This window comes from Argentina anserina, chromosome 6, assembly GCF_933775445.1.
Source record: "Argentina anserina chromosome 6, drPotAnse1.1, whole genome shotgun sequence".
Taxonomy (NCBI): domain Eukaryota; kingdom Viridiplantae; phylum Streptophyta; class Magnoliopsida; order Rosales; family Rosaceae; genus Argentina; species Argentina anserina.
This window is the reverse complement of record NC_065877.1, coordinates 19379507-19523685: the sequence shown is the minus strand read 5'-3', so window position 1 is coordinate 19523685 and position 144179 is coordinate 19379507. Positions and strand designations below refer to the sequence as shown.

The 144179-nt window shown below is 39.6% G+C and overlaps 5 protein-coding genes, 1 long non-coding RNA gene, 3 other non-coding genes and 2 pseudogenes across 11 annotated transcripts; 4 read left to right on the top strand and 7 right to left on the bottom strand.

The window, feature by feature from the left end:
• Positions 1-7951: 7951 nt before the first annotated feature.
• Positions 7952-8058, bottom strand: LOC126801332 (small nucleolar RNA R71). The gene has a single exon (XR_007672823.1). It is a non-coding gene; the product is annotated as a small nucleolar RNA R71 (small nucleolar RNA).
• A 9001-nt stretch (positions 8059-17059) lies between these two features.
• Positions 17060-17166, bottom strand: LOC126801331 (small nucleolar RNA R71). The gene has a single exon (XR_007672822.1). It is a non-coding gene; the product is annotated as a small nucleolar RNA R71 (small nucleolar RNA).
• An 18499-nt stretch (positions 17167-35665) lies between these two features.
• Positions 35666-48553, top strand: LOC126797936 (homeobox-DDT domain protein RLT2). Of its 3 annotated transcripts, none has more exons than XR_007672478.1 (19): positions 35666-35947; positions 35978-36050; positions 36143-36466; positions 37865-37950; positions 38744-39127; positions 39206-39295; positions 39399-39563; positions 39637-39859; positions 40102-40202; positions 40834-40920; positions 41064-41216; positions 41315-41470; positions 42623-42832; positions 42907-43578; positions 43661-44218; positions 45201-45824; positions 45909-46013; positions 46212-46363; positions 46631-46774. XR_007672478.1 is itself a non-coding variant. In XM_050524709.1 (19 exons), exons 1-19 carry the CDS (start codon positions 35897-35899, stop codon positions 48361-48363), a joined length of 5097 nt encoding a protein of 1698 aa, XP_050380666.1. In that variant the 5' UTR covers positions 35666-35896; the 3' UTR covers positions 48364-48553. The 3 variants fall into 3 exon arrangements, 2 of the variants coding, with proteins under 2 accessions (XP_050380666.1, XP_050380665.1); XM_050524709.1 differs by lacking the exon at positions 46212-46363 and adding an exon at positions 47593-48553 and having other exon boundaries at positions 46631-46894; XM_050524708.1 differs by lacking the exon at positions 46212-46363 and adding an exon at positions 47590-48553 and having other exon boundaries at positions 35667-35947; positions 46631-46894.
• A 294-nt stretch (positions 48554-48847) lies between these two features.
• On the bottom strand, positions 48848-50914 carry LOC126797008 (uncharacterized; annotated as a pseudogene).
• An 8737-nt stretch (positions 50915-59651) lies between these two features.
• LOC126797007 (probable jasmonic acid carboxyl methyltransferase 1) lies at positions 59652-60515 on the bottom strand (annotated as a pseudogene).
• A 10276-nt stretch (positions 60516-70791) lies between these two features.
• Positions 70792-71585, bottom strand: LOC126797922 (signaling peptide TAXIMIN 2). The gene is made up of 2 exons (XM_050524688.1): positions 71302-71585; positions 70792-71058 (listed from the first exon to the last, which is right to left on the bottom strand). The coding sequence occupies exons 1-2, from the start codon at positions 71397-71399 to the stop codon at positions 70938-70940; spliced, it is 219 nt and encodes a 72-aa protein (XP_050380645.1). The 5' UTR covers positions 71400-71585; the 3' UTR covers positions 70792-70937.
• Positions 71586-77610: 6025 nt separating this feature from the next.
• LOC126797006 (uncharacterized) lies at positions 77611-79564 on the top strand. The gene is made up of 5 exons (XM_050523703.1): positions 77611-77710; positions 77851-77986; positions 78687-78756; positions 79361-79414; positions 79544-79564. The coding sequence occupies exons 1-5, from the start codon at positions 77611-77613 to the stop codon at positions 79562-79564; spliced, it is 381 nt and encodes a 126-aa protein (XP_050379660.1).
• Positions 79565-93626: 14062 nt separating this feature from the next.
• On the bottom strand, positions 93627-97600 carry LOC126797921 (transcription activator GLK1-like). The gene is made up of 6 exons (XM_050524687.1): positions 96692-97600; positions 96116-96256; positions 95491-95892; positions 94938-95021; positions 94673-94792; positions 93627-94184 (listed from the first exon to the last, which is right to left on the bottom strand). Exons 1-6 carry the CDS (start codon positions 97277-97279, stop codon positions 94035-94037), a joined length of 1485 nt encoding a protein of 494 aa, XP_050380644.1. The 5' UTR covers positions 97280-97600; the 3' UTR covers positions 93627-94034.
• Positions 97601-105528: 7928 nt separating this feature from the next.
• Positions 105529-106089, bottom strand: LOC126797005 (uncharacterized). The gene has a single exon (XM_050523702.1). It carries the CDS (start codon positions 106087-106089, stop codon positions 105529-105531), a length of 561 nt encoding a protein of 186 aa, XP_050379659.1.
• Positions 106090-123833: 17744 nt separating this feature from the next.
• Positions 123834-123940, top strand: LOC126801349 (small nucleolar RNA R71). The gene has a single exon (XR_007672839.1). It is a non-coding gene; the product is annotated as a small nucleolar RNA R71 (small nucleolar RNA).
• A 2887-nt stretch (positions 123941-126827) lies between these two features.
• On the top strand, positions 126828-128759 carry LOC126797924 (uncharacterized). Its single transcript, XR_007672477.1, has 3 exons — positions 126828-126974; positions 128290-128334; positions 128625-128759. It is a non-coding gene; the product is annotated as an uncharacterized LOC126797924 (long non-coding RNA).
• Positions 128760-144179: the final 15420 nt, after the last annotated feature.

Here is a 144179-nt window from a genome sequence, read left to right as displayed (position 1 = left end):
GTCATGCTAATCTATTTTGTGTTCGGCTTTGTGTTCAAATGATATAGTGCCCCCAATAATCACAACATTTATAAGTTTTTAAATCAAAATCCATATCTAATTACGCCTTCTAAGTCTATAGGGGGGATTTTCTAGATACACCACAAAAATTACTATGTATATCTCTATTATTAATTACACCTCTATTTTACTTTTTAACTATTCAAAAACCTAAGTATACCTCCTCTTCATTACCAAATTACCCTCCAACTATCTATATCCCCTAAGCTCTATGCCTCTCCATAAATTTCTCTTTGAGAATGGCTACTGAACCCTGAGGCCTCCAACGCTGGTTTTGACGATTACAATATGTGAAAATGCACTCCTCTTCCACCCGATCTCCCACTTTCAATTTTCCTTCAAAAGCTTTGAAATTTAAATTGAAAATCCTAAAATTGATAATTGTGGTATAGAAGTAGAGTCCCAACCATTGATAATAAAATATGGAATAGTCTTTCTATAGTTTAAATTGATGAAAAAATGTCTCTCTCTCTCGTTGGTGGCTTGTGCCGTCAACACCTAGGGTTTCATAAATTTCATGGTGGTGATTATAGATCTATTACCAAGATGAAGGGATCTTTTCCATTTTCTTGTCCAAATCATGGTGCAAGCAGCCTGGCTTGCAGATGCCCAAACCTTGTTGGCTTCGGCTTTCTCCTATTGGATTTTTTCGCCTCTAATCGTGCCGATGGATTGGATTGGATTGGCAGCATCAAAACGTTGTTGCTGGCGGTGCCATTGGAGTCTAATCAAATATGAATTTGCGTTGTGGTGGTGGCATTTAGGTTCATTGTGGTTTCGATGGGGTGGATGTGGGTGTCAACCTTGCGAATCTGCTTCGGATATGTTCTAGGCCCAACTTCGACTAGGGTGGTGGGGTCTGAGACGGTTAGATATGGATACGAAGATTGTGCCTCATACTCAATTTGGATCCACAAGATGATGTGATGTCCTCGTTCGGCGGGGATGGGGCTGGTGGTGTTTCGTTTGGTGGCTTTTTACTTGCTCTCTTATCGGTCGAGTTGAGGCGGAGGTACTGGATTGGTGATCTCAGGTTGAAATTTTTTTGGCATCGGTAAAGGAGAGCCGTCAGAGCTTCTTCGGTGGTTGTGTAGCTTTGCTAGGGGTGGCAATTATCAACTGAACCAAACCAACCAATTACATACCAACCGAATCAACATATGTCGGTAACTAGAGGTTTGGTAACTAAACCTGTTGGTTTGACACAATCGAACTAAGATAGTGTAATAACCCTACTTTTCAAACAATATTTTGGTTTGATATAAACTCTTTAAAGTTGTGAAATTTAGTTACAATAAATGTGATTGGTTGCGACGTTGTGAAACGAGAAACGGAAACGTTCCTGAAATGTTTAATTAGAAAAACGTTACGTTTTCGCAACGTATATATCGACTTTTATTCCGTCGCTCGATTGCGAAAACTTCCTTCACGAAAGTTGTAGAACTCGTCGATACGAGTGCATGGACATGTGACGTGTTCAAATCGGACATCGGACGCAGAAGTTATTAAAGACGGAAGTTAGTTTCCGATTTGGAAAAGGGGTATAAAAGGAAATTGTTCTGAAGTAGGGTTTCCATTTTTGGAAACCCTCCTCTCTTCTCTCACCCGCGCCTCCCTTTCTCTCCCTCACCCCTCGCGATTTTTCTCCCCCGAGCCCTCTCTTCCTTCGGCGCCAATCTCGCCTCTCCGAGCGCCGTGAGTCTCACCGCCCATCCCAATGGCGCCGCACGACCTCCTGCAGCCACCCCTGGACACGACACGCCGGGGTGCGCCACGCCGAAGCTTCTCCGAATCGTACCAAGCTGCTGCAACTCGCCGCTGCACGACCCATCATCTCCGACGACACAAGAGCTTGGAGGAGGGCGCCTTGACACCGATTCTTACCTTTGGAACCATCTACAAGCGATTGGGGGGCCAAATCGCATCAACTCAGGTTCATTCTGAGAGCTGGAACACCGCCGATGATCTGAGCTTCTCCGGTGCTAAATCGGAGTTCTAAACTTCAATTAAGGTATGATTTGATGTAATTGATGGGTTGGTTGTGATTGTTGATGAATTTTTGGATTGATTGGAGGAAGATCGGAGGTGTGGGAGGAGGAGGGGTTACCGCCGCCTTGGGCGGCGCGTGTGGGTGCGTGTGTTAGCCTAGGAGTGGTTTGAGACCGTGGGATGGAAGAGGGGAGGAAGGAGAAGAGATTTGGGGGCGGCGGTGGCGTGATACGCGCCGTGTTTGGCGTCGGCGCGTGTGCCCCACGCGTTGCCACAGTGAGTGGCGCGTGAGCGCCACGAGTGGCCTGCCGGAGGTGGCGCGTGCACCCCACGCGCCGCCACGTGCGGCGGCGTGAACAGTGTTTCTGGAAGGATAATTTTGTAATTTATTTTTACGTACGGTAAATGTAAATTTTATTTGCGTACGGTAAATGTAAATATAAATTACTTTTAGTAAAGGTAAAAAGTAATTTTGGAAGGGTAATTCAGTAATTATTATTTACTGAGACAGTACGTACTTTTGAATTGTATTTATACGTACAGAAATACGTAAATAGTATGTACTCGTACAGAGATACGTAATGAATGTGTATTTGTACAGTAATACATGAATAGTACTCAGTGAACAGTAAATTCGTAAAACCGAAAATTGCTGAATAGTAACCGATTATTACTGTTTCGGCATTTAAAGGTTTACGAAACGTTTTCTAAATCATTTTCTTATCTTTTCAAGGTGATCGATAAATAAAGGAAAGGAATTATCTTCGGAAATTGTGGAATTACGCTCGAGTCGATAAGATGTGTAAAATCTCACATATTTACAAATCTACCCTTGCGATGAATTCAAGATTTTTGCAAGAGTTTTAAATATTGAAATACGACATGTATATGATATAGTGGAATATATATTCGTATAAATGGTAATAAGTACTTATATATATAGTTTGCTATATTATATACTGTTATGAATTATTGGAATTAGTCATTTCGATTACGAGAATTATATGACGAGCATGTGAATTAAATTGTACAATATGATGTGAGATTATTGTACGTGATTTTAATATGTGTTTGTTAAACATTTTGTCTTCGGACGTGTTTACTAATTAAGACACGTATACGATACAGTGGATTATATATATATTGTATAAATGGTAAATAAGTACATATATATATAGTTTGCTATATAATGTACTGTTATGATATTATCGTGATGATGTCATTTCAATGACAAGATTTTATCGAGCATGTGATTTTTGATTTGTACAATATGATGTGAGATTATTGTACGTGAATTTAACATGGAGATTGTTAAATGTTGATTTGTCTTCGGACCTGATTTTGTACAATATGATGTGAGATTATTGTACGTGTTTGGCAAGTCAGAACCTGGCCTTTGGCCGGGCGAAAGTTACGATACAGTTAGAGCTCTAGTCTGTCTGCCGTAGTACTGCATGTGAGGTAACGGGTGGTTATCGGCTCATGAGTACTCAGATTGTTTTGGATATTGGGTAGCGGGTGGTTACCCAATATCAGCGGTGTACTACGTGAGGGGTAACGGATGTGTACCAGCGTTCATTAGTACCCGTATTATAAATGTTTTTGGGTAACCAGAAGGGTTGCCCGATTTCTCATGAGCACTTTCATTTCATATATTTTTTGGGACAACCAGATGGGCCGTCCATTGACTCATGAGGGCATTTATATTTGTTGATTTGTGATTTTTTCGTATATATTGATATGCGAATTATATTTTCATTTTACTCATACGAGCTGTAAAGCTTACCGGGTTTGTGTTTACAATCCCGGTGCACCAATTCGATGGTGTAGTGGATAACTCCGCAGGTGTGGATTAGCGGGAATTGACGGACCGCTCAGAGGACTTGAAGTTATTTACCTCCAGCTTGGTGGGGATTTTGTGTGACTATCTTGTGAGGTTGTTGTGAGGATTATACATTTCCATTTATTATAATGTTGAATTATAATTTGGTTTGTAATAATCGATTTGACTGAGTTGTATTTTGAACTCAGAGATGATCCGCTGTGGCATTTTAAATGATTTCGATTTCATTGAAATTGTTTAGTGTTTAACGACGTTGAAATTTTGAGTTTTTTTTTAGCTCGAAATTTTAGGATCGTTACAGTTGATATCAGAGCCTAAGTGCGTATTTGGCGATTATCAATATCATCCGCGAGCGATGATCCGACTGCAGGTGGGCACCCATCATATGCTCCTCGGTATTGATATGTCGTCGGGTACGCGAGAGTGTTAGGAGCCATACCATATGGTTTGGTCCTCTAGGAAGTATCGTGATGATATTTCGATGATTCACCTTCTTCTGAAGTTTCATGTTGGATCTATTTGTTCAGATTCAAGACTTCACCTTTATTGATTAGGTGTTTCAAGGTGATGAAATTAGAAAATGGCCGTGGACATGGCCAAGGACGGGCGAGAGGTCGCAACCGAGGTAGGGTTGCAGGCCGAGTCCGCAATGTGGAGAACCTTACGAGGAGGCTGCTTCACAGGCAGAACAGGTTGACCCTGCTGCTGTCATTAGAGACGATAGTCGTGTGTTAAGTTGATCAAAGACTTTAATGGTCTGTTAGCGCCGTTATTTCGTGGAGGCTTGGATCATGTGGTAGCGGACCACTGGATCGAGAACATCGAAATCTACTTTGAGCTGATTGAGTACTCTGAGAAAGAGAAGAAGATGATATCAACACTCTTTTATTGTTAGTTCGGTAGAGAAGATGTTAGGATTGATTCCTACATCTATGAGAAACTCATTATGTGTCACTTCGCGTTTGGAGTGTTCCTCGAATTGGAGACAATGAAAGGCTTGTCCTATTGTGATTGGAAGTGGAGAGTTCTCTGCTTATTTGATCGTGATTCCGGATCACACCTATGATGTGATCATAGGAATTGATTGGTTGAGTCCGCAGTACGCGGTGATTGATTGTTTTGATGATAGGAGCACAAAGTGTGACGTTCTTAATGTTTATATACCCTATTCTTATGCTTTGTTACTTCTTATTTAGTTGTTTTAGGTTCATATTTGTCATTTCTATATTCTAAGGAGAGCTATTTCGAATTTAGATGATTTGATGATGAAATTGTGCTAAGTGTTAGAAATCCATATTGAGCTAGGAGTCCTTACTCGACTATGATTCTACTTTCCTATTTTCATTCTTTCATATTCCTTAATCGACGATTTCTTTTCAGGAAAGACAAATCATATTTGGAAAGGAAGAAGAGATGTCGAGATGCATTCCTAGTTGAACAAGGAAATCATATTCGAGTTGAAGAAGGAGAAGAGGAGGCCGGCCTAGCTACTCCTATTTGGACCAAGAGATGATGTCGTGCAGCCCTATTTGTGATCTCCCTATTGGACTTGGTTTCCTACATCAAGTTGGATGTGGAGTACATAAATCAAATCCATAACAAAGAGGATTTCAGCTTCCCAAGTGGATTCTACTTCCTTATAGGACGGCAAGAGGCTTCCTAAACTCCTATATATAGAGGCTCGGCCTCTCCATTCAGAGCATCATCAACCTTGCACACAAACACAAGCCATAGCTCTGCCGAATCCATCCCTCACCCTTCCAAGAAATCCTAAAACCGATTCCATCATTCCTCACCAATCAATAGCCTTCAAGCACGCTTGTGAAGAAGGTTGCATCCATAGAAGTCTCGGCTACACTTGTGGATTGCTTGATTTATAAAGTGTAACCATGATTCTCTCTTTGTTTCAATTCGGTTTTTAGGTTTTTCTTGTTCTTGGATGAGCATGTGATTTGTGTAGTGTAATCTTGTTTCAATTTTGTCTATGAGATAGTTACTTGATTCAATTTATATAAAGTTGCGATTTCATGTTTTGGTTTTATGAATCTTGGTTTCTACCGTGACATGTCTTTGAATGATTTCGAAAGTATTTAAGTGTTATGTATACGCTTGTAGCATGATATTTAGGTTGTTGGATTTATGACTTATGCTATGAACATGTTTATCTTTTCTATGTGATTTTCGAAATTGCATGATTGGGGGTTAAGTAGGTGACATGCTTAATGAATTCAATATGCGTGGCTTTGGAATTGCATGGTAGGATAAGCATGTTAGATTTCGATTAAGACCGCTTGGAATGAATCGAATGTGTTAAGTGTCTATGTGTTTAGGTTACTGCTTAGGACCCTAATTGCATGATCCAACCTTAGTTATTCATGATAGTGTCTCGGCATGACTTTTAAAGGAGGACTAGAACTTGATTTTCGTTAGCTTTATATGATTTGTTTTGGTGATTGTTTATGTGTTGGTTGGTTGATCACATGTATATATTAGCTTAGGTTTTATTTTCTGTTTTCATCTTTGATACCGAACCTATATCAAACTCTTTTATATCTTTATGAATTCAGTGTTAATTGTTTGTGATTCTAAGCCCTGGCTGGATCCCCGGTTTGTGAACGATACCCTCTTGCTTTATACTACTAATGATGTGTTCAGGGTTAAATATTGATGTCGAATAATCGAGCAATCATCAAATGGTGCCGTTGCCGGGGATCCATAAGAGATGGATCCCTAACTTTTAATGCGAATTCATTGTGTATATTGTACATTTGTATATTCTTATCTTGTTTCGTTGTACATATAGTAATGTATCCTAGGTTGTTGTTTTGGTGCTTGAGTGAATGATTGTTGTAGGTTGTAAATCGAACGGAATAGGTAAAGTCCCTTTTGTTAATAACTTAATATTAGCCTTAACCCTTCATGCTAGCTCTCGAGTTTGCATGAGGTCGAGGGCGGCTTTTATTAACACTTGGAGATTTGTCTAACACACAAGGTTAAGTCCAGTTGAGTAAGGGGCACGCTCTCTTATTACTCTGGTGCATGGGACCAAAATTGGATCTCAGAGAACTACTGACTGACATACATCTCGGTGATGGAGTCGATAGGGAGTTCGCTCTCCGTAGTTCAACAAATGAGTCCTACCATGTTCACTATCTCTAATTGAGCTACAAGGCCTTCTGAAACCAAGACTTGATCTTGTGTCTAGGCATCCATACTTAGGCCGCACGTCCACCTTGGTTTACAACTTAGAATGAATCGATCGTTCAAACATTGAAATGGCAAAAAGAACTTGTGAATTGTATGAACTTTTGTAAACGTAAAAAAAAAAACTAACTCTTTGTAAACTTGACATAGTTGCCGTGCCCTTCCCCATAAGTGCGTGTGTGTGACTAAGGGAAGGCACGAATTATATGTGTTCATTGTGTATTCTTCAATGCTAACTCTTTAACTTTCATACAACAGGTACTATGCATGTCCGAATTTTCTAAGAGAACACAAGAGCTCAAGGATCGAATTCAAGCACTTAGAGATTTAAACAACTCTTTCATAAGTGGACCTTTAAATTTCGAAACATCACCAAGCAATTCAATCTTAAACTCTTCACCTAGATCAGAAGAAGAGGAGGATCTTTCCTTCCCCTTCATCTTCAATTCAGACTTAGACACAATTGCGGACCGTGACATAATTCATGTTGGTGCTCCAATGGCACTTAAGAATGCATTCATTCCCACCACCCCTGAATCACCTTCATGCATTGCTTTCACTCCACCTGATGAAGCTAACTTCTCCATTCCTGTTCAATTGCTTGGGCAGCTGCCTAAGTACTCTGGTTCTTCAATGGAAGACCCTAATGTTCACCTTAGGGAGTTCTTGGATATTTGCAAGCTCCAATCGATTCATCATCTTTCTCAAGAAGGCTTGAGGTTGCTTTTGTTTCCATTTACCCTTAAGGATGATGCTAAACGTTGGTTGTATTCTTTGCCTGCAGGAATCATCACTACATGGGACGAAATGACTAGGAGGTTCTTGATGCAATTCTTCCCTGCTCAACTCACGAAAAGACTTAGGAGGGAGATTCAGAACTTCACTCAAAAAGATGGTGATTCACTCTATGAGGCTTGGGAGGAATTTCAGGAACTACAAAGGAAGTGCCCTCACCATGGTATTTCGTTGGATGACTTGGTGCAATTTTTCTATGAAGGACTCGACACCACCAATAAGAGCATGGTGGACTCGGCATGTGGTTGCACATTCATGAACAAGACCGGTCAAGAAGCTTACACCTTGATTGATGACTTGGCTGACAACAATCGCCAATTTAGTTCCAATGAGAAGAGAGGAAGCAAAAGCCGTGGGGTGTATGATGTTGGTGCACGAAATCAGATGGCTACTTTAGAAAGGAAGCTTGACGTTCTAGTCAAGGCATTCAATGGTTCGAGCATCAAAAATCAAGCAAGTGGTATTTGTTCTTTCAAAGATCACACGACTGACAATTGTCCAAATGGTGCAATGACTGAAGAAGAGTTGAACTTTATGGGGCAACAAAGGCCTAGGTACGATCCATACTCGAACACATACAACCCTGGACTTAGAGATCATCCAAATTTTCGTTGGAGCAACAATGCTCAACCATCCAATGCTCAAGGTCAAGGACCTCGTCCTTCTGGTTTGTTTGTGAGGCCTCAGGTACCTCAAGGTTCTGCTCCCTTTAACTCTAATGTTCATGGTTCGAATAATGCATCTTCACCTAATTATGATGAACTTTTGAAGTCTCTTGCTCAAGGGCAGCAAAATCTAAACTCTGCTACTCAAGCTTTAGTTACAAGTCAACAAGCTCATTCTAAGGACATAACCGAGCTTAAGAAGCAGATGGGACAAGTGATCGACTACATGGGCAAGATCCATGAAGGAGGAAAATTGCCGAGCCAAACTGAGCTTAAGGATCCAGGGAGTTTTTCTATCCCTTGTACAATCGGAAACATGACATTTGAGAAGATAATGCTAGACTTAGGTACATCTATTAATGTAATGCCGTATTATATCTATGAGGACCTAGGTCTAGGTGATTTGAAACGTGACAATGTTGTGATTCGATTGGCTGATTGTTCCAATAAAGTCCCTTTGGGCTATGTTGAAGATGTTCTTGTGCAGGTTTCGAGCTTGATCTTTCCTGCCGACTTCTATGTCATAGACATAGAACCAAGTGAGGCAGATGACAAGGAGGTCCCCATCTTGTTGGGCCGCCCCTTCATGAGGACTGCACGAACAAAAATAGATGTGTTTAGTGGATCACTCACCTTTGAGTTCGATGGTGAAGTGATTAGCTTCAACATCTTTGAAGCTATGAGGTATCCTCTTTCGGAGTTAAGTGATTGTTTTTCAGTTGACATTCTTGATTCCCTTGCAGATAACTATCTAGATACCTTGGCACATGACGAGTTGGCACTCACCATTGCCCAATGGGCCGGATTTACAAGTGATGGTTCTAACATTTTGGAGTTAGAAGCTAACAATGCCGTGCCATCCTTCATTCATGAGAACGTGACCTCTCTTGAGGTTGCACGTGAGGTCAGCTTTGTCTCTCCTAGTCCAATTCTCTTAACTACTAACAAGAATCTTTCTTCTGTGGTGCAAGCTCCAAAGCTTGATCTTAAGGTTCTTCCGGACCACTTGAAGTATGCGTTTTTAGGAGAAGAGGATACATTGCCCGTGATCATGTCATCTGCACTTAATGAGGAACAAGAGGAGAGATTGATTGAAGTGTTGAAGAGACACAAGACGTCAATAGGATGGACCCTAGCCGACATCAAAGGAATCAGCCCTACCATGTGTGTGCATCGAATATTGCTAGAAGATGGTGCCAAACCAACTAAGGAAGGTCAGAGACGCCTTCACCCACCAATGATGCAAGTTGTAAAGGATGAAATCACTAAGTTGCACGATTGTGGCGTGATCTACCCCATCTCGGATAGTAGGTGGATCTCTCACATTCAAGTTGTGCCAAAGAAGTCAGGCATCACGGTGGTGAAGAACAAAGATAATGAGTTGGTGCCTCAAAGGACAGTGACCGGTCATAGAGTATGTATTGACTATAGGAAGCTCAATGCGACAACAAGGAAGGACCATATGACATTGCCATTCATTGATCAAATGCTTGAGAGGTTAGCTGGTCACTCTTTCTATTGTTTCCTTGATGGATATAGTGGATACAACCAAATAAGTGTTGCGGAAGAAGATCAAGAGAAGACTACGTTCACATGCCCTTTTGGTACGTTTGCTTATCGTCGCATGCCTTTTGGTTTATGCAACGCCCCAGGTACGTTTCAATGTTGCATGTATCACATTTTCTCTGAGTATATTGGTTCTAAAATTGAAGTTTTCATGGATGATTTTTCTGTCTATGGTGAAGATTTCGAAACTTGTTTAGAAAATGTTGAACTTGTGGTCAAACGTTGTGAAGAAACTAACTTGGTTTTGAATTGGGAAAAATGTCATTTTATGGTCACGCAAGGCATTGTCTTAGGCCATATTGATTCATCTAGAGGAATTGAGGTTGATAAGAATAAAATAGATCTTGTGCGTCACTTACCCCTCCCCACAAGTGTGAGGGATGTTCGATCGTTTCTTGGACATGCAGGTTTCTATCGTAGGTTTATCAAGGACTTTTCCAAGATTGCGAGACCAATGAGTTCATTGCTTCAAAAGGACGTCCCATTTCACTTCGATGATGATTGCAAGCTTGCATTCGAGACTTTGAAGAAGCTCCTAACTTCAGCACCGATCATGGCACCGCCGGATTGGTCCTTGCCATTTGAGTTGATGTGTGATGCCTCCGACTATGCAGTTGGAGCCGTGCTAGGGCAGAGGAAGGACAAGCAGCCCTAGCCATCTACTATGCCTCACGAACACTCAATGATGCTCAACAAAACTACACCACAACTGAAAAAGAACTTCTTGCCGTGATCTTTGCTCTAGATAAGTTTCGTTCTTACTTACTTCAATCTAAAGTTATTGTTTACACTGACCATGCAGCTTTGAAGTATTTAATGACGAAGAAGGATGCCAAACCAAGATTGATTCGATGGATTCTTCTACTCCAAGAGTTTGATCTCGAGATCAAGGACAAGAAGGGAAGTGACAATGTTGTGGCGGATCATTTGAGTCGTTTGGTGAGAGATGCCGAGCCCTTGGCTATCCAAGAGAGTTTTCCGGATGCGCAACTCTTTCGAGTTGAGGTAAGTGAGCCATGGTATGCAGATATTGTGAATTATCTTGTTTCTAAGCAATTTCCGGATACTTTATCGCATGCTCAAAAGAATAGACTCAAGGCATTAGCTAAGTATTATGTTTGGGATGAACCATACTTGTGGAAACATTGTGTTGATCAAATCATGAGGAGGTGTGTCCCTCAACATGAACATCATTCTATACTTACTTTTTGCCATTATGAATCTTGTGGAGGACATTTTGGTTCACGTAGGACTGCTCTCAAGGTGTTAGAATGTGGTTTCTTTTGGCCTACGATTTTTAAAGATGCATATCATTTTTGCATGACTTGTGATAGGTGCCAACGCATGGGAAACTTAGGATCTAGAGATTAAATGCCTATGACACCGATTATATATGTTGAAATATTTGATTGTTGGGGTATTGATTTCATGGGACCTTTTCCTAGCTCTAATGGTTTCTTGTACATACTCGTTTGTGTGGATTATGTTTCGAAATGGGTGGAAGCAAAAGCCACCCGGACTAATGATTCTCGAGTTGTTGCAGATTTCCTTCATTCTAACATTTTCTCTAGGTTTGGTATGCCGAGAGTTATCATTAGTGATGGAGGATCTCACTTTTGCAACCGGACCATTGAGGCGTTGTTGAAGAAGTATGGAATGAAGCAGAAGGTTGCTACGCCTTATCACCCTCAAACAAGTGGACAAGTGGAGCTATCTAATCATGAGATCAAGCGAATTTTGGAGAAGTCTGTTGGACCATCACGCAAGGCGTGCCATCTTCCTGTGGAGCTTGAACATTGTGCATGTTGGGCTGTGAAGAATTTTAACATGGACATTGATGAGGCCGGATTACACAGGAAGTTGCAATTGCATGAGCTTGAAGAGATTCGAAATGAGGCCTATGATTCGGCAATGGTTTACAAGGAGAAGACTAAGACATTCCATGACCGCTTGATTAGGAAGAAACACTTTGTCGTTGGGCAGAAAGTTCTTTTGTTTAATTCTCGACTTAGATTGTTTCCGGGCAAGCTCCGTTCTAGGTGGCTTGGACCGTTTGTTGTTACTAATGTTTTTCCTTCTGGTGCTATTCAGATCAAAAGTATGGTGCAAGGAAAGGAATTCACGGTCAATGGACATCGCTTGAAGCCGTACTATGACAATTTCGTGGAACATAACGTGGAGGAGACGTCTCTCCTTGATCCTACGGCAAGCAAGTGATGCTTTGGAGATAGTCTAGGCTATAGACTCTAAACTTAAGCCAATGAAGGAGCCATCAACGAGTGTTTGCATTTTCTTATCCCTTATATCTTTTTAATTTTCGTTGCTTATCATATTGTACATTGAGGGCAATGTAAGTTTTAAGTGTGGGGTGGGGTATACATCATTCGTTGAATTCTAATGTTTGATGCTTATGTGTTTCAATTTTGTTGTTTTGATTTTCGAGTTTTAGTGTCATTTTTGGTTCTGTTTTTCGAATTTTAAGTTGTTTTGTTAAGTTATTTTTGTTTCGAGTCCTAGGTATGCCTTTGACCGTCTAGGATGAGTTGATCTTTGAATTTATGGTTGATAGATGATCATGATATTGGAATGAACTTCATTGTTATTTTGATGGTTAATCGATGTGTAGATTTTGTACGAATATGTAGTAGATGAGGATTTTGAAACTTAGGTACAGAATGAGCATGTTCCTTACTTGTTTGAATTCATGTAACCTAAGTGAGATTCGAGCCATATATATGTGCCTTTCTTTGAAGAGTTTTATTCTATTGTTTCTTGGCTTTATAACCTCATTACATTCATTTTGATCAATTCATATGCCATAGAATTGCAATGAACTAGAGAATGCTAGAACTTACTTTGTGAAACTTTCGAAGCTTTGTATCATAATATACTCTGATTTTGAAAATGATTGTTGGATCTTTTTAGGATTTCCACCACTTTAAGCCAAAAAGCCGTATATCCCTATTTGAGCCCTGCTTGGGACACCTTAATGTTAACCCCTTTGAGCCTACGTTAAGCATTTTCTTTCATTACCAACATGTTATATCCTTGCTTAGTATAGTTATATCTCTACCTTGTCTTTAAGGCTTGGCAGAGCCGATTCTTGGTGTTAATATGGAGTGATGATTTGATTCAAGTGTGGGGTTATGCTATTGTATGTATGTTATGCCGGGAAAAGAGAATGAAAAGAAAGAAAAATGTATTGATGCCGTGAGAAAAGAAAAGAAGAGATTCATGATGCACGGTTAAAAAAAGAAAAAGTTGAATGAAGAATGATGATCTCGGCATACATCTTATTTTTGGTGAATTTGGAGTTGTGATGTATTTGTTGAAGGCTCAATAATGTTATATTTTAGCCTTTGTTCGTTTTCACAATGTTTAAAGTGAAGAATGGGTCCAACATGATGATATTTGACCCTTGTTTTATGGAGTATGGCGACATAAGGTGGATGCTTTGCTCTGCTAAGTCTTGAGGATGACCTTTGTGATTCCTTTACCTTGAAAATATATCCATGCCGAGCCTAACTATCCCTTTTCTAAAGATCCGCATGATTCTTAAAATGAGTAGCTCTTGATTTGTGGAGTTTGTTTCATGAGTAAGCTTATGGTTTGGGTTCATTTGTGCATATGATTGGTATCTTTCATGAGGTTTTCGATTTCACTATGTTTATAACTCTTGTGTGTGAAAAGCTTTTAAGCATATGCCATGTTTTTGAGAGAAAAGATTTGGAGTACATATCCTATGTGAGTTGAATTTGAACTTGTTTTGAACATGTCGAGCTTAATTTCACATTTGTTTCTGCCATGTCTTACTTGTTAAACGAAATCTCATGTTTATTAACCATTGAATTCATCCTATCTATTTTGATTGAGTGTTATTCTTGATGCTATGAGTTTGAAGATCTCTGAGACAAAATGTTGAAGGCATTAGTGTTGTGTCGTTAGTTTTAGTTGTATTGTTTTCGTTTTCTGTTTTGATTTCCCTTTTTAGTGTTTGCTAAGGGACTAGCAAAGTCTAAGTGTGGGGTTGTTGATAGGAGCACAAAGTGTGACGTTCTTAATGTTTATATACCCTATTCTTATGCTTTGTTACTTCTTATTTAGTTGTTTTAGGTTCATATTTGTCATTTCTATATTCTAAGGAGAGCTATTTCGAATTTAGATGATTTGATGATGAAATTGTGCTAAGTGTTAGAAATCCTTATTGAGCTAGGAGTCCTTACTCGACTATGATTCTACTTTCCTATTTTCATTCTTTCCTATTCCTTAATCGACGATTTCTTTTCAGGAAAGACAAATCATATTTGGAAAGGAAGAAGAGATGTCGAGATGCATTCCTAGTTGAACAAGGAAATCATATTCGAGTTGAAGAAGGAGAAGAGGAGGCCGGCCTAGCTACTCCTATTTGGACCAAGAGATGATGCCGTGCAGCCCTATTTGTGATCTCCCTATTGGACTTGGTTTCCTACATCAAGTTGGATGTGGAGTACATAAATCAAATCCATAACAAAGAGGATTTCAGCTTCCCAAGTGGATTCTACTTCCTTATAGGACGGCAAGAGGCTTCCTAAACTCCTATATATAGAGGCTCGGCCTCTCCATTCAGAGCATCATCAACCTTGCACACAAACACAAGCCATAGCTCTGCTGAATCCATCCCTCACCCTTCCAAGAAATCCTAAAACCGATTCCATCATTCCTCACCAATCAATAGCCTTCAAGCACGCTTGTGAAGAAGGTTGCATCCATAGAAGTCTCGGCTACACTTGTGGATTGCTTGATTGATAAAGTGTAACCATGATTCTCTCTTTGTTTCAATTCGGTTTTTAGGTTTTTCTTGTTCTTGGATGAGCATGTGATTTGTGTAGTGTAATCTTGTTTCAATTTTGTCTATGAGATAGTTACTTGATTCAATTTATATAAAGTTGCGATTTCATGTTTTGGTTTTATGAATCTTGGTTTCTGCCGTGACATGTCTTTGAATGATTTCGAAAGTATTTAAGTGTTATGTATACGCTTGTAGCATGATATTTAGGTTGTTGGATTTATGACTTATGCTATGAACATGTTTATCTTTTCTATGTGATTTTCGAAATTGCATGATTGGGGGTTAAGTAGGTGACATGCTTGCATAGTAGGATAAGCATGTTAGATTTCGATTAAGACCGCTTGGAATGAATCGAATGTGTTAAGTGTCTATGTGTTTAGGTTACTGCTTAGGACCCTAATTGCATGATCCAACCTTAGTTATTCATGATAGTGTCTCGGCATGACTTTTATAGGAGGACTAGAACTTGATTTTCGTTAGCTTTATACGATTTGTTTTGGTGATTGTTTATGTGTTGGTTGGTTGATCACATGTATATATTAGCTTAGGTTTTATTTTCTGTTTTCATCTTTGATACCGAACCTATATCAAACTCTTTTATATCTTTATGAATTCAGTGTTAATTGTTTGTGATTCTAAGCCCTGGCTGGATCCCCGGTTTGTGAACGATACCCTCTTGCTTTATACTACTAATGATGTGTTCAGGGTTAAATATTGATGTCGAGTAATCGAGCAATCATCAAATGGTGCCGTTGCCGGGGATCCATAAGAGATGGATCCCTAACTTTTAATGCGAATTCATTGTGTATATTGTACATTTGTATATTCTTATCTTGTTTCGTTGTACATATAGTAATGTATCCTAGGTTGTTGTTTTGGTGCTTGAGTGAATGATTGTTGTAGGTTGTAAATCGAACGGAATAGGTAAAGTCCCTTTTGTTAATAACTTAATATTAGCCTTAACCCTTCATGCTAGCTCTCGAGTTTGCATGAGGTCGAGGGCGGCTTTTATTAACACTTGGAGATTTGTCTAACACACAAGGTTAAGTCCAGTTGAGTAAGGGGCACGCTCTCTTATTACTCTGGTGCATGGGACCAAAATTGGATCTCAGAGAACTACTGACTGACATACATCTCGGTGATGGAGTCGATAGGGAGTTCGCTCTCCGTAGTTCAACAAATGAGTCCTACCATGTTCACTATCTCTAATTGAGCTACAAGGCCTTCTGAAACCAAGACTTGATCTTGTGTCTAGGCATCCATACTTAGGCCGCACGTCCACCTTGGTTTACAACTTAGAATGAATCGATCGTTCAAACATTGAAATGGCAAAAAGAACTTGTGAATTGTATGAACTTTTGTAAACGTAAAAAAAAAAACTAACTCTTTGTAAACTTGACATAGTTGCCGTGCCCTTCCCCATAAGTGCGTGTGTGTGACTAAGGGAAGGCACGAATTATATGTGTTCATTGTGTATTCTTCAATGCTAACTCTTTAACTTTCATACAACAGGTACTATGCATGTCCGAATTTTCTAAGAGAACACAAGAGCTCAAGGATCGAATTCAAGCACTTAGAGATTTAAACAACTCTTTCATAAGTGGACCTTTAAATTTCGAAACATCACCAAGCAATTCAATCTTAAACTCTTCACCTAGATCAGAAGAAGAGGAGGATCTTTCCTTCCCCTTCATCTTCAATTCAGACTTAGACACAATTGCGGACCGTGACATAATTCATGTTGGTGCTCCAATGGCACTTAAGAATGCATTCATTCCCACCACCCCTGAATCACCTTCATGCATTGCTTTCACTCCACCTGATGAAGCTAACTTCTCCATTCCTGTTCAATTGCTTGGGCAGCTGCCTAAGTACTCTGGTTCTTCAATGGAAGACCCTAATGTTCACCTTAGGGAGTTCTTGGATATTTGCAAGCTCCAATCGATTCATCATCTTTCTCAAGAAGGCTTGAGGTTGCTTTTGTTTCCATTTACCCTTAAGGATGATGCTAAACGTTGGTTGTATTCTTTGCCTGCAGGAATCATCACTACATGGGACGAAATGACTAGGAGGTTCTTGATGCAATTCTTCCCTGCTCAACTCACGAAAAGACTTAGGAGGGAGATTCAGAACTTCACTCAAAAAGATGGTGATTCACTCTATGAGGCTTGGGAGGAATTTCAGGAACTACAAAGGAAGTGCCCTCACCATGGTATTTCGTTGGATGACTTGGTGCAATTTTTCTATGAAGGACTCGACACCACCAATAAGAGCATGGTGGACTCGGCATGTGGTTGCACATTCATGAACAAGACCGGTCAAGAAGCTTACACCTTGATTGATGACTTGGCTGACAACAATCGCCAATTTAGTTCCAATGAGAAGAGAGGAAGCAAAAGCCGTGGGGTGTATGATGTTGGTGCACGAAATCAGATGGCTACTTTAGAAAGGAAGCTTGACGTTCTAGTCAAGGCATTCAATGGTTCGAGCATCAAAAATCAAGCAAGTGGTATTTGTTCTTTCAAAGATCACACGACTGACAATTGTCCAAATGGTGCAATGACTGAAGAAGAGTTGAACTTTATGGGGCAACAAAGGCCTAGGTACGATCCATACTCGAACACATACAACCCTGGACTTAGAGATCATCCAAATTTTCGTTGGAGCAACAATGCTCAACCATCCAATGCTCAAGGTCAAGGACCTCGTCCTTCTGGTTTGTTTGTGAGGCCTCAGGTACCTCAAGGTTCTGCTCCCTTTAACTCTAATGTTCATGGTTCGAATAATGCATCTTCACCTAATTATGATGAACTTTTGAAGTCTCTTGCTCAAGGGCAGCAAAATCTAAACTCTGCTACTCAAGCTTTAGTTACAAGTCAACAAGCTCATTCTAAGGACATAACCGAGCTTAAGAAGCAGATGGGACAAGTGATCGACTACATGGGCAAGATCCATGAAGGAGGAAAATTGCCGAGCCAAACTGAGCTTAAGGATCCAGGGAGTTTTTCTATCCCTTGTACAATCGGAAACATGACATTTGAGAAGATAATGCTAGACTTAGGTACATCTATTAATGTAATGCCGTATTATATCTATGAGGACCTAGGTCTAGGTGATTTGAAACGTGACAATGTTGTGATTCGATTGGCTGATTGTTCCAATAAAGTCCCTTTGGGCTATGTTGAAGATGTTCTTGTGCAGGTTTCGAGCTTGATCTTTCCTGCCGACTTCTATGTCATAGACATAGAACCAAGTGAGGCAGATGACAAGGAGGTCCCCATCTTGTTGGGCCGCCCCTTCATGAGGACTGCACGAACAAAAATAGATGTGTTTAGTGGATCACTCACCTTTGAGTTCGATGGTGAAGTGATTAGCTTCAACATCTTTGAAGCTATGAGGTATCCTCTTTCGGAGTTAAGTGATTGTTTTTCAGTTGACATTCTTGATTCCCTTGCAGATAACTATCTAGATACCTTGGCACATGACGAGTTGGCACTCACCATTGCCCAATGGGCCGGATTTACAAGTGATGGTTCTAACATTTTGGAGTTAGAAGCTAACAATGCCGTGCCATCCTTCATTCATGAGAACGTGACCTCTCTTGAGGTTGCACGTGAGGTCAGCTTTGTCTCTCCTAGTCCAATTCTCTTAACTACTAACAAGAATCTTTCTTCTGTGGTGCAAGCTCCAAAGCTTGATCTTAAGGTTCTTCCGGACCACTTGAAGTATGCGTTTTTAGGAGAAGAGGATACATTGCCCGTGATCATGTCATCTGCACTTAATGAGGAACAAGAGGAGAGATTGATTGAAGTGTTGAAGAGACACAAGACGTCAATAGGATGGACCCTAGCCGACATCAAAGGAATCAGCCCTACCATGTGTGTGCATCGAATATTGCTAGAAGATGGTGCCAAACCAACTAAGGAAGGTCAGAGACGCCTTCACCCACCAATGATGCAAGTTGTAAAGGATGAAATCACTAAGTTGCACGATTGTGGCGTGATCTACCCCATCTCGGATAGTAGGTGGATCTCTCACATTCAAGTTGTGCCAAAGAAGTCAGGCATCACGGTGGTGAAGAACAAAGATAATGAGTTGGTGCCTCAAAGGACAGTGACCGGTCATAGAGTATGTATTGACTATAGGAAGCTCAATGCGACAACAAGGAAGGACCATATGACATTGCCATTCATTGATCAAATGCTTGAGAGGTTAGCTGGTCACTCTTTCTATTGTTTCCTTGATGGATATAGTGGATACAACCAAATAAGTGTTGCGGAAGAAGATCAAGAGAAGACTACGTTCACATGCCCTTTTGGTACGTTTGCTTATCGTCGCATGCCTTTTGGTTTATGCAACGCCCCAGGTACGTTTCAATGTTGCATGTATCACATTTTCTCTGAGTATATTGGTTCTAAAATTGAAGTTTTCATGGATGATTTTTCTGTCTATGGTGAAGATTTCGAAACTTGTTTAGAAAATGTTGAACTTGTGGTCAAACGTTGTGAAGAAACTAACTTGGTTTTGAATTGGGAAAAATGTCATTTTATGGTCACGCAAGGCATTGTCTTAGGCCATATTGATTCATCTAGAGGAATTGAGGTTGATAAGAATAAAATAGATCTTGTGCGTCACTTACCCCTCCCCACAAGTGTGAGGGATGTTCGATCGTTTCTTGGACATGCAGGTTTCTATCGTAGGTTTATCAAGGACTTTTCCAAGATTGCGAGACCAATGAGTTCATTGCTTCAAAAGGACGTCCCATTTCACTTCGATGATGATTGCAAGCTTGCATTCGAGACTTTGAAGAAGCTCCTAACTTCAGCACCGATCATGGCACCGCCGGATTGGTCCTTGCCATTTGAGTTGATGTGTGATGCCTCCGACTATGCAGTTGGAGCCGTGCTAGGGCAGAGGAAGGACAAGCAGCCCTAGCCATCTACTATGCCTCACGAACACTCAATGATGCTCAACAAAACTACACCACAACTGAAAAAGAACTTCTTGCCGTGATCTTTGCTCTAGATAAGTTTCGTTCTTACTTACTTCAATCTAAAGTTATTGTTTACACTGACCATGCAGCTTTGAAGTATTTAATGACGAAGAAGGATGCCAAACCAAGATTGATTCGATGGATTCTTCTACTCCAAGAGTTTGATCTCGAGATCAAGGACAAGAAGGGAAGTGACAATGTTGTGGCGGATCATTTGAGTCGTTTGGTGAGAGATGCCGAGCCCTTGGCTATCCAAGAGAGTTTTCCGGATGCGCAACTCTTTCGAGTTGAGGTAAGTGAGCCATGGTATGCAGATATTGTGAATTATCTTGTTTCTAAGCAATTTCCGGATACTTTATCGCATGCTCAAAAGAATAGACTCAAGGCATTAGCTAAGTATTATGTTTGGGATGAACCATACTTGTGGAAACATTGTGTTGATCAAATCATGAGGAGGTGTGTCCCTCAACATGAACATCATTCTATACTTACTTTTTGCCATTATGAATCTTGTGGAGGACATTTTGGTTCACGTAGGACTGCTCTCAAGGTGTTAGAATGTGGTTTCTTTTGGCCTACGATTTTTAAAGATGCATATCATTTTTGCATGACTTGTGATAGGTGCCAACGCATGGGAAACTTAGGATCTAGAGATTAAATGCCTATGACACCGATTATATATGTTGAAATATTTGATTGTTGGGGTATTGATTTCATGGGACCTTTTCCTAGCTCTAATGGTTTCTTGTACATACTCGTTTGTGTGGATTATGTTTCGAAATGGGTGGAAGCAAAAGTCACCCGGACTAATGATTCTCGAGTTGTTGCAGATTTCCTTCATTCTAACATTTTCTCTAGGTTTGGTATGCCGAGAGTTATCATTAGTGATGGAGGATCTCACTTTTGCAACCGGACCATTGAGGCGTTGTTGAAGAAGTATGGAATGAAGCAGAAGGTTGCTACGCCTTATCACCCTCAAACAAGTGGACAAGTGGAGCTATCTAATCATGAGATCAAGCGAATTTTGGAGAAGTCTGTTGGACCATCACGCAAGGCGTGCCATCTTCCTGTGGAGCTTGAACATTGTGCATGTTGGGCTGTGAAGAATTTTAACATGGACATTGATGAGGCCGGATTACACAGGAAGTTGCAATTGCATGAGCTTGAAGAGATTCGAAATGAGGCCTATGATTCGGCAATGGTTTACAAGGAGAAGACTAAGACATTCCATGACCGCTTGATTAGGAAGAAACACTTTGTCGTTGGGCAGAAAGTTCTTTTGTTTAATTCTCGACTTAGATTGTTTCCGGGCAAGCTCCGTTCTAGGTGGCTTGGACCGTTTGTTGTTACTAATGTTTTTCCTTCTGGTGCTATTCAGATCAAAAGTATGGTGCAAGGAAAGGAATTCACGGTCAATGGACATCGCTTGAAGCCGTACTATGACAATTTCGTGGAACATAACGTGGAGGAGACGTCTCTCCTTGATCCTACGGCAAGCAAGTGATGCTTTGGAGATAGTCTAGGCTATAGACTCTAAACTTAAGCCAATGAAGGAGCCATCAACGAGTGTTTGCATTTTCTTATCCCTTATATCTTTTTAATTTTCGTTGCTTATCATATTGTACATTGAGGGCAATGTAAGTTTTAAGTGTGGGGTGGGGTATACATCATTCGTTGAATTCTAATGTTTGATGCTTATGTGTTTCAATTTTGTTGTTTTGATTTTCGAGTTTTAGTGTCATTTTTGGTTCTGTTTTTCGAATTTTAAGTTGTTTTGTTAAGTTATTTTTGTTTCGAGTCCTAGGTATGCCTTTGACCGTCTAGGATGAGTTGATCTTTGAATTTATGGTTGATAGATGATCATGATATTGGAATGAACTTCATTGTTATTTTGATGGTTAATCGATGTGTAGATTTTGTACGAATATGTAGTAGATGAGGATTTTGAAACTTAGGTACAGAATGAGCATGTTCCTTACTTGTTTGAATTCATGTAACCTAAGTGAGATTCGAGCCATATATATGTGCCTTTCTTTGAAGAGTTTTATTCTATTGTTTCTTGGCTTTATAACCTCATTACATTCATTTTGATCAATTCATATGCCATAGAATTGCAATGAACTAGAGAATGCTAGAACTTACTTTGTGAAACTTTCGAAGCTTTGTATCATAATATACTCTGATTTTGAAAATGATTGTTGGATCTTTTTAGGATTTCCACCACTTTAAGCCAAAAAGCCGTATATCCCTATTTGAGCCCTGCTTGGGACACCTTAATGTTAACCCCTTTGAGCCTACGTTAAGCATTTTCTTTCATTACCAACATGTTATATCCTTGCTTAGTATAGTTATATCTCTACCTTGTCTTTAAGGCTTGGCAGAGCCGATTCTTGGTGTTAATATGGAGTGATGATTTGATTCAAGTGTGGGGTTATGCTATTGTATGTATGTTATGCCGGGAAAAGAGAATGAAAAGAAAGAAAAATGTATTGATGCCGTGAGAAAAGAAAAGAAGAGATTCATGATGCACGGTTAAAAAAAGAAAAAGTTGAATGAAGAATGATGATCTCGGCATACATCTTATTTTTGGTGAATTTGGAGTTGTGATGTATTTGTTGAAGGCTCAATAATGTTATATTTTAGCCTTTGTTCGTTTTCACAATGTTTAAAGTGAAGAATGGGTCCAACATGATGATATTTGACCCTTGTTTTATGGAGTATGGCGACATAAGGTGGATGCTTTGCTCTGCTAAGTCTTGAGGATGACCTTTGTGATTCCTTTACCTTGAAAATATATCCATGCCGAGCCTAACTATCCCTTTTCTAAAGATCCGCATGATTCTTAAAATGAGTAGCTCTTGATTTGTGGAGTTTGTTTCATGAGTAAGCTTATGGTTTGGGTTCATTTGTGCATATGATTGGTATCTTTCATGAGGTTTTCGATTTCACTATGTTTATAACTCTTGTGTGTGAAAAGCTTTTAAGCATATGCCATGTTTTTGAGAGAAAAGATTTGGAGTGCATATCCTATGTGAGTTGAATTTGAACTTGTTTTGAACATGTCGAGCTTAATTTCACATTTGTTTCTGCCATGTCTTACTTGTTAAACGAAATCTCATGTTTATTAACCATTGAATTCATCCTATCTATTTTGATTGAGTGTTATTCTTGATGCTATGAGTTTGAAGATCTCTGAGACAAAATGTTGAAGGCATTAGTGTTGTGTCGTTAGTTTTAGTTGTATTGTTTTCGTTTTCTGTTTTGATTTCCCTTTTTAGTGTTTGCTAAGGGACTAGCAAAGTCTAAGTGTGGGGTTGTTGATAGGAGCACAAAGTGTGACGTTCTTAATGTTTATATACCCTATTCTTATGCTTTGTTACTTCTTATTTAGTTGTTTTAGGTTCATATTTGTCATTTCTATATTCTAAGGAGAGCTATTTCGAATTTAGATGATTTGATGATGAAATTGTGCTAAGTGTTAGAAATCCTTATTGAGCTAGGAGTCCTTACTCGACTATGATTCTACTTTCCTATTTTCATTCTTTCCTATTCCTTAATCGACGATTTCTTTTCAGGAAAGACAAATCATATTTGGAAAGGAAGAAGAGATGTCGAGATGCATTCCTAGTTGAACAAGGAAATCATATTCGAGTTGAAGAAGGAGAAGAGGAGGCCGGCCTAGCTACTCCTATTTGGACCAAGAGATGATGCCGTGCAGCCCTATTTGTGATCTCCCTATTGGACTTGGTTTCCTACATCAAGTTGGATGTGGAGTACATAAATCAAATCCATAACAAAGAGGATTTCAGCTTCCCAAGTGGATTCTACTTCCTTATAGGACGGCAAGAGGCTTCCTAAACTCCTATATATAGAGGCTCGGCCTCTCCATTCAGAGCATCATCAACCTTGCACACAAACACAAGCCATAGCTCTGCTGAATCCATCCCTCACCCTTCCAAGAAATCCTAAAACCGATTCCATCATTCCTCACCAATCAATAGCCTTCAAGCACGCTTGTGAAGAAGGTTGCATCCATAGAAGTCTCGGCTACACTTGTGGATTGCTTGATTGATAAAGTGTAACCATGATTCTCTCTTTGTTTCAATTCGGTTTTTAGGTTTTTCTTGTTCTTGGATGAGCATGTGATTTGTGTAGTGTAATCTTGTTTCAATTTTGTCTATGAGATAGTTACTTGATTCAATTTATATAAAGTTGCGATTTCATGTTTTGGTTTTATGAATCTTGGTTTCTGCCGTGACATGTCTTTGAATGATTTCGAAAGTATTTAAGTGTTATGTATACGCTTGTAGCATGATATTTAGGTTGTTGGATTTATGACTTATGCTATGAACATGTTTATCTTTTCTATGTGATTTTCGAAATTGCATGATTGGGGGTTAAGTAGGTGACATGCTTGCATAGTAGGATAAGCATGTTAGATTTCGATTAAGACCGCTTGGAATGAATCGAATGTGTTAAGTGTCTATGTGTTTAGGTTACTGCTTAGGACCCTAATTGCATGATCCAACCTTAGTTATTCATGATAGTGTCTCGGCATGACTTTTATAGGAGGACTAGAACTTGATTTTCGTTAGCTTTATACGATTTGTTTTGGTGATTGTTTATGTGTTGGTTGGTTGATCACATGTATATATTAGCTTAGGTTTTATTTTCTGTTTTCATCTTTGATACCGAACCTATATCAAACTCTTTTATATCTTTATGAATTCAGTGTTAATTGTTTGTGATTCTAAGCCCTGGCTGGATCCCCGGTTTGTGAACGATACCCTCTTGCTTTATACTACTAATGATGTGTTCAGGGTTAAATATTGATGTCGAGTAATCGAGCAATCATCATTTGACATGGTGGGTTCCTTCGTAGACCCAGGAAACCAGAGTTTCGTATCTTTGACTCGAGTCGGATAATGCCATGAGAGATTGAGTCATGGCATATGTTGAGTAGGTGGATCTGAAGTAGCTATCACATACATCGTTGTGATGTCTGAGTAAAGTGAGACGTTTCAGGAGATACTGTGTTATAGCACCTATAACGAAGACGCCGTATGGACGGGACAAATGAATTCAAAGACTTAATGACTGGTGCGATCAGCTTAGAGAGGCTACAATACTCTCTGTGTTTGACATGCGATCCAGATATAGGAATGCTAACAGGTTTGAGTATATAGTTTCCTATTAGGGCAGAGAACTATCAATGAGTCTTGATAGGGAGCGTTGACCCTATATTGAGGGATGTTCAGTGTTTAAATGTTGAGGACTAGATTTTAGTTATGCAACTAATCTAAGTTGAAGCCTAACAAGGTTGAGATATTATGTTCAGGTAACAGATGTGTAGACCATAGGTTGGAGGTGGTTAACGAAAATTTTCGTGACTAGCATCTCTAACGCTATTGGTAACAGAATGGTAGGGCGTATGATACGTCCATAAAGTGGTAATACAATTATTGAATTGAGATTCACATTTTGTCGATGTGACATTCCAAACTTGTTTTGGTTCAGTTATAGACAATTGATGTTACGCATTGTTCTTGGGTGAGCAAGAAATATAAGGTGATGGAGAAATCTCAATATGGCGATATGAATTAATTATTTGCTAGATGAGCATTTAAATGAGAACGCTGATCTTTCAGGATTTAATTATTTTGGTGTTGGGGATTGGAACTTCACAATGCCACAGGTCCAAATGAGACGCAATGGCGGTGAAGTAACTCTATTGAAGGTAAGGTATGAGATGACCTTAGCTTAGTGGTGTTTTGACAAATTTTTCGTGACAAGCACCTTCCAACCGGTAAAGAAATGATTGAGAATCAAATTTTCTTTTCAAGTGCAAGTGGTGTTAGTATTGGAGACTTAGATGCTTTTTTTCCCTCTATGCATCAGATTATTATTGTTGGATAAGGCGAAGTTGACTGAAGTGTTCAACAAGGGATAATTTTACGATAAAAAGTAATCAATTATATTGCTGCTTGCAGAGAAGTTATGTTGGCCGAATGTATTGGCCATGAGAGTTCTTAATGAAAGTAATGAAACAACTGTTTAGAGTGGTGGTGTAGCAACCATTTTGGGGTTGATTTTGAGGAGATAGTGGACCCAATAACCGGCTTCTGTTGTTGAATTAATTGCAGAACTTATTAGTACTACAATGGTGGAGAAACCAATACGTTAGATGCTGCCACTGGGGCGTTTGTGAGGGACCGTATGTCATGAATTTGAGGCATGTATGAAACAAGGGGTAAAGTATATCTCGGTTGTGGTCTTGTAGGATTTTGCGCTGTAAATTCACTTAATTTTCATGTCCCACCGTTGTGGGATAAATACCTCCTTGGTCTGACTCGTTAATTGTGGCACACCACTCATGGAAGCAAGAAGCTGAAATTAATTTTCGACGGTAAGTTTTGATGAGAGGGGTAGGATGCGTGATGCATCACTCTTGAGTGGCGGTAGAGGTTCTCTACTTCCTTGTGAGTATGTTAATCTATACTCTGGTGTACTGATCGAGAGTAATTCTTAGTCCAAGGTGGTGTTCTGTGGTGGTCGTGGACTTGATGAGTTAAGATTTCTTTATCATGTTGCCGATACTAATATGGTACTTGGGTGGGTATCCTGCACGACAACTTTTTATGGTTATAACAAGAAGATCATGAAAGGAGATTATTTTGTTGATTGGAAAGAATGGTAGGTTCATTATTCTAGCGATGCTTTGTGGTGAAGTCATGAAGGTACTATTGTTGATAAAGTAAGATTTCGTTGAAAACCAATGTGTGTGTTGTAAGTAGTAGGCATGTGTTAATCATTGGTTTGACCCATGTTAGGGGGTCGAGAGTTTTGACCATGCGTGGTAGTGGGGACTAGCTCACGACGCGAGTATTGTCTATTAAATCGCAAGGGAGTGGTGAACTAGACAAAAGGGTATGTTGACGCCTCTATGCTGAAAACATCATTATAGTTTGGGTGACTCACATGTGGCTGTTAAAGTTAGAACATGTGACAGATTGTCTGTTTGGAAGAAGTTGAGGCAATGTAGGATATGCTGAGAGCTTATATACTAGATATTATAGGTAGCTGGGAAGATCATTTGAGGATCGATTGAGTTGCTTACAACAACAGATACTATTCCAGCATTGGCATGGCACCTTATGAGACTCGTAAGGCAGATCATGTCGATCACCTATCTGTTGAGCCGAAGTTGGGTGTAGTGATATTTGGCAAGAAAGAAAAGTTGGCTCCCAAGTATGATGGGCCCTTTGAGATACTTGAGAAGGTGGGCGAACTAGCATATCGACTAGCCTTGCCTACAAGCATGTCGGGCGTTCACAACATCTTCCACATTTCCATGCTGAGGAAGTATGTACCAGATGAGTCACATGTGATTGATCATAACACCATCGAAGTAAAGGAAAATGCCACATTTGTTGTTGAGCCTGTTCGTATTCTGGATAGATCCACAAAGAAGCTTCGGAGGAAAGAAGTTGAGCTAGTCAAGGTATTGTGGAGTCACCATGACGAGGGTAATGCATCTTGGGAGTTAGAGTCGGACATGATGACCAGATATCCACAGTTGTTTGTTGAGTGAGCTTGAATTTTGGGACGAAATTCTTTTAAGGGGGGTAGATTGTAATAACCCTACTTTTCAAACAATATTTTGGTTTGATATAAACTCTTTAAAGTTGTGAAATTTAATTAGAATAAATGTGATTGGTTGCGACGTTGTGAAACGAGAAACGGAAGCGTTCCCGAAACGTTTAATTAGAAAAACGTTACGTTTTCGCAACGTATATATCGACTTTTATTCCGTCGCTCGATTGCGAAAACTTCCTTCACGAAAGTTGTAGAACTCGTCGATACGAGTGCGTGGACATGTGACGCGTTCAAATCAGACATCGGACGCGCCTCCCTTTATCGAGCATGTAAGCTTTCCATTTTTGGAAGCCCTCCTCTCTTCTCTCACCCGCGCCTCCCTTTCTCTCCCTCACCCCTCGCGATTTTTCTCCCCCGAGCCCTCTCTTCCTTCGGCGCCGATCTCGCCTCTCCGAGCGCCGTGAGTCTCACCGCCAATCCCAATGGCGCCGCACGACCTCCTGCAGCCACCCCTGGACGTGACACGCCGGGGTGCGCCACGCCGAAGCTTCTCCGAATCGTACCAAGCCGCTCCAACTCGCCGCTGCACGACCCATCATCTCCGACGACGCAAGAGCTTGGAGGAGGGCGCCTTAACACCGATTCTTACCTTTGGAACCATCTACAAGCGATTGGGGGGGCAAATCGCATCAACTCAGGTTCATTCCGAGAGATGGAACACCGCCGACGATCCGAGCTTCTCCGGTGCTAAATCGGAGTTCTAAACTTCAATTAAGGTATGATTTGATGTAATTGATGGGTTGGTTGTGATTCTTGATGAATTTTTGAATTGATTGGAGAAAGATCGGAGGTGTGGGAGGAGGAGGGGTTACCGCCGCATTGGGCGGCGCGTGTGGGTGCGTGTGTTAGCCTAGGAGTGGTTTGAGACCGTGGGAAGGAAGAGGGGAGGAAGGAGAAGAGATTTGGGGGCGGCGGTGGCGTGATACGCGCCGTGTTTGGCGTCGGCGCGTGAGCGCCACGCGTGGCCTACCGGAGGTGGCGCGTGCACCCCACGCGCCGCCACGTGCGGCGACGTGAACAGTGTTTCCGGAAGGGTAATTTTGTAATTTATTTTTACGTACGGTAAATGTAAATTTTATTTACGTACGGTAAATGTTAATGTAAATTACTTTTAGTAAAGGTAAAAAGTAATTTTGGAAAGGTAATTCAATAATTATTATTTACTGAGATAGTACGTACTTTTGAATAGTATTTATATGTACAGAAATACGTAAACAGTATGTACTCGTACATAGATACGTAATGAATGTGTATTTGTACAGTAATACATGAATAGTAAATACATGAATAGTACTCGGTGAATAGTAACCAATGACTAGTACTCAGTGAACAATAAATTCGTAAAACCGAAAATTGCTGAACAGTAACCGATTATTACTGTTTCGGCATTTAACGGTTTACGAAACGTTTTCTAAATCATTTTCTTATCTCTTCAAGGTGATCGATAAATCAAGGAAAAGAATTATCTTCTGAAATTGTGGAATTACGCTCGAGTCGATAAGGTGAGTAAAATCTCACTTATTTACGAATCTACCCTTGCGGTGAATTCAAGATTTTTGCAAGAGTTTTAAATATTGAAATACGACATGTATATGATATAGTGAAATATATATATTCATATAAATGGTAAATAAGTACTTATATATATAGTTTGCTATATTCTATAATGTTATGAATTCATTGGAATTAGTCATTTCGATGACGAGAATTATATGATGAGCATGTGAATTAAATTGTACAATATGATGTGAGATTATTGTACGTGATTTTAATATGTGTTTGTTAAACGTTTTGTCTTCGGACGTGTTTACTAATTAAGACACGTATACGATACAGTGGATTATATATATATTGTATAAATGGTAAATAAGTACATATATATATAGTTTTCTATATAATATACTGTTATGATATTATCGTGATGATGTCATTTCAATGACAAGATTTTATCGAGCATGTGATTTTTGATTTGTATAATATGATGTGAGATTATTGTACGTGAATTTAACATGGAGATTGTTAAATGTTGATTTGTCATCGGACCTGATTTTGTACAATATGATGTGAGATTATTGTACGTGTTTGGCAAGTCGGAACCTAGCCTTTGGCCGGGCGAAAGTTACAATACAGTTAGAGCTCTAGTCTGTCTGCCGTAGTACTGCATGTGAGGTAACGGGTGGTTATCGGCTCATGAGTACTCAGATTGTTTTGGATATTGGGTAGCGGGTGGTTACCCAATATCAGCGGTGTACTATGTGAGGGGTAACGGATGTGTACCAGCGTTCATTAGTACCCGTATTATAAATGTTTTTGGGTAACCAGAAGGGTTGCCCGATTTCTCATGAGCACTTTCATTTCATATATTTTTTGGGACAACCAGATGGGCCGTCCATTGACTCATGAGGGCATTTATATTTGTTGATTTGTGATTTTTTCGTATATATTGATATGCGAATTATATTTTCATTTTACTCATACGAGCTGTAAAGCTTACCGGGTTTGTGTTTACAATCCCGGTGCACCAATTCGATGGTGTAGTGGATAACTCCGCAGGTGTGGATTAGCGGGAATTGACGGACCGCTCAGAGGACTTGAAGTTATTTACCTCCAGCTTGGTGGGGATTTTGTGTGACTATCTTGTGAGGTTGTTGTGAGGATTATACATTTCCATTTATTATAATGTTGAATTATAATTTGGTTTGTAATAATCGATTTGACTGAGTTGTATTTTGAACTCAGAGATGATCCGCTGTGGCATTTTAAATGATTTCGATTTCATTGAAATTGTTTATTGTTTAACGACGTTGAAATTTTGAGTTTTTTTTAAGCTCGAAATTTTAGGGTCGTTACAGATAGGAATACAGTACAGTAGATGGTACTGAATTTTTTATAATATGGTAATACCGTACCATACTGAATTCTAGTAAATATGCGTATTTTAACATAAATACGTATAAATTGCAAAAATATGATAAGATTTGCGACAGACGAGCACAAGATTGTCAAAGACCACTGCATCACTTACTCTCTTTAGTTTTTATTACGCAAAAAACTATACTTATTCTATCCTTTGGCTAAGAACAAAAAAGAGTTGCATAAAACATATTGTAGACTATCGTGTATTGAACTTATTCTCCTCTTTTCAAACCCATAATGAAAATCTTCTTCCTCCCCAGATCTCCTTCCTCCCCATAATTTTATCTAACAAAACTGAAAAATTCTAAACCCATATTTTATTTAGATCGTTCCTCCTCTACTTTCTCTTTCAATTCCTTGTTCTATTATGATTGAAGAGTGAGGGGTTAAAGGAGGATAATGGGAGAGGAGAAGGAGCCTGCAAGAGACCTTCATGGATGCTCATGATTGGAGCAACATTTTCAAATCAAGGAAAGCTTCTTATGCCCATCATCCTAATTTGTTTGAAGGAAGACATCGATCGGGGTAAAGCAACAACATCCATAGCCATCAATCAAAGCATAGAGTTCTCAATCGAGGACTTGATTTTGCTCTGGAATTTCAATCAACCACTGCACTTCTTGGTCCAAACATTTGCAACTTTTAACAAGTGGTTACCAATCAATACCAACCGAGATATCGGTAACCGAAAAAGTCGGTAAGGTGATCACTTGCTTGGTTGTGGTATCAGATTTGCGATATCGATAAAAGGTTGGTTGGTAGGCGGTATGAGCAAAATGGGGCCGGAATTGTATCGAACCCAGCCCTCTTTCGGTATTGTATATGAGCATGTTTGGGCGTGGGACCTGCTTATTTGGGCTTCGGCTTGGTTTGGGATCAGCTAGTTCCTTTCATTTTGGATTGGGGATTGCTGTGTGGTGTGACTTTGGCTTTATTGGGTTTTTATGACCCAAAATATGACTTAGTCTTGAGTTGGTCATAGTGTTTAAGAGACTTGATTGTAACCATTTATTCAATCTTTTATGTCTTGTTAAGCACTAAAATAATGGTGCTCTAAACAATATTCATTGTAGATGTATGTTTTTGGCTTTGTAAGTTTAGGAGTTTTCTAGGTTTGGATTCCTATTGTCAGCTCTTATAGGTGAGTTATCTTTGTACTCTTACTTAATTAAATCTTATTGAGTTTTGTACTAAAAAAATGGAGTAGTATTTTCTAAAAGATGCTTAATAGCAATGTATCTCTTATAACGACAAGAATAAAATGGGATGATGTATTTGAATTGGGCACTTTCAATTGATGTAGCATTTGAAAAACTGGCAATGAGTTCATTATGCAGCACGATTCTACTTTCCAAATTTTAGAATCTGGAAATGTTCCGTTGTCATTAGCAATACCGAATCAGAATTCGATCACATAATTGGTGATCATTGCATTAATAGAGGATATATTGCTCTATAGTTATAAGTTCATGAACCAAGATTTGTCTATGATCAAATGCTTATCAATTTTAGCAGTGTTCTTACTTGGTATTATCCCTATCTTGATATGTTCTTGGATATACGGACAATGTGAGTCAATTACAGAATCATGAGTCATCACAAATAATAATGAACATTAACAATGTTACAAACTTATAATCGGATCCCTGAAAATCGATAATCATGCTGAGGTTGAAATTCTTTACCACATTTATCATCTGATTTGACTATATAGTTCTAAATGAGGTAGAAAGGATAAAATTTCTTTTCTTATAGGAATATAATTGTGAAGGTATAAATAACAATGTTGGAGGTGCAAATAAAATATTCACTACTGTTGCTATAAAAATAATAAAATATATTTAAGAAAAGTCATAAACTTTATGAGTTAGAAAAAGTTATTTAGATCATGGGGTCAATACTCTCAATCTCGGCCATTGAAAAAGTGGACCTTGAGAATATTTGTATGTCTGTTTCTCTTCTGGAGGTGAAGAATTCTCTTTTTTCCATTAGAGGGTTAAAGGCGCTAGGGCATGATGGCTTTCCTGCCATTTTTTATCAGAATATTGGAAGCTTTGTTCTGGTGAAATTTTCAGAATTGTGCAGGAAGCTTTTATTTCTTGTAAAATTCCGGATGGTTTGAATCACACTCTCAATGTTCTCATTCCCAAGATTGATGGGCTACAACATATGACTAATTTCAGACCTATTAGTTTATGCACTACCATTTACAAAGTGATTTCTAAAATTATTCTGGCTCAGATTAGACCTTTAATGCAGCAACTTGTCAGCCCTAACCAAGTGAGCTATGTGCCTGGAAGACATATTTCGGATAATGTTATGATTGCTCAGGAGCTTCTCTTTAAATTTAAAAAATCCGCTGGAAAGCTTGGATTCTTTGCTTGGAAGGTAGACTTGTCAAAAGCTTATGACAGGTTGAGTTGGAGCTTCATCGAACTGGTCCTCTATGAAGCTAAGATTCCCCCTTCTCTTTTGAAGTTAATCATGCACTGTATTACTTCTACAAGCTTTCAAATATGTATTAATGGTGAGCTAACTGATTCTTTCTATTCTCAAAGAGGGATTAGATAGGGGGATCCTCTTTCCCCTTACATTTTTGTCTTGTGCATGGAAAAGTTGTCGCAACTCATCCACTCTAATGTGGAGCTTGGTTTTTGGAAGGCTGTTAGTGCTTCACAATCAGGGCCAAAGGTATCACATCTTTTCTTTGCAGATGATCTAATGTTGTTTGCTGAAGCCTCTTGTTCTTAAGCTTCTATCTTAAAGACCTGTCTGGAATAGTTTTGTTCCCTATCTGGACAAGCCATAAGCTATGAAAAATCCCTCATTTTTTGCTCTCCTAACACTAGCAAACATCTTGCTTCTGAAATTAGTAGCATTTGTTGTTCTCCCTTAACTAGTGATCTCGGCAAGTACCTTGGTATGCCTCTTATTCACTCAAGGGTCGCAAACATACTTAGGCTGGCATCTTTGACAAAATTCAGAATAGACTTGCGAGTTGGATGAGTAAAAACCTTAGCATGGTTGGAAGACTCACTCTTGTGCAATCTGTAACTTCTTCCATACCAATTATGCTATGCAAACAATTAAGTTGCCTTTGAGTCTATGTGATAAGATTGACAAACTGAACAAAGATTTTATTTGGGGTGATACCATGGAAAAAAAAAGAAGGTCCACTTGGTCAATTGGGATACTTTGTGTCAACCTAAACAGATTGCTGGCTTAGGGATTAAGATGACCTCTGATATGAATCAAGCTATGTTAGCTAAGGCTGGTTGGAGGATGTTTCAAAATGATGGTGGTCTTTGGAATTCCATTTATACTCAAAAATATCTCAAAGGTTCTAATATTATCGATGATGATTATAAAATGCCTACTGATTGTTCTCACACTTGGAGAAGCATTATGTTTGGGGCTACTATTCTTAAAAGAGGGATTAAGTGGCACATTGGTGATGGTAAATCTATTCACTTTTGGACTGATGCTTGGATTTATTCTAACGCTTTATATCATCATGCCCTTCCTCATGCTATTATCGATATTACTACTCCGATTTGTACTTTCTGGAATGACACTGGATGGAATGAAAATCTCTTGGCAACTCTTGTCCCTAAATCTGTTCTTTCTGATATTATTAATATCCCTATTGGCTATGAGGAGTGCGGCAAAGATACCAGAATATGGAGTGCTTCATCTAATGGAAAATTTTCTGTAAAATCTGTCTATAATATTGGTTTTGATTTCTCTAATGTGCAGAATTCTTTATGGAGCTCTATGTGGAATTTATGCATTCCTCCTAAAATCAAAACCTTATGTTGGTCAATGTTGCATAAAAAATTGCTTACCAATGTCCAAAGAGCCAGAAGAGGATTCACTACTCTCAAAACATACCCCATTTGCAATTTGAAGGATGAAACTCTGCTTCATCTCTTTCGGGACTGCCCCAGATCTGCATCCATTTGGAGTGAGTTTACTAAACATGGTACTATTACTAACTCCTTTCATTTAGACTGGGATGGTTGGATTTTGGCTCAACTTAAGTGTCATAGCTTAGTCCAGAGAAATGTCCAATGGTGTAGCTTGTTCATGTTTATCTGTTAGTTTATTTGGAAATGGCGAAATAAGCATGTTTTTGACCCTGATTTTCACATTCTCATTGTTCCCAAAAGTGTTATTTGGAGTTATGTTGATGAATGATATAATGTTGCTGCAAAGAATCATGTGGATATTGTCTACAGTTACAAATTTGTTGCTTGGACAATGCCTGCTGAAAATTTCTACAAGCTTAACATTGATGGTTCCAAAATCTCTCCTGCTGGTAGGATTGGTGCAGGGGTGTCATCAAAGATCATCATGATAATTGGATCAATGGTTTTCAAGTAAATATTGGCACTAGTGAGATTATTGAAGCTGAAACTTGGGGTTTATTCTTTGGTCTAAAACTTGCGAATAGTCTTCATATCCACAATCTTGAGGTGGAATCTGACTCGGCTATCCTTGTTCAACTGCTCTTAAAGGATGATTTCTCTTTACACCCTCTTGGGTCGTTGTTGCAGGGGTGCAAAGCTCTCATGAAGTCCATGAATGCTACCTCTATTGTCCACATATTATTCAGGGAAGCAAATATGACGGCTGATTCTCTAAAATGAGCTTTAATCATGCTAAGGGTTTTGTTACTTTTGACAACCCTCCGGTTCATGCTGCCCAGTTCTACATAGATGATCTTGCTGCTGTTACTAGAGCTAAGAGAGTTTCGTGCTCTAGCTAGTTTTTAATTTTTCTTTCCGCTTTGTTTAAGCTCTTTGAACCTCGCTTGTAACCAACAAAAAAAATATTTAGTTCAAAAGAAATAATAGAACAGGAGTACAAGCAGAAGGACCCAAGGTAAGAAAAACCCCGCCAAGAAAACCGTTGAATTTTGCGTTGCGGAACATAGTAACGGCTGGCCCACATGGCACGCGCGCAAAACCCGAGGTATATAAAACTCACTCGCTCGCCCACACACACAGAGTCAAGGCGTTTGTTGAATCTGATTATCTGATCACCTGTCTCTCTCTCCCTCAAAATCCACAAAGCATCTGACAAATTCTACTATTATCATTATCAAATCAAATCAAATCCCCCACCACTCTCCCCCCCTCCTCTTAAAATTCACACAAAACCAAATAAAAATGACTACTGTTGCTGCTGCCAGTGCTGCCACTACTACTTTTTGTTGTTGTTCTTCTCCTTTAATTCCATTCCCACTTTTTATTTTCTCCATCGAACTAATATTATTATTACTTTCATTATTTCCCCCACATCTCTCATTCAATCCCACCCACTTCTTCTTCGATTCTCGCTATTGCTTTGATTTCTAGGGTTTCTGCTTCCGTCCGCCTATGGAGACCGCTTCGGAGGGAGAGAGGAACAGAGCTCAGGCTCAGGCTCAGGCTCAGGCTCAGGCTCAGGCTCAGGCTCAGCAGAATGAGATCAGAGCCAAGCGGAAAATGAAGTCTCGCTCGCAATTGGAAGCTCTCGAGCAAGCTTATGCAGGTTGATTTCTGCTTCTTTTTTTTCTTTTGTTTGAAGAATTTGTTTGTTTGATTTGAGTTTGAAGTAACCTCATTGCGAATTTGGACTCTTAGTTGAGCAATACCCGTCGGAATCGGTGAGAGCTGAGCTGTCAGCGAAGTTGGATCTCTCCGATCGGCAGTTACAGATGTGGTTTTGCCACCGGAGATTGAAGGACCGCAAGCCGGCGCCGGCGGCGAGTGGAAAGCGGCAGAGGAAGGAGTCTCCGGCTGGAGGTGGTGGAGTGGTTTTGGAGGAAGGAGCACAGCAGTTGATAATAGAGGCGCGAGCTGTGGCTTTTGTGGAGGCGCAGCTCGGGGAGAAGTTGAGGGAGGATGGGCCGGTACTGGGGTTGGAGTTTGACCCCTTGCCGCCCGATGCATTTGGTTCGTCTATAGGTACATTTTGATTTCTTAGTCCTTATAATGCTATGTAGTTTGATCACAAATATATGAGTAGTGCTAGGTTTGATTCCGGCATATAATCACTTATTTATTGATATTGCTGGAAACCACTCCCGGTTGATAAAGGAAATGGAAGATATAAATTGTAATGCTCCAGACAAGAATAACTAGTTCATCTGATTAGTATGCGCTATGTGATAAAATGTTTGTTATTTACTTGAGCAATGTGGAAATGCACTGTAGGTTATTGTTGTTTTCGGTAGTGGTTTGTCATAATGTTATATCACTTATATGTGCTAGGAGTATCTGTTTTTTTTTTTTCAGAATTCACTGACTGATTAGTTTGAGGGATTTCAATCAATCAAGTGTCTATAGAAAAAGGCTAATGTGTAAGTTTTGGAAGGAGGTGAGTAGTACCTGAGATTTTCTGCCAGTGTGAGGTATTGAGTGACTGTGAGAGATTCCGAGACAACTTTTATAGGAGGCCAACGGGCTGGTTTAAGGGTGTTAATCTAGAATTTCCTTATGTTCTAAACCTATCCACAATTGATTCCTAAACCTTACGACCATGAAGCTAGTAGTTTCTACCCTTTCAAAACTGTACTTATTCATTTGATGTCCTTGAGTTGCTAAAACCACATTGATCTTGGAACTGGTGTTCATCAACTGCAAGGTTGTGTCACGGTTGGGTGTCATTTCTTGCATCCCCCATTTTCTGTAATGCAAATATTTATACCATCACTAGCAACGATTCTTCTTCCTAATATTGTTTCATGGATTAGATGATGTACTACTGTTAGTGTTACTGTATTCTAACTGATCTGCTGGATCTAGCTGTTGGTATTTGGATTGAAGAGGAACTGTTTGTTTGGATGTTCTTGTATGCATATAAGTTTACAAATCTGGATGAATAATACATGGATAGAGAGCTCCTGTCCCCTTCTTCTGGTGTTTCCCTTATGTCACATTAAGTGCGTCATTGTTTATGTGGGTGCTAGTGATTAACATGATTGTCATGTATATGTCTAGAATAAGTTGATCTTGTTTGAATTGGAATCAACGATGCTCCCACTGTGCACTAGTTGAAGAAAAAGAAATAAAGGGGTTACATGCTGAAATAAATATTAGTGGCACTTATTGTTGTATGTTGTTTAGAGTAACTTTGTCTTAGTTGATTTAAAACCCATGATTCTCTCGTCTGTGCACTCAATAATTACGGAGAATTAGGGCAGACACTTGTCGTATGATTTTCATATTATTGGGACTTCATTCTCGATCTCCTCGTCTCCTCGTCTTACTTGACATGTCTGGTTGATTGCATCTTTTTTTTTTCAAGTCACAGTACTTTGTAAGACTGTCTTAAGTCTTAACCCTTCATATAAAATCATTTAGGAGTGGCAGCTGTTGGGCAGCAGAAGCAATCAGGATGGGCATATGATGCAAATACGTACGAGCAGTCTAATGCCAAATTAATTAAGGTTTGTTATTTATCGTTGTGTTATGAAGGCTATAGCTGATGTAGTTCTTGCTAAAATTCCTTTTTTTTTTCAGAGTCATAGTCGGTTATCCCTATATTTATTCGTTGTAGCTGTTGGATTTGATAATTTCATACACATTTCATGTAAGTTCAAAGCTAGTCATTGTGTTTATATGTGTTGATGATGCTTAAGCCTTGGATGTATCGTAATTAGCAGGAGATGGTAGTTGATAATATGATCTGCAAATATACATGATAAACTTGAACAAAAAAGACCCGGTGGCATGTATTCTCATATACACATAATTTGGGTGTTTTGCCATTCAAAGTCATGGATCGTTTCTAATGTTCTCTTTCGTGATTCCATCTGAAACAAAAACATGGTGTCTAATTTTCATATTGAAAATAATTGAACCCCTGTGTTTCTATCTCTTGGGGGTAAATTTTTTGTAGTTCAAGGACAGAATGATAGATTCTGAGTCCAAAACTAGAGTAGTTGACACCAGTAGTTAATATTATATCAGGTATATCTTAAACATGTGTCTGACACCTCTCTCCCTCCTCTCTCTCTCTCTCTCGCTCTCTCTCTCTCTCTCTCTCTCTCTCTCTCTCTCTCACTGCACCGTTCAAATTATTTTATAGGCAGCGTTCCTATTTGGTTTCTACAGTGGTCTCTTGTGATCACCTGTTAATTTCTTCTCATGGGACAATTTCGCATTTCTTGGTTCACTCATATCCGTTACTCAAGAAGTAAAAGGTAATCCAGCTAATATGCATCCTTGGTTCATTGCCAGGGAGGTTCAAGGACTGTCCATGAATACCAGTTTCTTCCAGAAAAGCCAACTGTTAGGACAGACACATATGAAAGGGCTACCCCATCTCACCAATATGGTTCACCCACTGAATGTCATCATCCAAGGATTCCATTATCTACTGTGTATGTAAAAGTTCCAACTGTATATGGATTTCAAAGCCCGATGGCTGGACTAAATCTGCTGTCACAGCAAGGAAGGGCTGAAGAATATGCCAATGTTCATGGAAAGAGCTTCACGAATATTTCCATGGATGCTCATTTGAGTGCTCACCCGATTAATCAACTAAATAATCCTTTTATACCATTTGCTAGAAGGATGGCTCAGGAAGAGGATGATGTTTTACAGTTGGAACGGAAGCACAAGGTCTCTAATGCACTACATAGTATTCATAACTTCACTTAATTTTGGTTGTCATATCAAACAAATTATTATTTCTTGCAGAGTGAAGAAGCAAGAATAATGCGGGAAGTTGAAGCCCATGAGAAAATGATACGTAAAGATCTTGAAAAACAAGATATCCTGAGAAGAAAGGTTAAATCCTCTCTAATCATACATGTTGTCCAATCATACAAGATATCGTGGCTTATCATATCTCTTTACTTTATTTCATATATTTTTCTTTTGATATGTCAAGAGAGAGGAACAGATAAGGAAAGAAATGGAGAGGGTTGATCGGGAGAGGAGGAAGGAAGAAGAAAGACTATTGCGTGAAAAGCAGAGAGAGGAGGAGAGAAACCTAAGGGAGCAAAGGCGTGAACTGGAACGACAGGAGAGATTCTTACTTAAGGAGTCAATGAGAGTAAGTCAACTTGCTTCTTAGCTGCGAGCTCCGTAATACAAAGATATCTTAAAGGTGAATTTGATTTTTTCAGGCTGAGAAAATGAGACAAAAAGAAGACTCACGTAGGGAGAAAGAAGCAGCAAGGCTTAAAGCTGCTAGTGAGAGAGCAGTTGCTCGCAAAAATGCCAAAGAATCAGTGGAACTCATCGAGGATGAATGCCTGGAACTCATGGACTTAGCTGCATCAAGCAAGGGACTTCCTTCAATATTGTCTCTTGATTACGAAACCTTACAAAATCTTGAATCTTTCAGAGGTAAGTTCGGCTGATGTTTAACTTAGATGTGTAGCCCATATACTTAATTACATATAAAGTATATGAGAGAAAATAATATCAAATTGTGTAAGTTGCTGAATTGTAGCACTCATTTTGAGAATCAAATATGCTATCTCCTTCAAACCTCAAACCCCCCCCCTCACGCGCGCTCGCGTGTAATGCCTTTCATTATGTATCATCTGACATTTTTTTTCTATTATTTATGTTGTTTCTACTGCTAGATATGCAGGGTACATTCCCACCCAAATCTGTGCAGTTGAAAAAACCTTTCGGTATTCAACCTTGGATAGATTCAGAGGAAAATATTGGCAATCTTCTTATGGTGAGTGGTCTGGTGTCTCTGTTCTTGCTTTTCTGACTTGTATGCTTCATGAAATTCTTAACTTGAGTTACATTACCTCTCTCTTTTTCTCTCTCTGGACAAATGATCATCTTCATCATGCACAACTTTAATTCAACCCGAGATTTTTTTGGACATACCGATTTTATTCTCTTGACCGTCTATATTTTTGATAATAATACTAAGTTAATTCAGTATCTCTTATAATTTCATCACTGTGTAATTATGATATATATTTATCTTTAACGTGGAATGATATATTTGACTTTAAATATTGGGCACACTATGATTAGTATGATAAGGCTGAAGGGTACAGTGGGAAACATATATATAAAAGTCAACCCCAACTTACAACATAATGACTTGATAGCTAATGACTTCAAGGATTGTCATATTTTTAAACAACATTATGTATGATATACTCGATTGTTTCTTTACCAATTCGGCAATCCATGGAGGGCCTAAAACAATGTTAAAAGAAAATTGTGTCACGTGTTAGTTTGTTCAAACATTTTATCTGTCGCATATATTAATCAGTTTGATATCAGACGATGTCTATCTATGTTAACAGTGCTCTCACATTGCAATTTATTGACTCGAGCTTATTGTTTAGGCATGGAGATTCTTAATTACATTTGTGGATGTTCTTGGGCTTTGGCCATTTACTCTCGACGAATTCGTCCAAGCTTTTCATGACTATGTAAGTTGTTTCTTTTTGTTATTTTTTTTGGTCAGCGTCTTTAGCTTCTATATGAGTCTGCGGAGATTCCATGGATCTTACCCTCATATTATTTTTCACACATACATGTGTAGTTCACTAAGCAGTAGCTCTTTCCTGTTCAGGATTCTAGGTTGGTGGGTGAGATACATATTTCACTTATAAGATCCATCATTAGAGATATTGAAGATGTTGCAAGAGTACCCTCCATGGGGGTGGGAGCTAATCAGAACTGTGCTCCAAATCCTGGAGGCGGTCACCCTCAGATTGTAGAAGGGGTAAGAGACAATGCGGTTATTCTAGATCTGTATTTCAATGTAGTTTGTGCTAGGTTCTTTCTTTTGCATTTTAACTTATTACTGGAATATTGTTTTAGGCATATGCATGGGGATTTGACATCAAAAGCTGGAAGTGCAACTTAAATTCACTGACATGGCCTGAAATATTGCGGCAATTTGCTGTATCAGAAGGATTTGGACCACAACTGAAGAAGAGGGCTTTTGAACCATCAGTTCTTCATGAGGAAAATGAGGTGACTTTTTTTCTCTGAAGTTCAATCCGAAAAGATAAAATGTCGAAGCCACAACTTTGAAGTTGTTTTTGATGCCTTCTGTTGAGAATGTCTCACACTAGGGACCATGAAAATGTGTTTATAAGGATGTTATTTGTTCTTGGTGATCATTCTGATTCATTAGTATTTTTCATGCTCTTTCATTAAATTGTTTTTCTTTATATATATGGTGAACCAGGCTGGCCACTTAATACCTCAGATTATAGTAAACCAGGCAAAATGTAAGCTTCGCTAGAGAATTTTATAGTGATAAGAAATTGAGAGCTTAATAGCTTATTTTCTGTGTTTGCTAGTGAAGGTTTGCTTATATTCTTTTAGTCCAGATAGTTTAAGGTTGAAATTGCTGTCCTTGGGTTGTTTCTCTCTCTAAGTGTCATGCTTTAGAGAGTTGGGTAACAAATCCTATTTGGTATACCTCTTTTATTTGTTAGATAGTTGAAAGCCAAGGTACCTACTGTCGTATGATATTTGTAAGATGGTTGGTCATGGTAGGTTAATGCTTGTTGCTCTATTTAAAAGTGAAGACTTACCTTTCTCTGGTTCCCTGTTGGTGCACGATATGGGGCAGTGAGATGGCAGACCATTTGGTTCTTTACTGCCATGTAAACTTAAAATTGTGGTTCAGGTTATTTGGGAAAACTTTGAGTGAAGTTAGGTAATCATAGCAGCAGGAAAGTAAAAGGATGTTGATAGGGAAAAGGATACTGGAGGAGGGGTTGGAGCTGTGGATGTGTGGGTATTATTACATCCAGTTTTTGTACCGTTGTCTTCTGAACTATGTACATTGCTGATGCAAATGTCCATAATTAGTCTGAAATTACTTTAGATCTAAATACTTAATAGAAAGTGATCAGCTCTTATGTTGTCTAATGACTTGTCTTCAATGGTATTAGGTGCTTGGCTTGTTAATTAGAGGAGTATTACATAAAAAATCAATTTATGAGCATGAAAATCAATTTTCATAATGGCATATTTTAGGACTGCAGTTGTAAGGAATCCAGATAAAATAATCCAAAAAATCTCCACGAGTTCTGTACCTATGATGTAACTTTCTTTTAGACAGTATTGTTTCATATTCGATTTGTTAATATATATATTTTAATGCAATTGCAGGGTGATGATGTCAAAGATATAATATCCAATTTACGCAATGGAGTAGCTGCAAAAAATGCCTTTGCTATTATGCAAGAAAGGGGTTTCTCTAACCCTCGCAAATCAAGGCACCTCTTGACTCCTGGAACTGTGAAGTTTGCAGCATTTCATGTTCTTTCTCTTGAGGGGAGCAAGGGCCTAAATATATTAGAAGTTGCAGACAGGATTCAGGTAATTCAAGATGTGATGACTATTTCGTTTTAGCTTGTCTGGTGTCTAACTTCCTTTTCTTATATATATTCAAGAAATCAGGACTGCGGGATCTAACAACAAGCAAGACACCGGAAGCTTCGATAGCTGCTGCTTTGACTAGGGACTCAAAACTGTTTGAGAGGACTGCTCCTTCTACTTACTGTGTACGTGCTGCCTACAGAAAGGACACAACTGATTCGGAGGCAGTACTTTCTGCAGCCAGAGAAAGAATCCAAATATTCAATAGTAAGATTTTTGATGTAAAAGGAGGCGATGAAGCTGAAAGAGATGAGGATCCTGAGGTTGATGATTTAGGTACTGAAGTAAGTCCAGAGACAGTAGCTCACAATTCTGAAGAATCCAAAAAATTCAGGGAAGGAATGTCCTTGGAAAGTAGAAAAGGAAGTTACGAGATTAGTAAAGCTCCAGGAGAACTTAGGAATGTCACTGAAGAAATTCCTTCAATCAATTCTGAAGTTTTCGTCAAGGTTGAAGACACTGGTTGTTCCTTGAATGAATCTGTTGACGCGGCAGGAATCTGCAACAATATAGCTAATCAGGTTCAAGAAGATACAGAGATTGATGATAGCAACACTGGTGAGCCATGGGTTCAGGGACTTACTGAAGGGGAGTACTCGGACCTTAGTGTTGAGGAGCGCCTTAATGCACTTGTTGCTTTAATTGGTGTGGCAATAGAAGGAAACTCGATTCGGATTGTTCTTGAGGTATATAACATTTCATATCCATGAAATTAGTCAAATTTCCAAAGCAGGTTCAGTCTTTGTATTTGAAATTGGCTCTTTTCAGGAACGTTTAGAAGCAGCAAATGCTTTAAAGAAGCAAATGTGGGCAGTAGGACAATTTGATAAAAGGCATTTGAAAGAAGAACATGTCATCAAAATGCAATATACCCCTTTCAGTGGGAACAGGACTGAGCAGATCCTGACAGTTCCTTCTTCAGAAGATAGGCAAAGTCCATCTACTGTTGATGAGAAAAACATTGAGACGACTATGAAGCTTTCCATTTCACAAGAGCAGATGGTTATTCCACAAAATGAGCAAATTTATATCACCAGTTTGCCCTCTGTAGGAAACCTACAAATGCAGGAGTTCCCTGTTGGTCCAGACAATTACACATCTCAGCAACCCAGTCTTATTGCTGATAAGTCACGCAAACAATTTAAATCCTACATAGGTCAGAAAGCAGAGGAGATTTATGTTTATCGATCATTGCCTCTCGGCCAGGACCGTAGGCATAATAGATACTGGCAATTTATTACATCTGCCTCTCCAAATGATCCTGGTTGTGGCAGGATCTTTGTTGAGCTGCATGATGGTCGATGGAGGCTGATTGATTCTGAAGAGGTAAATTTCTCTAGGTGTGCATTTTGTCTTATGTCAAGTATATATTGTGCATCTACTATTGGTTTCCCTTTCTCCACCTTGCTTTAAAATTTTATTTCTTCCCAATGTTTGTTGATCATATGTAGCATATCTATTTTACACAAGGTTATAAAAAACGCTAGGCATTTATTGGGCGGACAGCTGAAAATCAGCGCCCAGAGGATTAATCGGGGATTAATCGGATTTGTATTTTTGTATATATTTTAAATTTTTCATAACAAATAATTATATAAATACAATTAAAATAAGAATATAATGCATGAAATTAATGTAAAAAAATATATAATGTCTAGAATACTGAAAATACATATGTTCTTAATCCTTAGAAATGTTCAACAATATTGATCTAATGATCTTAGCCTCTTAGGAAAAAAAGAAATACAATTCAACAACAATGAACTTGGTGAGAAACACAATTCACCAACCCTTTGGAAAATAAGAAAACAATTCAAACACCGAGAATGCATTCTTGCAAGCCTAATCCCTCGGAGCTCATCAAATTCTTCTTTTCCATATCATTCAAGTACTTCTGTATCCGAATCAAACTCAAAATCCAGAACTTAAAAAAAAAAAAGCCTAGTCGCCCAGGATCTGGCCAGCCGCCTAGGCAGACAAAAATCGGCCAGCTGCCTAACACCGCCGTTTAGCACAAAATCGCGGCGGGCAGGGGTCTCCGGGCGCCTAGGTGCCGCTTAGGTGGCCCTAGGCGGCGATTTTTAGAACATTGATTTTACATTGCAGTGCTATCCAGTTTAAAATGTTGTCTGGATTTTGTTGATGGTGACCTATTTGATATTATCTGCTGTTATAATTGAAACAACGACCTATTCAATATTATCTGCTGTAATATGTATACAGTATTCATATATTTATTCTTCTGTTTTTATTTTTTTAATTTTTTTAGTTTTCATATGTGAGTTTTCATTTAGTACAGTGGATGCAGGGCTTTGATGGTCTTTTGGCATCTTTGGATGTGCGTGGGTATAGGGAATCTCATTTACAGACAATGTTGCAGAAGACTGAGATATTCTTCAAAGAAACTGTTAGAAGAAAGCTGCTGCATTCTAACCGGAGGAGGCATATAAAAGACACTGCTAAAACTGAAGCTGTTGAAATGCCTGGGTATGATTGCAGTGGTGGTCCGGGTAGCCCTACCAGCTCTGTTGTTGTCGCGGACTATGATATGTTAGAGAGCTCATTGACTTTTTCAATTGAGCTGGGGAACAATGAAACTGACAAAGCTGGTGCTTTAGACAGATACCAAGATCTGGAGAGGTGGATTTGGAAAGAATGCGTTGGGTCTTCAATATTAAGTGCCACCAAAAATGGGAAAAAAAGGTGTCCCCAGCTTCTGGACCTCTGTAATTCTTGCCGTGGACTTTTTTATTTTGAAGAAAATCATTGTCACTCTTGCCATAGAGCTTTTGCTAAGGGCGAAATAGATTTTTCACATGATGTTGGATTGTGTAAAGAGAAACAGAACTTGAGTTCTGATTGTAATAAAAGCGGCTCAACCTCTTCTCCCTTTAAAATCAGGTTGCTAAAGATTCTATTAGCTTTGATTGAGGTAACTACTTTTGACGTTCTTGCTTCAAAATTTGCAGCACATTCTACTTCTATATCTATAATAATTGTTGACACAATTTGATAGGTTTCTGTTCCATTAGAAGCTTTTCAACCTCTTTGGACCGAGATGAACCGTAAATCTTGGGGTAGGAAATTACACTCCTCGACATCAGCTGAAGACCTTCTCCAGGTTACATATTGGATTTTGCTCCCTCTTATAGGATATTTTCTATAGCATGTGAAAATAGAAATGTAGAGAGGCGACTGTAAGAGGTGAATGACTCCATCCATGCACATGAAAGATTACATCCACCATTGCTCAAACTCTATTTTTTAAGAATTGATAATGGTACTAGCGTCTTTGTACTTAACTTTTTTTTTCTTCTAGGTTGCCTCCCCCATTGTTCAGATCTCTTTAACCTTTACATGTTAAAGTTGATCAAAGGAGGTTAGCATTATTCGTACCCGGCACTTTGCTTTTGTACTCTCGTACTTGTTGGTTGTTGCAATTCGGTCCAGTTTACATATCCATTCATTTAGGTAATGGAAGTGCCCAGTATTGGTGTTAGAACTGTTATTATAATCACTTTACTAGCGTAAGCGTCATATGACATTTGACAATAAAGTCGCTGTAATAACTGTCAATGAAATGATGTTTTCATTGTGCAGTTGGTTTGTGGGCCAAATAACAGATTTCTGTTTTTATATCTTGATTGTAAAGTAAATAATTGTTTATGTACACCATGTACTAGGCTGAGCCAGACATTGTCTTTTCTTTTCATGTTTGTTTTTTATTGGATTTTTCAGGTTCTGGCATCACTTGAGAGTGTTGTCAAGACAGAATGTTTATCTGCCAACTTTGAGACCACCGGTGAGCTGCTAGATCGCGCCGAAGAAAATGGATGTGTTACTAGAAGCTATTCTCCTCATGATACAGTTGCTGTGCTTCCATGGATACCACTTACAACCGCTGCAGTGGCTCTTAGGCTTATGGAGTTTGATGCAGCCATCTCTAGCATGCCACAGCAGAAGCTAGATACTCAAAAGGAAAAGGAAACTGGGCTTTTTATTGTAAGTAATTTCGTATCACACCATATAATTTATTTCATAATATAACCCGGAATGGGTGTAATCTGTTAATGAAACCACAGGAGTATAAATGGATTACTTAGTTAGTGCATGTGGATATTGTGTCCCCTAATCAGTAATTTTCTCCTAGCCATTAGGCATTCAGGTCGTTTGAATAGAAGCTATATGTGTTGGTGCAATTGAAATTCGAACGTGTGATTAACTGCACATCACCATTGTTTTTTTCTTCCCAATCTAATTAAATCTGGTCCATTATGGGAGTATTTCACAGTATTTCTTTTATTAAGTACTTCTAATGTGCATAGTGGAGGGATATATTTTAGTAATAATAAAGTACTAGAGAAATATATATCTATTGGACCCATAGATATGTAGATATAACTTTGAATTTGATACAAGCACGACACTGGGAAAAAAAGAAAAGGAAAACTATTAATAACAAGGTTGAGATTGAAATACTTCCAAGAGTATATCTTGGTCCCTCCGAGAGTTCATTCCTGGTCTAATGTTATCTATATGACATGATTTTGAGGGCGTCGTAAAATTGTCCTCAAGTAGACTCAGATTTATCAATAATTTGTTACCCAACTAAGTAGACACATTTTTCATTAATGACTCCAACTTTTATTACTCCTTGTCATATGGATGCTTTACTGATGTTTTAATTTGCATCACAGAAGCTTCCAGCAAGATCTACTGACATGAAAAGTTCCCAGTCTAAGGAGAAGTCAGGAACTCCACATCAATCTGCAGATTTCAAAGAAGACCACCAGGAGTCTCTGGGGAGTGGACTTGCTAGTTCTTGCCATGGACAAGGCCGTGGTCAAGCTCGTAGTGGGAGAGTGCCAAAAAAGGCAGCTGGTTTGAGAGGCAATTCTAGGAAGAAGAGTCGAGTTTCAACCAAAGATAGATTAGGACAGGTGCAAGTACTGAAATGGAAAGGCAGACCACGTGGACGAGGAGGGCGAAAACGTGGAAATCAGAGCAGTAAAGGCAAGGAGACAACGGTAGACAGGATAACTAAGATGGGTGGAAAGATGACTTGCCCCACAGTGAGTGTCATTTATAGACCACCAAAGGACTTGGCTGAGAATTGGAATGTAGGTGAAACTGCAGCCAACAATGCAAGTGGTTCGGGAAGGTCAGAGTATGAAGAGGAAAATGGCTATGCATCTGGAGGTGAATTTGATAATGTGTGTGCGGATGACTATGGTTGTGGTTTCAATGGCAAGTCTAACGATCTAACGGGACGAGGTAATCACAATGTGAAAGGTGACGATGTTAGTGTCAACGAGGAGGTGGACTCTGATAAAAGTGAAGCTGCACAAGATACAAAAGGGGATTCGGGTGCCAGATATGTCAATGGAGAGTGGGATGACATAGCTGATAGACATCAACTCATCGAACTCGGAGAAGGTACCAGATCCCCGTCTTCAGACTATAGTGACTAAACTAACATGAAAACTGTACAAAGTTGTATTAGTCTTTAGTTCAGGGCTTCCATGCAGTATCCATACATTATAACTATGTAACAGGGCAGGTTGTCCCTCGTCGATTAACTTAAAAAATCAAGCGATTTGATCAAACGTAATGCTTCAGATACGCGTTTGAGATGATTGGATTAGAACTAGTCTTGCAGTTTTTTCATTCCTCTGTTTTGAATTTAGAGTTTGAAGAGTGATCTTTCGCTGTTAGCTCAGTTGAGAACATAACTTAACATGGTCTCTTCAGACCATGGACTTCTACAGCCAGCCAAAACCGCACCCGGGAATTTACAAGATAACAAAAGGGCAACACTTACCAATTTTTAATTAGATGACTAACTCTGGATTACCAAACCAAGTTCACTATGAAATGAAAGCACATAATTAGAACTAGAACTATCAAAATCAAGCTGATGCCTCTCATTTGAGTTTCCAAACTCCAATATTAATTTCAGTACCCTAACAGCTTCATCATTCCAGCCTTCTGTTCTGCTGTCAACCTTGTTGGGAACTGAATCTTGAATTTGATTCTGAGGTTGCCTCTTTTGGTGGGTTCCTTCTGGATTGGCATTCCTTCCCCTGGAACAAACTCCTCACAGCCTGGATGAATTATATCATGAACTGGGATGGTTAATCTCCTGCCATCCAAGGTGGTGAGATTGACAGTGTAGCCTGTAAGAGCCTCATCCAAAGATATATTCTGTGTCACTATCAAGTCGTTTCCGTCACGGGTGAACGCACTGTGTGGCTTCTCATCAATGATGAAAACATGATCTGCAGGAATCACATTTGGCTGTTCATTTCCTTCCTCTGGGAAGGTAACTTTAGTACCCTTCTTCCAGCCAGTTTTTATGTCAATGGTCAGAATTTTCTCCACCTTCATACCCTTCCTGCATCCACAATAATTTTGTGATATCATTTACTGCACTTCTGGCTAGTATATAACATATTAGAACATAATGATGCTTGCAAGAGTAGTGAGCGTTTAATAAATGTTTTAACCTACAATAACTTGATCTTCCCAAGACAAACGAAATGAAACTCACTGTAGGACACTAGGACAACATTTCAATGTAAATAAAATTTGTATTCAGATACATGGGGATACCCCATGATATGAGACCAATTATCCTTTAGCTGCTTTATGGGGCATCTTTACTATCAAAGAGTGTAAATTTTACATTCCACAAACACATTAAACTGTTATCTTGAGGGGAGAAGACAAATCAATCCCTTATAAAACCAAAAATCCTTATTCAAAGAAAAGACCTGAAGAACTAAGTAACTCTAGAGTAGCAAGTACCAGCAAGCCAAATACACACGTCAGAAAGCCAAAAATTCCTAACAGAATACAAACATACAGACTTTCAAAAGATAGTTTCTCACCCGCTGGTGTCAACAATATCTCGGGATATCTTCATCTTCTTGCTAGTTCCTCTATAAAGCTCTTAAAGCCTGAAAGGCAGTCTAATCTCGATCGGAGAAGCTTTCTGAGGACCACCGTGTTTCATTGAACCACATACACCTTCTCTGAAAGCAAATGCATCATCACCAAAGAACCTACTATCACCAAACAAACCACTAGAAAGCCCTGAACCTCTCATGCCAAAAAACTCAGCAAATATATCATCTGCATTCCGAGGATTAAAATGAAACGCTGTTGATCCATTTCCAGTTGAGAAGTAGGAAGCTCCTGGCCCTTTAGCCCCTCTTCACCATACTGATCATACACTGCTCTTTTCTGGGGATCACTCAGGACCTACAAGAACGCCAATATGAAACAAATGAAAGCCAGAACCTCTAGCATTACCAACTTCCAAGTACCAATTGCTTTGGCACCGAAATACTTTCGTTTGGTATCACTAACAATCCGTACCAAAACCAAAATTTAACACATTGTAATTCATACAAAACACATGTACAAGTTAGATGTTCTATACAGAATTATGATACTCTCGAATGCAAAGATTTGGTAATAATATATCCAATACCAGATGCACCAAATCTTTGAAACTATCAAATACCGACAGATTTGGTTTGTAGCACTAAAAGTCAATCGAATGTTTGATACTTTCACTGCTGATTAATACCACTGACGCAACCATTTTGACAACCTTTGTAATATCTAAAGTAGCAATAAGATTAACAAAATTACTCAAGCCCAAATATGACTAGGCAGACTAGCATATGAACATGATATTCTAAACCCATTGATACAGATAGGAAAAGATAAAAAAAAAAAACAGGGGATTGAAGTTGAGAGATACCTCATAGGCTTCAGAAACTTCTTTGAATTTGGATGCGGCTTGTTTCTTGTTATTGGGGTTCTTGTCGGGACGCCATTTCATGGCGAGCTTCCGATAAGCCTTCTTCAAATCCTCATCTTGTAGTAGTCCACTCCCTTAGTTGCTGCTCCCTAAAACCTCTTGAGCTTTAGGCCGTTCTTGGTTTTATAGTGGTTCTCTTTACGATGATTTTCGGGGGCCAAGGAAGGGTAGTCTCGGTTTGAAATGACCATGGGGAAAGATTGCGTACCAGATTTAATGTTCTTTGAGAATAGTGTGGAACGTTCCAGAAAAATGTGGAATGCCGTAGCGAATTTATAATGGCCAACGGCGCCATGACATCCAACTTCTCACTGTCCACTAAAATATTGTTATCCACAAATAGTTTTACGTTTTTTACCCTTCTATATATTATTATTATTATTTTAACTTATCATTCTCTCTGGCATAAGTAATTTTGGCAAATCCATTTTCTCGTGAAGCTGTTGAGTGTTGACATCAAAAGAGGGCTTCTAGTTATAATAGTTGAGATAATTAACATTTATGTGTTTTTTTATAAAAAATAATATTTATGTATTTTTTTAGAAAATTATGAACACTAGCATCAATCCACACATGTTGTGGAGATATGCATAGTAAGATGGTCCGAGAGACTTGAAAATTTCAGTTTTTGAGGACTTGATGGTGACACGGTGTAGACATAAATGTTATGTAGTTTTATCGAATAAGATCATGTGACATTGAAGCATCAATTATGAAAGGCATAGTGAGACCTGTTGGGAAGAGAAAATTCCAATAAGGTAAGTTGAACCCTTACGAAGTTGGAGATATGTGAGACAAATTTTGTCTCATTTTGTCTCCTAAATGACCTAAAGTGTGATATGTTCTTGTAAGCCTATTGTCACGGACCTAGCCATTCAGCTGCTACACTTGGTCCATGAGGCGCTCTATCCCCATGGAGCCAGCCTTATCCAACAGAGCAATGCACTGGTTTCGCCTTGCCTTGGGCTCATCAGGGGATCGGCTCCAGACCCCAACCCGTGTGTAGGGCGGCCAATCATTTCTTCGACGTTAAGTCCCCGACTAGCGACAAGCTCCCCAAACTTAACCGGGTTGGCTTGCCTGAACCCCTCGGAAGCAGCATCCATATATCTCCCACACTTGTTATCTTGGAGCAATCCCAGTTATGCCTGATGTTCATTTAACCAACGACGCCCATGATTGACACTCCCTAAAATGAGACGTGACATCCTCCCCCACCAAACTTGGTGTACGTCCTCGTACACGGCATCCCCACTTGCGGCCCACGTATCCCTTGTACGCCTGCGATGCCTGAGCGATGAAAAGGCGTTCCCAAAAATCGCCCAACTATGCTTCGCGCCGGATCTCTCATCCTGGACTTTGCCACAGATTCTCTTGTCCAGTCGTCCCCCTGGAGGCAACCCTGTCTACTCGACTCCCCCGCAGAGCCCCTGGATCCTAGGGACATGGCGACATGTGTAAGCGCTTGGCGACACAACGACAACGACGTTGAGGCGGCTCTGATACCACTTGCCACAGACCTAGCCATTCGGCTGCCACACTTGGTCCATGCGGCACTCCATCCCCATGGAGCCAGCCTTATGCAATGGGAGAATGCACTGGTTTTACCCTGCCTTGGGCTCATTAGGGGATCAGCTTCAGACCCCAACCTGTGTGTAGGGCGGCCAACTTCTTTCTTCGACGTTAAGTCCCTGACTAGCGACAAGCTCCCCAAACTTAACCGGGTCGGCCTGCCTGAACCCCTCAGAAGGAGCAGCCATATATCTCCCACACTTGTTATCTTAGAGCAATCCCACTTATACCTGATGTTTATTTAACCAGCGACGTCCATGATTGACACTCCCTAAAACGGGACGTGACATTATGCTTCATTCAAGAGGAGACAATTAAGTTTGTGGTTGTGACCAATAATCTTGAAGGTCTCAACAATAAATGGGTGGTTGGAATTATTAAGAAGAGAATGTTGGCATCGAGGGTACACTGAATTTGACAGGATCCTTATAGATGTTGAAGATTTAGCCTACGACTTGTTTCATTTCCTAACAAGTCGGGGAACATTATGTCTGTCATGTGCCTATTTAAGGTTGTATGTTCATATGCTCAATTTGGTGTTAATTAAGTCCAAGCAAATATGACTTGTGTTTTCAAACTTGGTAGTATCCTGGTTAAGTTGAGAAGGGGTGTCTAATAATGAGGGTGATTGGAGCACAATGTTATGGACACGAGAGGTTGAAGGCTTGTGATTTTGACTTCAAGCAAAGTTAAAACTGAGGCTGTTGGACCTTTTGTAAATTTAGATGAATGGGAGAGTCTCAGTGTTCATGTAATGCATAACATGTTGATTTGCCTATGATCAAGATGATGACTGCGAAGGATCTTGGGTGTTTGCATTGAGATACAGCTCAAAGAGCTCTTGGTAAAAGCGACCTTGTTGGGGAAGACAAACCAAATTTTGGGAAGAAGATACCATAGTGCGGTGGAGTAGTTCGCTTAAATTTTGGGACTAAATTTCTTTAAGGGGGTATAATGTGATATCCCTTTAGTGGTGGTCATATTTTATAGTACGAGAATGGAAACAAAAGTAATCAAGCGAATAATTACTCGAAATCGTTATAGTGAGGGGCTAAAGAGTTGACTTTTGACCTGTCGAGTTTCTCATAAAACTTCTTTCATGAAAGTCATAGAGATCGTCAATATAAGTTTGTAAATATGTAGCACGCGTAAATTGGAGAATGTATGAAGAAGTTATGGTCAATATAGTTGTAACATCCCTAAATTCAGAACAGTAAAATTTCAAATTAGTGGATGCTAGCACTCTGATATAACTTCAATAAATGAAATTACGTTACAGCAGCTGAATATCTTATCCAAGTTTAACAAAACACTTAGATTTCAAACTGTAACAAACCGTAAATACACTTGTAAGTTGTACAGTAGTCAACTCTCACAAGTCCTCACCAAAATAGGAAAATGAACAGAAGTAGAAACAGCACCCTGCTGTTACACTGCTCACTCATTCCTCCTCTACTACTGCGAAGTACCTGCAATACTACCCCCTGCACCATTAATGGTACACCAGGATTGTAAACACAAACCTGGTCAACTACAAAGCTGGTATGAGTAAACTAAAAGAAATACTCAAGGATAATGTAACATATTTCTAAACTCCGAAATATATATAAAACAACATTATCATCACAACACTAACAACGTCAACTCGCAACCAATGCCACAACAACGCCACATATTGTCACACAAGCATAATCACAACTCACAATCACATCGCAACACATGCAGAACATTCTGGGTTAATGCGACCCTCAAGTCGCACCCAGAAGATTGGCAGTAATACTAGAGCTCTAGATGATCATCCCCACAACCGGCCAAGGAGTGGTTCTGACATATGCCTACGCCACTAAGGCCGCTACACAGGCAAAACATTGAAATTCATTTTGCCACTTGGGCCGCCACTAAGGCTAAATATGTATTCATTTTCTTTCGCCAAACTGGCCGCCACTAAGGCAAAACAACACACAAGTCTTTTGCCTAAAAAGGCCGCCACAAAGACAATACCACAACCCATAAAGCTACACATGCAATAATCATACCGGAAGGTACATTTTCTTCCCTTCCGGTAACAACAAAATAATCACAACACAATAACGCCGAAAGGTACATTTTCTTCCCTTCCGGTCACACAACATATAAGCACTTTGACTGTACAAATATTACATCCAAAAACCTCCAATTTACCGAGAGGTACATTTTATTCCCCCTCGGTCCCATCCTCCATAGTTCAATGAAAACCAACTAAAAATACATAATATATTTCACAATATAGTAGTTTTATATACTTAGTGATAAATATATGCGTATCATATTACCATTTAGATATACGTATATAAATCACCAAATATATACACATTTATATTCAATCACACAACGAGAAGAAAATATATAAAATGTAAGTTCACACGTCTAGTTACCGCCAAGGTAACTAGACCAAACGTCAGGTTTACTCACCTTAATGCTTGCTTCCACTTCTAACTCAACAAGTCGAACACTTGTTTGCAATTCAAGCACCTAAGTTAAACAAAGCTCCACTTAGTAAAAAGGAACCAAAACAACCCAAATAATAAACACTTCATAAATTTCAGCATTCTACTAAGGTCACCCATGCCACACACTAGTGGCATCCACTCCAACCTCTTAACTACCCAAAACACCAAATCAGTGGCCTGACTACTTCCACTGTATCAAAATCTCTCACAGGAAATCCATCAAACACCTTTTGTGCATTCCCTTAAATCCTTCCACTTCTCACAACCAAGACCCCAAAACTTACAATACCTCTTGACCTTCAAATAACTCACCATTACCACTAAGAACACCACCAAACAACAATATAACATAACCAACAAGGGAAAAACGAAATTACCAAGCCGAGCTCTTTAAGTCACTGCCCAAAATCAGCAACAACCAACCAAGCCACTGGTGCACACAACCAGCAGCTTTACTAGCATCTCAAGGTCTCCTTCTGCCAGCTACAGCTGCAGCAACACTCCTCAGGCAGCAGCAGCAGGGGCAGCAGCAGCAGTAAGCAAGCAGCAGCAGCAGCAAGCAGCACGGTGGTTAGGTGAGAAGATCAAAGGAGAAGAAGAATTTATGGAGAGAAAGAAGAGAAGAAGAAAGAAGATGAAGAAGCATAGAATGAGAAGATAAGCATGGCAGAAATGAAGAAGAGATGAGTGGGAAAAAGATATTTGTTTCCCAATTCTCTCCCCCTTTTACCCTTTTCAACAATAACTTCCGTAATTAAAATCTCACTCTAACTTCCAATTACTACGTGTCACATGTCTACAAACTCATTTTGACGAGGTCTATGACTTTTGTGAAGGAAGTTTTCGGAAATGAGCGACGGATCAAAAGTCAACTCTTGAGTCAACTGAATTAAATCGAAAAACGACTTAATGGTTCTCGAACCGATTTTTCTACTTTGAAAGATGGTTATTTAAAAGACGTAGAATATAGATATAACCAAAATATCATTTCATTAATCTTCATGAAATTACAAGACATTAGTAACGAAATTCGGGTTATTACAATAGTTTCGGGTTTCAGAAATATTTAAGTATAAATAGAGATTATTCCTATTAGGGTTTCTGGTTTGGTCGAGTGAGAAATCGATTAAGTGTTTCTAGGTCGGGTCGGTTAGATGGTAATGACTTATCCGTCCGAGTGAACACTCCTCGTCCTTTATCCGCCCGGGTGACCTGCGAAACGCAGCCAAGTCAGAAGTCATAGAATCGGCGGTGTGTCGGCCTATGACACCATTAATCACATTAACAAGTGTCATAACCAATTCAAATGTGAAATTTGAATTCCATTTCCACAAATGCATAAGAAAAGATAAAAAAATGCACTCATGAGACCCAGGTAACCCCACCAGGTTACCCCTCATGCCGTGCACATCAGACAGACTAGAGCTCTAACTTATCGTAACCAATCACACGGCCAAAGGCTTGGTTCCCAATTTAATTGTCATCACTAGGTCCGAAGACCAGAAAATGTTTTAATAAGATTCTAATGTTAAAACCACACTTATAACATATAAATCTAACCATGGTAATATTGTACTTAAAAAAAAAAACCAAGTGACTCACATCAATAGAATATTCACAAGTCATATCAATAAACCTATTTTACCGAAATGGAGTTCAATAAACCAATTTACCGAAAAGGTACATTTTATTCCCTTCCGGTCCATTCCTCCACCATAATGATAATCACAACAACATATAATATAACAATAGCATCATATAATATAATGATGTATATATATATATGTGTGTGTGTGTGTGTGTGTATTACAATTACCATTAAATACGCAAATATAAATCACTATCTATATGTACTAACACAAGTTACTTATTTTCAAAGCAAACATTTTACTCAAATATATAAAATGGTTATGCATGTAAAAAGTCACCGCTAGGGATAACAATGACGCAGTGAGATTTACTCATCTTTATCTCTCACTTGCGACTTCTACAACGTCAAGTGAGGCTCACTCACTCGCTCCGTCAACACCTGGTGACATAACATAGCCTTCACTTAGTATCAAGACACTAATGGTAAAAAAACCTAACCTGAAACTAAAAACTAGCTTAAGGAACTTGGCGCCCTCTCTCCATCAACACCAACATCCTTAAAATCAAACTCTAGCATGTTTTTGGTTCCTAACGTTGGAATTCTATCTACTTCACACCTAACAACCTAAATCAACTATCGAACTTTACTTGAAACAACTTATTCAAGTTTCACAAGATCCTAAATAGTGCTCAAACTGTCAAGCCTACAATTACAAGGCATCAGCTACTCCAAAATAGTCCTAAATCAAACCGTCATGTGCCACCCAAGGCAACCACGTGTGGGGTTCACGTGCTGTCCAACAACACCACAATCTAGCATTTCTAATTCATCCAATGTGCGGAACAAGTGAAGGGAAGAGTTCTTATACTTTCAACAAGCACCAACTCGGCCGGAGCGGATAAGAACCACTGCCGCAAGAATCCTAGATCACAGGTGATGCTCGGTTATGCCATAGCTCGAACCGAGCGTCTCAACTGGTGGAATCGCGCCCAAAGTGAAGAGAGAAGACAAACGATGGTGGCCTTAAGTCCTAGACCTGCAGACGACGGAGGATGCGACAACACCGAAAATCGTAGAAATTTTGGGGCGTTACTGTGGGTGCCCTATATCGGGAAGAGAAGTGCTACTACCCTAGGCTTAACATGGCTGGTCGTGAAATTCCAAAGAGTATGGCGGCAACTAGAACAGCTGCCGGAAGAAGAAGATCAATGGAGAAGAATATTTGAGTCGATTTGGGAAAAAGGAGGATGAATAGTTTCATGCTCGCGCGGCTGTTCGATTTGGTTTCTGAGTTTTTTGAAAATAAGGTTTCCAATTTTCTCCTTTTATATCCCTTCTAAATTCGGAAACTAAACTTTTGTTGCTGTCAACTTTCACATATGTTACCTGAATTAAGCGTGCCACATGTCTACGAACTCGTATCGATGAGCTCTACAACTTTTGTGAAAGAAGTTTTTGGAAAATAGCCAGGCATCAAAAATCAACTCTTGAGCCTTTAGAAACTTAATCGTTTTCAAGCTTTTGATTTCTCGAAATCGAACCGACCCAAAAAAAGTCCTAAATCGAAGGTATAGAATCATAAATTATACAAAACACCATTCTATTAATTTTGAGAAATTACAGGAATGGAATTCAAATATTTAGGTTATTACACTCCGCAAACTAGAAAACAAAACAACAATCCAATAGACTAATTCCGGAGCAGCCACCCTCGCTCCAACAATCCTCCACCAATAACCTAGGCCACTAATTAACCCAAGCACAGCTCCTGTCTAGCGGCATCATCAATGGACATGCCGCCAGATTGAGACGAAAGTTTTTCTATAAACCCTAGAGAGATCCGATATTAACAGAGCACTTTTGATAGAGATTCCAAAAAGCCTGACCCATGACAAAACAAATATCCTCTATTGATGCTGCCGCCGGACGGAGGCGAAATTTTTTCTATAAACCCTAGAGAGATCTGATATTGACAGAGCACTTTTGATAGAGATTCCAAAAAAAACCTGAGCCATGACAAAATAAAAATCCTCTTGTGAAAGTGTATATGGTGGAATGATACAAACAAATTAACAATTGATTATGAGACATTAACTTTCACTATGACTGATCATTATTGGATCAAATCAACATAGTAAATTATTTTTATTTACGCTGATATTTAACATGAAATGATCTTTATTCATAATTTAAATTTTTTTAATGGTTAAAATCATGTATTTATATTCTCCAAATGTACAAATGAGAGAGAGATCGCACGAGATTAGAGTCATTGGACGCAAGTTTTATTTTAGCTAGTCAAATTCAATTTTCTGTTATGGTAATGGACAGCTTTTCTACAAGCATGAAGAAGTAAATGTTTCTTGATTACTATTCTTCTCTAACTTCGAAAGAATTTTTTTTTACGACAATCTTAAACATCTCCAAGATTCATCCTGAATTTTGATGGAAATTGATAAACATTCAGGAGGATGAGGATGATGATCGAACATATGCTAGATGGTGTCGCATGCATTATATTACCCTCTAAAGTGGGTTTTTGTATTCTTTTGGTGATTCATTTTTTTTCCAATACGTGATCTTTTTTATTAGTCCTTAGTGTGCGATCCAAATCCAGAATTTAACGTCCAATTTGGATGGAGTTTAGGAAATTGGACACTGCTTAAAGTTGGAATGTATAGGGTTGCTGATAATTATATTAAAATTACAAAACTAAACACGATATCAACCATAAACCTTAGAGAGGCAGCTGAAATTATCTTTCAAACATAGTACTGTAGTTTGTTATATGCATTTCTTCGTTGTTGCTCTTGTTTTTTAATAGGTGCATAGGGCAATGCATGTTGAAGTAGAAGTGTTCGTAGATACTAGGGCCAAAACTTCCCAACAACTGAACAATGTGAGTGCTTTATTTCCCCATTCAAAGACAGAAAATGAAAATTGAAAATATTTTCAACTTTTATAAAGTAAAGTGAAAACGCATTTTCATTTTCTCAATTTCATGCCATTTTCATTTTGAAACCGCTCTTAAGAAATGTTATTAAGGAGAGTGTATTGCATTTGGATTTGTGTGGATTTATTTTAGTTGACAAACTTTTTTAGTTTGTCCACAAACTCCTTTAAAACTGGACTTCTACATATTTTTTAGTACTCATAAAAAAATTAAAATAATCTTTTTTGTTAGTTAAGAAAATAAGGTATGGAGTATGCTTAGAATACTGCTGTGTGAGAAGTGCTTGCTGACGAGCTCTGCATATTTTTGATACAGATAATCCATTATCTCTTTTCACGAACTCTTATGCTATTGGCCACTCTCTGCCCACTTCTTATTATTGTTTTATCATCGCCAAATGCATTGTTAGGCATGTAGTCATCGAGATCAGCCTCACAAGTATCCCAGCCACTTCGAAAGCTTGAATGTAGTCCTTTATGAAAGACCCTTCGTTTTGTAACACCAGATTTAATTCCTCAGCACAAGGAGTATAGATTGGCATGTTGAAGTAATCAACCTTCTCCTCTTTTATAAGACCCTATTCGATCACAACAGACTTTAGTGTGTAGAGAATCAGTTTCACTACGTACAAAAGTAAGAAAAAGAATCATGTACTTAACTTGGAGGCCATGGCCATTAATGCTTGAGCTAAGACCTCCAACAAGTAGAAAGTGCCCTGATCAGCTGTTGGGTCAGAGGAAGGCCTGCCCATAATGGACAACACCATTCGTCCTCCCTTAACCAATTCTTGTGCTCTACACCTCGAAAAAGCAGCAAAGTCTTTATGGAACTGCATGGAGTATGCATCTAATACGCACTGCGGGCTGCTCTTAGTAATGTATATGTTTCCTTTGTTGTTTAGGTCATCGGGAACTCGAGCAAGCCAGTGAAGAATAAAAGAAGAATGGGCAAAGTGCATACTCTTTCTGGGAAACAATGGACCGTAAAACGAACCGGGCACAGCAGAAATCAACGGCCTTATATATGACATGTTGTTCTGGATCATGACCATTACTATAGTCTTGCTTCAATTTTTCGTAGGAGGCGGGGAGTGACCTGAAGATGGAGTTGAAGAAGTTGCTAAAGAGTTCATTAAGAAACACTCTAACCTCTGTGACGTTGCTAGGTTTAGCATGTATTACATTCATGATCTGCAAGATGAGTAAAATGGTGTAACAACCCAAATCACATGCTCTATTTTCTCATGACATTAGATGTCACGATCCCGAATTTCGAATGATAAAAATTCGAATTCGAAGCCATGAAAACTCTAAAACAATCTCAAGTATATTGAAATCATCTTATCATAACAGTGTATCGAAATTGAGTCCACATCATGACTCAGTCGACTTGAATAATACACAACCAATGAAAATGTATAATTCATTCAATCATCACCACAAATAGCAGAAAGAAATCTCTGACAATCTTCAGTGAAAACCCTCTAATTCTGCTAATCCCCACCTGCAGAACTATCCCCTACACCATCGAATAGGTGCACCGGGATTGTAAACACAAACCCGGTAACCTTTGCAGCTCGTATGAGTAACAACAATATAACTCGCATATAAATACAAAAGAAAAATACTAAAAATATTTAATTATAAATGTACTCATGAGTCACAGGACGACCCATCTGGTTGTCTAATAATATCTGAAAATATAAGTGCTCATGAGAATCGGACAACCCATATGTTTACCCAAATATATTTATAATATGGGTATTCATGAGATTCATGTACTCATCTGTTACCCCTCATGCTAGTACCCCGCCAGACATTGGGCAACCATCTGTTACCCAATATCCAAAAATATGGGTACTCATAAGCCGGTAACCCATCTGTTACCTCTCATGCCAGTACACCGGCAGACAGACTAGAGCTCTAACTGCATCGTAACTTTCGCCCGGCCAAGGCTAGGTTCCGACATGCCAACATGCCAACATGTCCGAAGACTGGTCCGAAGACAGAAAAAACACGTCCGAAGAAATAACACACGTCCGAAGACATAACACACGTCCGAAGACAGAAAATGTTTTAACAAAACTCAATGTTAAAATCATGTACAATAACAATCCACTCATGTTATTGTACTACAACAAGCGACTCTTGCTCAAATAAAATAAATATAGTTGCCACAATATAATTCATTTGGAAATAAGAGCGTAACACTATATAATATTGCAACTCATATATATGTATCGTATTTACCATTTTTTACACATACACAACTCACTATATTATATACATGTCATAGTTCGATCTTTTAAAGAAAACGTAAATATGAGTCACCACCAAGGGTAGGCTCGTCATATTGAGATTTACTCACATTCACCATAGTCCATAATCACAAAAACCTTTTCAAAATCATTTATTAAAATAGTGTTTCATTTATCCATGAACCGTAGACGATCAAGTTTATGTAATTTAAATCAAAACATATTTTTAAAATAATTTTTATAAACTAGTGATGCAACGACTTTGGTGACAACTCCAATTAAATTCATAATTATAATACTACTTCGATCATGATGATCATTGTGAGGTTTACTCACCTTATTTCCTGCGTGCAACTTCCACGACACTGAAAGTAGTTTCCTCACTCGTTTCGTCGGTCACCTAATAGCATGATGAAATGCTTAGGAAATGATACGTAAAATATCAGGTGACGATTTCAGTACAGCTAAATGTTGTTCATAAAACACTGTTCACAGCGTAATGTTCATGAACACTGTTCACAGTCCTATTCATGCGGCGCTACTGTTCACTGAGCCCCACCAATGACCACCAAATGTCACCACCCCAATCTAAATGACATTCTTAACAACGTCCTAGTTCACAACAAAGTCTAATTATGAGCTTAAACACTTTAATTTAATAAAAACCGAAAAGCCTCAATTTAAAAGTCTAGGATTTCTTTTCCTCGATTCTCCTAGTACACAACAATTTGGGTTAAATCTTTTGGAGGGTTTGTAGTATGGAAGGAGACCTTCAAAAATGGGACAAAAATTTGGTTGCCGGAGGAGGAAGATCTGACGAGTTGAAATTTGGCGAAATATGCTTTTTCAGGAGAATTTCGGGCTTCACCGCTTCCAAACAACAGCGAGATGGTGGGTGGCACTACGACCAATCGACATGGGATGCAGTAACATTTTAAACGTGATCGGTGCGCCGCTCTATGGTGGCCGGACGGTTGAGATCCGGCGGCCCAAAATTGGCTGCTCGGAGAGAGAATTTCTGGATTTTTTTCGAGGTGAACAGTACATGTGAACAAAGTTAATCCGAATTTTTGATTTTTCTCCCCATTTTTCTCTTTAATTCCCCTATTTATACTATATTCCAATAATGTCCAAATACATTTTGATTCGTAACTTTTTCATACGAACTCCGATTTAGGCGTGCGCATGTCCACAAATTCGTATCGACGAGCTCTACGATTTTCATGTAAAACGTTTTCTAAGAAACCCAATGAGTAAAAAGTCAACTCTTAGACTCGTCAAATTGAACATTCCCAAACAATTAATCTTTCAAACCCTTTCGTTTTCATACTCGTGAAATAAAATTGGACAATGACCAACTTAATAATACCAAGGAACTCATTGGAAATTAGATGTGAATTTTCGCGGTACTACATTCTACCCCCCTTAAAGAAATTTCGTCCCGAAATTTAAGCGCATTACTCAACCATTAATTCTCAATTTCTTCCCAAAACTTCAATTCACCTTCCCCAATAATTTTCCTCTCTATGATGTCTCCACGAGGCGATCACAGCTCACTTTTCGTTTATCATGGTGTTATATAACTTCACTGTGTCTGCAATGAAATCTAACCATGAGCATGATAACACCCATCCAGGAGAACCACGACTCGAACATCCCTGATCAAATGCAAATCAAGATGTTCTGCAGAACAAGACATTTAAGGATAAGGCGAATTTAGAAACAAACTTCACTATTCAACCAAATTCCAATAGGTCATAACTGCATTTACTTATATAACACACATTGAGTGCAAAGATGTACAACCTTAGCATAGGCACATAGCATACCATATGTATCTGAACCTGTTAGATGATGAAGTTGGTATACTAAATTACCAACCTTGCTCCAGCAGAGTCCAGCGTACCCTCGATGTCAACCTTACTTCCTACCCACTCCCACCACCCCACTATAAGTGAGCCCTTTAACTAAATCGTCACAAGGCGCTACTCAAATAGTCTTCTCTTAAGTGCAAGATAAGTTCAAAGGAACATACTGCACAGTAAGGCATTTAGGAGACAAGATAGACATCATTGTTTTGAATGTCATCAACTTTCGAAAAAATTCAACGAACCTTACAGGTGACTTCTCTTCTTTGACAGATCTCACTATGCTATTGAATAATGAGGTTGCGAGATTAAGTGGTCTCCCACATCAACACTACATAATCTCTATTTACACTGTGTGGCTTTCAAGTCTTAGAAATCGACATTTCCAAGTCTCTCTGACCATTATAGTATTCAAATACTCCATACCTCCAACTTCTTCCAAACAGACCATCTATCACATGTTCTAACATTAATAGCCACATGTGAGCCACCCAAGTTAGCATGCTTGTAATGGAATCCGAGCATCGATAGATGATCCTCCCGAAATCTACTGATGTTCTCAGCGTAGAGATGTCAACATACCCATTTGTCTAATTCACCAATCCCTTGCGATTAACAGGCTATACTCACGTCATGAGTTAGCCCCTACCACTAAGTATGGTAAAAAACTCTCGACATCTAACATGAGTCAAATCAATGATTAACAAATGCCTACTACTTACATCACACACAATGGTTTTCAAATAAACGTGCTTTATCACGACAATACATTCATGACTTCACCACAATACATCGCTAGAATCACGAACCTACCATTCCTTCCAATCAACAAAACAATCTCTTTTCATGATCATCTTATTATAAATCACAAAAGTTGTCATGTATGATGCCCACACAAACACCTCATTCGTAAAGGCACCATGATAAGAATCCTAACTCAATGAGTCCACGACCACAACAAAACACCACCTTGGACTAAGAATTACTCTCGAATAGTTTGCCAGAGAATTGACTAACATACACACAAAACAGTAGGGAGTCTCTTCCGCCACCATAAGAGAGATGCATCACACACCTTACCACCCTCACCAATTCTTATAGTTGGAAATCAAGTACAACTACATGCTTCTATGAGTGGTATGCCACAATTTGCAGGACAAACAAAGAAGATATTTATCTCCCAATACTGTAACATGAAAATTAGGTGGACTTTCCAGCACAAACCAACACGACCACAACTGGGACATACCCTACCCCCTGGTTCATGCATGCCTCAAAGACATGACATATAGCCCCACACAAACACCCCCGTAGCACCATCTAACATATTGGTTTCCCCACAGTTGTAGTACTAATAAGTTCAGTAACCACTTCAACAAAAATATGATATTGGGTCCACCATCTCTTCCAGACTCACCTAGAATTATCGATGCACTACCACTCTAAACAATTGTTTCTGTACTTTCATGAAAAACCCCTAATGGCCACCTAATTATTTTGAGAAGTCAAATGCTCCTGCTCAATTGCCAAAAAATTTGGCCAAAATAATTGTTCTGCAAGAAGCAATTAAAAGATCACTTCCTTATCGTAAAGTTTAGCCCTTTGTTGAACTCTTGAGTTAATATCTCCTTATCCACAATAAAAAACTGATGCATGGAGAGAACTAAGCTTCCAAGTTTCCAACACTAAACACCATTTGTACTCGAAAGAAGAATTCGGTCCTCAACCGCTCATTTACCCCAGTTAGAAGGTGTTTGTCACGAAAATTCGTTAAAGCACCACTAAGCTAAGGTCATCTCATTCCTTACCTTCAATAGAATTACTTCACCGCCACTACGTCTCATTTGGATCAATGGCATAACTATGTTTCAAATTCTCAACACCAGACATATGATTAAGTTCACGACACATTAGCGTTCTCAATTAAATGCTCATCTAGCAAATAATTAAATCACAATGCCATAAATGAAATTTTCCCAACACCTTAGATTTCTTGGTCAGCCAAGAACAATGAGTAACATCAATTTTCTATGGCCCAACCAAAACAAGTTGAAACACAACGGCGACCTAATGTGAATCTCAACTCAAGAATTGCATCACCTAATTAAGGATGTATCACACACCTTACCCCTCCATTACCAATAATGTTTGAAATGCTTGTAACGAAAATTTTCGTTAAACAACTTTTAACCTATGGTCTTCACATCCCTTACCTTAAAAACAATACTTCAACCTGATTGGGCCTCAATTTTGATTAGTTGCATAACTAAAATCTAGTCCTCAGCATTAAAACACTGAATATCCCTCAATGCAGGATCAACGCTCTCCACCAAGACTTCTTCATAGGTCTCTGCCTTGATGGAAATCTATCTACTGAAACCAGTTAGCATTCTTGTAACTTCTTCACCCTGAGTTGATGGTAATTGGATCTCAAATCAATCTTAGAGAATACTGTAGTCCCTCTAAGCTGATCGAACAAGTCATCAATCCTAGGCAAATGATGCATATTCTTGATGGTCACCTTATTCATTTCCCTACAGTCCACACACAACCGCATGGAACCATTTTTCTTTTTCACGAATAACACCGGTGCACCCCAAGGTGAGACAATAGGTCTAATGAACCCTTGGTCCAATAGCCCATCTATCTGCACTTTCAACTCTTTAAGTTCATTATGCCCCATTCTATAAGGCGCATTTGACACAGGTGTTGTACCGGGTAACTATTCTATAAAGCAGAAATCAAAAACTCTCCGATGAGATAAACCCGGTAACTATTCAACACCTCATTATACTCGGATACCACAACAATGTATGCGATAGCTACTTCTTGATCCATAGAATCCACATGTGCCAAGACTCCTGCTCCCTTAGCATTATCCGATTTGAGACAACAATAACGAAAAATTGGTTCTCTGGGACTATGGAAAAACACTACCATGTCAAAGTAATCAATCAATGGTGTGGTCCGGAATTACTATCCAGGAAGCAAAGAATTCTCTACCCCCAATCACAATAGGACAAACCTTGCAGATTGTCTCAAGCTCGAGAGACATTCCAAGAGGTGCAGTGTCACATAAAGAGCTTCCAAGAGATGTAGGAATCAACTCTAACACCTCCACTACCGAACTAGCGATAAAAGAGTGTGATGCTCCCGTATCAAATAGTACTATGGCAAGGTAGTCAAAATAGATAAGGTACATTCCACTCATATGTCCCGCTATTAACCAAGATATTTAGAGGGAATATGAATCACCGAAGTATTATCACAACACTTCTATTTAGAGGACCAAACCTTCAGGTGTGGCTCCTAACACTCTTGTGTACCCAGTGACATATCAATACCGAAGAGCATGTGATGGAAATCCGCTGCAGTCGGGCCATCGCTCTTGGATGATATTGATAAATCGCCAAATATGCAACCTACGCTCTGATACCAACTGTCACGACCCCGAATTTCGAATAATAAAAATTAGAATTTCAAGCAATGAAAAATCTAAAACAATCTCAAGTATATTGAAATCATATTGTCATAACAATGTATTGAAACTGAGTCCACATCATGACTCAGTCGACTTGAATAATACACAACCAATGGAAATGTATAATTCAATAAATCCTCACCAAAAACAACAGAAAAAAATCTCCGGCAATCTTCAGCGCCCTCTAATTCTGCTAATCTACACCTGCAAAACTATCTCCTACACCATCGAATAGGTGCACGGGATTGTAAACACAAACCCGGTAAGCTTTGTAGCTCGTATGAATAACAACAATATAACTCGCATATAAATACAAAAGAAAAATACTGAAAATATTTAATTATAAATATACTCATGAGTCACAGGACGACCCATCTGGTTGTCCAATTATATCTGAAAATACAAGTGCTCATGAGAATCGGGCAACCCATATGTTTACCCAAATATATTTATAATATGGGTACTCATGAGATTCAGGTACTCATCTGTTACCCCTCATGCTAGTACGCCGCCAGACATTGGGCAACCATCTGTTACCTAATATCCAAAAATATGGGTACTCATAAGCCGGTAACCCATATGTTACCTCTCATGCCAGTACACCGGCAGATAGACTAGAGCTCTAACTTCATTGTAACTTTTGTCCGGCCAAGGGTAGGTTCCGACATGCCAACACGTCCGAAGACATAACACACGTCTGAAAATAAAAAAACACGTTCAAAGACAGAAAATGTTTTAACAAAACTCAATGTTAAAACCACGTACAATAACAATCCACTCATGTTATTGTACTACAACAAGCGACTCTTGCTCAAATAAAATAAATATAGTTGCCACAACATAATTCATTTGGAAATAAGAACGTAACACTATATAATATAGCAACTCATATATATGTATCGTATTTACCATTTTATACACATACACAACCCACTATATTATATACATGTCAGAGTTTGATGTTTTAAAGAAAACGTAAATATGAGTCACCACCAAGGGTAGGCTCGTCATACTGAGATTTACTCACATTCATCATAGTCCATAATCACAAAAACCTTTTCAAAATCATTTATTAAAATAGTGTTTCATTTACCCATGAACCGTAGAAGATCAAGTTTATGTAATTTAAACCAAAACATATTTTAAACTAATTTTTATAAACTAGTGATGCAACGACTCTGGTGACAACTCAAACTAAATTCATAATTATAATACTACTTCGATCATGATGATCATTGTGAGGTTTACTCACCTTATTTCCTGCCTGCAACTTCCACGACACTGAAAGTAGTTTCCTCACTCGTTTCGTCGGTCACCTAATAGCATGATGAAATGCTTAGGAAATGATACGTAAAATATCAGGTTACGATTTCAGTACAGCTAAATGTTGTTCATAAAACATTGTTCATGGTTTATTGTTTCACATTTACTGTTTTCAGAGTGTTGTTCACGCAACTGTTCACGACACTGTTCACATTACTATTATGCGGCGCCACTGTTCACCGAGCACCACCAATGATCACCAAATTCACCACCCCAATCTAAATGACATTCCTAACAACTTCCTAGTTCACCATAAAGTCTAATTCTAAGCCTAAAAACTTCAATTTAACAAAAACCGAAAAGTTCCAATTTAAAAACCTAGGATTTATTTTCTTCGATTCTCCTAGCACACGACGATTTGAGTTAAACATTTTGGTGGGTTTGTAGTATGGAAGGAGACCTTCAAAATGGGACAGGAATCTTACTGATTGGTTGCCGAAGGAGGGAGATCCGACGAGTTGAAGTTCGGTGAAATATGCTTTTTCGGGAGAACTTACAGGTTTCACCGCTCCCAAACGTCGGCGAGATGGCGGGTGGCGTTGCCACCAATCGACAGGGGACGCAACAACCTTTCAAACGTAACCGGTGTGCCGTTCTATGGTTGCCAGACGACGGAGATCCGGCGGCCCAAAGTCGACTGTTCGGAGAGATAATTTCTGGATTTTTTTGGGTGAACAGTAGCGATCCGAATTTCTGATTTTTCTCCCACTTTTTCTCTTTAATTCCCCTATTTATAATATTTTCAAAAAATGTCTATTTACCTTTTGATTCGTAACGTCTTCATACGAATTTCATGTAAGAAGTTTTCTAAGAAACCCAGTGAGTTAAAAGTCAACTCTTAGACTCGTCAAATTGAATGTTCCCGAACAATTAATCTTTCAAACCCTTTCGTTTTCATTCTTGTGAAATAAAATTGGACAATGATCAACTTAATAATACCAAGGAACTCATTGGAAATTAGATGTGAATTTTCGGGGTATTACATTAGAGCTCAGCAAGATTGCAAGCATTGCTTTCTCTATGATTGTCATGGTCGTAGATATTGTTTTTCTCTGCAGCAATTATATCAATGAAATAAATAATATATAAATGGCATGTAGAAGATCAAGAAATGAAGAAAACCAATTGATCTTTGGATGCTTATTGAATGATCACCTGCACAGTGGAGTTGCTGGCAAAACTAGTTTCGCCATCTCCTTTGTTCATATGAATTACTTGCACCACTTCCATCACGATCTCTGCGTTAGCCCTGATTACGCTGCTAATAATTAAGCACCTGTAACGTTGGCTTTTAAGGTATCAAAGCTCCATGAACGTAGGATTGACGTGCGCTAGGATGGACTACCCTTTATGTTTACGGCTAACACCGAAACTTCAAGAATTCGAAAGCAATTCATAACTTCATAGATGCCAAGCAGCGCAATTTATAATGCCATAGATGGCAAGAATGAAATAGCAAATTATACTACAATGATTGTATTCAGTTTCATCCATGAAGCTTCAGCTAGCCATGTATACAAAGTAATTCGAGAAAAAGAGGACCGCTCCGGATTCACCTAGTTGGGAGCCGTCGATCAGTTGCAAGAAAACCTTGGCTTCTAATTGTTTGAATCGTAAAATGCAGATCAAGTTCATTTATAACTTTAGAGAAATTTTGGTCATTCTTCTTCTTCTTGATCACATCATCACAACATATATAAATGCTTCAAGTTGCCAAGAATATTAGTCACTGTTCCCTTCCTATTCTAACGACAGTTGCCAAGTCTGGGTCAGTACTCAACGTTTCATTTATTCATTATGAGATACGCACTGTCTTTGCAGCCTTGTTACTGGAATCTCCAGCTTTGCTCGCTTGACAATCTTAGCTCGAGACGTGACTCTCGTTGTGGGAATGTTCTACCTGTTCTACTTTTTTTTTTCTCTTGTAGCACAATTTTAGCTTGAATGATATTTGCTAATTTCTATATTTAAATATATTAAATTTCCTTCGAGTTCGAGCAATTCACAGAGTCCTCCCTAGCAGACTCTATTTCCATGTGAATAGTTTGTCCAAAATTACATATATGTATAGTGTATAGCCGTTTATGCATGTGCATATAGCTACTCTTTCATGATCAATATGTAAGAGTTATTTCGTTTTTGATTAGTACGGGCCAGGAGTTGATGTATTCATATTTCTACGTTACATTGCATCCACAAGAAGCCCTTCGCTTGAGGTTCGATCGGTTCCCATGGCATGTTGGATATTAGGTGAACCGTTAAGTGGTTTACGGAATTTGATTCGTGCCAACCACAAACCACGCATTAGATATTCCGTGGTTGAATCGATAGATGATCCTAAAACACATGATGATTACGAGATGCCAAGTGATGATATACGAGTTGCCATGTGATTGTCACAGGTCATTGAGGTCAATTAACATTTCAAAAGTTGCATCATATTGGTGAAGATTCGGCCAACAACACGGAGTCATGTATCCCCAGTGAACCATATAAACCGATCAAAGAAAAGAAGAGCGATCGAGGAAGACAAGTTCTAAACCTTCCATACTGGGGAAGTGAGGTCGAATAATGTACGCAATTACAATTTACAAAGCAAGAAATTTCCAAAGAATCTGAAACAAATAGTTCTGTAAAAATCTACAATGAACCTTCTAGTGGTTTCTAACATCTTTCTGTTTTAACAAGGGATCTGGTCGGTGAACCACTTCAATGTTTTGACAGGAAGCTTGATAAGAAACATTGCCAAGTTCGCTAGTCCAGCCACGCAGCAGCAACATGGGCACAAACAACTCAAAACACTCCCGCAAAGAACAAATGCACATATACAAAGTTAGATACAAGAACAAAGAAATCAAATAATACTCTGGTCTCTGGTCTACCTAATATCTAAAATCACCCAATATTTCGTGCTAGGGCAAATAAATGGATTCTATTATTCAGCCAGATACCCAATATGAAGATGAAGATAATTAAGAAAGACAGGCATTGCAATTTACAAACAAGAATCAGAAAAAGAAGAAGATCGAAGAAGAGGAACTCACCCAAAGACCCAGATGACGCAACCTACAACAGATAGGACCAATGCAACCAAAGCAAAAGGCAATCCCAGCAAGAAACCTAATGGTCTGCAATCTCCCATTCTCACTCAGTCTTTATTTATCTTGATCGGTCAGTATTTCTTCTTTGATACAGCCCTTCGTTTGCCTCCGGATCTTCTTCGATCTCTGTGACACGAACTTTTTGATTTCTTGATGTTGGTGGGTTTTGGTAGAGAATAGGTTGAACCTGATATATAGACTTGAGACTTGTGAATTGATTCAACAATGGAAACAAAAACTTAATGGGACGCGGATACGATATGGCAGTCCAAATCATATATATGTAACTGCCGCCTCCGTGTCTGTTTTATAATTCGACCAAGTTATCCTCAGGAAATTAGATATAGCCGGAAATGTGAGGCTTGTTTGGTCGTAGTACCATCTACTTGGCAGGAGGTTATTTAGGGAAGTTCACTTTTTCAGAAGCTTCCACTTCGTTTCCTTCGTCATCATGGTCAAATATGGGACTGCGACTTTTCCGCACAACTTTCATATTGAATTGGGAATTGGTATTACAGACGCCTTTCCTATCAAAGTCTCTCTTACTTTTCCACTTCCTCATTTCGATGGAATTTTTTATAATCAACAAGTCTGTTCCAACTGTCCTAAATATCGGAGGGCCGGTCTATAGGCGGAGCTACATAGAACCTTGTGCACGTTTTCTTGCTTGTTACATTATAAGGAGTTGGCATCTGTTTAATCCTTCCAACAATTCTAATAACCTATGTAGCACAGATACGGCCAGTCGTGTCCGTATCATACACGATATGATACGCGGACACGAGAAATTATTTTTTTTAAACACGGACAAGTCAATTAAATATTAATTTTAGTATATATACCTATTAAAAATAATAATTTATAGAGTTTGAAAATATTTACATTCCTATATATATTAGAATATGCATTAATGTTAATAAAAATCATTCTGCAGGAGTGGTTAAGGAGTTGCAAGGTAAATGAGACATCCATGGTTCGAATCTTATTGCTCACAATTTTTTATTTTCTCTATTAAATTGAGTATTTGTGTGTCCATTGCGTGTCTCATACATGATACGCGTGTCCATGATGTGTCCCCATCCGAGATACGCGTGTCCATTGTGTGTCCGTATAAGATATGCGTGTCCGGGCGTATTTTCTCGTGTCTGAGCGTATCAGTGTCAGTATCCGTGTCGGACACGCGATACGGAAGCTAAGTCACATGTCCGTGCAACCTAGCTAATAACTCATTATTACTTTATTTATTCATCCCTTTCTACTCTTGTGCATAGCCAATAATTTCTTTTTATTATATTACATATAAAATAACATATTTTCTTGGCTAAGGAGATCATTATTTATTTAAATGGTGCGGATTTCTTATTTTGCTAACTTTTCAATCATATTTACATTTTAATCGTTCAGATCTTAGCTCCTAATGTATATATCACATCTACAAAAATTTCAGCCAATTTGGTATTGTTAACGCACTTAAACTGCGATTTATTATTAAAAATATGAACGGTTTAGCTTTTGGAGTTTTTCGCTCGTTAATAGTTTTAATACTTTTTTTGATATCATAACGATCACAAAATGAATTAAAATTTTACAGATGTGATCTATACATTAGAACCTAAGATATTAACAGTTAAGATGCAAAAATATGATGAAAAAGTTGGGCAAAACAAGAAATCTGCACCATTTGAATAAATAAAGACCACCTTAGCTAAAAAAAATATGTATAAATAGTATATTATCATTCAACCGCCTGTTTATGACATGATCCACCCCAAATTTCCCCCTAATATATAGAGTAAGTCGTGCAGAGACCACTATATAAAGAGCAAATATACTAAAATTTTGGCATAGTCTCCCATGAAATTAGCCAACTCTACTTGCGAAAAACAACAAATAAACTCCAACAACATCTCAAACACCAACGGCAGATTTCCCAACCATAGTTACACAACTTAATCCAAATTCGTCAAACAACATAAAGAATAATCTCAAGCTATTCAGAGCAACTAAACATAAATATAAATACAAACACTTGTAGGTTTAACAGGTAACCTACAGTCTAGAGATGAGGCAAGTCAGGCAACGACACAAATATGAATTGCTACTACAAGATCAACTAGCCTGCAACTGGGCATTTGAAACCGAAGAGTTCGGCTTGGGGAAAATATTCAAAGATGTCAGGATGAGCGGACAAAAAACCAAATATTGAGTAAAATAACAATATATAAAATATTTTCCCAATTTCCTTTATTATAAAGAAACGATGCATGCAAGTGTTGTTAAAATACGTTTGATAACAATAACCGCTTTTGTGTAAACAGACTAGTCCTTGCTAGTCAAATTAATATTGAAATAATTAGAAAGTGGACTAGCTTCACTAATCCAAGAAAAATATCAAATATGCGAATTGGAAAAATTACCTGTCACACCCCAAATTTGAATAATAAAAATTCAAATTAGAAGACATGACAACACGAATCAAATTCAATTGTATTACGCTTAGAATGTTTACAAATCTTGAACAAATGGTAAAAGTAACATTTACAAGAAATTGATACAAAACAATTTATACAATACAAACGTCCTACCCATGTAAGTAGTTCCCTGGATTCCCTCACTGCAAAAGATGGCGATCCTCACTTGCACATATAACCATACACGGTGTACACCATAGATTAGTACACCAGACTGTAATCAAAGAACCTGACAAGCTTTTAAAGCTCATATGAGTAAACTTAACTCAAGATAATCATACTTATAAGATATAAGCAATGACATTTAAAATCCACATAACACACTTGCAATAATGCATGATAAATAGTAGTGTTTCCTGCATGAAAGCATAATGACATTTAAAATAGTTTTTTTACCATTGTCTGATATATGGGTCTACCATTGTCTATTGAACAATTGTCTGTTACATGGTTTAAATAATGCACATAAAGCATTGTCTGAAATCAACTCAAACAATAGACATGATTAAAAGAGCCATTGTCTGAATACCAAAAGAGACAATGTTTTTTAGTAAACAAGCATTGTATGAGGGTCTATTCAACAATAATACTCTTCCAATTTCCCTGTTGTGTATGATCCATCTCATACAATGGTTTTTAACCAATTTCATCAACGGTCACTTATACTTTGACTATTGTCTTTTGTTTTGTCAGACAATATTTTTTAACTATATTTTGTGATATATTATTGTCTATCCAGTTGAATTGAATTGTGTTTTCATTTGAATGGAACAATGCAAATAATTTCTTTTAAATAAGTACATAACACAAGCAATTTTGCAAGCGAACAATGCTCTCACTTTCACAACTTAATCAAATGTACTATAATAAGCCAATTGGCTTGAATATCTCAACCTATTCTTTATCAAATTGTTTATGTACAATAAAGAGAAAAAACTTCAATAACTAAATAACACTAGCTCAGATCCACTAGCTGAAATTAAACCTTAATAATTTTGTTCCTTTTTTCATCCCCCCTCTACCGCATGCATATAAGAGCAAGGAGTCCCTAAATAAAAATAAAATATTTAATGAAAAAAAGCAAGAAACAGAGTTACATAATAATAATAAAGTAAGTAGAAACTAATAAATGATGCAGATGCATCGATTGATAGGTGCACTCAATGTATCATTGCGGCTTTGAACACGCGAGCAACCTGGTAAGAAACAATAAGTTTTACATCATTCAATATTCAACTTAAATATGAGAAGTAATAGGTTGCACCACATATTTATGTAGGAGAAGGAACGACCTTCCTATTCATGATCAGGTTGACATATATAGACCTAGCAAAACCCATTTACATATGCAAAGAAGAGTTTCTAATAAGACAAACACGAAGAAGCCCATGTAATTTCGCTGCACCAAGGACCAAAGATTTATTAGTTATTGCATCTGAAATTTAAAGAGTTAATTCTAATTCATGTTGTTCTGTTAATGCGCTTTGAAAGAACCCTCTTACCAATCCATTACACTGGCCAACCCAAAAACAGTGATGGTCAAATCTTTACTTGAGGTACAACACCAGGATCTATGACTGAGGTAAACAGAAGAAGAACAAAAACTTGTTAAAGAAATAGACATTCTTCTTTTCAGGGTAGAGCACCAAGTATAAACTTTCTTCAATTGACATTTCTTATAACTACCACTAACTTAGAAATAACAAAGAGTTGCACCTAACTCTTTGGATAAGGATGTAGGTTCACAACCTAGAAAGCTCCATCATTATGATTCTGGTTTTCATGTCACATACCCAAGAAATATAAGGGACACAGTGAAGATTGAAATAGAGATTTGCACACATAGAAACCTAAACTAGAGTTAGAAGAGGATGAGTTACAAATATCGCCAGAACATTAACAACAATCATTACTGAAATTCCCAAGTGAACAATGAGTTTTCTTCCCAGAAAGCCATAGAAAACTGCAACAGGGATAACAATGAGGCATATAGTTAACCCAAGAGATCTCGCATCCGGTCCAAATATAAGTCTCCCACCAAGAAGAAATATATGCAGTATGGAACATGCCAACATCAAATATATTTAAGTAAACATTGAAAATTAACCAAAGTAAATGAATATATCACAAAAAGAATCCAAGCCAAATAGCTTTGCAGTAGTAATGAAAGTGACCTCAAATATACATATTCAGCTCAAAGTGTTCTAAATTCAAAGTTGAACAGAGAATTACTCTAAGAATAATTCATTGTAATTGAATTCAATCATCAAGTTGCTAATTCTTATTTGGTACCCGACTCGAAGTAGATATGGATTTCCACCATATGAGATAATCTAGAGGACTCCAAAATGAGAGAAGAAGAGAGGGCGCAATTCATGATCACTATCTAACTTCAGCCTCAACTCGTTTGCCTTGATTCAAACAATAACAACAACAAAAATTAGAAACTAAAATTGATTAAAACAAATCGAAGAGAGTTAGAGAGCGGTGGTGAGTAGACGGAGGTGGTGCAACTATTAGTGGGCGTCTTGGCTTTTGGGTTATGCTCTCCGGCTTCCTAAGAGCTCGATAAAAGTAAAGAATCAAGGCTAGTAATCCCAGAGAGAGAGAGAGAGAGAGAGAGAGAGAGAGACAGAGAGAGAGAGACAGAGAGCAGAAGAAGGATTTATAGTCTAATAGAAATCGAAGGTTAAAGGCTAGGGTTTACATTGGGGGAAAAGGGGTGGAGCACAACTCTGATTTTTGGGTGGGTCTTAGTCGAAAAGAGAGCTAAGTTGATTATTTATGGCGGTGATAGAGGTGAGATTGTGGCCGGATTTGGTATTTTTGACACCACCAAAAGAGGAGGAATGAAAGTGCTCGGGGAGAGAGAAAGAAGAGTTCGGCTGGAGATGGAGAAGCTTGCGGCGTTTGTGAGAGATTGCGTAAAATCTTTTAAGTGTTAGGGTATTCTAACGTGGAGGAAAGAACTATGATTTGATTGATTTCTAAGACAATTGAATTATTTTCTAAAACCATTGTTAGCCATTCTTTGAAAAAATGCATCTAAAACTTTCAGTCAAATATTGTAAAATAAAAGTTGTCCCAAGCAGTTCAGACAATGCTTTGAAAAACAAGAAAAACTATTGTCCTTAATCTACATATATACAATACCTAATTACAAAACCATTGTATTTAGGTGAAACATGGACAATGTATTTAGCGGGAAGAAATAACTATTGTCTTACATGACATCGGACAATGATACCTATAAAACTATTGTCCACACCTGAATTTCAGACAACGCTTATTTTGAAACCATTGTTTGAATTTCCAAACAATGTTTTTTATGTCGTGCATTGTCTATTAACTATTGTCTAATTGATATTTTGGCCTAGTGAATCACTACAAAAAAAGGGAGCTAAGACTACACTATTTCGTGGTAGCATTTGCTAAACGTGGGATGAGGATGCCACAAAACTTAATCGTGGTAATCTCTCTCACAAAAAGTTGTAAACGTGAGTGAGTGTGAGTTTAAAATTTCATTTTGCCTGGTTTTTTCAGAAAGGCTGACACAAGCACAACGAATTTACCAATTTTTTTAATTGCTTTTAATTCATTTTCTTTCTTTGTCTACAAACTCGACAAAGGTTATCCCAACAGTTAAATAATTCTGAAAACCCACCCCAAGTCCCCAACTCGTTTCTTTCTTCTGTTTCCAGCAAATATAGAGAAGTAGATATGCGGGTTTAGCCACCAACATCAACACTCATTAGTCAGTACAACCAAGCTTCCTTCTTACATGAGAGCAGCTGTCTTCTGGAAACCAAATAAGCCTCTCACCATTGAAGAGTTCCACATCCCTCGCCCCAAGTCTAGTGAAATTCTCATTAAAACCAACGGTATGTTGGCTATGTTGCAATCCATCATTTCCCTTTATTTCTCATTCGGGTGCTGTCATTTTAATTTGATTCATTCATCTCGTGTTCTTGGTGTGGTCTCTGGCACTATTTTGTTTCATTTTGATGATTCTGATTTGTAGCATGTGGAGTCTACCATTCTGATCTCCATGTTATAAAGATTGAGCTTCCGTTTGCTAGCCCCTCTATGATGGGGCATGAGATTACTGGTGAGGTTGTCATACATGAGCCGGCTACGAATAATAAGGCCACAAAAAGGTACACCTTAGTTAGATAGCAACAATGTATAAGAGTGCATTAATGTTAGAAATCTGGAATTGAAAGTTATTTTGAATATGAGAAGTATGAAGCGACTAATAGTTAACATTTAGGCAGTCAATCTGATAACTATTTGACATGTTTGGGAGGAGAGAGCATTTCGTCTAGATATGAAGTTGGGATTTGATGTATGCAACTCAGTGGAGCAAGACTTAAAAATTGGGAATTAAGGATGGTAGAGCTCTGTTGTTGTTGAAGTGGATATCATGTTCGAAGTATTTCTACTAGAGGAAGTTTCAGGTGCAAAGATAATCCCATATTATTAGGTTTATGGAGAGAGTTTCTGGATGCTAGTGCCGCTCAAGAAATGATATTGGAAAAATCTTGCTACCAAAAAGATATATCTAAAATTGAGGATAATATAAAGATGAAGCTCAAGTGAAAAATGTTTGGCATGTAGTAATGGATGAAGCTGGTATGGAATAGTGCCCCACTAAAAAGTTATTAAAACGTCGCATCTGAGAGTCTGTCTAAAAGTGGCTTAATGTGGTGAATGGTTATAGACATGTAGCAGATAACTTTAGGTGTTTTGTAACAACTTGCATTTTCCTTTGTCACCTTAGTATTTTGTATAGGCAAGCGTCATTTATGTGTTTTTGATTATTAGCTCTTTAGTTCTAACAAACAAAATTTATTTCAGAGTACCGATTGGATCTCATGTTGTTGGAGCTTTTATCATGCCTTGGGATAGTGGTTCCTATTGTTCAAAGGTAACATTATTTGAGATTGAACTTTGATTGGTTTTGTAATTAATGACTGTTTAGGAATGTGGGTACTACTATTTTCTTTTTGGAGAAACATTGTATCACTTCATTGATTTTTCTTGATGATTCTCTCTCTCTCTCTCTCTCTCTCTCTCTCTCTCTCTCTCTCTCTCTCTCTCTCTCTCTCTCTCTCTCTCTCTCTCTCTCTCTCTCTCTCTCGCTAATCTGGGTCTAGAAAATTTAGGCTAGTTTGTTTGATATTATAATGTATGGGAAATGTTGCAATTAATGGCATGACCTTTGATTCAGCTGAAAGTCCCAGCCATACTCATCACCTCTGGTAATTTTTTTGTTGTTGTTGTGATATATATTAGGGATAAATTGCCTTTTTATTTACCAATATGTTAATGAAATTCAAAATCTCGTCATATCATTGTATTCTGATTGTTTATAAACATGGTAATCTCAAATTGGGGTTGCAATTAAAAATGTGAATCTCGTAACTGATCAGTCTTTTGGTTATAGGATGTTAGTACAATACAAATCTATGTTCCTCGCCACTTTATTAATTTGACATATTTTCATTTCTCTATCTACTTCTGATTTCTAGGTAATAATTTTTATGGGTTTAGCTAGAACGAAGCTGATGTCCCACTTCACAATGGTATGTTGTTTGATTCTCTAGTGTGTTTAAATCTGGGATCTATTTCTTTGTACTCTACCAGGATCAGTTGTTTGATTGTTATACTTGTTAAGACTTCTTGCCTGATTAGTATTATGTTTATGTGTGCAGGGACATAGAAGAAACATATGACCCCCTTAGCTTTTTGAGACACAACTATAACTAGTTTGTATCTAAACTGGTAATGTTTGCCCATATACTTAAATTCTTGTATTCAAACTTTATCTATCTATGATGCTTGATTGTCTTGCAATGCCATCCACTAATCTATAAGGATGAGTTTAAGTCTCAAGTAACATGTAAGCAATTTACTAGCAAACTATACAGTAATCTGATTGAGATGATGTTTTTAATTATCCAAAGTTGGAGAGTTATTCCCATTTAGTATCACAATGTAGTTGAGTGGAGAAGGCTAGATCAAGAGCTTGGAGCATAAGGTTTGCCTCTGTCATGAAGATCATGATGTAACTTTATTGGCACCAACTGGTGAGGCATTTTTGTTATTACATATTACTGACTTTGATTTTTGAAACCAATGATCAAATATGGTCAGTGATTTATGATTTGTGTGTTAGGTAGAAATTATTAGTTTGAGCTATGTAATATGCTTCTCATTAAGAATGATGTACATTTGCTTTGATTCAGGCCGAGACATCTTCGAGTTAAGAGCCATGAAAATCTATCAATGAGGTATGGCATAATTTGCAGCTTAGAGTATCAAGGGTGCAAGAAGCAGTTGCTTCAATACTATAGAACAATGTAAGCTTTGTGTTGATATTTGAGATTGTTGTTGGTTATTGTAAAGAGTACTAAGGATTATGTGGTAGAACACATTTGTTAATTTTTTTTGAATAAATAAGCAGTGGTTTTATTTTTTCTAATGAAAAATAAGTAATGTTTCATGTCTTCATTTAGGGGAATAAGTAATGATTATTCTCATATCTATTTAATTTTTTTTTTAAATTTATTGTGTTGATGTCACGAACCAAAAACAATTGTGGGTAGCAATTGGTGAGTAAAATAAATATATATTATATAGCCAAAATTGTCATAAAAAATGTGAGATTATTTAATATGAACTTACCAAGTGGGACCCAATCATAATATGACACGAAAGTGGTGCAAATGTGATAAAATAAAGCAATTGCCATGGCAGTAACAATCACAATTCCTTTAAATGTAGTTGTACCATGGGTAACAGCTATTCCCACATAAATGTGGCCGAATGGACCAAAGCCCACAAATCAGTAATGTGGGCATTGCAAATTTTTTTTGGTAGTGAATAGCCGCACCCATTTGTCAATTTGACAAAATGAAATTCCAAAAATAACATTACTAAAAACTAATATCATAAATTGAAGGAATTTAAGGGTATTGATATCGCTATGTGTATATGCATGTCAAACATGGATATAAAAATACAATGAAGGTACATATCCTTGGTTCTCCTGGTACTTCTCATACTCCTCCATGGTGTTGAACTCATTGGGCTTCTCGCTATTACCAAAATATGCTTTATTTATTGTGCTTTCTCTCTGGTACCCGTTCAAGTTATCATTAATTCCATTCTTCACGTCATTATCCTGATAGAAGCTTCCATTTTCCTGAAACCTTGTGTCACTCTTTGCATGTTGGTGAAACCCTTCACCGCTGTTTCCATTGGCTTTACTATAATAGCTGTTGGAAAAGCCTTCTCTGCCATTGATGTCGTTTGTGCTGTATCTGTCGGTGTTGTAATTGGTCGTGTACTTGCTGTTGTCGTTGAACAAGTTGGTATTTTCATACTGACCATCTCCTTGAGTCGCAACTTCGTTTTGGATGTCCATGGTGATTGGTGTCTCCTGATCCGCAGAACCATATAGCTCATAGCCCAGCTCTGGTTCAGAATCAAACGGTTCCGGTGCTGGTGGTGGTATGAGTAGTTCTCCTTCTTCTGGTGCATCTGCTGCTGTTAATTCTGGTGCTGGTGCATATGTTGGTGCATAAGTCGGTGAATATATTGGTGAATATGCTGGGGCATACGTTGGTTCATAAAATGGTGAATATGTTGGTACAAATGACGGTGATGGTGAAGGTGGTGCTGGATCTTCTGTGATTGGGATCTCAGGCTCATTCACATTACTATGGGTGACTTTACTGAGAACAAGTTCAGTCTAGCTTCAACTTGAAGAGAGGAGAAAAGCACTAGAAGGAATAAAAATAAGAGAGCTTTTGCAAAGGAAGTCATTGAAGATAATGGTGGTTTGAACTTTGAGCATGGAAGCTAGGAGGGGCATATATGTGTGTATATATATAAATGGTTAGGGTTAGGGCAAATGAGCTTTTTGCTCTGTTAATTGGTGGAGCAATTATGGGAGAGTGAGGAAAGGAACTAATGGAGAGATAAAGGGCACGCCCTCTTAGAGGAATTATTCCCTATATGAGAAACTAGCATTTTGAGAATTCTCTACGTTATTAACGGACTGTAGTACCATTGATTGAGAAATCCTGTCTCTCATTCTCAGTGAAAAGGGGTGTTTTCGCTTCTACAAACTTCCACAGATTTCTCCTTTGGGTTGTTAGGTGAGACTGTTTTAGTTCGTTTGGCAAAGGCAAAGTGAAAAAGAGATAGAACAGATTAAGAATTCTTTCGAAAGAGAATGAGAGACCCTGATTGGAAAGTTTGATTGATTTTCTTCCAAGTACAAGAATCAAGCATTGCCTCCATCCCTTAAATTGTGTTTTTAACATCAACGTGATTTACATAAATATAGGATTAGTTTAGCAGAGGAATAATTCACCGTGATTAGGAGTGATTCATGATTCATGATTCATGAAGAGAAACAAAGTGTCTTTTACTTTCTGTTATAATTATGTTGTTGCAAAGCAAGGTAATGTTCAAGGCAACGGCGCAATCTGCCAATCACTGGATTCACTGCCAAGCACAATGATGTCAATGAATATATATCATAACATGTGGCATGCGTCAACTAATTTGACTTTAAGATTTTGCATGATTGCTCCAGAAATTGTGGCCAAGATTATTAGTAGAATATTCATGAAATAATTTAGACTGAAAAAAAATGACTATAAAGTAATAAAACTCATCTAGTAGAGCCTTCAGTCTCTTCACTCTTCACCCCTGAGTTGTTAGTTAGACCCTCAAAAGTCAAAACCTAAGAAGCACAGACATGGCTCTCCACTGTCGTTTCGTGTGTCTGATACGGACACAGACACGTCTAAATACGCTCGGATATGCGTATTGTACTTTAGACATGATAGGACACGCGTGTGTCTATTTCGGTCATGCAATAAGGCAAGATACGTGAGGTCACTTTGGTCATTACGTTTAAACATAAGGAAAAAAACTCAGATCGATCGATGAATCCCACCTCATAGCCAACAACAATCTCTTGCAACCTTGAGATCTTCCATGATCGAAAAGTATCATCATCAATCACGATTCACAGGAAGCCTTGATAAATAGAAGCAACTAGCTATCTTACCATGTAAATGTATGAAGTAGATGGAATCGCCGTTTCAGCAGTTAGATCTACAAAGTTGAGATCGAGTTCTGGATGAGGATGAGAAATGAGGTAATGAGACTTAATCATGATAAATTAGATCTACAGAGTTGAGGTCGCGTTCTGGGTGTGTATTGGTTATATGTTAAAATAAGGAAAGGGGAAAATCGAGAAGATGAATCAAGATGCTAGAGTGCAGGTGGAGTCGAAGTAGAGTACAAAGTACTTTATGATGTCAATGATTGCAAGCAGAGAGAGAGGAGATTAGTTTATTGTGGAGAGAGAGAGAGAGAGTCATTCAGATGAACACTTTTCATATGCAAATGTGCACCACATTTTTTTTCTTTCAAATATGTTTTTAATGGATATATATATATATATATATTTAAAATAATATTTAATTAACGTCTCCACGTATTGTATTGTGTGTCCAATACGGAAACGAGTATCTGTATCTGTGCTTCTTAGGTCAAAACACTTCACATTTTCTAGAGAAAAAAAAAACAGAAAAGCAAAGTGTTGGTACGTAAAAGTTATTAGTTAGAAAAAAAACTGACAAAAGTTTAGAAAAATAAAATTTAAGAGTTTTTTTCACCAATAGTCCCTCAACTCTGGTGTACCTACTAATGTGATACCTCAACTCTTAATCGTACAAATGTGATACCCAGACTCTAGTATTGCTATCATTGAAGTACTTCCGTCAGTTTTTTTCAAGTTCTCCGTCATCTTGGTGACGTGGCAAGTACGTGAGGCCCACAAAGAGGGTTAAAAGACAAAATTAACCCCATCTGAGAGGAGCAATGTTTTTCCCGCCCTTTACCTTGAGAAAGACACCCAACAATTCTAATTTTGGCGCCAATTTTCCCTCCATACTCCTTAATTTGTGTCTCTTATCTAAACTAAAGAACTACTGCCAACCAGTCGACCACAATCTGATAAAACCTAGATCAATCTCATTTTCTATTTTTACCCTAGCACTTGTTAAACAAACAGAATAAATATAGAAATTTATATGGAACATCTCATTTCCACAATCTCATAAGAATATAGAAACGCATAACTTAACGAAATTCAAATACATGTTTAAGTACCATTAGTTTTTACAAGCAAAAATCATGGCAGATCAACATAAAAGGTGGCAACTAATGGTACTTAAACATATATTTGAATTTCGTTAAGTTATGCGTTTCTATATTTATTATGTTAGTTTAATAAGTGCTAGGGTACAAATAGAAAATGAGACTGATCTAGGTTTTATCAGATTGTGGTCGACTGGTTGGCGGTAGTTCTTTAGTTTAGATAAGAGACACAAATTAAGGAGTAGAGAGGGAAAATTGGCGCCAAAATTGGAATTGTTGGGTGTCTTTCTCAAGGTAAAGGGCGGAAAAAATATTGCTCCTCTCAGATGGGGTTAATTTTGTCTTTTAACCCTCTTTGTGGGCCTCACGTACTTACCACGTCACCAAGATGACGGAGAAGTTGAAAAAAAATGACGGAAGTACTTCAATGATAGCAATACTAGAGTCTGGGTATCACATTTGTACGATTAAGAGTTGAGGTATCACATTGGTAGGTACACCATAATTGAGGGACTGTTGGTGAAAAAAACTCAAAATTTAATGAGTTAAGTTTTGTTTGGTCTAGCAACATATTCTCCCCCTCTTTCGTGGGAAGTTTTGAGTTTGACTCCTAAAAAATTTGTTGTAGCATTTGTAATAACCCTATTTTTCAGAACAATATTTGGTGTTGATTTGAATTCAATAAAGTTGTGTGATTCAATTAAAATGAATTTAATGGTTTGCGACTATACGAAACAAAAACGGAAACATTCTCGGAACGTTTAATTAGAAAAACGTTACGTTTCCGCAACGAATATATCGACTTTTACTCCGTCGATCGTTTGTGAAAACTTTCTTCACGGAAGTCGTAGAGCTCGTCGATACGAGTGCGTGGACATGTGATGCGTTCGAATCGAACGTCGGACGTGAAAGTTATTAACGTCGGAAGTTAGTTTTCGATTTTGGAAACGAGTATAAAAAGGACATTTTTGTGATTATGGTTTCCATTTCTGGAAATCCCCTTCTCTCTCCTCTCTCTCCGCCTCACTCTCCCTCTCCCCCGAGCTTTTCTCCCTCCTCGGAGGGCCGTGTCTCTCACCGCCAGTTCAGGGAGCTTCGCACGGACGTCCGTAGCTACCCTCGAGCTCGTCACGTCGCGCCTCGCCGCAGTTAGCTTCCTCGAGACAACCCGAGGCTTGGAGGACATCTCCGTCGTTCCACGCGATGTCGCCGGCAAGGCTAGGGTTTAGAGACCCGCTCGTCGTCACCGCGCGCCACCCTAGCACCCTCTGTAGAGTGATCGAAGCTCAAACAACCGTTCGTAGCTCGCCCCGGCTCGATTCGACTTTGCCGTACTCGCGAGCCTCTCCGGTGGTCTTCACGGCATTGCTGCACCCCCACGAGGTAAGGGTTTGCTAGATATATCGATTGGTGTGTTTGATTGTTGGATCAGAGTTGTTTTGGGAGAGAATCAGAGGAGGAGGAGATTGGGGGATACCGCCGCCTTAGGCGGCGCGTGTGGACGCGTGGAGGTGGCTAGGCACGGTGTGTTGCCGTGGGAAGGAAGAGGGGAGGAAGGAGAAGGGTTTGGGGCGGCGGTGGCGTGATACGCGCCGTGGTTGGTGTCGGCGCGTGTGCCCCACGCGCTGCCACAGTGAGTGGCGAGTGAGCGCCACGCGCGGTCTGCCGGAGGTGGCGCGTGTACCTGAAGGGTAATTTTGTAATTTATTTTCACGTGCGGTAAATGTAAAAGTGATTTACGTACGGTAAATGTAAATATAAATTACTTTTAGTAAATGTAAAAAGTAATTTATAAAGGGTAAATCAGTAATTAATATTTACTGAGACAGTATTTACATTTAAATAGTATTCGTACGTACAGAAATACGTAAACAGTATGTACACGTACATGGATACGTAATTGATGTGTATTTGTACAGAAATACGTGAATAGTAAATATGTGAACAGTAATCCAGTGAACAGTAAATTCGTAAAACCAGAAATTGCTGAACAGTAACTTATTATTACTGTTTCGGCATTTAAAGGTTTACGAAACGTTTCTAAATTCTTTTCTTATCTTTTCAAGGTGATCAATAAATCAAGGAAAGGAATTATTTTCGGAAATTGTGGAATTACGCTCGAGTCGATAAGGTGAGTAAAATCTCACATAATTACGAATCTACCCTTGCGGAGATTCAAGATTTTACAAGAGTTTTTAATATTGAATTACGACATGTATACGATATAGTGGATTACATATATACTGTATAAATGGTAATAAGTACATATATATATAGTTCACTATATTATATACTGTTATGAATTCATTATGAATTGGTCATTTCGATGACGAGAATTATATGTTGAGGAAGTGATTTAATTTGTACAATATGAGGTGTGATTATTATACGTGGTTTTAACATGGTGTTTGTTAAACATTTTGTCTTCGGACGTGTTTATGAAATATGACATGTATATGATATAACAGATTATATATATATTGTATAAATGGTAAATAGGTACATATATATAATTTGCTATATAATATACTGTTATGATTTTATCGTGATAATGTCATTTTGATGACGAGATTTATATATCAAGCGTGTGATTTTGATTAGTAGAATATGAGGTGTGATTATTGTACGTGATTTTAACATGGAGATTGTTAAAATGTTGATTTGTCTTCGGACTTGATTTTTGTACAATATGAGGTGTGATTATTGTACGTGTTTGGCAAGTCGGAACCTAGCCTTTGGCCGGGCGAAAGTTACGATACAGTTAGAGCTCTAGTCTGTCTGTCGGAGTACTGCATGTGAGGTAACAGGTGGTTATCGGCTCATGAGTACTCATATTGTTTTGATGTTGGGTAGCAGGTGGTTGCCCAATATCGGCGGTGTACTACGTGAGGGGTAACAGATGTGTACCAGCGTTCATTAGTACCCGTATTATAAATGTATTTGGGTAACCAGAAGGGTTGCCCGATTTCTCATGAGCACCTTCATTTCATATATTTTTGGGACAACCAGATGGGTCGTCCATTGACTCATGAGTGCATTTATAATTATTGATTTGTGGATTTTCATATATATTGATATGCGAGTTATATTTTCATTTTACTCATACGAGCTATAAGCTTACCGGGTTTGTGTTTACAAACCCGGTGCACCAATTCGATGGTGTAGGGGATAATTCCGCAGGTGTTGATTAGTGGAGATTGAGAGACGACTCCGGAGACTCGAAGTTGTTCATTATCCTGCTTGTGGTGAGGTTTCTAGTGCGGATTTGTGTGCGAGAACTCGTGAGGATTTATTTGTGAGTTTTGTGAGAGATTGTGAGGATTATTACATTTCCATTTTATGTAATGTTGAATTATAAATTTGGTCTGTAATAATTGGTTGTCTGAGTTGTAATGTGAACTCAGTAATGATCCGCTGTGCATTTAAAACGATTTCGATTCGTTGAGATTGTTTTGGTGTTTCTCGGCTTTGAAATTTTGAGTTTCTGCTCAAAATTTTAGGGTCGTTACAGCATTTCATTAGTTGTTTAACAAAAAACAAAAAAAAAGATTTAACAATGGCATATGCTCATAGTGTGCCAAAGACTTTAGATGAATGACTATCTATGCTATAGCTGAACTAAACAAGTCTACAATTCGATGAAACTTCCAGAAGAGAGGGGGTGGGGGTTGGTGTGTTAGATAATTTTACCTCCAACTCCGTCGCCATTCTCCTCCACAAAACCTCCATCATAAAATCCATCACTTTTCTATCTACCCATCTCATTTCACAAACACAAAGCTTTACCACTTCACCATCCACAAATTTCATACACCATCATCAAGCAAGAAGAAAGAAGATGAGTCTAGCATCATTTAATGATACACCATGATCACCTTCTTCATCACACTATCAAGATCTCCAGGACTTACGTAGTTAAGTACTACACCTAAGAGGGCACTACTACAAATATAGCATTTCATGACAGAAAATTTATGACGTTTGGATAAATACGACATCAAATATTGTTTCTATGACGTTGAAAAATGTAAATGTCATGGATCTAAATTTTTGCTTAATTCTATGACGTTAACTAAACATCATTATAATTAATAAATTTTAATGACATTTTATGAGCATCATTTAAAATATGACATTTAAAAAACGTCATAAAAAGGTTTTTCCATGATGTTTTTAAGCTGTGATGGAAACATTTTCATGACATTTATCAACCGTCGTATATATTATTTGTTATAGCGTTTTTCAAGTGTCACAAACTCTAACACAAACAATGACAAGTATAAACCGTCATAACAATATTTGACGAAAAAAAACTTAAACACTGCGCCCAAATAGTCGCGAGGGCATTTTCGTCATTTCATGCAGGTTAAAATTATGAAAGAGTGAAAACCCTATCATTTCTTCTACCTCTCCGCCGCGTGCTTTTCCTCCACTCTCACTCCCCGACTCCCTCTGCTTGCGGTGATGGCATCGATGGCCACCGATCGAGCTCACCACCACCACCATCATATTCTCCATCCTAAAACATGCCTAACCAACCTAAATTCGAACTCGCACGAAACACATAGGGGCTGCATGGCATCTCTCATTCTTCAACTAGGAAATAGCTAGGTCGGCCTCTTCTCTCCTTGTTCAACTCGGACATGACTTCCTTGTCTCACTAGGAATGCATCACGGCATCACTACTCCTTGTCCAAATAAGATTTGTCTTTCCTGAAAAGAATTCGACGATTAAGGAATATGAAAGAATGAAAATAGGAAAGTAGAATCCTAGTCGATTAAGGAATCCTAATCAATAAGGATTTCTAACACTTAGCACAATTTCATCATCAATACATCCAAATTCGGCATAACTCTACTAAAACATACAAATAACAAATATGAACCTAAAACAACTAAATAAAGACTAATAAAGCATAAGAATAAAACATATATACATTAAGAACGTCACACTTTGTGCTCCGATCATTGTCTCACAACCCTTGAGATGAAGAGGAGTAGAAGCCTAGAACCTGAGCATCGAATAATCCTATAAAACTGAGCCAGCATCACCGACGAAGCTTCAAGTCATGGGCTCTTCCATCTATTACTTCTGGCGACTATCCGGCTTCCCAAACACCAAATCAAAGTCATCGCCTTCTCTTTAGTAGAAATCCTACCAAGCACCTTCAATTTTAGGCATCACCGCCGAACCTTAACTGTTGGCTCTGCTGCTCACGGTGGATAGGGTTCATATGACCTTTCTTGCAAGGTAATCTTGTATTCCCTCTTCATTTTGGAGCTTCTATTTGTGTTCAATTGAGTATTAGTTCAACTCTTTGATTTCTGGATGATTGTGAGGAGCTGGATTCTTGATTTTGGAGAAGCTCAAAATGATTTGGAGCTTAGAATTTACATTTAGAAGAGAAGAGGAGGCTACTGATTTAAGTTCAGTTGGGATTACGGTAAGAATCACACAATGTTATATGAACTGAACTTGTCAAAGTTATGCTTCTTCTATAGTCAATGCTCATCATTTTCATTTCAAATGTTTGTTGGGCTAGATATAAACGGGAGAGTAATCATTGCTGCTGTATTGATCCTAGCTTAGCATTTTCTAATGTTAGAATCCTTTAAGTGTCTATGTTCTGCATCACATTGTGAAATTGAACAACGCCTGCCCTTGTGCAATCAGATATACTATTCTTTCCATGGTCCTCTATTTGTAGTTGTTGCTTCATTATTTTCTTGTAACTATGTATCAGTTCCTGATTTGGGGTGATACACATGAAGCTTTTATATGCAATGTAGATGTTGTTAGCTTTCATGTTCCTACTAATACACTTAATTGTTGAATCTTTCTAGTAAAATGACACTTGTAGAATGAAGCTGTTCCGAGGGCATGTCACAAATTAAAGATGGCTACATTTGCATATTTGCTTTTTTCACTTTTGATATTCTTTTACTGATATTATGTTAAAAACAGTTGAGGCCGCTAAGCTCTTTGTGGATTTTGGCATCATTTGTATTGCTAGTTTAATATCTCCTTACCGAAAGGACCGAGAGGCTTGTCGTGCACTATTTACTAGAGCCTGTAACCAATTATGAGCTGACAAAACTAACATTCTTGGGTGTTCATGGACGTGTCACTAAAAATATGTGAGAATAAGGATCTGAAGAGCCTCTACAAGCTTGCACGAGCTGGAAAAATCAAAGGTATGATGTGCTTCATTATAATAGCTTCTTTATATTTATGTCATATTGGAATCTGATATATGTTTCTCAAGAGTATAAAGTTGATTACTATGATTTCAAATTAAGGTTTTTAATAGTAGTAAAGATAAGTACATTTCACTTTGAAATTTGACGCATCGACTTTATCTTATCATCTAGTGTTATCTGGTGATGTCAGTATAATTTTCTATGTTGGGGCATTGTTCTTGTCACTGAATTATAATGATTCTTTTCTTGGGCGTTGAGGAAATGTAAATTTTCAATATTTTTTTCTACATTATATGCTCAAGTATTTATTTGATGATTGATGGGTATCACAAGACATTAAAACAGTGTGCCATGCCTTTGTAAAGTAGTTCTCAATAATTAGTGATATTTATTTGGCACTCTGCAATTTTTATGGTGTGTGATAGAAATAGTGTTCATTATTGATCTGGAATTTTGGATGAAGATGGGTTTGCCTTTGTTCTTTGGAATTTTGAGTTAACTAATTGTTGAATATATTGGTAGGTGTATACAACAATATTGCATATACTTCGTCTCACATTAAGATTCTTTTTAATTGTTGGTTCTCTTTAATAACTTATATTAAATTATTCCAAGCATATGATGCAATAATCATTCACTGTGAGTTATCAAATGGATGTTACTTAAGTAAGACTTTCTCTAATAACACAGCTGCTGGTGTGATGCATTGAGAAACATATGGATTACTAAAAGTGCAAAGGGAATCTTTAGAGGTAGCATTCCTAACCTCTACTCTTATATATATGGCTGTGGAGTTTCTCAATTACTATTGTGATGAAATGAGCATGGAAGAAGTTGCTAACTTGACGGCGGATAAAAAATTTGCATTTTCCATTGTATTTTCATTTTTCTTCTTTTGATGTAATGAAACTACATTATGAAATAAATTTGATAATTTCAATGATATGGTGTCTCCAATGTAATTATAAATAAAAAAGACAATTGATTTCTGAATTAAATTTAGGAATCAAATATATATATTTTTTAATATGAAAATTTTTCAATGACGTTTAATAAATTTTATGGATTAGTTTCTATGGCAGTTCAAAAACGTCATGAAAATATTTTCAATGGCAGTTCGAATACGTCATAGTAAGCCCCTTTTCGTGACGTTTTATAACTGTCAAAATAGGTCTTTTATGACGTTTATTCAATGTCATCGAAGGGTACCCCTACGATGGCACCCGTATAGATGTCGATTGGGATAGCGTTTGAAAAACGTCATGAAAAGGCTTTCATGACATTTTTCAAATGTCATTGAAAGATTTTATGTAGTAGTGGGGGGTTACTTGATACCAACAAAGGAGATTGTCCCTTGTCATACCCAAGAGGGATACAAGGAGAGAAAATGGCTATTAGAGTGGCATCATTCACTTTAGAAACATCATTGTTCACAAGAGAAGTTAGAGGTGGAAAACTAAGTCCTAACTCACATTCGTTTCATTGTATCTAGTTTAGCATAACCTAGTTTCAATTCCCTTAGGTACGATATCCCATACTCACAATCCCAAAGATACTATAACTTAGCCATTATAATTGAGGGTGGCCTTTAGTTCAACAATGTGGATTTGTGTTGGTTTATTTTAATTCATAGACTCTTTAGAAAGCCTGAAGACTCTTTAAAATATACAAAATTTCCTAGAATTGTTTAAATCATCAACTTCAACTACTTAATTTCGATTGATTTTTACCAATTTTTGTTGATTAATGATATCCAAATAATTCATGTTTGACCGGCTTCAACAAATTATAAAGTACTCATAAAAAAGTTGGTAAATTCTTGTATGAATTAATGCATGCTATGCAACAACTATTATCAAAGTAGTAATATTGTTCTCAAATTTGTAATTGAGTTCTAAAAGTTGTAAATTTTGTACTTCAATCGTTAAAGTAATAATATTACACCTCAAAGTGGTAACTGAGTTGCCAAAGTTGTAGACGAACGAGAACTGTGGGTGGCCAAACGGTGGTCATACCTTGTTGGGCAGCGGCAGTAGATCAAGGAAGTGAATCTTGTGGATATATCAATGTAGAGGCTACATCGCTGGTGTCTTTAAGTTTCAGGGGGTGTAAAGCAAGAAGATAGTCTATATGAACTAGGGTGGTTGGTGAGTCGTGGTGGCGGCGGGTTAGACTGGATTGGTGATGCGTGGTGATGGGTGATCCTGGATGAGATAACCTGGTTTGAGATGGTTCAATTTGGATTAGTTGTCCCTAACACTTGGTACGAAATGTGTGTGTGGGGGGGGGGGGGAGGGTGCATGGTGCGATTGATGAGATGTCTACTTTAGTCGTAGGTTAGAGACAGTGAATTTCGGATGTGCTAGTGCTCCTCTGTAATAGATCTATGGTGGGTTGTTGTTTCTTAGGTCATGTGGGTTAAGGTTAGGGTCGGACATGGTTTTTGTTTGGACCTAGGCTTGGGTTTTTCTGTTTATGTTTTTGAGTTTTCGTTTTGGTTTTGTTAGGGTTTCGTCATCCCTCGTCATTGAACAAGATTTTTAGGGTTTTAGTTATTTGGGGTCGTTGATTTGGTGTCCCTCTTTTCGAGCGAGGGTACCTAGTTGGTAAGGTGTGTAGTTTGGTCGTGTCGCAGTGTGATCATGGTTATAGTGTCGTTTCCAAGGACTATGTTAATGTTAGTTAATTTTTGTCGTCAATGTGATGGGGAGGGTAATCTATGAATATATGTTATTGGTTTAGGTACATAGTGCTTGATGAAGTGACTTTCATCTTAAGATTGGCCATGAGAAGGTGATTTCTTATCCATTGTAAATATGTAATCACTAATATCTAGTAGGGATGAGTGTTGGGATTTCATGTCCACCACTGATCTCCCTTTGTTTGTAATTGTAGATATTTATAATACATTTTCTAAAAATAAAATGTAGTGTTGGTTTGTACCTTGTAGGGAGGTTTATAAATTAGTAAGATAGGGAGCTGGTCCTCCTATATTTACCTAGGTAGCCTTATGGTTAAGATAAAGAACCTAGCCTTATGGTTAAGATAAAGAACCTAGCCTTATAGAAAAAAAAAACAGTTAATCATGGTAGGAATCAGAGAGAAGTCAACTTTTAAGCTTTAGTAGTTAGAAATTCTGTTGTGGAACAAGCGTACCACGTGGCGATAGTGCTATTTAATGGTGGGGAAGTCCCCATTTAAGAATTTTTCTTGGTAGTTTGGTGTTCTAACGCGTTATTCGCGTATTGTCAAGTCCCTATTACAAGTGGGGCGCGTTACTTGTGGGCGTATCGATCTTGCCAGGGTTTGTTAAATTGTTTTCCATACCCAGACAAAATGCCATTTTAGCATGTACTTACGCGTCCACGTGCATGAAAGAACTATAAATTGAGTAGAAGTGAAACTTACCCGAGGTTATTCATCTTTATTTACTCATAATACGACCACATACCAATTACAAAATCGTTCGCTTTATTACCACATACATATATGCTAGTAGTACATCGAGGATGTTGTTATCACCTACATATATGTTAATACATAGAAGATTTTGCTGTTCTCGTACAAGTTACAACTAGACATTGATGGATCCGATCGGTGAGGGTAGTAGTTTGTCGTAGTAGCTAGTACTGGTTATATTTTTAGGGAAGAGCTGGAAAGATGATGGGATCGATCAACAGAAACAACTCAAGAAAAAGAGAGAAGAAAAACTCGCAGATGTCGACGCAGGTGTAGCCACATCGAATCGCAGGACATGTCGTCAAATTTGGGGTTCCCTCATCTGTAATTACCTGTGTGGAGCTTGCGCTGGTGCCGGGTTCAACCGCAGGCGGGTGGTACATTGGGAATGCCCTGTCGTTGTAGTTCACCCATAACGGTATCAGTGGAAGGAGGCTTCAGGCCAAGAGGAAGAGGCAGCCATGGTTTTGATAAAGCGTCTCCAATGGCTGCATCTATGCTCTCTTTTGACTGTAATGTCACATAAACAATCAGTTAAATTAACCAACTACCAATCATATAAATTTTCGTTTAGCTCCTCTGCATGTAAGGGAATGAGTACGTACGTACATTTCTGGTCGAGAACCAATTGATCGATTACCATTTCTTCTGATTTGAATATTAACTACATACATTTGGTTTCAATATAGTAGATCGGACTAGTTTCTATATGATGATATTAGCTTCTTGGTCAGACATTATAATGAAGTTTGTCTTAATCTTAACTATTGGTCCTTGAGTTAGTTTGAAGTTCAAATTGTATAGTTATTCTTTGGCCAACTCTTCCTTCAACTTACGGCTCTCAAAAACGCATGTACGTAACATAGACCGATAAACACAACATGTTACCGTATGAGTGAAAGATAGATTTCAATCACAGAGTTGCCCTAGACTAACCGTTTTAGTGCTGAAAAGGAAGAAAACAGATGTGATTAGGGGAGAGAGGGAAGAGCACTCACGGGTTGAAAATCAACAAGAGGATGGGGTCCAGATTGTCCAGGAACACCAGGGCCGCCGGAGTCTAGTTTGTACATGCCATGATGCGGTGGTATGCCTGGGACAGGTGGATCGGGAAACCTCTGCAACAAATAATTGAAACAGTACAGGACCAAATGAGCCAAAATATTCTTTGTACAAAAATGTCAATAATATGTAGAGGGATCGTAAACTCCATATATATTCCATACGTGAAAGATTCCAAAGAGTAAGGGTATGATAGTTTACCGTCGCAGAAGGAGGAGTATGAGTCGTAGCCATCTGCCTCGGAAAATACGGAGTTCCTGGGGTTAGTACTGCATTAGGAGGAGCCTACACCAAAAAGAGAAATCAAACTTCAGTACAAATATAGAGAGATTGAAAACTACAGATCGATCGTATATATGCATGGCATTAACACGTAATGAATTCAATGGAAATGGTTGTAACGAAAAGGTCTGCGCCATACGAATGTATTAGGTATTAACATCAACACCGTACTAAAAGAGTTTCATAAGACAACTCCATGGGTGAGATAAGAATCAAGTTCATCTGCATGCCGTATCACCCTACTGAGCTGATTTATTGTTAATCAATGTATTTATATATATGAATGAACATTTTAGGAAATCTGAAAGATTGAAGTATGTAGATGGTTGTCTTAGTTATGTTTGGTTTTATGCTATCCAAACAATAATGTGAAAGAAGAACCGCAACCCGTGACTAAGGAAAAAAAAGGACAAAGGGTTACAGTACGTGCTTCCAAGCAACAATTAGAATTAGGGTATCAATTCATACTTACACGCTGATCGTGATGATGGTGCCAATACGAATTCTCCGGTGGCGGTGGAGGAGCTGGAGGCCAAGAAGGCGGCTGTGGTGGGGATGAGAAGGGAGTAAGGTGCTTCGGGGGCCACATGTGCATCAAGGATTGGTCAACTGTCGGATGACCCCATACGTGTAAAGGTCTGAACTGGTGGTGATGGCCATGGGGGCGCTGGTGCATTGGTGTCATGAGAGGAGGGAAACCCATGGTGGGTGGTGCAAGCCAAGGACCCATCTCCGACGAAGGTCTCTTGACGCCTACTCCTCCTCCTCCACCTGCAGCAGCAACAGCAGCTGAATCGTACATCTGCCGCCTCTGGGTCCAGCTTGCAGCTTCAGCTTCACGGGCTAGCAAATGTTTCCGATGTGATCTATATTTCTGTGCACAAAGCAGATTAAGCCCAAAGTTAGAAATGTTTCCATAACCGTGAAACAAACAAACTTCTGTAAAACTTCCAAGTAGATTTGTTTCTCCTTGAAGAAATGTACAAAACCTTCTTCTTTATTTCATTTTCTTACTGAAAATTGGATGAACAATCTAAAAGAGAATCGAACAATTAGACAATTAATAATTTCATATGCGTAATTAGTTAGGTATGTACTTGAAGGTGGCTAGCAATATTGTGGCGAGTGAGACAGTCTATCCCCATTAGCTCTAAAATCCTAGAAGGCACTGCCTTATCCACCCCTAGCTGCTCTACTGCTTGCACGAACCTCCTGTGCAGCTCTGGTGTCCAATCCACCTACACATAGTCAAGAAACACACTGCCCCTTTAGTACACAAATTTCACGAAAACAAAACCATAAACTTCAAACTGAATTAAACATGAAAATAATATCTATCCAATTCAGTAACCCTCAAGTTTTTCTCATTTATTGTCCTTCACAGATCGACTTGATAATTTTTTAAACACTGTCTCGTCCGTTCCCCTTCCTGCATACGATTCCCGTGAATCCAGTGCAGTACCTCATTATCCAAATTTGTTATGAGCAGATGTATAGAATCTTTCATCAAGATTGCGATAAACTTGTATACAAGTACTGTCGCTATCAAAAATTTATGAGGAAGGGAGAGGTAGCTAGCACGAGCTTCATACCATTAACAGTCAGAAATAACCTAGTTGCTTTTATAGCTCAGGTAGACAGGTACCTAGCACTAGATTGATTGAATGATTTACCTTAACTTTCCTCTTCCCGTGAGAACTCTTGGATTGTGCTCCGGATGATGACGACTTCCGGTGACTTTTATCTGTAGCTTCTTTCGGGGACGATGATGTATTATTATTGATCACTGCTCCTCCGCTTTCATCTCGTTTACTAATGATTTCCTCTCCTCCTCCACCTCCTCCATGAGAACTATTATCGGAGCTCGAGTATTTGAAGTCTGTAGTACCCGAACCCGAAGAATCCACCTTCTGATGATGATTGCCTTCTCTTTCTTCCGCTGTACTGGTCTTGGTGGCTGCTTTGTTGTCCTCTTCCTCCCATTTCTCAACTGATAACGGCGAAGTATTCAAGTCGGACTCCCCACCAGCGCTGACGGAAAATTCAGCCAGCATCTCCGAGTCCATCTCCAAATCGGGTAGCACATCCATCACAGAGTCGATTCCGATGAAAAGGTCATCAAAGTCGTTGCTGTCAAGCAAGTTCCCCCCGGAAAATTCCGAGAAGTCCACCACGTTGGCGCCGATCGAAAAACTCTCCATCTGATCTCCTCCTCTGTTTTCATCCTTGTGTTGCTCCTTCAAAGGCGATAATATAAGCATCAAGGAGAGTACGTGCCCTTACAACTACTACTCGATCGGAGTGGTGCAATTACGCGCGTAATATATATTGTTATTGCATTCAAAAATAGAAGCACAATATGAAGGACAGTACTAGGAGTACGTCCTCGAAGACCAGTATAATCTTCCTGGCCGGTGATATTAGCAGCAAAGAATAGAGAGATAGAGAGAGAGGTGAAGGCTGAGAGAAATTGAGTGCTTAATGGGTTGGAGCTGGTCTTTGTTTTGTTGCTTTCCTTTGTATTGTGTAGTGGGAGAGTGCAGAGAGAGAGAGAGAGAGAGAGAGAGAGAGAGAGTGGATCTCGACCACAATTTGAGTTGAGATCTCTGAGATTTGTTTTTAGGTTTTTGTTTTCTTTGGGGCAGCAACGTATATAATTTTGAGTTCGTTTCCAAATATAAGTGATTTGTGGATGGCCTTTTTTGAAGCTTTTGAAAATCTATTGAATCTGCCTCGTGAGCTTTATTAAAATCATTTCCAAAAGGATTTATGGAGCTAAAAGGAAATGAGATTGTAGACGGATCCAAAATATTGCTGTCAGGGTAGGGCTGGAATTAAACAAGATGTACATCCATATGTACGTGAAATTAAACAGAAGAAGAAATGATTAATGATATACAGTCATGGTGCTGGAAAACCAATTGACCTTTGTACTTTTATTGGACATCATACTTTTCTTTTTCCAGCTCTGTAGTTTGTACTAGCTGGGATAATTTGGAAGGTCAATTCTGGTTTGCTGGCACTTATTTAATGCTCCTTGTACTTCCCCGCGAACAAGATATAGACCAACTTTCTATCAGTGTTTGCATGGATCCCCGATGTAGTTGTAAAACGACTCCCGGTGGCCAGAACAAACTTTATGCCTGTCTAATTTTAGTGACGGTCTAATTTCACCCATGAAGGAAGGCCAATTGCTAACTTACCAATTATTTAGTTTAGGATACCGCGGCTCTTTTTTTGCTCTCTTTCCCTAAAGTCTCTGCCGCTTAGGGTTAGGGTTTCCTCTTGAAAACAATGAGTTGTTGTTTGGCAAAAAATCGTCTTGACCGAGGGACTCAGAAACAATCGTCCTTCTTGTTTGCGGGCGTGCCAACTCGCGGCCGGACGGCCAAGCGAGGTTTCGATTTATGTGTATGCGCTGGATCAGACTTCTTCAAGTGATTGTCGGCCAAGGAAGGAACGCTCTCGGCCGTTGGGTTTGGAAACCTTTGTTTGGACTCCGGCCAAATCAATAGCCGGGATCCTCGAAGACGTCTACTTGTTGATTGAACTCGAATGTACGGGTGATAGGCGAGAGATCGATTGGATGAAGGTATTCGCAGATCACCGTGAATACAAAGTTGAAGCGGATTTGATTGTCGGTGCGTTGTGATGTGATGTGTGTGTGAATGGCAAATCGCATTGATCCAATTCGGACTGGCCGAAGGAGATCAATGGATCGATGGTGTGAATCTAAATTAACAAAGTACTCTTAGGTACAAGAAAATAAAGAACAAGTAAAGACTAATAGAACTAAAGCGAAAGTAAAATTACCTATGAAATGTAAAGAGATAAGTTATTTGAAGAGTTGTGTATTGATTGCTTTGGTTGGTGCTGGACCCTTTACAACGATTTACACAGTGCTATATATACAGGTTGAACCCTAGCTATATAAGTCCTAGAATGTCAAAAATAGCTAATTTCCTTTTAGGTTGATCCGAACATGAATGCCTTGACTCAGCTGATTTCCGAAATGGCTGGATCCTTGAAGCAAATTAATAGTTTTTCCTTATGAAAATTCCTTTCCTAAACTTGTTCGGCCATGTTTTTCCTTGGGTTTCGGCTGCAAAATAACTAAATGCCAATGATCTCTCGGCCCAATTACATTTTTCGGTCGCGTCCATTTGAACTATCCAAATAATCATGTGTCATCATTAATTAATTTTGGCTGAGGTTGGACTGAACTCGGGACTCGGCCGTTCTGACCCTTTCCTCCTAAGATTCTCAACTCCAGCTAAATGAGCAAACCTTCTTAAATCTGGATGAACTTCGAACCAATTTAGCAACCCATCGGGGTTGCTAAATTTAGGTGCAAACATAGCCCCCCCCAGTCTCATGATCATCGGCTCTCAAACCGAGTGGTTGTGAGACTTGAACATAAAATCTCAAAACAACTCCCACCTTGTAAATTTAAAATCAACAACCCAGTCAGTCTCTTTGTCGAGTTTTGATCTCTAACATCGACCGAGATAGTTATGAAACTCGGGCCGTAGTAGCAAGCAAATGGTGAAAACCACGGTCATTAGCTTTGACCAACTTAAAATGAATTTAGAAATGTGGCCGAACATATATGACTGACATTGAGATTTGGGTTGTGGCCAGATCATTGAAATTCAGATTGTGAATGAAGTTGAGTTGTAGCCGCGTAGAAAATAGAAAATGGGTGTGAAGTGGACTACATTCTTAACTTCACTTCCGGCCGAGTAGAATAAATGCGACTACGGCCAAAATAAAATAACACCAACCTCGGCGAAAATAAATGGGAACTAAGCTCGGTCGAGAAGTCGTCCTCAGCCAAAATGAATGCAACCTCGGCTCGGCTGAGAAGCCATCCTCATCCAAAATGAATGAAAATCAATGAAAATCAATCTCGGCCGATAAGCCATCCTCAACCAAATTAAATAAAAAATAATCTCGACCGAGAAGCCATCCTCATCCAAATTAAATAAGAACTAAGCTCAGCCAAGAAGCCATCCTCAGCCAAAATTAATGAAAAACCAAGCTTGGCCGAGAAGTCGTCCTCAGCCAAAATGAATGCAACCTCGGCTCGGCCGAGAAGCTATCCTCATCCAAATTAAATGAAAATCAATCTCGGCCGAGAAGCCATCCTCAACCAAATTAAATAAAAACCAAGCTCGGCCGAGAAGATAACCTCAGCCAAACTAATAACTATGGTGGTTGGCATTAAAAATATGTAGAGTGTGGCTGACTTTATCTTAGTCCCAATCCAAGTTGATCTTAAATAACACACTTGGGCAATGTCACAAATGAGTATGCACGAGCAACTTCGTCCATGGCCAAATATTTTAGCCAAAAGGTACAACCACAACCGAGCTAAGTAAGAGATGTTGAGTTGCAGCCAAATCATTAAAAATGAGAGTGCAGCCGAATGATAGAAGTCGGTTGTCATCGAAGCATTCATCCAAAAGCCATAATCACATGCATGCCTGACATTTGTATATGACCCTTCAAATATATATATGTGTGAGACGTAAATCCCTTGTGGTTGTAATTGAAACCCATAGTCAAAAGCTTTCTGACTCATTCTTACTCCTAGGGAGGTGTGCCTTCACTCCATTAAACCATCTCCATCTGTATCTCATCTTCTCTCCCCTTACGTCTCTAGTACTCTTAAACCAATACTAGTCTTCCGAGCTCAAACAACGGTGGTGATTGGTCGGCAACGCCGGATGGGACAAAAATAGCAGTGCGGCATCGGGCTTCCAACACCGACAAAAGGAAAGCAAGGTGATGGTAGTGACGGGTTACGAAGGTTTCCGATTGCGGTGATCCCAATAGCCAATTTTGACGAGGCTTTGACTTAGTCACCGTTTGGGTTAGTCACCTTCATCTTTGAGTAACAGTTGAAAAATTCAAATTGCTGGAATTACCAGCTATGGCAATATCAAAACATAACTCTAAGTCATGCAATGTAATTACAATTGTTTAAAGTTTATGGGTTTTGAATCTCCATGCTTGTATTCTCTTTGATATGCATATGTGCAAGATGCCTTTGGTCTCCCTGATATGATAGAAAAAATGATATTTGCTTGCTTTTGGTTTTGCATTGAGAAAAGAACTCCATGTTTCCAATTAATTACGTTTGTGGGGAACTTGTCTAGGCATGACTCATGTAGACAACCAAATCATGTTTCCATGCTTTGATATGAAAATGACACTTGTTTGGCACTAAGAATATGACTCTTGTATTTAATTAATCTTCTCCCAGAAGCATGAATCTTGAAGACTCATAATTGATATATAAATGTGAGTGAGCCTTTCCAAATTGAGCATGGTGTGTAGTGCGTGCCTTTTGGGTAATGAGGCCAAAGATGTTTGGCATGATTGTCTATATACCATGTGTTTGAGCATGCGTAATCTGCCATTTGATTCAAAGTGAGAACATGTCCCCGGCCTCACATTTACTTCAAAGCCATAGTTACTCTATTCCGAAATAACTTTTGGGTTGCTTACTTTGAAATGGCAATTTTTGTTGACAGTACCATGGTCTAGAAACTTTCTTTTTCCGCTGCCATATTTGATTGTTCCAGTTGCTTTTGAATATTGCACAATATTATTTAATTTCGAACTCGAAATTTGAATGCTTGATCTTGTTTTTTTTGTGCCCAAAGAATCACATCAAAGTTCTGATGTAGTTCACCTATGATATCTTTTTTGCAGGTTTTGTGAGTTTCATTCGGCCTTTACTAGTTTGGAAGCTCAAATGGCTGATGACGCATCAGATGTTGAGGTTGAAGTTGGAGATAATAGGGCATTGGCCGAGAGAGCCGCAGAGTTTGCAACCAAGTATAACAGCGTTTTTGACCCGTCTGACCGTGGCTACCAAAGCAGCGTAATATGTCATTTGTCGAAAGGCAATGTACCAACAGGGACGTGTGCGCTAGGGCCGCATTACCCAAAAGGCATGCCCGCGGCCATTCAAGAGGTTGTAAATAATTCCCTTGTCGATACCTCATGTGCGATCGGTGGCGCCGATTGGGCGGCTTGGGGAACCACGTACCGGCTTCCAAAAGATTGGCCAAAGCCGACTAGTGAGTGGACAAAGTGGTTGCCCCGAATGGAACATTTCTTTGGCGATTTTTGGAAGCAAAAAGGGATTTATGATAGTATTAAGATGACTGAGCACGAGATTCACATGGACCGTCCTCTCCTCGCGGCTGGTCTCTGCTTATGGTCTTCAGCAACAAATACTCTAAACCTACCATTTGGGCCAATGACTCCAACACTCCTTGATATGGCTGTGATATTTGGGTTTCGGCCAAGTGGTATGTCGGTATGTGCCACGTCCAAATTTCCTACCGACTTTTACAATGTGTTGAGACCTCCAGTTCAAAGTTCTAAGCAAGCTAAATCTGAAGCGGAGGCAAAGGCAAAGCAAATTCGTAACTATAGCACCTTTTACTCTACATTTGCAGTGGACGAGGATGTGGATGTTGTGAACAGGCAAAGTCCTAAAACCAATGAGCATGAGGCCTTCCTTCTATATTGGCTCTGCAAGTTTGTGTTATGCACCAAGTCCGGAAAGTGTACTTTGGATTTTGCTGGTATAGCAGAGTCATTAGCCCGGGGTGACGCTCTAGCTCTTGGTGAATTTGTTCTCTCTCGTCTCTATCGTGCTTTGTGCAATATTGTGGTTGATAATATGAATGTGGATAATGGAGGGCCGATATGGATGTTTCAAGTTTGGCTCCAAACGTATTTTCAGGGACTCCGGCCGAAGTGCGCTCCGTTTAATCCTTGTATGACCCTCGGCCGTCAGATTATTAGTTCTGGTATTCCCACACATTCGGCCACTGATTGTCTTTCATATTTTCTTTCAAAAAATAACATGTCTGCTGTGGAGTTTAGTGTATGCCATACCCGAGTTTATCCTCCATTCCTCCATGTTGATATATCCAGTCAATGGGGTCGGGATATTGATTATGAAGTGCAAAGGAGCTGCGGAAGCATCCTGATCCCAAGAGATTTGCATTTCGGCCTCAAAGGTCAAGTACCTCGTCACGGTGTAGAAGTGTATCTCCCCAATTTTGTTGCACGACAATTCGGATTCGTGCAGAGTTGCCCGGCCTTGTACCAACTAACACAGAATTGCCTCTCATCATGGAGACGCGAGTTTACCCGCCTTGAACAATGTTTGGTCGTGCAAAATTCATATCAGGCACAGGTTGATCGCTTTGTGAGTCTTGGCTTAACACCACGGCGGCCTGTTCATGCAGATACTCCCGCTTTTCGGGATTGGTGGCTGCAATTCAGCAAAGTTGGCCCTGGAGTAAACTTGGCTGCAATCCAACAAGTAGCGTTGAAAGGGCTTCCTGACCTACTCGGTCCTAAAGAAGGCAAGTATATGGGATTTCTTGTAGCGCATTAAGTTTTGTCTAGTGTCAACTTCTTACCATAATCTCTTTCTTATCAGGTAAAGGAAAGCCGAAACCTAAGAACTCCAGAAAGCAAAACAGCAAAAACCCCACAGAACAAGGTACTTTTAAATCTCCACATGTTAACTTTGGTTTATGTCTTCGGGTCTAACGTAGTCCAAATGTGCAGAATTGGTTGTTAAGAAGCGTAAACTCGTCACGAAGCAAGCTCAGAATGCTAAAAGGCCACGACCGAAACCGAAAAAGGTGGATGACCCGGCCGTGAACCAATCACACTCCTTTGAAATGGATGAGTGTGGAGCCATGACCGATAATCTGAATGAAATAGAGACACATCTCATGGCTGACACCGCTAGTGATTCGACTAGCAGCGCGAATTCGGTCAACAGTGAGAGTTCAGCTGAAGAAGATATTATTGGGGGAAACGGATATGGGGTAACAATCCATCCTAGACTTTTGTTTTTGCTCATCTTGTTATGTATAAACTGAATTCGTACCTCGTCATCTGTAGAGAGATATTCGACTTGAGCCTCACTTACCTCCTCCCGAGAGTTCAATGTTTGAGCTTGATCTGGATGTAAGTCGTCATCCTTCCCAATTGCACACCATTTGTTTGAGATCATTTCTATATCGCATACTTTTTCTCTCAGGACTTAGGTGAAGCTCCAAATTATAGCATCTCAGGGGTTGACGCGCAAGTCCCGAGACTAACATTTTCGAAAGAGGTCGATGATACTCTCGGCCTAGAACCAACTCTCATCCGACAAATCATTTCTCAGGTAGACTTTTTCTTTCTTTTTATGCACCCATTTTCCATGAATCAGATGACAAATCAAATTTTTTTTTTGGCTTTCCTATATTTGTAGGAAGGAGAATCTCAAAGTATGGACCAGGGAACAGTCTCACCCAATCTCCTTGAAACGCACCCCTCCACATTTGGATCGACTTCCTCTCTAGCAAAAACATCGGCTGCAATTGTGCCTTACTGCTCCTCGGCCACACAGATTGTACGTCCAATTACCTTCTCGTCTGTGAGTCAATCTCCTGATGGTATTAAGTCTTGTTTCATATCACCGTTCTAACAACTTTCCATATTAGGAACCGACGATGGACGATGGATTGGACATACTCCAATTACTGGACACTTTGGGCGAGACCCGAGAGGCACTGGCAACTGTGGGGATGTTTCTAGATGGTGATCTAGAAGTAGTAGCCACTGACAACTTTCTTCGCTTCAAGGGTGCAGTTGAGTTACTCATTTCGGCCAAATACTTCTCTGAGGTTGATGCGTATGAGATTGAAACACGCCTAGCCGCTATGAACTTAAGCCTTCCATCTTGTCTTGAAGCATGCCGAGAAATTGAAGTAGGTGAGAAAATTGTCCTCGAGTGTGACCATGTCCGTGAGTCGTTGGGTTTTGATCAGCTCCAAGGTTTGACAACCTCGTTGGTTAAGGAGAAACAAAAAGTGACAGAACTGAAAAGGCAGCTGGCCGAAGAAGAAGAAAAAGGACATCTTGAGGCTAAAGGTGGACAAGGGCTTGCATGATTTAGAACAAGTGAAGACAATCATTCGTTCTTTGCTTTTCCCTTGAAGAATGCGTAGTTGTAATAGGTCTCAACTCTTGACTCGGCTTGCCTTTTGTATATGGCTTTATAGCTAAAACTTCTATGGTTTCACTTTGTTAACTCAAGCCAAATTTGTATGTTAAATCAGAGCCAAACTCTTTCATTGCTTTTTTTCTTCCCAAGCCTATGAACTGTTGTGTCCTTCAAATGGCTGACTCGGCCGACACCCAAAATTTGATTTGGCCGGTGCTCAACCGTGTGAGAGTTTCTTATGGCCGAGGTCGGAACCAGTCTTCGACCAACGCCACCAAGGAATGGAATCGGCCGACGGGTAGTCTCCCCGGCCATCAAAGTATAACAAATAAAATTTGAAAAGGAAAATTTCACTTCTTTAAAGAAATAATGTACAATGGAGTAATTTGGCCGAGTTCACAAAGCCAACACTCGGTCGAATACTCAACACAACACGGCTGAGTCCTGTTAGCCAAAATTTGACTAAAAACATGATTACTCGTCAGCTAGTCCTCGTTCTTTCATCTCCCAAGTGGTTGGGTAGTATTTCTTGAGGAATTGTCCATTGATAGGCATCGCGTGCAGTTCTCCATCCCGATCTCTAAGCTGATATGCTCCTTTTCCCAAAAACTGATCAATTAAGAATGGACCCTCCCATCGAGGTGACCATTTCCCAAAACGCCGATCTTTGGTTCCAACAGGCAACACAGCCTTCCAAACCAACTCTTCTTCAGCGAAAGACTTCGACTTAACTCGTTTATTATAGGCGCGGGCCACGACTTTCTTTTGTGCCTCCAAATGGTTATAGGCGTCTATCCGCTCCTGATCAAGCTCTTCCAGCTCCTGAATCATGGCCTGCGTATAATCTTTAGCCGACATGTCGTTTTGAGCCGCAAAACGCAGGGACTTTAGCTTAACTTCCACAGGTAGCATGGCATCGTGTCCGAAAGTTAATGCAAAAGGCGTTGTTCCTGTGGCTGTACGCTTAGATGTTCGGAAAGCCCACAGAGTTTCAGACAACAAGTTGTGCCAATCCCTAGGATTATCCTGAACCATCTTTCTGAGTATGTTTATGATCCCTTTGTTGCTTGCTTCAGCTTGGCTATTCGCTTGGGCGTAATATGGGTTGAATGAGTTAGTTTGATACCCAAACTATCTGTCAGCTTGTGCATTGCTTCGGCTATGAAAACCGAACCTCTATCGGCCGTAATGGTCTCAGGAATCCCAAACCTGTGAATGATGTTTTCCTCCACAAACTTAATCACGGTCTGACTTGAAATTGTAACATATGGTTTAGCTTCAACCCATTTTGTAAAATAATTCGTGGCGACCAAAATCCACACACGTTGCTTTGAAGACGGGGGCCGGATGCTTCCTATAATGTCCATGGCCCAACCTCGAAATGGCCATGCTTTGACTATTGGATGGAGAATGTCGGCCGGAACTCTTTGGACAGGTGAATGAATTTGACACTTCTTGCAACCCCTAGAAAACTCAATGCAATCCTTCAAAATTGTCGGCCAATAAAAACCGTGCCTCCGAATAAGCCATCTCATTTGGATTCCAGCCTGATGTGCACCACAAATTCCCTCATGGACGTCCCTCATGACTTCTAAAGTCTCTTGCCCCCCTATACAAAGAAGTAGTAGATCATCAAAGCTCTTGCGATATACTGCTTCTTTGTATACAACAAAGTGCCCAGCCAAGTAGCGTGTCTTTCGATCGTGTTTTCCTTCAGGATTTCTGTGAAAATTTATGATAGGGGCTCTCCAATCAGTTGGTTCGATGCTAACCACGAAGATATCTTCAAATACATCTCTTTCATCCAAATCTGGGTGGGTACGCTTCGCGATTTTGATGACCCGAGAGATTTCACCGTCAGGATCCGTATACCTGATGCTAGTTGGGCCATCTCATTGGCCTCTTGGTTCTGTCCTCTAGGGAAATGAACAAAAGATATACGATCAACTGAGTCAGCTAGCTGGTCAGCCAAAGCATGGTACGACAAAAGTCTAAGATTTGTGCACTTAAATTCCTTATTCATTTGGTTGATGACCAGTTGAGAGTCTCCGTACACCAGAACGCGTCGGGCGCCTAACTCTTGGAGGATCTCTAAACCGACAATAAGGGCCTCATACTCGGCCTGATTGTTCGTACACGTAAAATCCAATTGGAAAGCAAATTGATACTTCTGCCCGGTTGGTGTCTTCACAACTACACCAGCTCCAGCCGAGCATTCTGTACTAGACCCATCGAAGTACATGGTCCAGTGGTTGGTAGTCATAGAAGCTACGTAGACCATGCCGAGATCAACTTCTTCCTCGCCCTCGTAGTCAGTGGATGGATGATGAGCCAAAAAATCGGCTAGAGCTTGTCCCTTGATCGACTTTTGTGGTACGTATTGAAATGTAAACTCAGATAATGCCATGGTCCATTTTCCAATCCGGCCGCAGATGATCGGTCGAGTAAGCATGTACTTCAACAAATCTGTTTGGGATATTATCTGGATAATCGAGGGTAGCATGTAATGCCGAAGACGAACGGCCGAAAAGAATAACGCGAGACAAAGCTTTTCAACCGGTGAGTACCGAGTTTCCACATCAGTGAGTACACGGCTCAAATAATACACGGAACACTCCTTATGGTTATCGTTATCTTGTGCAAGTAAGCTTCCAATAGAGTATGATGTAGCTGATATATATAATTTGAGAGGTCTTCCTCTTTCGGGAGGCACCAACACTGGTAGATTCAAAAGGTATTTCTTGAGTAGGTCAAATGCGGCTTGGTGCTCCGCTTTCCAAACAAACTCACTTTCACCTTTTATTCGCAAGAGTGAAGAGAAAGGTTGGATTTTGCTGGCTGAATTGGAAATAAAACGCCTCAGAAAATTCACCTTTCCTAGAAAAGATTGCAGCTCCTGTTTATTGCTTGGCGGAGGTGCGTCCATTATTGCTTTGGCTTTGTTCTTATCAATCTCAATTCCCTTACTATGGATGACAAATCCCAAGAACATGCCCTTCGTGACTCCGAAAACGCACTTGTGTGGGTTCATCTTTAATTTATGAACTCTCATGCGGACAAATGTCTTCCGGAGATCGGCCATATGATCTTTTTGCTTGGCCGATTTAATGACAACATCGTCTATGTATACTGCCGATGAGGTCGTGAAAAATCATGTTCATTGCTCTTTGGTAGGTTGCCCCCGCATTCTTGAGTCCGAAAGGCATGACGAGCCATTCAAAAGTTCCTATAGACCCTGGGCACCGAAAAGCCATTTTGTGAATGTCATCTTCAGCTAAAAATATCTGATTGTAGCCAGCATGTCCGTCCATGAATGACAAAATTTCATGCTTGGCCGCGCCATCCACCAGCAAGTCGGCCATAGGCATAGGATACTCATCCTTAGGAGTGGCCAAGTTTAAGTTTCGAAAATCAACACATATGCGCATTTTGCCGTTCTTTTTATGTACATGAACAATATTGGATAACCACTCGACATAACTGGCCGTTCGGATGAATCCGGCCTTTAGCAATCTATCCATTTCTTCTTTAATTTCGGGTAAAGCATCGGCAGCACACCGCCGAGGTGGTTGTTTATAAGGTTTACAATCAGGATTTATTGGCAACCTATGCTCAACTACACTCCTATCTAAACCTGGCATTTCATGATAACTCCAGGCAAAACAATCTTGAAACTCAGTCAACAAAGCTTTGAATTCCTCCTTCATCTTGGGTGGTAGTAACTTGCTAATCCTAACTCCTCGAGGTTCGTCAGCGGTCCCCAAGTTTAGTTCCTCCAACGGGTCTTCAGTTTGAGCAAGATCATCCTCTAACTCGGCTGGTGATGGGCCGATGTCTTCTACCTTTAACTCTTCCTCTGATGCTCCTTCTGTAATAAACTCTATCAAGTTCATGGCCTATTCATCCTCAAGAGAACTCTCGGCCCAATTGGCCAATAGTTTCTTCATCACTGATTCAACTACGGCCACTGGTTCCTCCAATTCTTGACTTTTATTCATGGATAACAGAGTCAAAAAGATCTGCCAACGCCGGCCGCTCCGAGTCCTTCCAGACAATTTCGGCGCCAAAGGCCAATGCGCGTTGCATCGTTATTCTTGTAATTCGGCCAGTCCCATCTTCTCGTTGAATTTCTGAGCAACCAACCTGGTTGTCATAGTATTGGGCATCTATTGCGTTGGCCGAAGCTTTTAATGGTTGAGAATCTGCTTCCACTACTTCTACATTGTCCCCATTCCACAGGACCAAAAGCTGATGCATAGATGAAGGGATGCACATGCTTTGGTGAATCCAGTCTCTTCCTAAAATTGCGTTGTAGCATGGTTTTGAATCGATGACAAAGAAACCTGGCATCAAGCTCTTTGACCCGACCGTGACTTCTAAAGGAAGAATCCCTTTAGTGTGTTTTCTACACCCCGAGAAATCTCGAATTGCGACCTCGGATGAGACAATGTCCTTTTCTGTTTTCTTCAACTTTCCCATGACTGAAAATGGTATGACATTGACGGCCGCACCTCCATCTACCAAAACCCGAGAAACTGGATACCCCTCAAAGTGAGCCGTGATGTACAATGGCTTGATATGCTCAGACATTGCTTGCGTCGGTTTGGGGAAATATGCTTTAGCCAAATCCAACACTGGAGCCTGTTGCTCACCCTCGTCACGAACGTCTCCCACCAGCTCAAGTGGTTGTCCGGGTTGAGCTTGAAAATCAGATGGGAGGACATAAACCATACCAATAGCTGCATCTCTATGTCCGTCCGTTCTTTCAGACTGCACAACTTCGACTTTACTTCCGTTTCACAACACAATCAATTGGTGTAGAGATGATGGGATGCAAGCATTTTGATGGATCCAATCACGACCCAAAATGGCCGTGCACACATCGTCTGTGGGGATAACGAAGAAACAAGTTGTTGACGTCTTGTTCCCCACGGTTACAACCAGTGCTACAGTTCCTTTTACCTCAGCCTCCTTTCCTATGCAGCCAAATACAGACATGTCAGTTGGAACAAAATCTAGCATGCTCAGGTGAAAACCCTTTGTAGTAGAGTAAGGAAGGATGTTGAGGCCGACCCTCCGTCCACTAGGACCTTTGAGAGCTGATGCCCCCCAATGCAAGCAGTAATAAAAATTGGATCTTGGACCCGGACTGATGAATCACTCGGCCGAGGAAAATACACCCCGGCCGAATCCCCTTCTACCAGTGCTTGACTGTAACTAACCTGGGTTGATGGTTGAATACTGATCATATTTACTGAAAACTCTTTTTCGATATCAGACACTGGAGCTGGCATATTGTCGGCCATCTCAGCCGAATACAATACATTTGTGCCGACTGTAGCACTCATAGTGTCTATATTTGTTAGCATGCCAAAATCAGGGGCATTGGCTAAGGTTTGATCATCATCGCCATAGTCGACTTGCTCGTCATCATACTCGACGTCTTCATTTTCTAGTACCTCTCCGTCATAATCTTCCAACAAGTCCTCGTCACCTTGGTCATATGGCTCACGATTCACATCTTCTCGCTCATCCCCATACTCAAGATCATCTACCCATTTGGCCAGGTCTAGGTTTGTTTGGGTTTGCTGGCGAACCTCTTCTTCACAAATGTGTTGATCAAAACGTTTCACTAAGTCTCTTTCCTGGTCAGTCATTCCATAGAGTTCGATGGCAGACTGAATTTTATGATATTTCCTCAGAAACTTTAGATCAACCTTTGAAACGGGGATCTCCTCATTACCAATCCTGAGTTCCAAACCCTCTTGAATAGCTTGGTACGCAACTTTGAGACCAAGACTAGAGTCTAGATCCAATAAAATATTTGCCAACCTTGGACACTCATCAATGGTTTTTAAGGTGTCGGCTTCTTTGTTGGTTGACCCGTAAAAAGCTAGGGCTGAATTGTTCCGGTGATAGCCCTTCAATCTCCGAAGTCCTTTTGGTGAGAAAGGCGGATCTGAACCCTTGTAAAGAGTTACCATTGTCTCTTTCGCTCCCCCATTTTTCATGAGTTCGTCCTCACCTTTTTCAGGAGCTTGGACGTCTGACGAATCATTGGGCATAGGTGGGGCATTCAATGCTTCTGTCCTTTCTCTGAACCTTCTTTTCATGCGTTCCTCAAAGATGAATGCGTGTCGCTGCTCTTCAAGTGTTAAGCCGAATAAGTCTTCGGCCGAATGGGTGTTGAAATATGTCCTCAAAAATTGTAGATCTTCCTTTGTGACAGGGAGGGAACTGTAATCAACTTTGACATCATAGTCCGAGAGCTTATATTTCTGCTGGTATTTGGCTCTAACTCCTTTTCTTACATCGGTCGCCATGAGTTCTTCCACCCTATTCCTATCATCATATATTGCAGACAAAAATATCTCTTCCTCGGCCGTGAGACCATACCAGTCAATGGCCGAATGCAAAAGATGATAATTGAGCATTGTCTCCAATCCCTGAGCTGTAAATGGTGGCTCTCTATTCCTATCCACAATAATTAAAGGCTTCATGCGCGGCGTTTCCTTGAATTGAACCTTCAGAACACCTTTCCTGCTGGAATCAACCTCCATATCCTGAGCTAGTTTATCGATCTTTTCTGTCGAAGATTTGACTGAGTCAAAATGAACAGTCTTGGGAATCCATCTGGCAGTTGCATGAAGTTCCATTTTGTCACTTGAATCTCGGCCAGACCCTCTTATAATGGGGAACAAACCTTTATCTTCTCCATTCATATGAGCCTTTTTAGCCTCCGCGGTCAATCTTTGCTGCCTTCTCAACTGAGTTTTCGTCAATGGAGTGATGGGCCGGTCTCTTGAGGTGCGGCCATGCCAACGGTTGTCAGAAACTAACGGAGGTCTGTAAGTTTTCAAGGGTCGATTATTCTCATCACTGTCGCGGTTACCACGGCTATGCCCTACATCACTTGGATACCTCTTCCTATCTCTACTGTTTCGGCTGTGATACTCTTCATCATAGAATGGTCGATCATAATTCAAGCGCCTTTTAATAGGTTCTCGCTCAGGAAAACGTGTCCCTGGTTTGTCAAGACGACTGAACACATCTCTAGAATTTACTCCAGACACGTGTGTCTGTCACCTCTAGAGCTAGTGGCCTTTTGTTGCTTGTTTGAGACTGAGTTCTTTCCTTGCGTGTGTCGGCCCTTGCAGCTTCGGCCGACATAGGTTTTTTACCTCGCAAATCAACTTGTTGGATGTCCTTACCCTCTGATCTGCTATGGACAACTTGAGTTGAACTCAGATTCTGTCTAGCCTCATGCTGCTTGTGGGGTTTAGAACATCTTCTACCAAAACCTCCTCTTGGCATCGAGTGCAAAGAACAGCTACCCTCGATACTTGCATTTGAGCACCTCTGTTGGCAGAATTCCCGGCCGTCCTAGCCGATTGTTGGGATGACTTGCTAACAATCGTGCTATTATTCATTGATTCATTTGACACACCTCCATCATTTGGGGTCCTAACATACACCATATTCACCCGAGCATCTGGGAATGGAGTGGTGTCAATCTTCATTGCAGCCTTACTTTCAGGAAATTTGAGTGTTCCCGCGTCTATGAGATCCTGTATCATATCACGGAAAATTACACAATTATTAGTTGCATGCCTCCATGAATTATGATACTTACAAAAGGACTTTCCCTTAATGTCTTCGGCCTTAGGAATCACATGGCCGAAGGAAAGGTGAATCATCTTATCGGCCAGAAGTTGATCAAAAATCAAATCGGCCTTGCTTATATTAAAAACTGTAAGTGCGTGCAGTGGGTGGTGTTGTGCTAGCACTTTGGGATGGTTGTGTTAAGGTTGGTTTCGAATCAACTTTTTTTCCAAAGCTTGCAGACACGAGGCTGTTTGATCACCATTTCGGCTAAATCCACTTCAGCTGAATCTTCGCCTGGGCCTATCCCAAATGTGCCAATCGCACTAACCGCCTGGTTCTTGTAATATGTACCCTTTGATGCTGTTCGTTTTTCAGTTTCATCCCTCAAGATTGCATCATAGCGGTTGATCCTACTCTCAAGTTCGAATAGGTCATTGAAGGTGACTCCCTCAAAATGCTCTCTAAACTTGAAACTCAGGCCGGCCACAGCCATATCAACAAACTCTGATTCTGGCAGACGTACCCGACAACGTGGTCTAGCCAATTTGAAACGACTCAAGTACTCTTGCGCTGTCTCATGACTCATTTGCGATATTTTAGCCAAATTAGCTTATCTCTTGTTGCGCCCTATAATACTGATCATGGAAAGCTCGTTCCATATCTCTCCAACTGTTTATTGAGTTTGGTGGCAAGTTAATGAACCAAGTGAAGGTAGGTCATGTAAGGGAATGGACAAATAATCTAAGCTTATTGTCGTCAGAGCTAGCTTCCCCACACTGGGCCGTGAACCGGCCAATATGCTCGATCGTGGACTGGTACGCATGACCTGAGAACAATGTAAAAGATGGAATACGATATCCTTGCGGGTATGGTATGGTATCTATGAATGATGGGTATGGCTTTGCATAATTGGGCCTTTCAACTTTCCTTGGTAAAACTGCCATGAAATCTTCAACCAAATTTTGTAACTCATTGAGACGAATTGGTCGATTCGGACCCTCCTCTTGGCGGTTATTTGGTTGATGATTAAGTCCTCCATTGTTATTTGGTGGGAGCTGTTGTCCACCATTCAACTGATGGTTCATGGCGTGATTGACGTACATTTGATTGTTCGGAGCAAAATACCCTTGGCCAAAACCCATGTCATGCGCTATGCCATAAGGTGGATTTGGCATTCTAAATTGGTGTTGCATGTTGGGAATATGCCCCCCAAAGTTCAACTGGTTCATAAGTGGCGGCTCAACCTGGTTGGGCGGCGGATTATGTTGGTTTAGCTGTTGCCCGATGTTGTGTTGTCCGCCGTTATTCCCATTGGCCATCAACTGGTTGTAGATGAGAAGAAGGGTGTTGTTTAAGGTACCCATATGAGTGCTCGTATTATTATTGATGCTTGCTGCCAGATCTCTGCCCAAACCATCTACTGATAGCCTCAATTCATGGACGGTCCTTCGAGATTCATTCGCCATCATTTTTGCGATCTCATCAGCCGATGGGTTATAATTCGGAAAAATTCCCCATGAGTTTGGTGCTACCTGGGATGAGGTATTATTCACAAGGGCCAGTTGGTTGGATGGACCTCCGGATGTTGTGACCGATGTTGCCTCGGTCTGGTTAATTTGCAGGATCATAGCCATGCTCTGATATTCTACACCTTGGTTGTTAATCAAACCATGTGGTGCGATTGTGTTGTTTTGGCCAGTCGAAGCCAAAGTATTTCCACTTCCTGACGCTGTCGGTGGCGTGGCTGAATTGCTACGACCAACTATGGCCGAAGTATTGGTAGTATTTTGCGGTGTGGTCATATTCGGACTGCCAGTTGAGCCTGGAGAGGTTGATGTACGTGGGGAAACCGTAGTACTTGGCGTACTTGACCCGGTACTCATGTCTTTGGAGACCCTTACAAATTTTCTTTTTGAACACTCGGCCGATGTATGGCCGACTTCGTTGCACTTGAGACAAGTGTTTCCTCGATAAACTGAATAAGGGTTCGAGCGCATTCAAAATATGACGCCTTAGTGGTTGTCCCACTGGGCGTGCCAAAGATGTTTGGCAAAAAATCGTCTCGGCCGAGGACGGGCCGAGGGACTCAGAAACAATCGTCCTTCTTGTTTGCGGGCATGCCAACTCACGGCCGGACGGCCAAGCGAGGTTTCGATTTATGTGTATGCGCTGGATCAGACTTCTTCAAGTGATTGTCGGTCGAGGAAGGAACGCTCTCGGCCGTTGGGTTTGGAAACCTTTGTTTGAACTCCGGCCAAATCAATAGCCGGGATCCTTGCAGACGTCTACTTGTTGATTGAACTCGAATTTACGGGTGATAGGCGAGAGATCGATTGGATGAAGGTATTCGCAGATCACCGTGAATACAAAGTTGAAGCAGATTCGATTTTCGGTGCGTTGTGATGTGATGTGTGTGTGAATGGAAAATCGCATTGATCCAATTCGGACTGGCCGAAGGAGATCAATCGATCGATGGTGTGAATCTAAATTAACAAAGTACTCTTAGGTGCAAGAAAATAAAGAACAAGTAAAGACTAATAGAACTAAAGCGAAAGTAAAATTACCTATGAAATGTAAAGAGATAAGTTGTTTGAGGAGTTGTGTATTGATTGCTTTGGTTGGTGCTGGACCCTTTACAACGATTTACACAATGCTATATATACAGGTTGAACCCTAGCTATATAAGTCCTAGAATGTCAAAAATAGCTAATTTCCTTTTAGGTTGATCCGAACCTGAATGCCTTGACTCAGCTGATTTCCGAAATGGCTGGATCCTTGAAGCAAATTAATAGTTTTTCCTTATGCAAATTCCTTTCCTAAACTTGTTCGGCCATGTTTTTCCTTGGGCTTCGGCTGCAAAATAACTAAATGCCAATGATCTCTCGGCCCAATTATATTTTTCGGTCGCATCCATTTGAACTATCCAAATAATCATGTGTCATCATTAATTAATTTTGGCTGAGGTTGGACTGAACTCGGGACTCGGCCGTTCTGACCCTTTCCTCCTAAGATTCTCAACTCCAGCTAAATGAGCAAGCCTTCTTAAATCTGGATGAACTTCGAACCAATTTAGCAACTCATCGGGATTGCTAAATTTAGGTGCAAACAGTTGTGCATCGCAAATCCCATCGATGGCAACGCCTCTCCTTCTGTTGCTTCCATGGCTGCATGTCTAGCAGCCAAGATCTCCCTCTCAAACGAAGAACCAGTTGATTTGGGTAATCTCAAGTGCCCTAAGGCCGGTTTCGTTGCTCCACGCTTCTACCTTGTTAGAAAGCTCAACACAGTTCGCGCAGCTTCCTTTGATGCTTTTAGAGGTGCTATCTGGTCGATGTGGAGGCTTAGCACTCCGGTAGAGATCCAAACTAGAGGACATCTCTACTTGTTTACGTTCAGAAATCTCAAGGATGTCGATCGTGTGAAAGCTGGTGGTCCTTGGGTTTTTTAGGGTGCCATGATCTTGCTAAACAACTATGATGGTTTTTCTGATATCATGGCGGTGCCTCTCAAGTTTGTGTGGATGTGGGCAGAGGTTAAAAACCTCCCGACAGTGTCGTACTCTAGCGGCGGCACGTCGTGTAGGGGAAACCCTAGGCCTTGTGCTGAAGATAGATACATAGAATTTCAGTTGTGGGATTGTTCGAGTTCGTGTAACCCTCCCTCTATATAATCCGGTGAGGCTTGAACGTCATCTAAGAATTGCACCAGAACCGGAGGAGGTGATTTTGGTTTCCTATCGCTATGAATGTCTATTGGGGAGGTGTCGAATCTATACCATGATTAATCATGGAGGATTAGAATGTCCTCTTGCGGCGGAGGAGGAACCATAGAAGGAACCTGAGCCGATGGTGGAGGCTAGGGCTTTGGAATATCAATCTCAAACCCTAATTCCTCTGCCTCAGTCTGAGAGTTTTGCACCGGTGCATCATGCAGCGGAGATGAGGCAATGCACTATTCTGGTGAGGGAGATGCAGTCTCCCTCGAGGTTAAGCCCAGTTTTAGGCGGTCAACACCACGGAGAAGATGCTGCAGGGCCTTTAGAGAAGCATGGCAAGCATAGATTGAAGGTTGGAGCCCCGTTCTCCACCAAAACTGGACCGCCCCCATGGGAAGAGAAACAAGAAAACCTCCTCCCGCAGGCAGTTCGATATGGAGGATGCAACAAAGATGGAGATGGCCTTGGCGGCATGCATTCAAACAACCAATCACAAGGGAAAGGAGCATGTGGAAGAGGAGCCAGTGGAGGAGATGGAACATGGCTCGGACAGTGAGAACGATGCTACAACCCTCCATGCGGAGGTGGAGGGAGAGTAATTTTCTAGTTGCCCCTCGAAGGATCCTCTCTCTTGTCTTTTCTTTCAATTTTACTCACATTGAGAGTACGCAATTGATGACCTAGGCTCGATGTGTTGGTGTAAAAAATTGTTAGATTAGACTCTAGAGAGTTCCTATGTTTTAATTTTTGCTTTAGTGTTTTACCGTTTTCGTTTCGGCCGTTTTCAGACTTTGGTTTGCTTAGTAAGCGTGTTTTTGCGTATTTATTTGATTTATTAGGTTAGCTTGTATGTCACCTCTTATATTTGATCCTTGTGGTCATGCATGGCTATTTCTCAAATGAAGTTGATTCATCCCCCTAAAAAAATTGTTGATTTACCAATTAAATTGGTATTAATAATCCAATATATATTCATCCGAAAATTGACATATACCTCCAGCTTAAACCATGCACCAACAAGTAGTGGCGGAACCAGAAACTTATCACTACAAAAAAGAGTTCATTTTGCTACGGTAGGCAGCCACAATTGCCTTTGCTTCAATTTTTGCGACGGCAAAATGGCAAGAGTTACGTGTGCGACGACGAGAAAATGTCGTCGCTAACTTTACAACGGTAGTGTGTTATAGTGGTAAAAAAAACTAAAATTTGTGATGGAAAAAACTCGGCGTTGCATAAGGTGATAGCTCTGATGGCGTTTGTACCGTAGCAAATTGTTTTATATTTGGCGACGGCCTTTTGTTGCCGTCGCATAAAAAATGGAAATCTGCTACCCTTTTATTACTACGGTTGTATTTGCTAACACTGACTATTCTTTAAATATCTTTTATTTAGGTCAACCATATATATAACTATGATCCCCAAGGAGAGCCCTATCTCGGGGGCTACAAATTTTCAATTTTTTTACATACGTAGTTTAATTTGATCTTCACAAGTTATGTGAGCGTTGACGGATCGCAAAAACAAGTTGTGAGAAAAATGATATGAGTGTTTTAGTGTTATTTAGAGTTGACCACATTGATGAAGACAAAGATGATGACGAAAACAAGTTGATTTTTTAGTATAGTCATATTTTTTTAGGACAATTACATCCAATGGCTGAATTTTGAAACTTATGTTTTTGATATGTTGTTCAATTAGAAACATACTCTAACCATTAAACATGTTATTAAACATTAGTACACATATCACGATTTTGTGCGATGAAAGTACTCAAAATATAAAATTGATGAATTTGACATCACATGTGCTTTTATTACCTATTAGTGAGTACTTATAAGAAAAATGAACCCAATCGGGTTTTTCTTCACGTTGATCAAAGAAAAATATTGTTATAGATCTATAAGTGGATCACTATGACGGGAACATAAATATTATAAATTTTTATATTTTTTTTATACAACTTGTCTCTACAAGTGTTTGAGATTTTTTGGCGAACCGAACTAATTTTTACGATTTTAGAAAATTTCGTATAATATATATAAATTACAAAATGTGTATTTAAAAAGTAGTGAAATGAAAATTTAAATAATGTGAGCGACGGCGCCGTCTGCCGTCGCTAAATTAAAATGGCAACGTTAGCGCCAATGTTTTCACAAATTAGGCGCAAGATCTCAAAATTTTAAAGTCTCTTTACTCCGATTTTAAGACAAAGTTTAGAGCCATTACCAACAGTTAGACAAACATTTCTAACACTAACTCTCTCCACTAAATTTGGAACCCAACCTCTCTCAGACAACTACCTCTCTCATTCTCACAGGAATCCTAACACTCTCTGGCTCTCTCTCACGAAACCCTCTCTCTCTCTCTCTCTTTAAAATCCTTGCTTTCAAATTTGAGTTTCGATTGAAAGATGTTCAGATTAGGGGTTTCGATTTGCACAAATGGGTTTTCAAAGATGTTCATATTTGAGGTTTCGATTTGCACAAATGGGTTTTCAAGATGTTCATATTTGGAGTTTGAGGTTTAGGGTTTCGATTTGCACAAATGTGATTTCAATTGTAAGATGTTCAAATTAGGGGTTTGGGGTATCAACAGCTCTACTAAGTTCTAGAACAAATGTACATATATACTATTATAAGGTTCAAGGGTAAGGTTATGTAGGTGATGACAAAAATACCATAATGTAATCTCAAAGTGATTAACTAAGGGGTGCATATCCCATCTTGTGTACACAAACTATGGGTCACAGGTTATATATAGCAATGGTGGTAGATTTCAAGTGTGTTTATCACTTCCCCAATCAAGATATATAATGACTATAAGCTTTGACAAACACAATAGCAAGTTCTAGTAATTTCTAGAGTCCATTAACTTAATTTGCAGCAAGCAATTGACACACAACAAAGAAAGCATGTATAATCACATAAGGCTCAATCGCTCCCAAGTTAATGAATCTCAACTATGTTTAAGCATGTTGATAAATCTGTACCATGTTAACTCGTTTCTACATCCACTACACATATTAACACATGCACCATATATCAAGATTAACCAAAGAAACTCAGCTAATATAGACACATGTTTCACTCTTAGTCAGAATTTCAGAAGATATAAGCACATCATAGACTAGTTAAAGGCCCTAAGACTCAAAAAAGACTAGAAACATTTTTTTGTTTGTTTTTTTATATTTGTTTTTAACTCAAAAGCATACCTAAAAGACTCAAAGTTGTTGCCATGAGTTTCTGTTTATTTAGTTAAAGGATTTTCGGTGTGTTCTTACTTATATGTGTGATTGATACTCGGAAGTTGACGTTGCATGTGTAATAATCCAAAGTTATAAGCTATTTTGATACTTGGGTGTTGATTAAGTTTTTGTTCTTTGTCACCTTCACCAATTATTGCCTAGGTTCGGTTAGACTTGTGTCTTTGAATATGTTAATTTCTTTATATGACTGGGGTTGTATGATGGGTTAGTATGTTAGATTTCGAATGAGGCTGGGGCTGAGTTCAAATGTGTTAAAGTGTCATTAAGTTAGGAACCTTGGGAGTAACTTAACTACATAACCGATTCTAGGATGTATAATGAATCCTACGACATGAACTTAACTGAGATTAGATTTCGTTTTCTTTGTTCTTAATATATTTGTTTGATAATTGTTATTTATTGGTTGCTTGATCACATGTATATATTAGTTTAGGTTTATTTTATATCCATTTTGAAACCTATCTCAAATCTTTTAAACTCTTATGAATTCGTTGTTAAATGTTTGTAATTGTTTGCCCTGGATGGATCCCCGGTTTGTGAATGATATACTCTTGCTTTATACTACTAACGATGCTTACAAGGTTAATATTGATGTCGGGTAATCGAACCGATTAGTTTAAACATCAAGTATCTCAAAACATAATGGTCATAGAAAACAAAGACTTTAGTTCCTAACAAGTAAAACCTAAGCTTTTCTAAAGTTAAGACCACAGCTAAGAATTCATTTTCTGTAGTTGAGTAATTTAACTGTGCATCATTTAAAGTCCTGGAAGCATAATAGAAGACATGGAGCAACTTAGTTGGACGTTGACCAACACAGCACTAACCGCATAATCAGAAGTATGACACATTAATTCAAAAGGCAAGTTCCAATCAGGTACCTATATGATGGGTGCGGTCGTTAGAAGCTCCATGAGCTTGTTGAATGCCTTCAAGCACTCATCTGTGAAGTTGAAAGCTACATTTTTATGGAGCAGCGCACGTAATGGTCGGGCTATCTTGGAAAAGTCCTTCATAAACTTGCCATAAAATCCTGCATGTCCAAGAAAAGATCTCACCTCCTTCACAGTTGAAGGAGGAGGTAAAGTACGCACACATGGCATAAAAGGGCTTATTTTCATTCGGCTATAGGGGAAGCCCGAGGTACTAAGGCGAGCGAAGCTTGACGGTCAAACGGGAGCGAGCCCTTCCCCGTAAGCTACAATATCAACCTTAGCTTTATCAACCTCAATCCCCCTAGCAGATATCACATGTCCCAAAACTATACCTTGTTCTACCATAAAATGACACTTTTCCCAATTCAAAATAAGGTTAGTCTCGACACATCGTTTCAAAACCATGGACAAATGATGCAAACACATGTCAAAAGAATCACAAAATACCGAAAAATCATCCATAAATACCTTAATGATTTTTTTTAAAATACTCATTATGCATCATTGAAACGTTGCATGCGCGTTGCATAGGCCAAAGGGCATCCGCCGGTAAGCAAAAGTGTCGTAGGGGTATATAAAGGTGGTCATCTCCTGGTCATCTTTGTGTATGGTCATCTGGTTATACCCTGAATAACCATCTAAAAAACAATAATATGCATGACCTGCCAACCTTTCTAACACCTGATCAATTAATGGTATGGGAAAGTGATCTTTGCGTGTGATGGCATTGAGCTTGCAGTAGTCAATACACACTCTCTATCCCGTTTGCACACGTTGAGGCACCCACATTCTCACATTCTTTACCACTGTAATTCCTGAACGTTTGGGAACTACTTGTACAGGACTAACCCACTTGTTGTCACAAATAACATAAATTATACCTACATGAGTTTAATCACTTCTTTCTTGACAACTTCTAACATGGGGGAGGGGTTAGTCGACGTCGAGCTTCTCTTGTTGGCTTAACTCCCTCCTCTAAATGTATCATGTGAGTACACAAAATGGGGTATATTCCCTTGATATCTGCTAATGTCCATCCAATTGCTTGCTTGTACTCCCTAAGAACAGTCAATAACTTCTCCTCTTGCAACTATGAGAGCTTTGAAGAAATTATGACTGGTAAAGTTTCACCATCTCCGAGACAAACATACTTCAAATGCTCAAGTAGAGGTTTGAGCTCTAACTCGGGCGCTTTCTGAATAGATGGAGCAAGCACGTTAGTTGAATCCAGAAGAAGAATGAGTTTACGAGACATACCTGTCATATATGGCAATGATTCAAATGCCTCCTCCATTGCATAATACTCCTCCTCCATCGCAAGGTCTTCAGCCGATGCAATCTCAAATACAGGCTCAAATTTCACAGGTTGAGGAATTTCCTCAATAGATTGAACCGGTTGTGCTGGAACTTTCTTTTTACCAGCCATTTCGATGCCTTTCGCATGGGATCCTCCTCCAATGAGTACTGAATGAACTCTTGCACAACACTCAAAAACATCAATAGAACAACAAGAGTACATATCATTAGTATTTGGGTGCTTGAGGGATTCAAATATGTTGAATTTGATATTTTCTCAAGCTACTTCCATGTTAAGTGAACCTTCATAACAATCAATTTTAGTGCGAGCTCTTCTCAAAAATGGTCTACCAAGAACCAATGGTATCTCAGAGGGCACTTGTTCACCTTTCATCTCTAATACAAATAAATTCGCTGGGAAAATCAAATCACCAACCTGCACTAGCACATCTTTTATAATACCTCTAGGGTAACAGTTAGATCGATCCGCAAGTTTAATGGTTATCCCAGTAGGTAAAAATTCTCCCATATTCATTATATCATACACAACATATGACATTAAATTAATGGAAGCACCTATATTAAGAAAAGCACCAGTAAACCTGTGATCACCAATAGTGCATGGAATAGTGGAACGTTCCGGATCACCTAACTTTGGTAGCAACTTTCTTTGTAGCAAAAGGGACACTCTCTCACTCAAGGCAACTGTTTCAGTTCCTTTGAATTTTTCTCTTTGAAGTGCACAGGTCCTTGAGTAATTTTGCATACTGAGGAATTTGCTTGATCACATCCAACAATGAAATATTCACCCCAACCTTCTTAAAGACGTCTAGAATCTCCTTGTCTCTTTCCTCCTTCACCTGTTTCTGTAACCTGCTAGGAAAAGGCACATTAGTGATAATTAAAGGTGAGGTTAAGGGACATACCAGGGATGGTTTCAGTCTTGACTCAATGTTTTTTCTAGGTGCATTCTCAACAGGTTGAGAGAATTCGTCAACGGATTGAGTTGGGGTGCCTAGACTGACTTTTGATGGTTCCTCAGGCACAATCTACTCTAATACAGGCCATTCCCACTTTCTTCTTGGCTTCTTGACCACTGGAACTCCATCCACCACCTTCCCACTCTTCAAAACCATTGCATTGACTTCATGATGACCCTTAGGATTAGGAAGAGTGTTGCTAGGAAGACGTCCTGGGTTGACTTGAGCAAGAGTTTGTTGAATTTGGCTCATTTTGCGCTCTAACAAGTCAATTGCCTTCCTTTGTTGCTGAGTGGTGGACTTGATCTCTTGGCAAAAGGAACTGCTTTCCTCTCTTTCTTTTTTGCTATCAAACATCATTTGTTGCATCATAGCTTCCAAAGTTAAAATTCATGTTGATGTCTGACCTGGAGTCTGTTGTTGTTATGGCACACTTGTTACACATCCCCTACATGTTGTCTTTGTTGGAATCTAGGTGGAGTACCTAGAGGATTGAGCACATTATTGCTTCGGTAGCTAAGGAATGGCTGCTTTCCTCTCTATTCCCATTATATGTGTTGGGCTGCCTATAAACAAAATTCACATCTTCCTCTTGGGTGTCTTCCTCAACTGCTCTGCACTAGGACAATCTTCTGCAAGGTGGTTCTTAGCTGAACAAATAGTACACACCACTTGAGATGTGAACGATTGTTTTCTTATTCACCTTCATAGTACTAACAATTAAAGCAATATCATTCTCCATAGAACTCAATCTCTTCTCTATGGCTCCATCTATGGTAATAGTATTCAAGGATCTTCTGCTGGCACCCATAGATCGGTCTCTGAACTGAAACTGTCTTGAATTCTTTGCTTGATTCTCCATAATTTCCTTAGCTTCAGCTCGAATCTGATTCCACCAATTTCCTCCACAAGCCGAATCAGGTTTTTGCTTGTGGAGTGAATCAAGTCCTTCATAGAAGTACTCCATTTGAGTGTTGAGATCAAATTTGTGATGGGGGCATTGACGTAGTAGACCCTTGAATTGACTCCACGCTTCATGTAATTCATCTCCATCTCTTTGCCTGAATGTACTGATCTGCTTCTTTAAATTCTTGGTGCGGGAAGCCAGTGAATTATACCATGCCTTTGCTTGCTCTTTCAAGAAAAAAGAAAACATAATAAATTTCACAACATTCTCATCCACCGTTGTTGACTTATGTATTATGCACAATGTTGTAAACTCATTAAGATGGTCATGTGGATCTTTAGAGTGAGTGCCTCTAAAAGTGTGGTAGATTCAAAATCAGAGATGGGAGAATTGAGTAAGCCCCAAATTTTCTGGTAGCACAACTGGTGAATCTGCTGCACATGTGCCTGGAATAAAAGACTCCTTAAGTTTCACAGCCATTCATAGTGGTGATGGTGGAGTCATTGGATCACGTTGCTCTTCCTCAAACTTTGTCTCTGAATTGGAATGGTGTTCAGGTTCAAAATCCTCACCAACATTGTTACTCGTGTTCACCTGTAGTCTCTGTTATTTACTGTTTAGCTTTGCTGCTTTCTCAATCTCTAGATCAAATAACAATAGTTCAGAGCTTGTAAAATGACGAGTATGCATACAAAAAGCTCCTGCAAAATACAATAAATAATGTAAGACTCAAAAGAAAAATAAAGTAAATAAAGCAAAACTAAAAACAAAAGACACTTTTAAGACTTAGAATTAAAAACAGTCCCCGGCAACGGCGCCAAAATTTGATAGGCACAAAAACACCTATAAAGATATCATATAATCAAATCAATATATAAATGTAGTAAACGGAAATATTGGGGTCATTAGCCGCAGATGATTGGTGAAACTAAGACTTAAAGACACACAAAAAAACACAAACAGACACGTAAACTAGAAATCTGGCAGACTCGACCTAGGAGCCAAAATATAATTAATTAGCTAATCTAGACTGAACGAAAAATTACGAAATTACATAGACACTAACTAGACACAGTGGCGGACTACCACACAATGTTTGAGGGTGTTCGGAGTTGGTTTGATTGGTGAACAAAAATAAATACGACAAAAGTACTGCTAAAAACATAATATTAAAAGGTGAATATAGATGTAAATATGAGAGAAACAATATTTAGGAACCTCTCTCCACCACTAGATATGCTTCAATCACCCCAAAACAATATTACTAATTATATTTGAATGCACTCACAGTTAACCCAATCTCGTTAGGTCATTAACCGTATTACGTTCTCTAACTTGTCATGTTAACCAAAATGTCGGTATCGATTTAATTATATTCTCAATTAATTGATTTATGAAACGTCGGTATCTAAGAACGTTTGAGTAACAACAAATAAGCTAAGGTTAGTGTCGGTAGCCTTAGATTTCTAAGGATTCACTTCACACATGTACCTGCAAGGAACTTGTTATCTCTTACAGAATATGCAACGATATGTCGGTCATATACACACTTAAGATAATAAAACCCTAAAACATGCATCAAAGTGTCGACCCAATGAAACATGAAATAGAATTATCAATGAGCAATCAGTGAAGAAATTCTCATCTAAAATTATATAAATCAATTGGGGTTTGAAATCAAAGACATATCTAGGGCTTTGATAAACCCCTTACTATTAAGGAATTTAGTTACACATAATCTTGAATGAAAACATCAAAGAATACATGAGAGATGAACTGAAGGAGGAGAGGCCGAACTCCCTTTTTCTTGTGGAGGCTTGATGAGATTTTATCACCTTGAGGAGATGTAGCTTATAGCTTCAGGAGATTGAAGGTAAGCTTTAGGAGATTGAAGGTGAGTCCGAGGGTTTCTCTCTCTCTCTCTCTCTCTCTCTCTCTCTCTCTCTCCTCGTTTTTTCCTGACCGTCTCTCTTTTCTCTGTTGGGTCTTCTCCCTGTCCCTCTTTTCTCTTTTGTTCGGCCCTCCTTCTGCCCCTTCCCTTTGGCTTATATATATATATATATATATATATAGTCCCTATCCAGAGTGAAGCTTCACTCTGAAATTACAGAGTGAAGTTCCAATTTTGGCACACTTTTCGGTCAAATTTTTTCACCATAAACTATTCAATATTTATGTATGATATTCAAGATCATCTACACAAAATTTCATCTGATTCGGATATCGTTAAGGTATTGAAATTAGATTAAATCAATGAATGAATTAAAACTGTTCAACGTGAACCGTTCGTGTAAATCCCAATTTTGAAAGCTCAAATCATTGTCAAATTGGATGAAATTTTGTAGAGATGATCTTGAATAGCATACCTAAATATTGAATCACTTATGGTGAAAAAATTTGACCGAAAAGTGTGCCAAAATTGGAATTTCACTATGTAATTTCAGAGTGAAGTTTCACTCTGGATAGAGACTGTATATATATAAATATATGCTAGGTTAAGTAACCTAGCCTCCCCTCCTCACGTGCCCAATCCAACAAATACTAGGGCTTAATTCTTTAATTCATTTGCTCTCTAAAATGAAAAGCCCAACTAATCCAACAATTAATTTTTTTTATTTCACTTCAAAATACCTAAAAATAAATAAAATTAATTAAAAATAAGAAAACATAATAAAATAACTACGAATAGTGCGACTATCAGGTTTTGATTTGCACAAATGGGTTTTCAATGATATTTAGAAATGGGATTTTCAAATTGGTTTTGCACAAATTTATCATCAATTCAATTTCTTGGTTGCATTAACTGGTCTTGCTTAATTTGTTAGGTGCTTTTGGTGGGAACTGTTGCAGTTGCAGCTGCTTCTTCTTCTATTTCTGGTGGGGAGGGAGAGGAAAAAGGGGGGAGGATAGAGACAAAATAGGGGGGGGAGGCAAGGGAGTAGGAGATGAAGAAAGAAAGAAAGAAAGAAAGAAGAGGAGAGAGGGACGGGAGAAGGAGAAAGAGAACAGAGAGGGAGAAAAAAAAAAGTGAATGAAGAGAGAGATCAGAGGAAGAGAAAGAGAAGAGAGAGGACGAGGGAATTCGAAGAGCTAGGACAAGTGAGAAAGAAAATGTGAGGGAGAAGATGAGAGGGTAAGAGCTGGCATGTATGTAATCTTTGGAAGTAAGGATATGGAACTTCAGAAGTGGAAGGTCCTCTTTTGTATAATTGCTAAGGTGAGTGACTCTTCTGATTGCTTTTGGGTTTCAATTTGTCTTTCTTGGTGAAATGGTTCAAGTGGTATATTGCTTTCCTTAGTTAAGTAAACTACTTGTGATAATTTAATTGTCAGTTGGTGAGTGAGTCTTCTATTTAGATTTCGTTAAAATTTATGTTTCTTTATCAATTTGCTTCATAGGTTGATGCATGGTTAATTGGTTTGTTTCGTGCTTTACTTGCCTTAGTCAAGTAATGTTAGCGTTTTTGAGCGCATGATCATGATAAGGATTTTCAGTGTGCCTGTGGTTTGGATGACTTCTTTACTTAATTGATTTTAGTTCTTTTTTTTTTGTCTGAATTTTAGTTCTTTTCTTATTATATACATTTTACATGTGAGAGGTTGCTCTTGTTTAATGGTTTCTTTTAACATTCGTGTTTTTGCTATTTTATTAGAATGGTATAGATCTCTTAGCTTGTTTTAGTTGGTGACATATAGAGCTAGGTGATTATAGTTTCAGCTTGTGTAATGGTAGCGTTACTTCTTTTTGTGTGGGAGCGGTTTGGAGAACCTTCTTATGACGTTATAAATAGTTTCTTTGGGTACTGTAGTAAAAAAGGCGAACTGAAAATCTGGTACTATGATTAAGGATTTTGTTATGGGTTTTGGTGTACCCAAAAGGTACTTGGTGGAACCTGATAATTGTGTTGTTAGCTTAGAATGTTTTTGCCTTGTGAGTTTGATCGTCTCATCACTCTCATGTGGTTACAACGGTTATGGAAGTGGCCTAGCTTAACTAAGGTAAACCAAACCTAGAGAAATTTTAAATATATGATTTGGTTTCTGTTATTCATTGAGTAGTACTAATTGAAAGAGATGCTTTTCAATTGAGTGCATTAGGTTATTCTAGATTTTCTCGGAGATGCCGATATCCACCTTTAACCACCCTAATCTTGTTTTAGACTTTATTTCTGAACAATATTGTATTGATGGTAATTCAACTTTAAAATTCAATTCTGGTGCAGGTTAACAAGAAAGAAATTGCCAACACAATTTTCACCATTTAATAGTCTCCATTTAAACTAGGGAAATCAAATTTGTTGTAGCATTTTCACTTATGGTAAAGGATCTTAATATAGTCTAGGATTTTCACTTGGGGTAAAGGATCTTAATACAATCTATATTACCACAATCAGAGTTGATTCAGTAAGCTCTAGTCCTATATGGAACATCTATTATCATAAAAATGACTTTGTAATCATTTTATTTATCTTTTTCTGTACAAAATTTGCATTGTGGAACAAAATAGTAAACTATCAAACTAAACTGTGCAGGATGCTAATGCTCTTATCTTTTCATTTTGTTCCTATAAGCTTGAGGTAAGTTTTCTTGGTCTTTTTGCTGTATAGTTTTCTCTTTAAAATAAGTATAATATTATAGTTACTTTTGTGCAAATTTGTAGTGATATAAGATGCTTTTCAACACTCTTGGTTGGTCACTTTTTCTTCTACTTGTAGACACTTTGTATATTATGGATGTTCTAAATTGAAATTAAGAGCATGTGCATAAGGCACGTCACTTGTGTCTATTTGAAATATTCACTAGAATTTTGAGTAGTCTACTCTGGAACTATGACAATTCTAACTGATTTTGAATTCCAATTATGTAGTCATGGGGAGCAAGAGTGTGGAGCTACTGAGCCTTTTATGTTCTATAGGTGTCCAAGGTACATCAGATTATTAGAATTTGGAAGTGATAATGCAAGCTTGTAATCACAGTTTTTAATGTAGTTGCTGAACTCCTGTAATTTATTGTCTTAAAAGTGTAGGAAATATCTTAGTTACTATACATAAAGCTTTAATGCTATCGTAACATTCGTGAGTAAAAATAAATATAACAATTTCTTTTCAATATCTTTGTTTTTATTTTGTATATCTTTTAATAAAAAATAAATAAACTCTGGCATTCAAATTGTTTGCCAAATTTTTTTTTCAGAAATGAAACTTGGCGAATGCAATTTTCACTCGCTAATTTTTGCGACGGCAAAAATTGTGTTACAAAGTTATATTTTGTGATGACCCTGTCCATAGCTTTATGCCTGTCATAAACTCGTCTGATGACGGCTCTTTTCTATCACAAAAAGCTTTAACGACTACGGTAACGGTAACAAAGCGATTGTCGTCGCCACATCATCGCCGTTAGTGTTTTGCGGCGGCAAATACACTTTTGGCAACGGAAAGTCGTCGTGGCAAGCATAATTCTTTTTTTTTTGTAGTGTATATGAGTGGGGGCAAAAAATTACTCTTATTTATATGCGTGAAGTGTAAATATTTTTTTACTCTGCTATTTTTAAATTAGTTATGTCAATATTTGTTATTAGAATGAATGTTTTTTTCAAATTAATCTCTACACGGCTATGTTTTAATCTTTCATTATGTATAAGAGATTATATATATCTCGCCTGATGTTCATTTATAAAATTTCTCAATCTATTTATCTCACAACTGCAAATTTAAATAAAAAAACAAATATATCCAAAAAATCATGAATCTAAAAAAATAAACTAATAAACACTATGACAGAAAAAGTCTAACATAAAACAGAGTAGAAAAGTATAAGGTTTTAGACTTTTTTTTGTCACTCGATTAGTATGACGGGCAAGTCCCATCAGTTGGTATGACCAATATCTTGGAGAAATTTTTCTGTTATATCATAGCACCACGTGTCAATACACACTAGTCTACAATTCCAATTACTATTTGACACATATGATTTAATCAGAAAATGTATATTTTAACTATTTTATTAAAGACTATTTTAGGTTTTTTTCGAAAACCCTAAATCCTAAATTCTAAACCCTAAACCCTAAATCATATACCCTAAACCCTAAATCCTATACCTTATACTCTAAACCATAAACCCTAAATCATCAATACCCATAAAGGTCATTTCACATAAATAATAAAAATATGTAGATTATAATTTTAGTGTAATAAATTCACGTGTCGTACTATAATAAATAAATAATATCATTAGACATTGTCACATGATACTACGATAACATAGCAAACTTTCTCAATATCTTACTACTACATTCCTCTAAACTTAATTTTGAGTGAATTGGTCGGTATATTGCTCCAGTGTTATATGTGCTCTTTAAATGCCCTCTGACCAATCGCATCATGTACAACCTAACAACCCAACTTCTACTTGCAAATCCTCACCATTCTCTGCATATACAACCGCCCTAACGTTGCTACTACCATACCCATCATCCCAAACAACCACCTTTGCACCACTCAGCTGCGATAATTTAATCACGTTAAATCCTTTTTTATGATGGCATGCATCATGTTACACTCGTAAAGCCCTTGTCCTACACCAAGCACATCATGAAGGCACGAGACAACTGTTCTCTTACAGAAGATTTAGATCGCACCGAGTGATACCCATACGACACGTGTGCGCTCAAGGTCTTTCGATGGCACTTTGAAGGCACTCGTATGCTCAGTTAATATCATGTACGTACCAACATTATGAATAAGTGAGCATGTAACGAGTGGAGCTAGTGTACCAAAGCCATAAGTAAAAGGAAAATGGTGGTATGTTTCCGTACAATTCTGGCCTCATTCTTTTATGCAATTACACTAATAAAACAATTTTAAAAAAAGTGTAATTCTGAGTAGGCAATGAAGAGGATGGTGTATAAACTAATGTTCACACTGACGTATATATTTACACTGAAATGCAATTTATTGAGCGATTTCCATTAGCTAAATTGGTGAGGAGGGTTGAAAATTAGCTTAAGATTAAGCTAGACTGGAGGTTGAGTTAAGATTAGGTCAATTGGTTTAGGTAATTGACATCCCTTGAACGTACAAGTATGAAAAAAAACCCGTAAACCAGAGTATCAAGAGAACCAGATGTTATGTTTCCATTTGAATTTCATTTGCTGCAAATGACGTTAAGTGAAAACGTGCATGTAGTCAAATCGACTCGGCTGAAACGAATGGTGCAGAAGAATTCACATAAACTTATATAATATCATTCTTGGTCGAGGCTATGACATCCAACACCATCAACTGGCTCGTGGTTATTCTTATCTTTTCTATAATATTGCCGGTTCAGTCCCTTTCCCAATATGTCTCCTTGTCATTTAACATTTTGCACAGAAACGACATTTATTTGGATAATTATCAAATTATCCAACTAATACGTTGTTTCCTCTTCTTATTATCTAATCATTATCTTCGTCATTTTTAAGCATTTTTTACTCTTTTTCATCTGGATGACAGAAATCATTTACAGAAAACATCAAAGTCACAAATTGAATATGCAAATATTTGTAACTTTGTTTGCGGTGGTGACTTACAACAGATTCTTTGGCACACTAGGGTTTTAGTCTCCACCTTCCCTGTTGGGATGAAATGTTTTTTTTCGGTTACTCGCCACCGACTTTGATGGACTTGAGAAGAAGTCGAGACGGTGGTAGAAAGCTATAAGATCACCTTAATGATAAATGGTATACTACGACGTAGTCTATTAAATACAATAATTAACATGATATAACGAGTCTATTATGAGTTTAACTCACGACCTCTCATTTATAAGAGAAATTTTGTATCACTAAAGTAAATGGTACAAGTATGTTGTTTTATTATTCAAAGAAAATTATATTTAATAAACAAATTATGATGAATTCACTTACACCGATGGTAAATTGAAGAATTTTCAGCCCTCGATCTCACTAAAGTTACAAGCAATCCACCATGAAGTTCAAGTCATTTTTGCTTTGGATGAATCAATTTAAGCGGAGAAGATCGAAGAAGCAGCAATATCTTACTTCGGCTTCTGAAACTTAAGCACCTGCCCTGTGAATAGACCGCTCGACATGTTTCTAAGTATCCAATCAACTTGCATCGAAAACAAATAAAATGAGTTTTTAGGGGGCAATATATGAACCAGGATTCACTATTAATTAGGGGGTGTTACATGAAAATTACGTGTTTGTTATTAGTACTAAAAAGGACACATACATCTTTTTTGATTGTCCTATTCGACAAGGACTTACATGTTTTATGGGTCCTGTAACTAGCAATAATTGTTGGCTTTGTACTGGTGATTATGTAGCAATTAGGAATCTGATCTTCTCTGTCAATTGGTCGTTTTCATAGAGGTCCCGTAAAAACAATCCAAACAGCCCTGACCCTGACCCTCGTGACCCCATCCTTCAATAATTCACCCCAAATTGGCATAATGCATGATCAACATACTATTGTTGTAAAAAATCTTGCTCTTTTTTCTTTCAGAAGAGAAATAGAGAAGAGATTCCCCGGTCGGCCTCTTCATCCAAAATGTTTGCTTCAATCTATTAATTAAATGCTAGTATAGTTGATAATTTACATGTACCAATATATCAAGCTAACTAGCTAGCTGCTAGTGGTGTACTAATTACTTAACTTCATGCATCAATAGACCAGTCTGAAAGTACTATATATTTGATCATCGATCTGATCAACCTTTATGTAATAACTAAGTGTGCTCGATGCATGTGATGATACATTATTCGTCAAACTCCCTCTAGAGCATGCTGGGCATGATAAACTCGCACTGACCTAATGTTCGAAACGAATTCACTGCTATATTTGTTGTCTTGTAGTTTAATTCCATCAACTCTAATTTACATGATATTTATGATAAAATTCATCATATGTATATGTTTATAGATAAATAATGGAAAATTTAAGGTATTGAGCCATTGAGGTGTCGATCTTAAACAAGTTTAATCTGATTTTTCTCTATACACGCAGCCGGCTCAGAAACTTTGACATGGCTGTGAGCATATTAATTTATAGAAAACTAATTATAGGGTATCATGCATCCATGATTACATTAGGACGACGGCCAATGCACATACCATGGGTTGGCATAGGCTTATGCCCGCCATAATTACCGCAACTATTAGCACACTAAGACTAGTAAATAGCACATCCTCGCAATACCCAGTGAGTTAGCCACACTAGCTGCGCAACGAGCCGCCCCGCAGCCCAAACCGATTACGGACGCGCCCTCACGCGCATTCTAAAGAATGCTCCAGAGAACACACCTTAACTAGACTTTGTCCTACATCGGAAGATGAGTAAATGATCTACCTCAATTCAACTATAAAATGTCAAACCCTTAACCACATAAGGTAAGTAAACTAAACTACTTGTTGTTACTCTCCATAAATTATTATCAACATGACTTAAGCATCAGAGAGTTGAAGACCACACCGTCGTGGTCTCCACTTTGACGACTCGTGCTACTTGTGATAGGAAAGGAACGAGGAGTACGCCGTATCGCAAAAATGAAGAGTGTAGCGTATTGGCGCTGTTTGTGGGAACACGCGACAAAACGTTCCCGTAAAACACATGCAGCATTTAGCGAAGCAACTGCACTACGAAATGAGCACTCCCAACTCTATACCCCCTACCCCGGTCGACGGTCATGTGGAAGACATAACGGACCTCAGCCTCAACCATCCCATACCCTCCACAAACGACCCTATCATCCTCACCCCTACACCCGGGACGATCACCGGCACTAGCGTGACTCCCGATCCCGTGATCGCTGTAAGGATGGCAAACATGCCGAAGACCTCGCCGATTGCTAGTAACGCAAAGCACTCGAACGCGAGAAGGCTGCGGCTTTGCAGGCCGAACTCGATAGGATGCAAGCGCAGCTGGAAAGGGCCAAACGCAGTCGTCAACACGAAGAATCTCAGCACGAAGGCAACGCGCAAACAGAAGGCGGGAACAAGTTAACCTGAGCGTCAGCTGGACCCCCTCCGAACTCGCCAGGAAGCGGCCACATCTCCCAAGCGTATTCGCAACCATGAAGAGGGAAGCATGAGCGTAACATCTCGCTCACGACCTCATACAACTGGCCACAACACGGTGCCACCCAGTATTCGCGGCCAGGTCGGGTCCTTTCACTACGCGAATAATGAATATTGTACGTCCCTCAAAATCCAAGAGTCCGAAGATAACGCCATACACGGGTGAGGGCGACCAATTCCGTCACATAGATAACTTCAAAAAAGTTACCGCCAACAGAGAATTTGACAACGCCACACTTTGCCACCTATTTAGCGAAACATTAGACGAGGACGTCATGAACTGGTTCTTTGAGCAGCCGGTGAATTCCATGGATTATTTCGCACAGTTGACTACGACGTTCCTCAATCGGTTCATCCTCATGGCCAGAGCAGCACACACGACGGACGGTCTGTTCTAAGTAAAGCGAGAAAGCAGGGAAACGTTGGGCGCCTTCGTCATGCGATGGCAGACAGCTGAATCTAAATGCCAGAACCTCAACAAAACACTAGCCCCGGCCACATTCAAAGAAGGACTACGGTCTGAAATTTTATGTTCCATATCAACGTGGACCCTCGAATGCGCAACGCCACCTATGATGAAATTATGACTGAGGCGGTGCGGTATGCTCATGCAGAATATGTCACATATGGGGAAAAACGACATCCGGTACCATCAGACAAAAGCAGTGTGCCGCAGTCATCTGTACCTACAAACACGATCCCCTTACAACGCGAGCTCTTCCCTGGCACAGAAGACCGTAGCAAAGGAATGAAAATATAGTGGCATCAATCAAACCGCCATGACGAACGTAACCATGATCGGCACAGAGGCCGAGATAAGAACAGGAGACTCGGCGGCGAGCGTCACGACAACAGAGATCCTCCCAAGTTAACGCGATGGGTCGCCGCGGTGATCACACACCACCGAGGGAAGAAACCCTAGAAGACTTCTTTCACAAACATCAGGGGACGTTGAGAAAGTCAGTGAGGCCACTACGCCATCACAGGGGGAAACGCCAAAAGGCAGAAAGAAGGATAGAAGCAGATCACATTCACTAAAGAAGAGGAAATCAGTATCTCTCTAACTATTGACGACGCATTCGTCATTGACGCGGTCTTAGGTAGACAGTGGGACGTAGGTAAAATGATTATCGATATGGGATCCGCAGTTAATGTCCTATTTAAAGGATGCTACGAGAAAATGGAGCATAGTGGTAAGAAGTTAGTACAAGACCATGAACAGTTGATCAGCTTCTCCGGTGACATAACTCAACCTCTAGGCTCGGATTACATGACGGTACGCATTGGGACTACACCATGCATAGTCTGCGTCGAAGCTGAGTTTATCGTAGTTGACGCCTACAATTCTTACAACAGGATCATCGGTCGACCTACTCTCAACCGAATGCGAACCTTCATTTCTGGGTAAATGATGCTCATCAAATTCCCAACTCCAAATAGAACAGGACAGGTCCGGGGATCACAGTCAGTGGCGAAAGAATGCCAAGCACACGCAGTTAGGGGCACGCATAACCGACACGAAATCTTGGCGGTACATGTTGCAACGAACTTAACCAACAAGGTTCATCGACGCGAACGACGGCGAAGTAAAAAAAAGTAAGGGCAAGAAAAATAATACGCCTTACAAGGCCAAGACTCCGGCAAACCCCGAATCTTCCTTGAAAATCATCACACCCTTCCCGCACCACCCGGAATGAAAAATCAAGACTAGCGCTACTCTTAGCCCCACAATGGAGAGGGACCTAGCAAACTTCTTGGGAGAAAGCATGGAAGTATTTGCATGGTCCTACGAGGATATGCTTGGCCTCTCGCCTGACATCATCATGCACGAGCTACACATCTAACCTTCCGCATATCCAGTCAAACAAAAGTGTTGTAGCTTTGACGACGAGAAATGCATGACAATACGCCAAGAGGCCGACAAATTGAAGAGCATGAAGTAGATTAGGGAGGTCCAGTACCCTGAGTGGATTTCAAACTGTGTCATGGTCCGTAAAGCCAACGGAAAATGGCAGATGTGTGTGGATTACAAGAACGTGAATAAGGCATGCCCTAAAGATAGCTTCTCTTTACCCAGAATCGACCAATTAATCGACGTAACAGTAGGTCATGAGTTACTAAGTATGATGGACGCCTACTCTGAGTACAACCAAATACGCATGAACCCTACGGAACAGGAAGCTACGACATTCGTTACCGAAGACCACGTAGCCAACCTCCGAACCATATACAACGTGCTTAAAAAATACAAGATGCGATTGAACCTAGAAAAGTGTTTTTTCGGCGTAACAACAAGTAAGTTCTTGGGCTACATCGTCAGTCAACGCGGCATAGAGGCAAACCCGGAAAAGGTACAGGTCATTCTAGACATGGCGCAGCCAATACTTAAGAAGGATGTGGAAGCCATTCAGGGCAGACTCGTGGCGTTATCACGATTCATCTCAAGGCTGACCGACAAATGTGAGCCATTCTTCAAACTGTTATGGCGTTCAAAGAGCAAACTGATTGACTGGACACCTCACTGCCAAGAAGCCTTTCAGGGGTTAAAAGACTACCTTGCCGCAGTGCCATTATTGTCAACCCCGCAGCCAGGAGAATCACTGTACCTTTACCTCGCAGTATCTACAACCGCGGTTAGCAGTGCATTAGTTCGCCGAGATAGAACTAAAGAATTTCCAGTCTTCTACGCTGGCAGAGCCATGAACGGTCCAGAGACGAGATACCCAACATTTGAACAGTTAGCCCTTGAGCTTATTGTGGCAGCGAGACGACTTAGTAAGTGGGATATTGAGCTGATAGAATTTGACAGTATCCACGTACTTACAAGCAAACCCCTCAAACAAGTATTGCAGAATCCAGAACACTCGGGGCGACTCAATAAGTGGGATATTGAGCTGATAGAATTTGACATCGAATACAAGCCACGACCCACCGTAGCTGATTTTATTGCATAAATGATCCCTCGAGAAACGGCGGAGACAGCACCAGGCGATGTCATAACCCACACCACGATTTCGCCATGGAACTTACATGTGGATGGTTCCAGCTGCGCCAAGTCTAGTGGCGCAAGCATCTTCTTAAGCGGACCAGGGGGATTCGAGCTGGAGTACGCTCTGTAATTCAATTTCGCTTCCTCCAATAATGTAGCGGAATATGAAGCATTAATTGCATGACTACATCTGGCCCTCAGCACTGGCGTAACTAGTATCAACATATTCAACGACTCTCAACTGGTAGTCAATCAAGTCACCGAGTCTTTCACCGCCAAAGATAAGCAATTAGCAGCCTACCTAGCATACGTCATAATGATATTGAAACGATTCGAATTCTATCACATCACCCAGATCCCGATGGCCAATAACGCAAGGGCGGACTCCTTAGCAAGGCTTGCCACGACGTAGCCACATCAATGCCATAAGGATACCAGGGTCGAAGTGCTCCACCATCCTTCCATCTCCCAGACTTTACAAGAGATATGCCAGATAGAGTGACACCAAGGCTCGTGGATGGATGCGATCATAGCACTTAAGCGTGATGGCAAGCTACCCGAAGACATGGACGCCGCAAGACAGTTAAAGAGGCGCGCAGTGAGATACCATTTGTCAAACGGCACACTCTATCGCCAGGGTCTACTGAACGCCAGTTTAAGATGCGTTAAAACTGAAGAAAGCAAACGGATCTTGCAAGAAATTCACAATGGCGACTGCGGTAAGCACTACGGCAATCACGCACTAGCTGGAAAAACACTAAGGACAGGCTATTACTGGCCCACACTTGCCGCCGATGCACATGAGCTAGCCAGATCTTGCCATAAATGTCAAATACATGGGCCTATACCACGACAACCCTCAGAATCACTATCATACATAGTCAGCCCATGGATTAACTGCCTCTGGGACATGGATCTGATCGGCCTGCTTCTCGTCGGTAAATGCAAATTTAAGTGGGTCATTGTGTGCATCGACTTTCACTTCAAATGGATCGAAGCCAAACCCTTGACCGCAATAATAACTGAGAAGGTCCAACATTTTCTACAACACAACATCTTCTACCGCCACGGTACACCGAAATCTATCATCACGGACAATGGCACACAGTTCAATAACGACCACCTCATCAGATGGTGCAAAGCAAGGGGGACTACGCTCAAATTCGCCTCTGTCGCGCACCCCAAGACTAATGGGCAAGTGGACGACGCCAATAAATTAATCAAGGGCTTTCTTAGGAAGAAATTGGATGATGCAAAGGGACTTTGACCCAAGAAGCTTGACGAGGTACTATGGGCAATCCGCACCATGCCAACAGAGGTCACGGGCGAGACCCCTTTCTGCATAATGTACGACATGGAAGCAGTACTTCCCATTGAAGTAATCCAGCCAACACAACGTGTATCGCTGTTCGACCCCGAGACCAATTCAGAATATATGCAACTTGATAAAGATCTCTTGGAGGATTAACGCATTGCAGCACATCATCATAACATCCTAACCAAGCAGCGCATGGCACACTTCTACAACTCTAGAGTGAAGAGCAGAACACTTCAGCTCAGTGACTGGATCCTAAAGAAGGTCTAAACAAAGGTCACCAGATTACGCCCGAGATTGGACAGACCATATAAAGTCATCGAGATCGTGGCACCAAACACGTACTACTTGGAAGACAACTACGGAGAGAGACTAGCCCACCCTTGGAACATGGAACAATTTAAGTACTACTACAAGTAAAGGTCCGCGCGTAGCGCAACATAAAGGGACTTGGACTGTTTTAAGTACTTACGGCACACTGCCAAAGTTATCTTTGTACATACGGCTACGGCCAGGCTATCAATGAAATGAGGAATTTTTCAAACTATTGATCCTTACTATGCCAGTACACTAGCGTACCACGACAATTAAATTCCTTCGACATACTATTTCATTGTGCGCGTAACAAAGATAGTATTGAGCATTAGCCAAAAGTATAACACAACAATCACACAACGTTTGCTACGGTTTAGGCAATCACACAGGAAACAAAAAACTACTTCAAAGACACAAAGGGCTTTAGTTCATTAAGATAAGCAATACGGCACATGGCCTATTACAGATGAAAAGCTTGAAAAATACAACGAAAAGAAAAAGACAAAATGATGAAGCACTTCGGGTACGAAAGAGGTTCTTCCATTACGCCAAATCTTTTAACTCTCATCCCGTTCCTCCCCCGCAGCTTCGGCTATGCCGCGATACTCAGGCCGCATCACTGGTTCGCGCAGCATCTAGGTCCGCCGCTTTCCCCAGGTAGCCTTGCGGCGATTGTGCATCCTGGCGCTCTGCGAGGGAGAGTAGGAGAAAGAGTCTTTGGATTAGAATCAAACCTGTCATTATCACAAGATAAACTAGTAGAAGAAGAGTAAGAAATTTTCTTACCATTTTTGTCTTGCGCTTCGGCTTCCGTAGCAGAGGAGGGCTGCGAGAAGGGCGGTACCACCTCATGTGGCATAGGCGGCGCTTCAATCCCCTTCTCCCTCAGCCGGACCTCGTAGTCCGCTGGATCCAACATCCCCAGTTCCTAAAACTGCGAAATCATGTCACCCACGGCTATGACGTAGTACCCTTCCAAGTACTCCGTCATCTCCAGTGAGGCCTTGAATGTGGCCACTGCGTTGACCGCAGCCTCCTCCGTTGCGCGGGCCTTCTCCGCCTCCGCTTCCTCCCTCACTCGCCTAAGAAATCCCTCTGCCTCAACCAGGGCTGACTGCGCCGCATCTCTTTCCGCAGCCATTTGCTGCGCCAATAACTTGGCTACCTCCCGACGGGCAACCTCTTGGCGAAGACTTCCTACATGTTCACCGCATTCTCCAGCTTGGCCTTGGCATTGGCCAAGTCATTTTTCAGAAGCAATACCTTTGTGGCATGATTGTTGTCCAGCTCAGTCACCTCGGTGAGCAGACGCCACTCCGCCAGGACATCCTGCTCCGCGTTGAGCAGGTTGAACACCATCTTCGCCACTCTAGTCGCAGCTAGACCAAGTGGACTCCGCAGCTCCAAGCCGGACCCCTCAGGTCGCCGCAATCCCCAGAGCCCGGCTGGCTTAGTGGACTACGATCCAGGGCCGAAAGGTCCTCATACACCCGGGAGTCCATGAAGCTTATTGGCCCCTTCTGGGTAGTCTTCTGCAATTGGGCTGCGCCGCTTCGACCGTCATATCTACCACGTCCTCAAGTGTGGCGGTCGACTTCGCCTTTCGCTGAGGGACGATTGCTCTTTGAGCCTTCTTCTTCTTGCCACCCTCCAATGATTCTGCCGGCGTAGCCAACACGGATCGGTGTCTATATGCCCCACAGCCTCCGCATCGCTACGGCGAGGCAAGCCTTGTTCGTTTGGCAAGCTCGTGTGTGCCAGTACGGGCAGATCCACGGCATGCGACGAGTCCTCAACTCACTTCGCGGCAGCGTTCACCTTCTTATTAACATGGTTACAGCTAGTCCTTCAGTATCTGTAGTTACGTTGGGGTCTTCTTGCTGCAAGAACCTTGCGTAGCAGACACGCTCCAATTTCTCGAAGTTTCTGTTTATCGAGAGTGTCATAGCTGCACACACAATCATAGATCAGTACGCTAAAAAAAGGTGGAAATGAGAGCGCAGTGGTTTCACTCACGGTGGCAGCGGAGTAGTCCTTGCTCAAATAGCAGGTACGGGTTGGTCAACACTTTCAAATCGTGGATCAAGTCCTGACCTTGGCACATCCACAGATACGTCACACGATTAACACGGTCAACTTTGTACTCCGACAATACTAGCCTTCTTCCTACTGCGCAACAAAAGAACAACCTATGTCAGTACACTTATTCCGCAGAAATTACTTAATAAATCAAATTAACACCTACAGTTAATTGTTTGAAAGTATGAAGGGATACGCTTCTCCAGGAGATATTCTTCCCCATTAATACGCCCATATTCCCATCCACTCTCTACAACAAAGTTATTTTTTCGCTAGTTAGCTTCCGAGGAGGTCCAATTCTCCAGCACTTGAAACTCACTGCGCTCGTCCCGCCTAACGAACCGCGCAGTCTCTCCATTTCCATTACGTTAGTTGTAGTCTATCTTGAAGAAATGAAGTACCCCACCGCAGTGGGAAACCAACATCCCGACAGGTGAAAGAGCGATCAGAGGCCAAGAATAACCCGCCACATGTTGTAGCTGACCTGCCCAAAGGCCAAGCGGAACTCCGCCACCAAACACTGCAGCCGCGGATCCATCGGCAATTCAACCCCTAGCTGTAATACTGAGGGACTGACCAGCGCGTATCCCTCGGGCAGTATTGAACCGTACTCATCAAGCTCAATGGCCCGTGCCACGATCGTAGCTGGCAACTTGAGCTCCTCCATGTAGCCAAGTACTGCGGCAGGGTCTGCCCCCTGCGGCTCCTCCACCTTTGATCTTTGCACTCCGCCATCTAACCAACGCCTCACATGCGCTAGACTCAACGCTAGACTCGATGTACTAGTCCCAGAAGCACTCATAATACGCTCACTCACACCCGGTCTTGACAAGGAACAGGGCACACCTCACTCTCCCTGACCTCCTAGCGTCCTGATTTCATCATACTTGACGATTCGTTACTCTCCCAATTCGCTAGTACTCTCACAAAGACCGTAGTACGATTCTCACAACGCGAATGGCTACCCCTGTTTTGTCGTACCAGGTTCAGGTAGTTAGCCTCCAACTCACTCGTCCACGATTCAGACGATGTAGACGCGAACCAACTTCCCTTTGTAGGCGCGGAATCACTGTCAGTTAGTATATTTATCCTAGGCATTACGCCGCAGCAAGCAACACCGCAGTCAAAGACGAACAACCTAAACCTGGAAGTTATAGAGTTAATCAGATCTAGCCTAAGAATATCGCAAGGAAGAACATGAAGAACACATAGAACACCAAACCCAGTTTCAGGCCAAACTCATCGACAACCGCCGACACAAACACCCCAAAACCCATCAATTTTGACGAAAAACTCAAACCTAAAACCGCCGCATTACCCCATAACCCAAAAATCACCAGAAATAACCAAAAGTACAAACACAAATAGGAAGTTTCGATCAAAACATACCTTGAAGACCGATTTGCACAAATAACCCTGGTAGGATCTCGTCCAAACTAGAAAATAGGATATAGAGGAAAGGAAGGAACAAGAGAGCTTTTGAAATTCAAAACGCTTGGAACTGTCGATAATGACAGTTTCCTATCCCTTTCACCCTTTTATACTAACTGCACACCTCATCACGCCCGTTGATTTCTCAAAAACGCTCCACAACTGTTAATACATAAAACTGTTACTCACATCTTAGTCGTTGACCCAAAATGCGTCGCCCCAGATCTCGCCACGTGGCATGAGATACCGAGACGACACTTTGGTAACGCATGCAATAACTGCTTCCACTGCTAACGTCACATTCTCCTAAAATTGAACCGTCCACGGCACGTTCACCCAATGCATGTACGACATGTGCTGCCCACAGTGTGAATCGCGCCTCTCTCGGCCCACGTCACAATGCTTAAAGATATCGTGCAAAGACGTCCTACGCGTAAAGATTTACTACGCTATGACGGACGCACTACGCTCAAAGATAGCGTTCAAAGACGTCCTACGCGTAAAGATTTACTACGCTATGACATACGCACTAGGCTCAAAGATAGCGTTCAAAGACGTCCTATGCATAAAGACTTACTACGCTATGACGGACACACTACGCTCAAAGATAATGTTCAAAGACGTCCTACGCGTAAAGACTTACTAGGCTATGATGGACGCACTCCGCTCAAAGATAGCGTTCAAAGACGTCCTACGCGTAAAGACTTACTACGCTATGACGGACGCACTCCGCTCAAAGATAACGTTCAAAGACGTCCTACGCGTAAAGACTTACTACGCTATGACGGACGCACTCTGCTCAAAGATATCATTCAAACACGTCCTACGCATAAAGATTTACTATGCTATGACGAACACACTACGATCAACGATAGCGCCCAAAAACGTCCTACGCATAAAGATTTTCTATGCTATGACGGATGCACTACGCTCAACGATAGCATTCAAAAACTTCATACGCGTAAAGATTTACTACACTGTGATGGATACCATGACTAACCAACACCCAAAGAGGCTCTACACATTTCATTACACCATCCGCAACTTTGGCATTCCTTTACCAGGGAGTGGGGAGACTCTGAGCCGGCTTTGTGGGACCTATCGGTGATTATGGCGAAATGTTTAATTTTAACTCATTAGTCAAGAAATTGCCTCCCTAGACTGGGAACTTGGGGGGACTTGTTGGCATAGGCTTATGCCCGTCATAATCAGCGCAACTATCTATCAGCACACTAAGGCTAATAAATAGCCCAGCCTCGCAATACCAACAGTGAGCCAGCCGCACTGTCTGCGCAACGAGCCGCTCCGCGGCCCAAACTGACTACGGATGCGCCTCACGCGCATCTCAAAGAAGGCTCTAGAGAACACACATTAACTGGACTTTGTCCCACATCGGAAGATGAGTGAATGATCTACCTCAATTCAACTACAAAAGGTCAAAAATTTAACCTCATAAGGTAAGTAAACTAAACTACTCGATGTTACTCTGCATAAATTATTACTAACCTGACTTAAGCATCAGAGAGTTGAAGACCACGCCGCCGTGGTCTCCACTTTGACGACTCATGCTACTTGTGACAGGAAATGAACGAGGAGCACGGCGTATCGCATAAATGAAGAGTGTAGCATATTGCATGGATAGAGACGCTATATGCCTTTTCATTACAGTTTTGTCACATTTGATTGCCTCACATATGCATAATGTTAAAAGAGAAGCAGGGCTATCTGAAATATCCTAATCTTAAGGTAACTCAATAACTCATGATCGAATCCGAGAGGTATATGCTTCAGATTTTTGTTCTTTTACTATAACGTAAATCAATAGCTGTTTTCGGTTGGTAAAAAGGAAAATCGATAGGAAGCTGAAATGTGGCACATGCATATATGGTAAACTCGGGCATGCTATAGTAAGAACAAATTAAGAACAGAGTCTGACTTGACGGAAATGATATTTTACGGGCCTAGGCCCAATGCAACTGAAAATAGACTTAATATGCATGTGTATTTTATGTGGCGAAGAGTATACATGTAAGTAGTTTGGTACGTATTATACATATAGGCTACGTTTCGATCTGATCTGTTTTTATTGGTCACCATCAACCAACCAACAATTTTGGTGCTCCAAGAGCAAGATCAAAATCGAACAGTTAATTTGCACATGTCAATGATGATGAAATGAAAGTAAAACAGTTGAATGAGATCGATTGCACAAAGT

Coding starts and splice junctions, on each gene's coding strand:
- LOC126797936 (XM_050524708.1), top strand. CDS start 35,897: ATGGAGACCGCTTCGGAGGGAGAGAGGAACAGAGCTCAGGCTCAGGCT. Junction 45,825..45,908: donor TTCTATTAGCTTTGATTGAG/GTAACTACTTTT, acceptor ACAATTTGATAG/GTTTCTGTTCCATTAGAAGC. Junction 46,895..47,589: donor AGGAAACTGGGCTTTTTATT/GTAAGTAATTTC, acceptor TTTGCATCACAG/AAGCTTCCAGCAAGATCTAC.
- LOC126797922 (XM_050524688.1), bottom strand. CDS start 71,399: ATGGGAGATTGCAGACCATTAGGTTTCTTGCTGGGATTGCCTTTTGCT. Junction 71,059..71,301: donor TGCGTCATCTGGGTCTTTGG/GTGAGTTCCTCT, acceptor TCTTTGCGGGAG/TGTTTTGAGTTGTTTGTGCC.
- LOC126797006 (XM_050523703.1), top strand. CDS start 77,611: ATGAGAGCAGCTGTCTTCTGGAAACCAAATAAGCCTCTCACCATTGAA. Junction 77,711..77,850: donor AATTCTCATTAAAACCAACG/GTATGTTGGCTA, acceptor TCTGATTTGTAG/CATGTGGAGTCTACCATTCT. Junction 77,987..78,686: donor AATAATAAGGCCACAAAAAG/GTACACCTTAGT, acceptor AATTTATTTCAG/AGTACCGATTGGATCTCATG.
- LOC126797921 (XM_050524687.1), bottom strand. CDS start 97,279: ATGCTTATATTATCGCCTTTGAAGGAGCAACACAAGGATGAAAACAGA. Junction 95,022..95,490: donor ACCATCATCACGATCAGCGT/GTAAGTATGAAT, acceptor TTTTTGGTGTAG/GCTCCTCCTAATGCAGTACT. Junction 94,793..94,937: donor ATACTCCTCCTTCTGCGACG/GTAAACTATCAT, acceptor TATTTGTTGCAG/AGGTTTCCCGATCCACCTGT.
- LOC126797005 (XM_050523702.1), bottom strand. CDS start 106,089: ATGGTTCAGGATAATCCTAGGGATTGGCACAACTTGTTGTCTGAAACT.